The sequence below is a fragment of the Hibiscus syriacus genome, unplaced genomic scaffold (assembly GCF_006381635.1).
Source record: "Hibiscus syriacus cultivar Baekdansim isolate YM2019G1 unplaced genomic scaffold, ASM638163v2 tig00110154_pilon, whole genome shotgun sequence".
Lineage (NCBI taxonomy): Eukaryota > Viridiplantae > Streptophyta > Magnoliopsida > Malvales > Malvaceae > Hibiscus > Hibiscus syriacus.
Window position 1 is genome coordinate 516 of NW_024062605.1, and position 144,179 is coordinate 144,694.

General features: G+C 35.4%; 3 protein-coding genes, 1 long non-coding RNA gene and 1 pseudogene across 5 annotated transcripts; 4 read left to right on the forward strand and 1 right to left on the reverse strand.

Annotated features, from left to right (window-relative positions):
- Positions 1–45,852: 45,852 nt before the first annotated feature.
- LOC120215710 lies at positions 45,853–77,695 on the forward strand (annotated as a pseudogene).
- On the forward strand, positions 76,575–99,521 carry LOC120215700 (probable transcription factor KAN2). Its single transcript, XM_039213303.1, has 8 exons — positions 76,575–76,578; positions 87,114–87,133; positions 95,625–96,294; positions 96,380–96,456; positions 97,097–97,142; positions 97,550–97,721; positions 98,577–98,634; positions 99,073–99,521. The coding sequence occupies exons 3-8, from the start codon at positions 95,646–95,648 to the stop codon at positions 99,193–99,195; spliced, it is 1,125 nt and encodes a 374-aa protein (XP_039069234.1). The 5' UTR covers positions 76,575–76,578; positions 87,114–87,133; positions 95,625–95,645; the 3' UTR covers positions 99,196–99,521.
- A 19,336-nt stretch (positions 99,522–118,857) lies between these two features.
- LOC120215702 (probable inactive shikimate kinase like 2, chloroplastic) lies at positions 118,858–122,190 on the forward strand. The gene is made up of 8 exons (XM_039213307.1): positions 118,858–119,083; positions 119,354–119,544; positions 119,625–119,819; positions 120,068–120,129; positions 121,124–121,190; positions 121,273–121,391; positions 121,636–121,812; positions 121,907–122,190. Exons 1-8 carry the CDS (start codon positions 118,883–118,885, stop codon positions 122,023–122,025), a joined length of 1,131 nt encoding a protein of 376 aa, XP_039069238.1. The 5' UTR covers positions 118,858–118,882; the 3' UTR covers positions 122,026–122,190.
- A 772-nt stretch (positions 122,191–122,962) lies between these two features.
- Positions 122,963–127,695, reverse strand: LOC120215701 (inactive poly [ADP-ribose] polymerase RCD1-like). Of its 2 annotated transcripts, none has more exons than XM_039213306.1 (8): positions 127,608–127,695; positions 126,721–126,871; positions 125,292–126,565; positions 124,542–124,780; positions 124,057–124,160; positions 123,575–123,760; positions 123,381–123,476; positions 122,963–123,305 (listed from the first exon to the last, which is right to left on the reverse strand). In XM_039213306.1, the coding sequence occupies exons 3-8, from the start codon at positions 126,440–126,442 to the stop codon at positions 123,240–123,242; spliced, it is 1,842 nt and encodes a 613-aa protein (XP_039069237.1). In that variant the 5' UTR covers positions 126,443–126,565; positions 126,721–126,871; positions 127,608–127,695; the 3' UTR covers positions 122,963–123,239. The 2 variants fall into 2 exon arrangements, with proteins under 2 accessions (XP_039069237.1, XP_039069236.1); XM_039213305.1 differs by having other exon boundaries at positions 123,575–123,763.
- A 3,423-nt stretch (positions 127,696–131,118) lies between these two features.
- Positions 131,119–132,549, forward strand: LOC120215703. The gene is made up of 3 exons (XR_005524991.1): positions 131,119–131,324; positions 131,405–131,872; positions 131,952–132,549. It is a non-coding gene; the product is annotated as an uncharacterized LOC120215703 (long non-coding RNA).
- The last annotated feature ends 11,630 nt before the right edge of the window (positions 132,550–144,179 follow it).

The following is a 144,179-nucleotide window of genomic DNA, read 5'->3' on the forward strand; positions in this document are numbered from 1 at the left end:
ACTCAAAAGCCTGGAAAAAGGAAAGCAAAAAATGGAAGATTTCGAGGTCGACAGAAGAGAGCGAATTATAAAACACAAGGCTGAACACCGTGAGATCATGAATGAAATGCAAAGAGAAAGAGATCGAGCCAAAGATTTAGAAGAGATGAAGAATGACATCTTTGTTAAATTTGAAAGCGAGAAAAGTATCATGTTCAAGGGATTTGAATCTGAAATGAACCAGTTGATTGCTGAGCTTGAAGTCAGAGGCCAAAAGATGGAAGAATCCAATGTTGAAAAAGAAAAATGGGAGTTAGAAAGAAAAATTTCAATACCAGACTTGAGGTAGAGCAGGAGGTGGCTAGCAATTGGATGCAAAGATGCAGAAACAAAGATGTTCAAATCCAGAAGCTTAATCAAAGAACGCAAGAAGCACGAACAAAACTTGAAGAGGATCTGGATCAGTCTAGAAACAAAAACTCAGAGTTTAATTCTTACATTTTGCAACTTGAAGAATCATTGTTTCAAGAAAAGGTTCGTCTAGGACCTAATGATCTCAAAGAAAGTAATGAGGAAAATGCTTCACTGCGAAGACGCATTAGAGATCTTGAAAAATTCTGCACAATTGTCAAGTCAGAATCACTGAGTTAGAGCAAACTCTTGAAGGAACAACTGAACAATGGCAAAAGTCAACTGAGTTCTATGTCGAAAGAAGTGAAGAAAGAAGCAATATGGTGTTCGAGGCCATGGTACAAATGAGCGAGGTTGCCAGATATGTTGGGGAACTAGCTGTTGAAGCCGAAATAATTGAGCATCAAGTTGATCCAGTTTCTAAGTGTGGAAAGAAGGTTTCATGGTTAATGAAAGAAGTTATAGAGCTTAATAGGAAAGCTATGCCTTATCTGTAGTTCTGAAATATTATAAAGAAACTTTTGTATGCCGATGGAAGTTGTTCTATGACAGTTAACTTTTTGGGATCAATGTTTTTACATACATGCATTTTGCATACATTCATCATTCATTTCATAATTTTCACTATGAATTATTTTATTTATTAAGTTAAAATTCATCAATTAAAATTTGAAAAAATAATATTAAAAGATTTTTCAATCGCAGTTACTCTGGCCAAAAGAGAAATACTACATCACTACAGTACTAGACAAGCTAAGAGAATTATGGAGGATAAAATACAGCGTATTGAGGAACAGCATCATAAAGAACAAGAAGAAATGAAATGAAGTTGGAAAAAATTGAAGCCAGTATTGCAATTCACAAGACAGTATGATGAAGAAGATAGAGGACTTTAAAAGGCAGGCTATCAGTGGAAAAATGCATGAAAATCCTGTATCTTTCGACCAAGAACCCATATATCCTCTAGGTTTTTCACCAGAACCAATTTATCACTGGTACTACCCCTATACAAATCAATGCTCGTACATCTGCATTACAAGAAGCTAAACCACATGAAGATCAACAAGTGGATCCCGCATCTTCAAGCAAAAATCCGCTTATATCAGATGTGAAAGTAGGGGATCTTAATACTGATCAGTTGATCCCAGATTTGAATGAGCTAAATGAGAAACAAAAAGTAAATGAAGAACTGACCAGACAGATCAAGAGCTTAGAAGAGCGAATGAAATCCGTGGAAATAACTGAATCATTCTATGGATTTGATGCTAGTGAGTTGAGTTTGGTTCCAGACCTAATCCTCCCTATCAAATTCAAAGCTCTCGAATTTGATAAATATAACGGTACTACATGCCCTTCATCCCACATTACTATGTTTTGTCGAAGAATGGCAGGATATGTGAAGGACGAAAAATTGTTAATTCACTGCTTCCAGGATAGTTTGACAGGACCGGCTTTAAAATGGTATACTCAATTGACCAAAGCCAACATTAGATCTTGGAAAGATTTGGCTAAAGCATTTTTAGAGCAGTACCGCCATGTGACAGACATGGTCCCTGACAGATGGACTCTCCAAAACTTGGAGAAAAAGAATAATGAAACATTCAGACAGTATGCCCAGAGATGGCGTGACACTGCGGCCCAAGTTCAACCACCTTTGTCAGAAAAAGAGGCCACAGTGATGTTTGTCCATACATTGAAGGCTCCTTATTTAAACCATCTAATGGGGAATGCAACCAGAAATTTTGCAGATTTGGTCATTTCTGGAGAATTAATTGAAAATGTCTTGAAAAGTGGCAAGATTGAATCAAATGATGGGTCTAGTTCCAAAAGACCTACGTACCGGAAAAAGGAGAATGAAGTCAACAATGCAATTCTTACAGCAAGGATTCATCGAAAAGTGTTACAATAACCCAACCAAGGGTTAAGAAAGAGGAAACAAACACTAATCGAGCAGATTCCAGAGGATCTCGAAAGGAAAATGAAAGGTTATCTTTTACACCTTTACCAGTACCATATGCAGAGATCTATGATTCGCTGTTAAAAGCAGATGTTATAAGGCCCTATCCTTTGGTTCCCATGCAACCACCATTCCCTCCTTGGTATGATACAAAGGCACACTGTGTTTACCATGAAGGAATTACAGGACATTCTATTGAAAACTGTCTAGCATTCAAAAGGGTGGTTCAAAATTTGATCAACACTGGGAAGTTGGAATTCAATACACCATCCGCATCAAGTCATCCATTGCCAAATCATGGAGATAAAAACGTGAATGCAATTCAGGAAGAGAACAGAAAGAAAGCAAAGACTGACATTTCTGAAATTAAATCTCCATTTGTTTGGATATTCCAACAGCTTTCTTTAGCCGGTATAATTCCACAACAATTCAGGCCAAAGCAGAATGAAGGCAAGAATTATTGTGAATATCATCAGGAGAAAGGGCATAAAATTCAACTATGTCCTGAGTTTAGAAACTTGGTGCAAAAATTGATGAACAACAGAGAAATAGAATTCTTTGAAGAAGAACCCGGGAAAAAAGAAGATGATGTTGCTCATCAGAGGATTCTAAACCAAATCAAAGAATAAATGATCCTGTGATCATTAATGTGAAATCATCCACGGTGATTCCGGCACCAATAAGGCCAAAAGTAGTTATTACCACTCCTCTACCATTTCCATACAAAGATACCCGCAGGGTACCTTGGAATTATACTACCAATGTTTCAATGGTAGGAGGATCTGTTTCTCTAGATAAAACAGAAGAGAAAATACAAAGTCTGAGTACACATCAACGTCCGAAGCAGTGAGCGAAGTCGGTTTCTTTACGAGAAGTGGGAGATGTTACTCTCCCGAAACATCCAATGCTTCAGAACAAGTGAAAGCAAAAGGAAAAGCCATGGCAATACCTCAGAAGGTATTTGAGGATGAATCCCTTCCAGCATTCAATGAACCTGTGACAGAAAAGCAAGCTCAAGAATTTTTGAAATTCTTGAAACATAGTGAGTATAGTGTGGTTGAACAACTACACAAACAACAGGCGAGAATTTCTATTCTTGATCTTTTGATGAATTCAGAAGCGCATAGGAATGCTTTGATGAAAATTCAATCAACATTTATCCCCGAAGATATATCCCTCAATAAACTTGACAGAATTGTGGGACATATAGCCGCTGACAATTACATAACGTTCACAGATGATGAAATACCAGAAGGCGGAATGGGGTCAGTAAAAGCTTTGAACATCACGACACATTGTCATGGTCATGTGTTGCCAGGAGTATTGATTGACAATGGATCCGCTCTCAACTTGATACCCCTAGTTACACTTCAAAGAATGCCTCTGGATCAATCACACATGAAGAGTTATCAGAATGTGGTACGAGCATTTGATGGTACTCAAAAGAAGTGCTTGGGAAAATGGAAATACCGTTGTTAATTGGCCCAGTCGTGTACAATATTGACTTTGTGGTTATGGACATCCACCCCACATATAATTGTCTATTAGGGAGGCCATTTGAAATTGAAATTGAAATTTGTTGTTGATGGACAACTAATATGCGTCAGTGCTGAAGAAGAAATCATTGCGTCTATAACAAGCGATGTTCCATATATCGACACCAATGATGAGGCTCTTGAATGCTCTTTTCGAGCTCTTGAATTTGTAAATGCAACCTTTATTGCGGAAGGAAGCAAAATTCCATATCCCAAATTGTCTGATTGCACCAAGATGACGGTACAACAAACTTTAGGCATCGGAGCTAAAGCTGGGAGAGGTCTAGGAAAGAATCTTCAAGGGATTTCAGTTCCTATCAGTATAAAGATGAAAAAGACCGTTTTGGGCTGGGATTTAAACCCAATCTTCAGCAAAAGAACAAAGAATGAAAAGAAGATGTGAAGATAGAAAGGCAAAATTGAAAGGGGGAGAAATCCTTTGGAAACACATGTCTTTCCCACAGTTGAAGACCATATTCAGATCAGGGGGAACAATTAATGTGGAACAGCAGCTTGTTGAAGCCTTTAAAGAAGAAAAGTTGACGAAAGATCAAGACATAGTTGAAGAATCTATGAATGGATTATTTATCAACATGATCATGAATGACAACAAGACTGGCAAGTACTTGGATAGGATTCGACCATGTCTTCCTGGAGAAACACTCACCAATTGGACCACTGAAGATCTTCCTATAGTTTTTAATATTAATGCAGAGTAATATTCAGAACTAATCTTTATGTTTAGCTCAAAAATATGAAAACTTTTTGTTATCTTGTAAAAGAAATTATGTTAAATATAAGAAATTTTCTTTAAAAATTTTCAGATGGCAATCATTCTTTACATTTTCTTACATTTTTACATTTATTTATTTTCATAAATTTACTATATTCTTTCGGAAATGTTCCGACTTAAATTTGCAGGTGTCACCGTGTTAATAGCATGTTTATTCCTAGATTTAATCCAGTGATAAATTTAGAGCAGCCTATATGTCTGGAAGAAATCAATGGTTGTGAAGATGAATTGGAATGTGATGTTCCTACTGAACTATTAAGATTGGTAGAAAAAGAGGACAAACAAATTCTACCACACAAGGAAGAGGTTGAGACTGTGAATTTGGGAACAGATGAAAAATAAAAGAGGTGAAAATTGGTACCACTCTGACAGTCCAGATAAAACAAGAATTGATAAATCTCCTTCAAGAGTTCAAAGATATCTTTGCATGGTCTTATCAAGATATGCCTGGTTTGAGCACAGATATAGTGATACATAAGCTTCCAATCAATCCAGAATATAAACCAATCCAACAAAAGCTCAGAAGAATGAGGCCAGAAATGTTGTTGCAAATCAAAGAAGAAGTGATGAAGCAAATCAATGCAGGTTTCCTACAGGCATCTAAATACCCAGAATGGGTAGCCAACATTGTTCCCGTACCTAAGAAAAATGGAAAAGTTCGAATGTGCGTGGATTACAGAGATCTCAACAAAGCTAGTCCGAAAGATAGTTTTCCATTATCCCACATAGACACATTGGTGGACAATACTGCAGGGCATGCATGGTTTTCATTTATGGATGGCTTTTCAGGATATAATCAGATAAAAATGAATCCTGAAGACATGGAGAAAACAACATTTATAACCATGTGGGGCACATTCTGTTATAAAGTGATGCCATTTGGATTGAAAAATGCAGGGGCAACATATCAAAGAGCCATGGTAACTTTGTTTCATGACATGATGCACAAAGAGATTGAAGTATATGTAGATGACATGATTGCCAAATCCAGAACGGAAGAAGAACATATTCAAAATCTGAGGAAGCTTTTCCAGAGATTGAGGAAGTATCAATTAAAGCTTAACCCTGCTAAATGCACTTTTGGGGTAACTTCTGGGAAACTTTTGGGATTTGTAGTCAGCAAAAAAGGAATTGAGATTGATCCAGATAAAGTAAAAGCAATTCAAGATCTTCCACCACCCAACACGAAAAAAGAAGTTCGAGGCTTTTTGGGGAGATTAAATTATATATCTCGGTTCATTTCTCAATTGACTGACAAATGTGATCCAGTGTTCAAATTACTTCGAAAGAACAATCCTGAAGTCTGGAATGAAGAATGTCAAGAAACTTTGGATATTATTAAGAAATATTTATCCAATGCCCCATTTTAGTATCACCAATGCCTGATAGACCATTAATTCTCTACTTAACGGTCTTCGAAAATTCGATGGGATGTGTACTAGGACAGCATGATGAATCTGGAAGAAAAGAAAAAGCTATTTATTATCTGAGCAAGAAATTTACTGATTGTGAAGTTCGATATCCACCAATACAAAAATTATGTTGTGCTTTGGTGTGGACTACTCGAAGACTCAGACAATATATGTTATACCATACTACTTGGTTAATATCAAAACTTGATCCTTTGAAATTCTTAATGGAATCACCAGCTTTGACAGGCAGAATGGCTAGATGGCAGATGTTATTATCTGAGTTTGATATTGTATATGTCAACCAAAAAGTGATAAAAGGAAGTGTCATAGTTGATTTCCTGGCCAGTCGTGTATCAAATGATTATCAGCCTTTGAACTTCAATTTTCCTGATGAAGATTTGTTATGCATATCCATGAATGAAGAAGTCAAAACAAATGATGAATTTGCATGTTGGAAGCTTTACTTTGACGGAGCATCTAATGCTTTGGGACGAGGAATTGGGGCAGTGTTAATTTCTCCAGAAAATATTTATTATCCCTTTACAAGCAGACTAGAGTTCTTTTGCACCAATAACATGGCAGAATATGAAGCTTGTGTCATGGGGTTGAAAGCAGCTATAGAAAGAAAAATCAATTTTCTCAAGATATATGGAGATTCATCGTTAGTGGTGTATCAATTGCGAGGAGAATGGGAAACAAAAGACCCCAAATTGTTGGAATACCGAAATTTTACACTCGAATTAGTGAAAGAATTTGAGAGAGTTACCTTCAATTATCTCCCTCGAGAAGAAAATCAAATGGCAGATGCCTTGGCTACATTAGCTGCTATGTTTCAGGCAACTAAGAAAGTTGATATGATGCCAATCAAAATGCAAGTGTATGAAATTCCTGCACATTGTTATAGTGTGGAAGAAGAGGTAGATGGTAAACCGTGGTATCATGATATCCTGCAATATATCAAAAATCAAAGTTATCCACCAAATGCATCAGAAATTGATAAAAGAACCTTGAGAAGAATGGCTGCTGGATATTTTCTTGATGGAGAGATTATGTATAGAAGAAGCAGTGATCAAATGCTGTTGAGATGTTTAAATACCAGTGAAGCTCGAAATGTCATTGAAGAAGTACACAGTGGAATATGTGGAACACATGCAAATGGTATTTCCATGGCCAGAAAAATAATGAGATATGGATACTATTGGGCTACTATGTACACAGATTGCATTGATTATGCAAGGAAATGTCATAAATGCCAGATATATGCAGACAAGATTCATGTACCCCCATCTCCTTTACATGTAATGACAGCACCCTGGCCATTTTCTATGTGGGGAATAGATGTCATTGGAACAATCACACCAAAAGCATCGAATGGACATTGTTTCATCCTTGTGTACCAAATGGGTTGAAGCTGCTTCATACACCAATATTAAGAGGTCCACAGTCTGCAAATTCATAAAGAAAGAGATAGTTTGCCGGTATGGCCTACCAGAGAGGATCATTACAGATAATGCTCTGAACCTGAATAACAAAATGATGACCGAACTTTGTGCACAGTTTAAGATCAAACATGCAAATTCAGTGGCATATCGTCCAAAGATGAATGGGGCAGTTGAAGCAGCAAATAAGAACATCAAGAGAATCATTACAAAGACTACTAAAGCTTACAAAGATTGGCACGAGAAGTTACCTTTTGCTCTATATGCATACCGAACTACTGTTCGAACATCTACTGGGGCAACGCCTTTTTCTTTAGTCTACGGGATGGAAGCAGTCTTACCAATTGAAGTTGAGATTCCATTGCTCCGAATATTGAGAGAAATAAAATTGGATGAATCTGAATGGATCCAAGCTAGATTTGATCAATTGAACCTTATTGAAGAGAAAAGATTGAAAGCTATTTGCCATGGACAGATGTATCAAAAACGGATGATGAAGTCTCATGATAAGAAAGTACATCCAAGAGAATTCCAAGAAGGTGATCTAGTACTAAAAAAAATCTTGCCTATACATAAAGATTTCCGTGGGAAATGGATGTCTAATTGGGAAGGGCCATACGTTGTGAAAAAGGCCTTTTCCGGAGGAGCGTTGATCTTGGCAGAAATGGATGGAAAAATTCTGAAAAATCCAATAAACTCGGATTCTGTCAAGAAATATTATGCTTGAAGAGAATTAAAAAAATAATAATAAAAAAAAGAGAATAAAAAGAAAGGGGGTCAAGGTGAAAACCCGCAAAGGGCATCTTGTAACCAAATGAAGGATTTGAGTTGAAAACCTGAAAAGGCGGCTCAAATGCAAGTTGATATTAGGCATCTGGCAATTGAACTCTCTTAAGATTTTGACAGTTTGGAAGAAACTTCACATCCACAAGCATTTTGACAACGTTTGAGATCTTCCAGACAAAAGCTTCCATCATTACTCTAAATTGTGTCAACTTGATTAATTTAGAAATACTTATGCTTATAATTTGTTGAGACATTTGAATTTTTATTCTTATGCTTGCCATAACTTTGAATACAATTATATCTATTTCAAGTTCAATTTATTTGAGATTCAATTTATTTTTGGAAATTCAATTTATTCTTTTCTATTGAATTAACATAATTTTGAAATAATTTAAAGATTTCTGAATATCACTTTATGTTAATACTTTTAAATACATGGAATACAAAGTAGGCAAATCATCACTAGCTTAAAGCCATGAACATCAAGATTGTTACAAGTGGTGCTACCGACAACAAGGTCGAATCCGCCAAATCTACTCATCAATTGCTCCAACCGATCACCATTCAGTTCTTGCACATCTGTTTTCAAAGATATACTAAAACAGTAGAAGATGATCTTTGCAGTACTGATTCCAGCAAAAAGAAACAAGACATTGATATCACTAGGAAACATGTTTCTATACAGATCCTTGTATATGGTTTTTAAGGAAACCTAGAAGCATTTCCACCTCATCAGGTTCAAGTGGAGTAACTTTATTCCTTCCAACCCATACTAGATTCCATTTTCAGCACTCATCAAGAACATACTTCTGGACACTCGAAGGTGGATCATTGTCATAAGCTTCAAAAGCCTTACAGATCCTTTCTGTCAATTTGGCACTTCCTGTACATGTTTATAAACAGTTCAACTTTGTTCTTGGATCCCATGAAAGCCATCATTTCTTTGTCAATGGAAAAGCATCAGCACATGGAGGAAGCAGAATAAGAGAAAATCTATTCTTAAATGGCAGAATTATGAATATAGCCCTTTTCAGTGTAATAGCATGGAAATACTTCGAATCTACAAATTCTGGCTCTACATCAAATAAGTGTTGTGATATCTCAGAACCAATCATTGAATTTGGAAGATGAATTTGCTCAATAGCATCTTCTGGAAGTGTTCTTTGAGTTATCTGATCTGATTTGGCAGAACCAATCATTGAATTTGGAAGATGAATTTGCTCAATAGCATCTTCTGGAAGTGTTCTTTGAGTTATTTGATCTGATTTGGCAGAACCAATCATTGAATTTGGAAGATGAATTTGCTCAATAGCATCTTCTGGAAGTGTTCTTTGAGTTATCTGATCTGATTTGGCAGAACCAATCATTGAATTTGGAAGATGAATTTGCTCAATAGCATCTTCTGGAAGTGTTCTTTGAGTTATCTGATCTGATTTGGCAGAACCAATCATTGAATTTGGAAGATGAATTTGCTCAATAGCATCTTCTGGAAGTGTTCTTTGAGTTATCTGATCTGATTTGGCAGAACCAATCATTGAATTTGGAAGATGAATTTGCTCAATAGCATCTTCTGGAAGTGTTCTTTGAGTTATTTGATCTGATTTGGCAGAACCAATCATTGAATTTGGAAGATGAATTTGCTCAATAGCATCTTCTGGAAGTGTTCTTTGAGTTATCCGATCTGATTGGGCAGAACCAATCATTGAATTTGGAAGATGAATTTGCTCAATAGCATCTTCTGGAAGTGTTCTTTGAGTTATCTGATCTGATTTGGCAGAACCAATCATTGAATTTGGAAGATGAATTTGCTCAATAGCATCTTCTGGAAGTGTTCTTTGAGTTATCTAATCTGGTTGGACAGAACCAATCGTTGGAATTAAAAGATGAACTGCATGATCGTCTTTATTATGAAGTTTCTTTTCAAGCTTCTTTTGCTTATTCCTTTCCCAAAAATCATAGCCCAAGTTTTTGCCTTTGCTTATAATTGGGATCATTGCATAATGACTTCCTATCTTTTACTAGAAGAAGTACATCAGCAGCCTTAGTCATTTAAGCAACACATATAAAATTTGCCAATTCTGCAATTGATGAATTTGGACCCCACATCTCTACATGGCTATTGAAGTTTCAGCCTTTGAGAATCCCATTTTTGTCAAGTATAACAGTTTATTCTCCTCATCAGAATCAGAATTCAAGATTTCTCGGTATTAAAAGAACTATCGATATCTGTGAAATCATCTTGAAAGGTCACTTCATAATCAGATGAGTTGTTATCAGAATCAACATGTTGCCTGAATGCAAGCTTTTCAAAAGTTTATACTATTGAGTTTTATTCTCAAGAGGTTTTGTGACATTATATCTACATCTACATTTGTCAAAATGATAGATTCTTTGATTTGAAGAAGACATATATTGGGTTTTTATAATTGAAGAAATACTCAATTCACCAGTCTGAAATCAAACAACTTAATATTCATGCATCATATTTAGGCATTTGCAAAATAGATGCATTTCATTCATTTTTATTCTTGTTGAATTGTTAACAGAAATTTCAAAGATTTTAGCAAAGATTTCAAATCCACTTGATGGATCATTCATTGTCAGATAAGTTCATAATGAGAAGAACTCATCTGAAGAAGGAAGAAGAAGTTCATAATGAGAAGAACTTGTTCAACTTTTTGTTTAAATTCATCATTTGATGGATCAACATTGCCAGAGAAGGTTCATAATGAGAAGAACTCATCTGAAGAAGGAAGAAGAAGTTCATAATGAGAAGAACTTGTTCAACTTTTTGTTTAAATTCATCATTTGATGGATCAACATTGCCAGAGAAGGTTCATAATGAGAAGAACTCATCTGAAGAAGGAAGAAGAAGTTCATAATGAGAAGAACTTGTTCAACTTTTTGTTTAAATTCATCATTTGATGGATCAACATTGCCAGAGAAGGTTCATAATGAGAAGAACTCATCTGAAGAAGGAAGAAGAAGTTCATAATGAGAAGAACTTGTTCAACTTTTTGTTTAAATTCATCATTTGATGGATCAACATTGCCAGAGAAAGTTCATGAATGAGAAGAACTCATCTGAAGAAGGAAGAAGAAGTTCATAATGAGAAGAATTTGTTCAACCTTTTGTTTGAATTCATCACTTGATTATTTTTGCCAGAGAAGGTTCATAATGAGAAGAACTCATCTGAAGAAGGAAGAAGAAGTTCATAATGAGAAGAGCTTGTTCAACCTTTGTTTGATACTATCACAGAAGGAGATAGATTAGCATTAGCCTTTCTAGAGAAAGTTCATAATGGGAAGAACTCATCAAGAGCTTATTCAACCTTTTGAATGACTCTATCATAGAAAGGAGGTCATCATCATCCCCAGCAGAAAGTTCATAATAAGAAGAACTCATCTAGAGAAAGAGAATAATTTATTCAATATATCCATTATGATCAAAGTAAAGCCAAAAAAAAAAAATTATTATCTTTTCATCTTTGCTCTATTCTTGTTAACACAAGAATGAGCAAAGAGGGGCAGCTGAAGATACTAATTTTTTTTTTATCCATATTATTATTATTATTATGATTATTATTAGTATTATTATTATTATTATTATTATTATTATTATTATTATTATTAAATATATATTAAATAAATAATAAATTACAGACCAATTACAACTGGACCGGCCCAGTTACAAACCAACCAGAACCGGTCCAAATCCAACCAGAAACCCTAAATACTTGGGTTTTCAGTTAGGGTTTCCTAACCCTAATTTGATCAGCCGCCTCAGCTCACAGCCGTTGGATCTGACAAGATCCAACGGTCCAGATGGTGCCAGAGGGAAACCCTAGGGTTTGATACCCTAGGGCCACGCGGCGCCGCCCCAGCTTCTACGCGACTGCCGACAGTTTTCTCGCCGCCTCCGCCGCTGCCACGTCCAGAAGGAAGACTCCAGAAGATCAACGCCAGCCGTCCATGCAAGGCTACGGGGTGAGTCACCACTGGTAGTCCGGTGACTCACCGAGGCCCCCTCTTCGGACCGGTCTGAGACGAACACCGGTGGTGGCTATAAAAGCCACCACCCCATCTGCGAAGAAAAGAAAAAACAGAGACAGAGAACGGAGAAGAAAAAGACAGAGAAAGAAAAAAAAAACAAACTAGTACCAACGATCTCAGCAGCAAAAAACCAGAAGAAAAAAAGAGAGAAAAAGGAAGAAGAGACTTACCGAGGAAAGCCACACCACTACCGGAGTAACCACGCGCCTCCACGCTCCACAACAAACCTTCGAAAACCGAAGGTATTTTAAAGATTTGCTCCGATTGAGAGCTTTTTAAGGTAAACAAATACCGGAATCGTCATTAGGACGATCCGATCTACATTATGGTATAAAGTTTTATTTTCCGGCCACCGGAGGCGGTGGCCGGCGGTGAGGTTGGCGGTGGCTATCGGCGCCGGAATTCCCTCCGGTGAGGGAATTAAGAGAGAAGGAAGAGAGAGCTTCTTCTCTCGTTTTTGAGAGAAGAAGAAGAAGAAAGGAATGAGCTGCTGGCCCTTCGGGCCAGCTATGAATGGGCTTAAATAGCCCTCCCCAAACGACGCCGTTTTGGGGAGGGATCTGTCCGTAATTAACAAAAAGATTAATCTCGTCCGCCATCCCTTTAATTTGTAATCTTTACCTTTTAGTCACTGAATCAAATTTTTGATCCTTTTAATTTGGTCTCTACATTTTATTTATTTATATTTTAGCCATTAACCGTATTAATAATATATTTAAGATAAATATCATATTTAGTCCTTTAATTTTAATGAATAATTATTTTAATCCCAAGTATATATTTTTAATTTATTTTAATATGATATTCGAATTTTATATAGTTTTAAATTAGTCACTAAATTAATAAAATAAGAAAATAACAAGTTTAAACCCTATAATTTTGATTAATTATGAATTAGGTTTTTTAATTTTAATTTTTACTATAATTTAGTCACTAATTTTAAATGTTTTCATTTATTTTACTGCTTTTAAATATATCGTTCTAATTGTATTTTTATTGTTTTAATTATTTATATATTTAAATATTTTTACTATTATATAGTCATAAATATATGATAAATAATAATTTATATTTTTTAAAATAAATTATTTTAATATTTTTTCAATATCGAAGAAAAGGACAGTCTTAATACAACTGGATGTCCTATTCTGATATTTTAAAAATTAAAAAAATAAACAATATTATTTAAATTAATCAATATCAAAGAAAAGAGCTGTCTTAAGGCACCTAGAAGTTCTTTTCGGATATTTTTAAATAAATATAATTTTGAAAATAATAGGATTATAAATTAAACATATTTTTGAATTTTTAAATTTTAATAATAGAGACAATTTATAATTAAAAAGTACCAATTTTGGGCGTTGTAGGGGTGCTAATCCTTCCCTAAACGTAACCGACCACGAATCCCTTTTTATTATTAAAAAGAACGAATTTTTGGTTATAAAACGCAGATCAGTTCATCTTTTAAATAATGTTTTCTTAAAAACTTTTTTTTAAAGATAATTTTTAGGTATTCGACCTACCTGACCCAAAAGGCCGATGGCGACTCTCAAATAATTTTCAAAATTATTTATTCACATCAATTTCCCCGCCAAAATAAATATTTCGTGCCCGGACGAAAACCGGTTACGACAAATATCATTCTCTCCTTTCGCCATGAGGATAGCTCTTGGTGTACAGATCAACATGAGTTGTGTAGCATTGTAAATTTTTTTGCTAATCTCTTTACTAGTGGGGGTGAGCCTGGTTACTCTTATAATATCAGTGGTCTTTTTTTCCCTTTACTTGATGGGGCTACGGATATGCTTTCTGTTGATGTCTCAAATCAAGAAACTCACCAAGCGGTCTTTGATATGAAGCTCTCGAAAGCGTCCGGTATCGTTGGTTTTCATGCTTTCTTTTTTCAAGAAAACTGGGAGGTGGTTGACCGGTGGTTTGTCGTCTTCTTCGGGATTGCTTTGATACTAAAGAACAAAATTTTGGAGTCTATTTCTCAATTCAGACCGATAAACCTCCATACGGTCCCGTACAAAATTGTTACTAAGATGGTGGTTAACCAATTAAACCCTTATCTCTCTGGTTTGATTTCGGAAAGTTAAACAAACTTTGTTCTGTGGCGAAGCATCACTGATAATATTGTAATTGTCCAAGAGGTCATTCACTCAATGCGTCGGAAGAAAGGGAAGAAGGATTGGATGGCCATCAAGATTGACTTAGAGAAAGCTTATGACCAATTGGAATAGTCGTTAATTGATGATACTCTCCATGACATTGGTTGCTCTATCAAGCTTCACCAACTTATTATGAGTCGTGTTTCTACGGTCTCCAGTCAAGTTCTATGAAACGGTGCTAATTCAAAGACCTTCCGTCCCACTCGCGGCATTAGATAGGGAGACCCTTTATCACCCATTTATTTGTCTTGTGTATGGAACGGTTGGCCCAGTCCATTCAAAAAGAGGTTCAGGTTGATAAATGGATTTCGATCACTCTTTCTCGTGGTGGACCTCTCCTATATCACTTATTCTTTGTTGATGACTTGGTTCTTTCTGCTGAGGCTTCGCCCACCCAATTGGATGTGATTCAACGTGTTTTGCAAGATTTTTGTGACAGCTCTGGACATCGTTTTAGCCTTGCCAAAACATCTTTTTCTATGGTAATGTGTCTGACTACCTCTGCAATGAAATTAACACCGGTTTTTAATTCTCATAGATGGATGGCCTTGGAAATTATTTGGGTGTTCTTCTCTTACATAAGCATGAAATGCGTAGCACTTATGCTTATATGATCCAACGAGTTCGTGATAGATTGACTGGCTGGAAGGCAAAATCCATTTCTTTCGTTGGACAAGTAATGCTTGCTAAGTCGATTTTGAACTCAATACCTTTTTATACAATGCAAACTTATCTCCTTTCTAAAGGGATTTGTGCGAAAATTGAGAAGCTTACTCGTAATTTCATCTGGGTCCATTCTGATGAGAAGAGAGGTGTGAACCTGGTTTGTTGGGATCTAAGAATAAGGTGTATGATGATCTTCCAGAGTGCCTTGAGTAATTGCTCCCGGCTTTGGCAAGGAATTGCAACCGTGTAGCAGGAAATGCGTAGGAACATTGTTTGGAACCTTGGTTAAACGACATTAGGCCTCTTGTTGAACATTGTCGTGTAGCTATGGATAACACGGATTTTCTAGTAACGGCCGGTGAGCTTTATGGTAGGCTCTGACGGAGATTGACGTTGGGAGGATTTTCGCAGGCTACTTCCCATTACTATTCTTCTGTCGATTGTTGCGGTGAAGCCACCTCTTCCAACTGGAAGAGATGATAAACCGTGCTGACAGTAAAAAAAATAATTGCAAATTTACTACAGCTAGTGCCTATAAGAAGCGGCTCGGCGATCTAAACAATGGGGATAATGGTTTGTGGAATTGCCTTTCGAGATACAAAGGCCATCCTCGGATTAGAATGTTTATTTGGTTGATTTGTAAGCTGCGATTGATGACTAATGCTGAATGAGTCCATCGACATATCTCGGATAATCCCTAGTGTGATCTCTGTGGGGCTGTCGTCGAGTCCCTTTTGCACATATTTCGATCGTGTACGATTGCTCGTTCGACTTGAACTGTTCTTGTTAAACGGCCGCGCCTCAATAAATTCCTTAGCTTAGATCTTAAGGACTGGATACATATGGTATTCGAAAACCTACCCATTTTTCGATTAATGGTAACGACTGGAATATCCTCTTTGGATCTGTTCTTTGGTGGTTATGGACATTATCCAGACAACTTGGTTATGGAAAGTGTAATCCATCGAAGCCGAAGGATGGATGATGAAGTGCACTTTGCTGCTACCCGTAATTAAGCCCTGTAGACACTCATTTTTGCCCGGGGCCCATGTTCAAAACCCCCACTTCCCCTTCTTTTGCTCACTTCTGAATCATTTTTTTAAAAGTTTTACTGGGTCCCAAACTCTGCCACGACCAGAAAAACAAGCGGAGAGATCGGTCTTCGTGGTTCCATGTTTCCCGAGCCATTAATGAACGTGTTGTCCACCGAAACAGAAGGAATCATTGAACGACTTTATATGCAGCTCTATACGCCAAATGGAAGGGAGCCCAAAAATCCATTTCCCTATTTGAAGGTAGCGATGAAAAATAACCAAAGGAGGTTGCACAAACTGATTCGATGTCGACAATCAGAGAATGGAGAAGAAGAAGAATCGGTGATGGACTCGACCTCTCTCTTTCCACTTTACTTTCCTAATCAATTCATGCACACATGAGGGAACCAAGAACTGGAGGAAGCATCAATGGAGAGCCTTGTTTTTTTGAATAACAGGGGGCCTCCCTTTTTTACACTTTTTTTTCGGTCTTTGTAATCCCCACGTTACAATAAAAAACAACTGTATAATTTTTGTTTTTTCCTCTACATGTTTGCATGGTTTTGCTGATGAGGACGCCGAGGTGATGCTGGCGCACGGGGATGTCGTGGAGATGAAGCTTGCTGCCGATGTGGAATGGGATCAGTGGGTCAACGAGCGACTGGATAAATTTTGGTGCTCACGTGCATTGCTTGGAAGCTGCCTGGAACGTTTTGCTGTTGTCATGGCTGTCGAGAATTGTTTATGCTCACATGGGGTTTCGCTTTCAGAAAAGCAAAGGGGGGATGGATAGTGGTTTGCTTGCTGTGAACCAAGGCGCAAGCGCAGGTATAGGCACGATCGTGTTCGATAAAGCTCCGAGGCTCGAGGATTTTCTTGGTGGTTCCTCCACAGTATCCGGCACTGGTACTGCACCCGTTGCCGTGACTGTCTCCCACAACGAGATATATGACTCTGAGCTTAAAACCACCACTATAAACTTCCCGATTTCTGATTACGAGAAGGAACTAGAAGAGATGAAGGACATGGTCAGGAAAGAGTTCGTTGCTTCACTATGAAGGCAAAGCAGTGGATTTTCTAGGGGTACCTCGATCTACAGAGGGGTCACAGGGAACGAAACTCAACGTGCTGAGTTACGGTGTCAAACCCGCATTTCTAGCTGCATGAACTCAGGCTCGTCCACTCTTGGCCAGTCTGGTTCACTCGTTGTCAAACGTCACCATGGTTCACATGTGTAACTAAGGAATCGGTGTATATTTCTCACTAGTAAATTGAGAGTGTCATCGGATCTCCGCACCACCTCCAGTCATTGAGATTTCCAACGATTCCAAGTCACCTCTGCTGCCCCCTACTCACAAGCCTCATCGATCGTCATCCGTAGCCGCATGAAGTCCCTGAGTCGAACAACCCATTTTCTGGTGCAATGCCATTTGGGACGATGATCGCTCTTGTTTGCTTATGGTTTGGTATATCAGTTCCATTGGTCTTTGTTGGCAGTTACTTAGAATCACTTCCAAACTGGAAGGCCAACGCATTCAACAACCGCTCAACGGAGTTTTCTATTCAAATTAATGAAGGTTGACATCGTACGTGTTGTTTTCATATTGTTTCGTGTTTCTGTTCGGTATTATCACATTTGAAATCCAGCAAAAATCAGGTTAGCATCATGCAAATTGTTGGTGGGCCTACTTATTTCCACTTTTCACGTGTATTTGGCTTTTTATTTTATTTTTTTTTCATTTTTTTACTAATCTTTATTTATCTTTATCATATATTGTATTTATTTTATTAATATTATTATATTAATATTCTTTTACTTTTTCATATTTATTTTTATTTTACAATCTGACAATATTTTTGATTTTAGGGATACTTTTCAACCAATCGAGGGTAAGCAATTTGAATTGGAATTTTTAAAATTCTAATTTCAAATTTTCAATTTTCACAATTAAAGACAACTGAAAAATTAATTGGTACCGAAAGGGCGGTTCAAGGGTGTTAATCCTTCCTTGATCGTAACCGACTCCCGAGCCCGACATATTTTTGGTAAGACGCAGATCAGGTAAGAAATAGGGTATCCGATCAACCCATTTATCTTTAAATAAATGATCGGTGGCGACTCCAATCCACATTTTCCTAAGTCGAAACCCAATTCCGGGGTCAAACCGAAAGACGGTTACGACAGCTTGGCGACTCCGCTGGGGACAGGTAAGTGAGTCAGGCCAGAATTAATTTCCGGTTGTCTTTTTATGCGAAAATTGTAAATTGTAAATTTTAATTTATTTATTCGGTTCCAATTATTTACCTTTGATTATTTTTTTCAAATAAATAGTTGTACTAACATTTTTTTGATTTCAGATTTTTTTCAAAATTGTCATCTCTAGCTCTATACCCGAGCTCCGAACCCTTTTAAGTGGGGGTGAAAGCGACGCCTTCGTGGGAATTTATTCTCCGTATGGGCCTAGCAAGTAACCTTCGGGATTCATATACCTTATGTCTTCGTGTGAATTTATTCTCCGTATGGGCATAAGGGAATGTATCCTCTCGAGTTTAACTTAGTCCACATAAGCTTGTAATGGGCTTAGGACTAAGGGTCTGGCAAGTCCAATGGGGCACCAGCAAGGAGAACTCGGGTACCCTTTTTAGAACCTAAACCGGGAGACTATGGAGAATTAGAGCCTACCCTAAAACCTCATTTCAAACCCTATGCTGCTTTGATATTATTTCCTATCTTATTTTCTGTTCAAAGCATGTGAACTAGAATTTATGTGGTTAGGATTGGTTCAAAATTAACATGTGGGATAGAGATCATGTCCGGGTAGGAATTATAAGCATGTGGGGTAGATATCATGTGGGGTAGGATTTTTCAATTTATTATTTTGATTTACCTCACTAACTTTTTTATTTTGTCCTCTTTTATTTTGTTTTTGTCATTCGCATCATTTAAAAGAGGTGTTGATCCACCAAAAATGTGTTTGTTAAACATGAATAATTTGCATTAATGGACAAAGGGGTTGTAATACAAGAGAGGACAGTCTACAAGGTGACTATGTGTCACATTCAATCCAGAAGACGGGGTACCCGCAATCGAAGAATATGTCACTTTGCTACATTGTAAAGGACTTCGAATGGACCGGAATTTACACCGAGCACACTAAAGTCAAATTTTTTAGAGGCAAAGATTGCAGGGGCAAGACGAGGAAAAAGTTACTGACCCGAAGATTCCTTTCGGAAACTACGAGAATAAGATGAATTCCAGAAACAAGTCGATAAGCTTCGGATGGAGGGCTTCAATGGCACTTTCGTTAGAAACAAGCTCGGCAGAGAGTGAAAGTCGGAGATGCAGTCCTTCGAGGCAAACATCTTGTCAGTTGCACATTTTAGCCAAATGAGCCGGAACGGTTCGACAGGGTTTTCAACTGGTGACAGACGAAGGCAAAAGACTAGTCAACATGTCAGAAGCTGTCAGGATATTTTTGTCTCTTAAAAGATAAAACACTTTTGTCCCCAATAAGGATTATTTTTAATAACATACACATTTTTGGATCAATGCCTCGAACATTGCATGCATCATGCATTCCTGCATATTTCGCATTATTTTTCTCTTTTTTATTACATTCACATGTCTCATAAAAAATGAGAACATTTCGATCCTATGACATATAAGGAGCTTTACCAACAGTTGTTTGACGCACATGTGATGTCACCATATCCAGAGAAATCCATGAAGCCCCTGTACCCTAGGTAGTATGATGAGAACGTTCATTGTGAATATCATAGCGGTGTCCCAGGGCGCACTATCAAGAACTACTCCACATTCAAGAAAGTCGTACAGAAGATGTGTAACCATAACTGGATCGACTTCAACAACTTGGGGGCATCCAAGTGAGGAAGATAATTTCATCATTTGAGGCATTCTGTTTGAACTTGTTTTTTCTCACTTTTTCAAGTTTTGTAAGAACATTTATGTTATTTTAATGATGACGATCAATGAATCACATTTGCAAACTTGCAATTCTTTGAATATCATTTGAATTAAGAAACTATGTGAATGGCTCAAAGTTACGGATCTTTGACAAAGTAACATGTTTTAAAACAGGGACCTTGACCTTACCCAGAATATACCCTAAAACACCGTACCCTGCTCTTACAATTAACCAATACAACCTTTTTCTTTCATAAGGTACGGACAACATGGGGCATCATTTGCATATGACAATTACTATGTTTTTTATTTAAGATGTTCAATAACGATTATGGTCTTTACAAATGAAAGAGTCGAGTAGGTGAATCCAGTTTAGGTCAATTGCTTGAAAATTGAACTCTAAAGATGAAATTTTTGACTTTCAACAAACACCTAGGCTATAACAGGTTCTTCTTGACAATCTTAAGAAATTAAAACCGTAAAGCTGAGCTATTCCACTAAGGCAATTGGTTATAGAGGAAACTCGAAAGCCCTGGTCTTATGAGTAGATTACGTTCAAACCATGACATTGCTCGGACACTTGGCAACTCGGTGTTTGCTCCACTGCTCTTGTCAGGCTGAAGACTCTGTGATGAAATGAACCCTTCAGTGAACTTGATAAAACTGATTATAATATTAAGTGGTCCCTCTAAAGCAATTGGTTAAACGCCCCAGCTTTATGGATCCAGCTTGCCAGATAATGACAAATTAAATCAAATTTATCTGAGCAAGAAATTTTCGGTAATGTTGAACTAAGGGAGTTAAGGAACACCTGTTATAGTCGACTACACACGAGCACTCAAGAATTTCATTTTTAGACCGATATCTTTCGCACTGCCTTTGTTGGAGGAGCCTACAAAGCTTGAACAAATGGAAGATTTCAGAGGACCGAAATAAAATGTCTAGTAAATGGTCATTCTAGTTGCGTCATTATGTCCGCACCCAAATGAAATGCCAAATCATATGTCGATATTTAAAAAAAATGACATTTTGGGTTACCAAAACCTTAGAAAGGAGACCAACCTAAAGCCAACTCATCCATTTGAACACTTGTCAAAGAGCTGTAACTCTGAAAGCATTAAAAGAGCTATTGATTCCTTTGATATACTCCGAACTCATGTTTATAATTTGATTCAATTGCAAACAATATTTTACAGAATTTTTATCCTTTTCCCTCCTAAAACAAGAAAAAGGAGAAAAACATTTTTACACATGACAGTCTCAAATATGAAAGGTCTGTAAAGCCAAAGCTCGAGAAGCAAATGGGGCACGGTCAATTCCATGAACCAGATTGGCAGGCAAAACACATGACTCCAATCCAAGAGATAAAACATAACTCATTCATGTTACATGCATCTCAGACATACTTAGGTGCATCACATTCATCATTTTAGCATACATAATTTTTGCAGCTTTTAGAGTCAAGCTTCGACTTCAGGATGAAGGCTACTCGACTTGTAAGCGCCTTTAAAGAACGATGGTGGTTGCTTAACTCGGCAGTAATAAGCTACACCTCAACCGACTTGACATCTCAGAATCAATTTCAGATAGGTTCGAGAACCAGTTCAAAACAAGTCTAGTTCGACTCAAACTCAACCATGAGCAGCATGTTTCCAGTTAACACTTTCAAGCCAGATTTCAATTCCACGACGGAAGACATTCGGCTCACAAAATTTGGCGAAAGGGGCCATCATTCATTTAAAGGAAATTTACAGCACAACTTAAGTCAAGAAAAGTTGTCTGTCAACAAACAACTTTCCAATTTCATTCAGAGTCTATTTTAACTTTGCAGCGAAGAAAATTGGACTCGAAACGACACAATTAGCTCGAGAGTAGATTTCAACTTCACGACGAAGGATATCTAGCTCGAAGCCAAACTTCACAATAAAGGGGTCTCCACGGTTTCAACTTCACGGCGAAGGGAATTGTGTCCACCCGCAACATACAATACTTGGATTTCAACTTCACGATGAAGGATATTCAAGTCAAGGCTCAACTTCACAACGAAGGGGCCATCCGCGATTTCAACTCCACGACGGAGGATATCGTGCCACTCAAGACAATACAAGTTCAACTTCACGACGAAGGGACCACTGGTTGTCAATAAAAAACTTTCCAATTTCAGAGCCAATTTCAACTTCACAACGAAGGATATTGGACTCCAGACAACGCAAGTTCAACTTCACGACGAAGGGACCGCTGGTTGTCAATAAACATTTCCCAATTTCAGAGCCAATTTCAACTTCACAATGAAGGATATTGGACTCCAGACAACGCAAGTTCAACTTCACGACGAAGGGACCACTGGTTGTCAATAAACATTTCCCAATTTCAGAGTCAATTTCAACTTCACAACGAATGATATTGGACTCCAGAAAACGCAAGTTCAACTTCACGACGAAGGGACCGCTGGTTGTCAACAAACATCTCTCAATTTCAGAGCCAATTTCAACTTCACAACGAAGGATATTGGACTCCAGACAACGCAAGTTCAACTTCACGACGAAGGGACCGCTGGTTGTCAACAAACATTTCTCAATTTCAGAGCCAATTTCAACTTCACAACGAAGGATATTGGACTCCAGACAACGCAAGTTCAACTTCACGACGAAGGGACCGCTGGTTGTCAATAAATAATTTCCCAATTTCAGAGCCAATTTCAACTTCACAGCGAAGGATATTGGACTCAAGACAATGCAAGTTCAACTTCACGACGAAGGGGCGGCTGACTGTCAACAAATAATGTATCAATTTCAGAGCCAATTTCAACTTCACAGCGAAGGATATTGGACTCAAGACAACACAAGCTCAACTTCACGACGAAGGGGCGGCTGACTGTCAACAAACAATGTCTCAATTTCAGAGCCAATTTCAACTTCACATCGAAGGATATTGGACTCAAGACAACACAAGCTCAACTTCATAATGAAGGGGTGGCTGACTGTCAACAAACAATTTTCCCAGTTCCAGAGCCAATTTCAACTTCACGGCGGAGGATATTGGACACGGAGCAATACAACTTACTTGGATTTCAACTTCACGGCAAAGGATATCCAATTACCAGTCTCAACTCCACGACGGAGGGGCCATCCACGGTTTCAACTTCACGACGAAGGGAATCATGCACACAAGAAGCATCGATCTCCAGATTTGGATTTTAACTTCACGACGAAGGATATCCAACTCAAGGAATGAGTGTCTGTCAATAAACTTTCCAGTTTCAGATCCAATTTCAACTTCACGGCGAAGGATATTGGACTCGAAACAGCACAACTTTCATTGGATTTCAACTTCACGATGAAGGATATCTAATTCAAGGCCCAATTCCATGAAGCTCAATCACATTTGAGAAGACCAGACAAAAACTGGTTGTCTTTTTCATCTTTGCCCTATTCTTGTTAACACAAGAATGTGCAAAGAGGGGCAGCTGTAGACACTCATTTTTGCCCGGGGCCCATGTTCAAAACCCCCACTTCCCCTTCTTTTGCTCACTTCTTAATCATTTTTTTTTAAAAATTTTACTGGGTCCCAAACTCTGCCACGACCAGAAAAACAAGCGGAGAGATCGGTCTTCGTGGTTCCATGATTCCCGAGCCATTAATGGACGTGTTGTCCACCGAAACAAAAGGAATCATTGAACGACTTTATATGCAGCTCTATACGCCAAATGGAAGGGAGCCCAAAAATCCATTTCCCTATTTGAAGGTAGCGATGAAAAATAACCAAAGGAGGTTGCACAAACTGATTCGATGTCGACAATCAGAGAATGGAGAAGAAGAAGAATCGGTGATGGACTCGACCTCTCTCTTTCCACTTTACTTTCCTAATCAATTCATGCACACATGAGGGAACCAAGAACTGGAGGAAGCATCAATGGAGAGCCTTGTTTTTTTTGAATAACAGGGGGCCTCCCTTTTTTACACTTTTTTTCGGTCTTTGTAATCCCCACGTTACAATAAAAAACAACTGTATAATTTTTGTTTTTTCCTCTACATGTTTGCATGGTTTTGCTGATGAGGACGCCGAGGTGATGCTGGCGCATGGGGATGTCGTGGAGATGAAGCTTGCTGCCGATGTGGAATGGGATCAGTGGGTCAACGAGCGACTGGATAAATTTTGGTGCTCACGTGCATTGCTTGAAAGCTGCCTGGAACGTTTTGCTGTTGTCATGGCTGTCGAGAATTGTTTATGCTCACATGGGGTTTCGGTTTTCAGAAAAGCAAAGGGGGATGGATAGTGGTTTGCTTGCTGTGAACCAAGGCGCAAGCGCAGGTATAGGCACGATCGTGTTCGATAAAGCTCCGAGGCTCGAGGATTTTCTTGGTGGTTCCTCCACAGTATCCGGCACTGGTACTGCACCCGTTGCCGTGACTGTCTCCCACAACGAGATATATGACTCTGAGCTTAAAACCACCACTATAAACTTCCCGATTTCTGATTACGAGAAGGAACTAGAAGAGATGAAGGACATGGTCAGGAAAGAGTTCGTTGCTTCACTATGAAGGCAAAGCAGTGGATTTTCTAGGGGTACCTCGATCTACAGAGGGGTCACAGGGAACGAAACTCAACGTGCTGAGTTACGGTGTCAAACCTGCATTTCTAGCTGCATGAACTCAGGCTCGTCCACTCTTAGCCAGTCTGGTTCACTCGTTGTCAAACGTCACCATGGTTCACATGTGTAACTAAGGAATCGGTGTATATTTCTCACTAGTAAATTGAGAGTGTCATCGGATCTCCGCACCACCTCCAGTCATTGAGATTTCCAACGATTCCAAGTCACCTCTGCTGCCCCCTACTCACAAGCCTCATCGATCGTCATCCGTAGCCGCATGAAGTCCCTGAGTCGAACAACCCATTTTCTGGTGCAATGCCATTTGGGACGATGATCGCTCTTGTTTGCTTATGGTTTGGTATATCAGTTCCATTGGTCTTTGTTGGCAGTTACTTAGAATCACTTCCAAACTGGAAGGCCAACGCATTCAACAACCGCTCAACGGAGTTTTCTATTCAAATTAATGAAGGTTGACATCGTACGTGTTGTTTTCATATTGTTTCGTGTTTCTGTTCGGTATTATCACATTTGAAATCCAGCAAAAATCAGGTTAGCATCATGCAAATTGTTGGTGGGCCTACCTGTTTCCACTTTTCACGTGTATTTGGCTTTTTATTTTATTTTTTTTTTCATTTTTTTACTAATCTTTATTTATCTTTATCATATATTGTATTTATTTTATTAATATTATTATATTAATATTCTTTTACTTTTTCATATTTATTTTTATTTTACAATCTGATAATATTTTTGATTTTAGGGATACTTTTCAACCAATCGAGGGTAAGCAATTTGAATTGGAATTTTTAAAATTCTAATTTAAAATTTTCAATTTTCACAATTAAAGACAACTGAAAAATTAATTGGTACCGAAAGGGCGGTTCAAGGGTGTTAATCCTTCCTTGATCGTAACCGACTCCCGAGCCCGACATATTTTTGGTAAGACGCAGATCATGTAATAAATAGGGTATCCGATCAACCCATTTATCTTTAAATAAATGATCGGTGGCGACTCCAATCTACATTTTCCTAAGTCGAAACTCAATTTCGGGGCCCAACCGAAAGACGGTTACGACAAGCCCACCATACTGCTTGCCATAGAGGACGTCCAACTGCTACTTGGAGTCCTCCCCCACTAGGCTGGTTGAAGATAAATACTGATGGATCCAGTCATACAGGTATCGGTCTTGCAACTTGTGGTGGAATTATACGCGACTCCCATGGTCATATGGATCACGAGATTTTCTAAAACATTGAGGTCTTGCTTGGTCTTAGACGCGGAACTCTGGAGTATCTTTAAAGGTTTGAACTTAGCTTGAGAGATTGGAGCGAGGCAAATTATGGTGGAAACTGACTGTAAAGAGGTGTTTTCACTTGTTCAGCAAGGTGTGAGTATGGAAGGTATTTCACATATGGTGTCTCACATGGTTGAAATGCTTTCTCGACATTGGTGTATTCGGTTCCTGCACATTGGGCGAGAAGGGAACCGAGCTGGGGATGCAATTGCTAAGGATGCTTGGAATCAGCCTTTTGGACTGATGCGGCTATGTCAACCCCCTGTTGTTGCTGCTTCTATTCTCCATGAAGATAACTCTCTGATATAAAGAGTTTCGTTCCTTTGCCTTGTATTCAATATATATATATATATATATATATATATATATATATATATATATATATATATATTTTAATTTTTAAAAATAGTTTATATTAAATTTATAAAGAATTTTTTTCAAAAAATTTTGGAGTGTTGTATGATACTCCTCATCACAAAGCTGACTATGTCATGATGTTTGTTTTTGTTTGTTTATTTTTTTTAGGTATTTGTGTTTGATTTATTTAGCGTTTGTAATAATATATTCGTCAATATTCAATTAGTGTCGCGATCGTCTTTCGGTTGGGTTCGGAATTGGATTACGACTTGAATGAATTGGGTTAAGAGTCGGACCGACCATTTTAAAACGAATTTAGGTAGGTCGAACATCATCTTACCTGATCTACGTTGTACCAGAAATGTGTCGAGTTCAGAGTCGGTTACAGTTAATGAAAGATTAGCAACCTTGAGCCGCCCTTTCGATACCAATTAATTTGTCGGTTGTCTTAATAGCGAAAATTAAAAAATTAAAAATAAAATTTAAAAGCATTCGATTTGAATTGTTTACCTTTAATTGATTAAAAAATCCTAAAGAGTCAAAAATATTGATAGATTGTAAAATAAAAATAAATATGTAAAAAGAATAAAAAAAATTAATGTAATAATAATAAAATAAATAAATTAGATAAATAAAGATAAATAAGATTGAGTAAAAAAATTAAAAAAACAAATGAAAAACGAAATAAAATAAATAAAATAAAATAATCAAATGTAAAAGCTTATTATCCATGCAATTTTCTCAATAAATTATCGGTGATCGGTATATTTACCGATCTAACACCGGTCAGATTATATTTCTCGATTTAACACCCGTAGCAGTAAAGCGCACCCCCGGAACCGCACTATACGTTGATTTGGCGTCACGTGGGTATAGCGCGCCCCCTGCCCCGAGATATACGGTGATCTGGCACCACGTGGGTATAGCGCGCCCCCTGATCCGCGCTATACCTGAGTATCTGACACGTGAGGTATAGCGCGGTGCAGGGGGCGCGCTATACCCCTAAATACCCAACCCTTAACGTCCCCATCCTCCCTATAAATACCCCTATCCTCAATCACTTTTATCACACCAAATTCTCTAAATTTCTCTCAAATACTCTATCTTTTTAAGGTATATTTTATAATATTTTTACTATTATGTATTTACTTTATTTAATATTTTACTAATATAATTCTTTTGCAGATATATAATGGAAGGCAGTCTACTTCGCTCGGATGGAAATCATATATCTCTACACTTTGCTGATACGGTAACATTTTAATGTTTTAATTTAATTTAAATTATTAATAATATTTAGTTGATTTATTTAATGCATGATTATTATATTAAGAATTAAATATCTCGACACTTTGCTGATACGGTAACATTTTAACGTTTTAATTTAATTTAAATTATTAGTAATAATTAGTTGATTTATTTAATGCATGATTATTATATTAAGAATTAAATATCTCGACACTTTGCTGATACAGTAACATTTTAACATTTTAATTTAATTTAAATTATTAGTAATAATTAGTTGATTTATTTAATGCATGATTATTAGAGTAAGAATTAATTTTTGTAATTATTTATTTTTAGGAGAAGGACCGTGTATTAGATCATTTTATTAGGACTCTTAAGTTAGTGATACTCAGCCGTGTCTTGTCGTATTTAGTAGAGGTTGGATTCAGTTACATAGGTAGATATCAGGGTCACTATAAGATAGAGCCAGACCTGATTTCAGCCTTAGTAGAGAGGTGGAGGCCGGAGACCCACACATTCCATCTTCCGTGCGAAGAGTGCACGATCACGCTTGAGAATGTTTCTATGCACCTGGGGCTTATGGTGGATGGAGATGTGATATCGGGGATAGCTTCCGGTTCTTGGACTACTTTGTGTCGGGATAGTCTAGGACGTGTACCGAAAAATTTTATCGAATGTGGGATACCGTTAAATTGGTTAGATGCCAATTTTCGGGAGTTGAGCGTAGACGCCTCTGAGGATGAGGTTAAGATGTATGCACGGGCATGCATACTGCAGTTGATAGGAGGGTTGCTGATGCCGGAAAAATCGCGGAACCTAGTTCACTGCATGTGGTTGCGACATCTTAGCGACTTTCGTCTCGCCGGATCATTCTGTTGGGGCTCGGCAGTTTTGGCTTTGATGTACAGGGAGATGTGTGGAGCCACTGACTACAAACATAATGCTATCGGCGGATGTCTCCTGCTGCTGCAGTCTTGGGCATGGTATCGATTGCCCTTTTTATGTCCTGTTGTGAAGAACCCATTCGTATTTCCACTACTTCTGAGGTAATTATAAAACTGATTTTGTATATTAATAATTTTATACAACGTATAACAAATTTTTTCCTTGAATAGGTGGTCTACTGATAGGAAAAATCATCAGGAGCTACATGATGATTTAGAAAAAATTAGGGTGCTAATCGATCAGAAGGCTGACACACAGGTATGAATTTTAATGTTTAAAAATCGATTTTAGATTATAGTTATATAATTAGATTATTATTTTGATAAAAATTATATATTATTTGTTTTAGTTTGAATGGGTGACATATTCTACTGATGATGTGAGGGCGGTGATCCCACCTGAGTTGAGGGGTCCATCAGATGTTTGGATGGCGGTGGTCCCTCTGATTTGTTATGCGACCGTCGAGTGGCACTCTACTGATCGCGTGCTCCGGCAGTTTGGTTGTTTTCAACCAATTTCGGAAGTACCTCGCAATATGGACGAGTTGCATAGCTTAGATAGACGCGGCAAGACAGATAGATTGGCTGGTGAGGCATCATGAGTGGGTCGTGTTGTGGGAGGATCGACATCGGCGCCTTCCACGTAGAGAGCCCATTTTTACTGACTTCTTGATGTATGCTGAGGATTATTATGAGTGGTTCAACAGTAACGGGAAACTGTTTCTACTTCCCGAGGATGCACGAGGGCAAACCTTTTCACGACGTCGACAGAGACGTTTACCGACACAGCACCATCATCCCCCGACTCGTGGACGGAGAGCAGGTGCTTCCGGTTCATCCTCAGCTGCACCAGTAGGACCTTCCCAACAACCACCGTAGCCATATATGATGCCGCAGCCATATATGATGCCGCAACCATATATGATGCCGCCATCGCCTTTCCATTACCATATGTCGCCGCCGCCGCCTTCACCTGGTTTTATAACCCCACCACCGTCACAGATGACCCCTGCTGGAGGCTATTATGGGTCTATGTTTGCATATTCGACTTGGGGTTCATATGCTGGATATTTGGCGGGTTCAGCCTCATCACCCATGGCCGCAGCAAAGACACCTCCTGTACAGTTTTCACACTCAGCGATGTCTGGGTTTTCCAGTTTTCGCAGGCCGGTAGGATAGTCAGTCATACACCTCCAGGGTCCTTATTCTATGGAGGTGCTTCATCGTCATCAGCTCCTCATCAACCTAATGTACCTGCTCAAGACGACGACGACGATGATGATGGTGACGATGACGACGACGACGATGCTGACAGAGAGGAGTCAGAACCAGTGATACGAAGAAATCCTCCTCGAGACCGAAAGCCACCGCCCTGCGGAACACATTCACGACGCATGCATCGATAGATTTTTTTTATTATATTTGTATTTACTTTATTTTGTTTAATTGTAATTTTTTATTATTTCTCATTTAATACTTACTTTATTTTGTTAAATTTGTTGGACTTTTTTTTAATATATTTCAGTTAATTTTGTTTATTTCCATTTAATATTAGTTATTGTAATTTGGTTATCATTTACCATTTAATTCTTATTGTAAGTTTGTTGTATTTAAATACCAAATTGTTATTAGTTTGATAAAATTTAATGATTGTGTTCATTTTTTTAATCTTCATCAGCGATTATCGAATGACATTAACTTGAAGTAAATGCAAATTAAAATACAAGAATTATTATTTGATAAACAAATACATCATTTCCTCATCAATTGTTACTTAATGACAACAGAAGTGGACATGTTTTTCTAGTGTGTCCTGGGTTTCTACAATGGTCACATCTTCTTTCTTGTCTATATCTTTCTCGAATATCCATATCACAATGAATTCGATTGGATTTTGGACGACCACGCTCCCTCAATAAACTCGGATTTGGTACAATCGGAAGCCAATCTTGAACCTCATCAGGGTCTTTGTCATTACCTATGGGGGAAACTCAAATTCGTATACCTTAAAAACTTCAGATAGTAGGTATACGGGATCCACAAAATGGTTATAGTCTTGATGTGTATGCGAGCAAGCTGTTATCACATGAGAGCATGGATACTTCAGAGCTTGAAAAAACCCGCAGTCGCACGTTATGTCCCTTAGATTTACTCTTAACGACACAGCTTCAATCCCTTGAAGAGGTCGCGGCAACTTTGTGACACGAAACATTTCATGCCTTCTTGAGAAGCTTGTTACAGACATTCCATTTGATGCAGCAATTTTTTTCTGATCTTGGTTGACCCCTCCAGCACAACATGTGTGAGGACCGTTGTATACTGTTAGTTCCCATATGTTGTTTTTCCTCTTCATTTTCGATACGCGAACCATCCAATTACATCCATTTTCGCGTCGGGCATAGTAGCATACATATTTTTCGGTCGACGATTGGTTTACTCTGGACTGAACAGAATTACGGATATTGTAATTTTTTATAGCCATAATCGCTTCTTCTTTGCTTGAAAACTTCATGCCTAAAGATAACTCATCATTATTTATTGATGAGTAATATCCATAGTCACCGAGATGAGGCATATCCGCAAATTATGGCCCGTACATTGCACCATAATCAGCTTCATACATGTGTGCAGGAGGGTCAGTTTATGCCACATTTCCTGGAACTTCATCATAATCGGAGTTGAATTGCGGTGATTCTAGGTGAATGAATAGTCCAGTCTCAGCACCATCCGCACCAGGCTCACGAAGCGGTTCTTCTGGTGGAGATGATAGTTCATCCATGCTCTCCACATTTAGGTCGAAGAACCTACTGCTACTTGCACGCCTTCCCCTTGAACTGGAAGGCATATCGACATTGAGATCGAAAAAGCTCGTAGTCGAATGCCTCCCCCTGGAGCTTGAAGCCATCGTGTCAAATGGAAACTGCACAGATAGTTGCGTCGATGGCATCTCCATATGATCAAAGAAATTTGCAAATGAATGCCTTCCCCTTGAATTGGACGCGGTGTTGCCATACGGATTATTCGTGGACCCACCTCGGTACATATCGTAAGGAGTTGCGGATGAATGTCTCCCCATTATGGCATTAAAATCATTACACATTACTGTAGTCGGGATGTCAACTTGTTCAGCCAGCCCATAGTGTGAGTTTAAAGATTGACCCCGAACAGCACGTACTTGAACAAAATGTGCATACATCTCAATAGCGGCGTCTGAATAATTACTTTGAGCTTCAACCATCATTTGAACATCATCATTGTTCGAAAGTTCGAACGCTGTATAAGTTAATGACAACAATGATGTTGGAAATCTGTACTGCAACGACGACATTCTTCTGTTACTTCCAACATGAATCTTCCTCGAAATCTTCGTTATCAGCTCCTCAAGAGTTATGTTTCTCTTGAATGATATTTTAACATGCTCATTTGATACGAAAACAACGCCGGTTTCATCTTCTCGAATTTCATCATCATAATAAACAATAGCTGAAAGTCGCGCCATTCTTTGAGTTTAAAAGTGCAGCAATATTATATCTGCAAAAAAAATAACTTAAACAAACCTGATTAAATAAATTATATATGAACGAAAATATAACACAAAATTGTTTTTATACATCAACGTAAATAATTTAAATAATATAATTTTATATTATTACATGCACCGCAAAACTATTTCGACGTATGCTCTCACTTTTCAATTTTACAAACATAAAAATTAATTAAAAATAATTAGTATAATATTTTTTCAAATAATGATAATAAACAATAAGTATAATTAAAAAATTATAACAAAATTACCTTCTAACGAAAAATCGCACGAACTTCTAAATCAAATATAAGAAGATTGCCAGAATTATTACTCGTTGACGGAATTATTGTATTAATTTATAAGAGATGAGAGATGCGAGGAGATGTGAGGAGAGATACGAGAACGGGATGTATTTATAAACATATAAGGCGTTGTACATGCATCGCGTTATATGTAATTATTATATAGCGCGGATCAGAGACCGCGTTAAATATAATTTTAATACGGCGTATAGCGCGGCTATTGATCCGCGCTATACCCCTACGTGACGTATAGCGCGCTATACCCCATATATAACCCAGTCAACGTATAGCGCGGTACAGGAGACGCGCTATACTCCACGTAACGCTAAATCAATATATAACAAAGTTCAAGGAACGTGCTTTACTGCTACGGGAGTTAGATCAAGAAATATAATCAATGCCCCCCACTCATTTCTACTGTACGTGTTGCTTAAATTTTCAGCTTGCATACTCTTCAAATCAACACTGGTGCAAAGGAAATAAGCTTTTATGGGTATCTTGCCGAGTTCCTCATCTTCTTCTTGGGTATTAAATCCATGATTATGGAGAGAAAATTCAAGAGACCCATGATCGGAATCGCTGGTATAGACTGGAACTCGAGAGGGCAAAGCGGAGAATTGTGTTGTAAAGAGAAAGCGAGGAAGTGGGTTCAAAGAAGGGGATCGAAAAAGAGATTGGGTTTTGATGATGATGGCCTAGAAAATGGAGGCGCGAATGATGTTTGAATCAATGCCGTAGAGACTGGTAAGGATCTGGGAACTGATTTTGGGAATTTGGATTTTGGTGTTTGTTTGCTAAGCTCGGTGATGGCCATTTTACCGACCATTTTCTTTTGAAGAGTAGAGAAAGATACGGGTGATCCGATATCAATTTGGTTATGGAGTTTGGAGAGGGTTTTTACGTAGCAAAAGTTCTGGAGCATCGGTTTCTCTCTGTTTTTTGTTTCTGCTTCCCGAACTTGAAGAGATCCATCAAGCCTCTTCAATTCAGCAGAGATGTAGTCTATTTTCTTACGAACGTTGGTGTTAGCCTCTGCTAAATCTTGTTTAACAAGCACTGGTCTGATAAACTTGTACACATTTGCATCCTCGTTTAATAAATTCAACTCCTTGGGGACTAACTCGTTCTCTCCCAACTGAATAGTGTATTTCTTCCTAACTTGATGGTTCTTCACTATATCTTTTTGGAGTTTGCTGAGATCGTTAGCTTTGCTTTCGAGGTCGCGCTGCAGTTCTCGAAGAGCTGTGGAGGAGGAACTCATTGTTGTTTTGCTGCTTTGTTATTCCAGGGCAGGCTCTACTCTCAGCTTTGTTTGATCAACATTTTCGAAGCTGGAAGTGGGTTCCATCTCTCCCTCTTTTCCTCTTCAATTCCTTTTTTGGCTTTTCTATGGCGCCCCCCCCCCCCCCCCCGAGAGAGCTTTTTAATATAATTGAGTGCAGAGTGCATGGAGAAAGCATAGGTAGGGCGGTTAATTGTGTGGCCGAATCGATCGAACTATTATTTATTGAATTAATTAAAAAAAAATTAACCGTTAATCGAACTGAATTTTTTTTCGAAAATATTAATTGAACCGAATAAATTTAGATTAATTCGGTTAATTTTCGAATTAACACAAAAAATTAAATTTTTCTAATTTATATAAAAATTAAATATTTTATAATTAAAAACAGTTTATAATTAATTTAAATAATATATATTATAAATAAAAATTTATATAAATTTTTTAATTAATTAATATTGATTTAGGTTTAAAAGTTATTGGATCTTAAATTATTAATTGAGTTTTAAATAGTTTGGGTTGAGCCTATATGTTATATATAATATATTTAATATTTTTTAATTCAGAAAAACAGTTTACAATTAATTTAAATAATATATAATTATAAAATAAAAATTTTATATAAATTTTTTTAATTAATTAATATTGATTTAGGTTTAAAAGTTATTGGATCTTAAATTATTAATTGAGTTTTAAAGGATTTGGGTTGAGCTCATATGTTATATATAATATATTTCAAATTTCAAATTTTATTTCGGTTAATTAACCGATTTCGAACCGAATTAACCGTTAACCGAATATCCAAAAAAAATTTAACTGTTCCCCGACTGAATTAATTCGGTGACCGATCGAATTAACCGAATTAATTCGGTTCGATATATTAATTCGGTTAAAATTAAATTTTAAACACCCCTAAACATAGGGACGTGCATTGTGGGTACATCGTGGGGCCAAATGTGAAATAGTGGAGATAGTGGAATTAAATATGGGCTTGAAAAAATATATAAAAAAGTTAATAATAATAATAATAATAATAATAATTAAGTATTATAATATATATATATATATATATATTTTTTTTTTTATGTCCGGTCAAAAATGGGTGTCTACAACTAGCATTCCCGAACATATTTGCCAAAATTATGAAATTACGCTATTAATCTTTAAACTCCTTAGGCCTCACAATTTGAACTCTAAAATTCAATGTGTTTTCAATTTAATTTATATCTTCACTAAAATTTAAAATATAAAAGTAAAATAAAAAGGATAAATGTGTAAAAGAAATTATAAATGAGTCGATAAAAACTCCCATAAACAAGACAATAAATGAATTTTTATATGAGTTTGTTCATGAATATAAATGAATTGAATACACCAAATATATATTTATATTCGTTCATTTATTAAATGTAACATAAAATTTTATTTTATTTATTTATTTAACTTAATAAAACAACATAAATAAATATTATATAAACGATTTATTTCTTCTAACTTTATGTTTATACCTTAATGGAAAATTCTAATATGGATGTCAAACATTAATATTCACCACTAATTTTATAAAATAAAATTAATAAAGGGACATTAAACTATTTTAAAATTATCTTTTTAGACACTAGACTTTCAAAAGTTATATAATAGGCATTAGATTTTAGATTTTTGTTACAAATAGGCATAATGCCATTATCTATCATCAAAGAAATGATGTGACATGCTAAATTAATAGAAAATATATAATTTGACACTTTAATTATATATAAATTTCATTTTACTATTAATTTTAATTAAATTCATTTTTATTATGTTCATTGATTTGGAAAATATATATAAATAAATTAAATAATATTTTTAGTGTCATATTATAAATATTGAATTTATACCATACAAATTATTTGATACATTATTAGAAGTTAAAAATTGTTTTGATTATTTTATTTAAGTTTGAATGTATTATTCTTATTAATGTGATACTATAATTTTCTAATTTATTTTTTAAATTACATTTAAACTTCTAAAACAAAAGTCAAAGGCCTAAATCACATCATTTAATAAGAATAATTACATTGTTTGATAATTCAATTTTTGGATATTGAAAATTATAAATTTGTTATTTTACAAATACAACTACGATTAATAAATAATTAGTTATAAAATAATTTGATAAATGATTTTTTTCAAATAATTATAATTTTTAATTTTAAAAATAAATTGTTTTTATATATTTTTAAAATATTCTATACTTTTCTAATTTATATTTAAATTATTATTTAAAAATAAAGAAAATATCAAAAATGAAATCTTAATTATAATTGAAAGGTCAAATAAAATATTTATATTAATTAATATATCATATAATCTTTTGATAATATTTTTCGGTCGTTATCATCTTTTTGATAAAATTTAGGGTAAAGTATATGAATGATTCATTGATTATAGGATATTATTTTATTAAATCCCTCAACTATTGAAAGTTACAAAATAGTCTTCAGACCATAAAATATTGATTTGTTGAGTCCCTCAAGTATCAAAAGTTACAAAATGGTCATCCGACTATTCATTGTTCCAAACTCATCCTTTTTGTTAAAATAATTAGCGGTTATTTAAGCTAAACGTTAACATGATGATCGAGATGTGATAGTCATTTGAGATTCTTGGATCAGATTTTATCATATCACAATCAACAAGTTAACGTTTAGCTTATAATACTATCAAATTTTTAACGAAAAATGACGAGTTTGAAATATAATGAATAGTCAGGTGACCATTTTGTAACTTTTGATAGTCGAGGGACTCAATAAAATAACGCTATAATTGGAGGACTATTTTATAACTTTTAATAGTCGATGAACTTAATAAAATAATATCCTATAGTTGAGGACCATTCATACACTTTATCCTACAATTTGAAATTTAATATTCATTTTATAATTTTTAAAAATCAAATAATAAATAAAATCATTTTAATAAATTTAATCTATACTCATCCATACCTTAATTATCGTGCTAAGCGGTTCGTTGATGGATTTCTTTTCTTGCTGTTGGCACGTGGATGATTTAAAATGGAAAATTAATATTCGACACGTGGCTGACAAAAAAATATTAAATGATACCGTAATTCTAATTAATAGAGTTTGTTTATGTAATTTTTTAAGGTAAATCTTTATTTCTTTTTTATGTGTAAATAAAAAATGGATGGTTATTTAGAAATTAATTTAAAATTTGTAGTTGTTATTCATTAAGATTATGAATGACATGGTGACATGAACGGAGCCATAATTAAATATTGGCAGTGATCGAAATATTATATTATTTAAGAAAAATATAAAGACTTATTAGGTATTTAAACTCGAAATTCAACATGAACCAAACAAACTTAATGATTAAGAGATTGTTGTTATCTTTGATATCTCGAGTTCAAGCATATATGTAGGGGTATGAGCGCTCATTGTCAAATAGTTGAAAGTCTTTGTACAGATATTACCTTGTATTTACCCTAAATAAAAAAAAACTCAAAAGACAACTTCTAATTTGTCTAATATTTAAACTTACAATTACTTAAATTGTAATTAGACCAAAAATTTAAGAACACATACTTATCATTTTTTAGTTCGACCCCTACTTGATTAAATATTTATATTTTGTAAATTTAAATATTTATTTTTATATGAACCAAAATATTATCAAACTAAAATTATATTAAATATATAAATTTTAACATGATCAAATCTTCCTTGAGCCTTAAGAGAACTTCGTCCCTGATAACTAGAACAAAAATTATTGTTCTTGGGCTATGTAAGGCAGCTTGGGTCATCACTTCCATTAATAATCTCTGAGGAAATAAGATGACATTAATTAATTTGTTTCTTGTGAGATATGGGTTGGCTTTTTATTGATGCCTACAAATAGTATTGTTCGTTCATGGAATTCCTTCATCTTTGCTTTTGTTTTACAAGAGTTTAACTCAAATGTCGGATTACACGTCTTTCTTGTTGACTGTAGACTTTGTCACCCGTTAGCCCTCGTAATCTTTCAATTATTTGTATTAACTAAGTATTGTCATAATTCATTAAACAACTTTGATAGTTAAAAAAATGTATTTGTTTGTCTATAAGTTGTAAGAATCGTTAATGGCTAAAAACATTCTAAATAAATATTACTCAATAAATTCAGTCAAATATTATAATGGAAAAATTCTCTACATATTGTACTCCTAGGATTATTCTCTCAAATATAGTGATTTAAATAGTAACACAAAAAAGACGTATAAAGAGGTGAATGTCTTCTGCATGGTCTAAGGAAGACGTATAGGCATACACGACAATGGGAGCATGAAAAAGATATCAAGTCTTCCATACGTCTTCATGAGGCATCATATAATTCATGCTACTTCCGATATGTATTATAGGGACCATCCTATTTGAAAAAATAAATTAGAATGGTTATTATATGGAAAATGTTTTTCCTAATTCATTACTTGTGTGATTTTATCTTGTAATTATATAGAATATTTTAAAAAAGAAATCCATGCTACAAAGATAAATTATATTTACATAATTTATTTTGAATCCAAATAACAAATACCATTAGCGTCGTCTAGTTTATATTTTAAATGCATGTAAGTGGATGGGTGGTTCCTAATTTTGTTCGAGGTGATGATGTAAAGGAGGATGCCAAATTACAATATACGTTAAATATTCCGTTTAAGGTTTAATTATTTTATTAAATAATTTGATTTTTTTTATTTAAAATAATATTATTGTACTTTCTTCGAATTCCCTTGGGAGAGGATACACTCTGCAGTATCCTTCAATAACGAGTGTTGAGATTTTTGTTGTTTTTCACATCTCCACCGATCTTTATTTTTCGGATTCTTAAAATCTCGAGTTTCACAAATTTCAAACAATAATAACTTCTTAACGTGTCGATTAACAGGTCCACGTGATTTGTAATCTTTTATCTAATAATTAGTTTTATTTAATATGTCAATTTGTATATAATTATCATCGCCTTAAGATGAGTTTGTCACGCTCGACGAACACAGATGATCACCATTAAGGGTATCATTAATTTAATTTATAAAAATTTAAAATTTTAAAATATTCGATGTATAATTATAAATTAATTAAAATTTTAAAGGTAAATTATTTAAAATAAAGAGTAAATTATATCAATGACCTCCTAACTAATTTCCTTTTCATTTTGATCACCGTTTTTGAAATTTTATCAATCAGGTCACTCAATTATTTAAAAGTTTATGTGGCGGTTAAAATAGTTGATATAATTACACATTTGGTCATTTTTACTTATCTATTCTATCAATTTGGTCATAATTTTAATAAATTAAAATAAATTTAATCCTTAAATAAAATGATGTCATGTGTTACTGGTATTAGGTATAATGACAAGTGTCACCGGTATTAGGTGTAATGCATGATACGAGAAAAAGATCCCTTAAATAGTCGGCCATTGGCACACACAAAACTGAAAGAAATGTTGGTTTTTCTTCGGTTACTTTTCAAGGACCCTTAAATCCCCATGGAATTCGGTCCCTTTTGGTAAACTGTAAAAACCACTTTTGGGGAAATTACCAATTAATTAGGTCAGTTTTGTTGGTGAACAAGATCTAGCGACGGTGATCATTAAAGAGCATCATGAAATCTATAAAATACACATGGTATGGTACAAGTTTATGTACTATCTACCACCTCAAGGCCTACCCTATATTAAAAAGTCTCATCCAACTTTAACTAACCATTGGGTCCCCATGTCGACCTTTTGTACCCAAATTTATATACCCAATAAAGAAAACAAAATCAACAAAAATCAGTTACTCTATCAAATATGTGGTAATTTATTAGAAAAAAATCTATTTTTTAGATTAATAGCATTTAAAAAAAAGTTTATATACAAAATATAATATTTTTAATAAAAACGTGTCATGTAATTTGTATATTTTAAAACACGTGTTTGTAAAATATATTTTTACTTACATGATAATATTTTAGATATAATTTCCGGCATTGATAATATTTGTATCAAACATTAGAAGTCGCGTTGAAAGTATTATCAAGTCAGCATATTATCGATTCAAATAATATTTAAATAAATATGACGATCTAGATACACGATAGTCGTTTGAGATTTTTAGATCAAATTTGATCATATCTACGTCGACATGTTAACTTATAACTCAAAATATCATCATTTTTTTAATAAAAAAAGACGAGTTTATAATATATAAATAGTTAGTGATCATTTTATAACTTTTAATAGTCGAGTAACTCAATAAAATAGTATCCTCTAATAGGATGGTGTCTATAGTTACGGCCAAGGGCCGACGCTGGCCGATCGACAATAGAGTTTTGAGGTTTATTTAGTTTTTTAAATTATAATATTAAATATTTTCTTAAATATTTTTTAAAAATTTTATATGCATGACACGTGTCAGATAATGGTAAAATTTAACGATCATTATGGTTCAGACACCTAAAAATATAATGTTGGAAACGTTTGACACCTATGTTTAGCGAAAAAATCTTTGGATACTAAAAGTCAATTTAAGGTATAATTTAGGCATCTAAAAGTGTATTAAGCCTTATTAAATTTTATTATATCAATTAAAATAATTTTTAAATTTTAATAATAATTGATAAGGAAAAAATTAGTCATTTAATTGTAACAACATTTAATTAAAGAGAAAATAATCTCAGTGACCAAAAATTTCAGATAATATACGATTTTGACCAACTTTTTTTGGATTTGCGAAAATGACCAACAAAATCGCAATGCGATCTCTAATTCGCATTGCGATCTCTAATTCGCATTGCGATCTCCACTATCGCAAATTCGCATTGCATTTCGCGTTGCGATAGTTGCGATTTTCAATTTCGCGTTGCGATAGTTGAAAATCGCGTTGCGATTTTCCATTTCGCATTGCGATAGTTGAAAATCGCGTTGCGATAGTCTACAGTTGTTGTTGCGATAGTTTACAAATTCGTTGCGGAAATTCGTTTTGATAGCTAAAAAAAAAGATTTTGTTTCTCTAAAAAGATAGTATCCGCGCGCGTACGTGTCGAAGACACGTATTACCACGACCCGAGACGAGACGAGACGGACGGCGGCGGCGGCGGCGGCGGCGCGCGAGAGTCTCCCTTGTTCTCTATCACTCAACAAGGAAGTGGGAAAGCCAAGCCTTAAATACCATTCCCAATAGTGTTTCCAATACTATGTGAGATTTGAGCATTACCAACACTTGTTCCCAATACTATGTGGGGTTGAGCCTTAAATAGTGATATTATTTTTGAATGTTTTGCTTAAAATTGCAATAATCACGATTGATTGTAGATTGACTTTTAATTATGACATATTTAATCGTATAATACTAATGCAATTGGTTGCTGATTCAGTTGTTTTAAGGTGCATGATTGTTAATTGTTTCCTGAATAATCACATTGTATTGGAAACAAGTGTTGGTAATGCTCAATCCCACATAGTATTGGAAACACTATTGGGAATGGTATTTAAGGCTTGGCTTTCCCACTTCCTTGTTGAGTGATAGAGAACAAGGGGGACTCTCGCGTGCCGCCGCCGTCCGTCTCGTCTCGGGTCATGGTCGTTGTCGTGGTCGTGGTCGTGGTCGTAGTAAATACGTGTCTTCGACACGTCCGCGCGGATACTATCTTTTTAGAGAAAATTCTTAAGAAACAAAATCTTTTTTTAACTATCACAACGAATTTTCGCAACAAATTTGGAAAATCGCAATGACAACTGTAGACTATCGCAACAACAACTGTAGACTATCGCAACGAAATGGAAAATCGCAACGTGATTTTCAACTATCGCAACGCGAAATGGAAAATCGCAATGCGATTTTCAACTATCGTAAAGCGAAATGCAACGCGAATTTGCGATAGTGGAGATCGCAATGCGAATTTGGAAAATCGCAACGACAACTGTAGACTATCGCAACAACAACTGTAGACTATCGCAACGCGAAATGGAAAATCGCAACGCGATTTTCAACTATCGCAACGCGAATTTACGATAGTTGCGAATTAGATATCGCATTGCGATTTTGTTGGTCATTTTCGTAAATCCAAAAAAAATTGGTCAAAATCGTATATTATCTAGGATTTTTGGTCACTGAGGTTATTTTCTCTTAATTAAATGTATCATCTTATAATTTTATTTCCTTTAATAAATCTAGTGAGATAAAATATTAGATTTTTAAATAAGATTAAATGTTTAAATCGTGTCGTTTGAATAACATATTTGGTTGGTTGACCAAACTACTTATCTTTGTTTCATATTATATCCTTAGGTCATAAGTTTATACCCGCTAAAAGCATTCCCTTCATTTCCCTAAAGTCTTCTTTCCCGTAGGAAGGATTATCACATAATAACTTCTAATACTTTATCTAAATTAATTAGTTAATATATCAAATATTGATGATTAAATAAAAAAATTATATCATTACAAATTAAATTGATATTAAACTAATTATGACATTAATTTAGTGAGTAATTTAATTGTACATATTAATGGTATTTTGGGAAAACTTCTAATTCAAGTTAAAAGTTAACAAATAATTAATTTGTTATATCTCATCATTATAAATGATTCAAAATTTATTGACGATGGTTGAGACAGTTAAGACAAGCTTAGGTCCGTGTGATATATATACGTAAAATTATTTTACGTAAAATAATTTCTAAAAATCATTTTAGGTATTTTGATGATATTGTGTAAATTATTTTTCACTTGTTTGATGCATTCTAGTTAATTTTAATAGGAAATGATTTACATAAATGAATATTGAAAAATAATTTTTAAAATATATTTACGTTATTTAGATGATGTTATATAATCATTTATAGTTGATAATTTTTTTATGCTATAACTATCAATTATAATAAATTATTATTTTATCACCGAAAATTTAAAAAAATAATAACAATTCCTTTAATATTGAAATTACTTAATTTTCGTGTAAAAGTTGCCGAGCATTTTCGTTTTAGATAATTTAGGACCGCAATACGTTTAAACTAAATTGAATTTTATGTTTTAAAATAACTGAATAAATTAATTATATTATTTGTAAATATGAATTAAATAAATGGAAACCACGAGACGTGAAGAACGAAAAACGATGGTGGTTTTATCGTGTTTATTTTAGGTATTTTAAACCGGTGCCGTGAGCGCCGATTATATCGCCCACAGTAACACAAAAAGCGCCTTAACGGCAGATCCCGTCAATGGCCTTTAATTGGTTAACGTTTCGAGTTCTCAGACTCGCATCTGGTCAGGAAGTCATAAATGACCCTCCTTTGGCGTACGAAAAGGTCACCCTTATGGGAGGCTTTTTGTCTTTTCCTCTCCAATTGTAGCCTTAACTAACTAGATGGTAGGGTGAGGCTGTTAGTGTACAACTCAGCTGTCCAAGAGCAGCAACAAGTACACGCCAGCTAAGCAGCCGAATCCACGCAGTTCGTTAGTACTTTTTGTTTTCGACTGTTGAGCATCCGTGATTAAAACCAATGATGACCTGATTTAACTGATAGACAAGTTTAGCCTCTGTCCTTGAGTACACGTGATTATGCCATATTTTCGTGAGCTTTTTTTCTCTGACCAAAACAAGGGATTATAATAATGCGATCTTTGATGGCACCGTCCTTTTGAATTGACAAACAAGTCCTTTTTATATTCGACATTTAATATTTTTTCCAAGGGTAATGAGGTGAAAAAGGGAACAAAAACGGAAGGTTCCTTGTAAACGCGCCAAGGAAAAAAGCGCGTTCTACCCGTCAAGCAACGCGTTTGGTTGAAACACCCAAAGAATAAACAACCACTTTTCCTTCACGACTTCACCTAACCACTTAGCAAGGCGACTGAAATTTTGTAAAAAATGAAACACAATTGGTTAATATAAAATTAAAAATGATAGATATTGATTGTATAAACACTTATAGTGTATTTTCAAAATAAATTAAATAACATTTTAACTTGAAAATGAATATATTATGTTTTCTATAATAAATATGAAAATTACATTATTATTTGACGTAATCTAAAAGATTTTGGTCAAAACATTCTTAGTTGTAATAAAAATTATTTTAATTGGTAATTTTTTAGATTAGACATGTAACATTTTAAGTTAAAATCTACGAGAATGTATTATTCTCTATTGTAACCGAAATTATTATCAATTATATGACTTTTAGTATTAAACATAATAACATTTTAGATTAAAATCTATCACAAATTAATCTTAGATTAGAGCTACTCGTAAAAGCATGGTAGGACGAGTTTTTGATTATATTATAAAATCTAAAAATTTAAGTGACCAAGATGCAAGCGTTCTAAACATTTAGTGACTATAGTTTGAATTTACCCTATTGTTTATTTCATTTTTAGAGGGTAAAACATTAATATTTGGGTACAAAATGTGTAAATTATCCTCTCGGGGTTTTTTCCCGCTTTTCTAAGCCTAACCTTTTTCCTTCTCTCTCTCCCCACTCTCCATTTCTCATTTATTGTTTCTCTGTTTACTTTGCCGGCTTCCCTCCCCCGGCAAACTGCTATTTCTCCGACGAAGGAAGTCTAGTTCGACGGGAAACTCTCTCTAATTTTGGTAGTTTCCTGTACTTTTTGAGCGTTTCTTTTCGAGACTCGAATTCGGATCGCCGAGTTTGACCAGGTCCGGTTGAGTACGCGGCTCGTTGTGAGAATGTGGCGAGCTTGGCTGACGTTTGATGCTCTGGTTTGATAGAAAATGCTCAAGATCGTGACCTAGTTTCTAGTTTCTGATCTTTTTGCGGATTTTGCTCCTTTTCCACCACTGGACTAGTTCCTTTGTTTTGGTGAATCGCGGCAAAAACTGTGGCGCGCAAAGAACCATTGCGGCATGAGATGGTACGGTAGTTATTCTGTTGAGTTCTTTCTATTTATATTTTATGAAAATTTGAAGGGTTTTCTATGGTTCTATTTATTTTGCTTGTCTTTGTAGACATTGTTTTAATTCTGAAACCGTTTCTTAAATTTTCCTTAGTTTTTCTGGTTTCCTACATTTGTTCTACATCTTTTGAAAATATAGAAATTAAAATTCGAAATGCAGAAAAGTTAAGTTTCTTCAATTAAAAAAATTCATGCAATAACAACCGTGAATCATGCATTTTTGGATCGGACAGATTTTCCTTGATTTTTTCTTCTTTTTTATCTTTCATATCAGAACTATTTTCCGTGGAGAATAGGTATGATGTATGCTTCGTTTTGATATCAATAAGATAATTCGCATGTATTTGTTGATTTGTTTTCCCTTTTCTTCACTACGTTTATAGATTTTGTAGATGAAACTGGATAAAATTCTTTTAAGTACTTTTATTTTCATTATTTCTGTTGTTCCTTAAAAAGTTGATCTGGTAATACCGTGTATATTATTGTTCAAATTGTCTTGTTTTTTATTGGGTTTCTGAATTACTTAGATGTTGACTTTATATTTGTGACATATGTTATGTACGCTTAATTCAACTAGTTATAAACTTTTGACGCACGATTTTAATGGGAATCTTTGGTGGTTAATTTTAATCTATAATCCTTTGATTTGATATAGATTGAGTCAACCGTCAATTTTCTTATGCCTTATAAATTATTTGGCATGGACTTTTTGCTTTCACGTTCTCAGTTTTGGGTACCAATTGGTTATGCATGTTACTAAATTTATTCTTTTGATTGTCATCTCTGAATGAATTTGGTTCCAATTTTCGGTTCATTGGTGGATGGAGAGTCTAGTCTGGTGACAGCGAATGTAACATAGATGTAGTCATGTAGGTGCTGTTTTATTAACATTTATTGAGCTATAGTCGTAAATGCATGGACTGGATTGGGCACTCTGAAATCCAAAGATCTTTGATTGTGACCACAATAATTCCCCACTTATTTTTGGCAAGAGAATGGCACAGACAAATACCTGGAGTATCAGATAAATTTGTTCTGTTAAAAACTCTTTTGTAATCTTATGCTCTCCATCAGTCAAGCTGCTAGTAGTTAAACTTATGCAGAGTTTGAACTAATATAGCTAATTGAATACTTCGTACATTAATGGTGTTGGCTGTGTGCATGTGGTGTGTTATCAATATTATAGCTGCATGGACATGCATGTAGGTCACTTAGATATTATTGGGTGCTGACAATTGAAAAGTGTAATTTAACATTGTATATGATGAACATTGAGGCTATTTTTGTATTGTTGTTATGTGTTTCTCAAGTCTGCTTCTATAACCTGATAATTTTTTCTTCTAAATGTGTTTATCTGCTTATTTTTATAGGTGGAAGGAAGGGTGCGTTTGTCCAAGGAGATAAAAAATGGGTTAGAGTTATTGAAACATAAAAGGCTCAATGAATAAAATCAGAATCCATTTCTGGGGCATCTGATGTTGTAATATGATGGCTAGAAGTGGAGGAGATGCTTTGAGAGTTTCAGCACCAGGTGGACTGAGGTTACAAGGGAATGCTGAATCATTTTCTAGGTCAAATGGTGTTCCATGTGAGAATGTTGTCTTTTCTAAGCGCAAGGTTGATAAGTTTGACACTAGTGATCTAGAATGGACTGAGAAAATTCCAGAATGTCCTGTGTACCGCCCTACAAAGGAAGAGTTTGAAGATCCTTTGGTTTACTTGCAGAAGATAACTTCCGAAGCTTCGAGATATGGTAACACCTTCTGTACTTTTGTTCTCTATCTTTAACAATTTGAATATTTGCTCTCTTGCTACCCCTAGTTGAAGGAATATGAAACATTATATCTGATGATATTGCAAAAACCAAGTAAAGAAGGGATACACATGATTTGATTTTGAAAGAATTTTTCTAAAAATGGCCTCTTTACTTTTTTAATTATAAAAACTGAAGCATTTGAGTATATGCAGGTATATGCAAGATTGTTTCCCCTGTAGTTGCCACTGTTCCTGCAGGAGTTGTATTGATGAAGGAGAAAGTAGGATTCAAGTTCACAACTAGAGTACAGCCTTTCCGTCTTGCTGAGTGGGATACTGACGACAGAGTTACCTTTTTCATGAGTGGAATGTGAGCTCACTCTCTTGAAACAGATGTTATTTTTGTGCCTTTTTTTCTCTTCTGGTTTTGAATGTTTGCATGACTTTTCAGAAATTATTCATTTCGTGATTTCGAGAAAATGGCGAACAAGGTGTTTGCTCGTAGATATTATAGTGCTGGTTATCTTTCTGCAACTTACTTGGAAAAAGAATTTTGGCATGAAATTGCTTATGGGAAGACGGAAAGTGTTGAATATGCTTGTGATGTTGAGGGTAGTGCCTTTTCTTCTTCTCCCAGTGATCCACTTGGAAGTAGCAAATGGAATTTGGAGGTGTTGCTTTCATTTCTATCATCTCCAGTTTTTTAATGCTTCTTGTAGGGGTTGTTTACTTGATTTTACCAAAGACAGTAAAGTTTAAAAAAGGAAACTACCAATGCTATTTTTTTGCATGGCTGATTGTTCTCATTCGTGAGTAATTTATTCTGGATTCTGTTTCCTTTTATCCTTATCACACTGCTTCATAAATTGTAACAAGTTTACATGTTCATATGTGTGGATTGAAATCAATCCTCAATTGTTACTACAAGTTATACTTGTGTGTAACCAAAAATAAAATCTCTTTTCCTGCCAATGAAAATGTCAAAAATATTTCTCTGTTAGTAAGACTGGCCAGAATGAACTAAAGTTTGGTCTTAAAATTTAACCCTAAGAGATGCTATCAAATAAGATTGATGCTATGACTTCATACATGGTTAAGAAATAGTTGTAGCAGCCTTAACTACCACTATGCTAGTTTGATAAATCATCCCATCAGTATCGATTTGACCATACATTAGCTGTTTCCTGTTGCAAAATTGATTCTGTGAGGGTCCAACAGGATTGATACCTCTATTTCATCACCAAGTTGCCAAGGTCAATTATAATTTGGGAAGTAGTTGCTTGTATTATTTATCAGTATTATTCAGATAAAGTTGTAATGTATAGTTCCCAGAATTCTCAGTCTCTGTTCTTGCTTCCAGTTCTATTGTTTTTGATGTGCTTTTTTTTTTATTTCAGCGATTCTCTAGGCTACCAAAGTCCACCTTGCGTCTTCTTGAAACAGCAATTCCGGTACTGAGATGATCCTGATCTCAATTGGCACTATACACAAAATAATTGATCTTGCTCTCATGTTTGGTCTTGTTTGATTGAATTGGGTTTTTGTTTCAGGGAGTAACTGACCCTATGCTTTACATAGGAATGCTATTTAGTATGTTTGCTTGGCATGTGGAAGATCATTATTTGTATAGGTAACTGTTATCAAACATTAAATTCCTTTACAGTTATTTTTTTTCTAGTATTCTATAAATAATCCTTATTAATTTGTGGCAGCATTAATTATCATCACTGCGGGGCTTCAAAAACTTGGTATGGCATACCTGGTAATGATGCTTTGAAATTTGAGAAGGTTGTCAAAGAACATGTGTACGCTAATGATATCCTATCTGCGGATGGTGAGGATGGAGCTTTTGATGTGCTTTGGGTAAAACAACGTTATTTCCTCCAAGTATTTTGTTGGAACATGATGTCCCTGTCTACAAGGCTGTGCAGAAGCCTGGAGAGTTCGTAATTACTTTTCCAAGGGCATATCATGCTGGATTCAGTCATGGTAAGTCATATTTACTTAATTTCTTCTTATTTTCTCATTCAGAGTTAATGATTTTGTTTCTAACTGTAATCATTTAGGTTTCAACTGTGGTGAGGCTGTAAACTTGCCGTCAGTGATTGGTTTCCTTTGGGGCTGTAGCTAGCTTACGTTACGCACATCTCAACAGGGTGCCTCTCCTTCCTCATGAGGAACTTATCTGCAAAGAAGCTATGCTTCTCTATACAGGGTTAGAAATGGAAGATTTGGATTATTCGCTGGCAGACTTGGCCTCTCATCATTGCATCAAGGTATCATTTATAAAGCTGATGCGATTCCTGCACTGGGCCCGTTGGTCTGTCTTGAAATCAAGGGCATGCACCGGTATATCCCCAAATTATTATAGAACAATTGTCTGCACTTTATGCAAACATGATTGCTATGTTGCTTTCATTAACTGCAGCTGCTACGCTCATCCTGTTTGCCTGCGACATGGTATGTTTCCCGATTCTTTGTTTTGGTAGTTTCCTTGATAGATAATTTTGTCTTATCACGAGCCTGTTTGCCTTCTGCAGATATTAAGTCACTAGACTTCCCATGTGGGAGCGATTATGGTCTTTTCTTGAGAGATGATGTTGGAGAGATGGAGGCTGCTGCCAAGAAGTTTGAGCAAGATGATGCCATATCAAAAGAAATTGAGCAACAAGATGAAAATGGGGATGGCTTGTATTTGTATCCACAGTCAAATAAGTTACAGACTGATGTAGAGGATGGATACTTCCCATACTGTGAGATTAATGTTGCTTTGAGTCCTGAGATTGCTGCAATAAATGCAACAATGGGTGAACCATTAGGACATATATCTTCTAAGAGCCATGACTCCGGAAATTTTCGAACTGGGTCTACTGACTCTTTCACTTCTTTTGCCACATCAACTCCTTGTACCATTTTGGAGCAAGTTAGATCCTCAACTAAAGATGTAAGATCTAACTCCCTACCTGCTGAGTCTCTTAATCTGACACATGAATTATATATTTGTCTCCGCTTGAGCTGCTGCTCCTGCACTGAACAATTGGTATGTATTCAAAGCAGGTACAGACGGTAGCTAAGCAAGTAAGCATTAATGGCAAAAGATTCCCTGAAGAAGTCTCAGAAAACACATGAATCGTCTACTTCCTGTTTGTCACTTGAAGATCGTCCAAGTATCCTTGATAATGTCCATGAACCAGTTAATAGACCTATAATGGACGAAGACAGAGGTAATTCTGGGTCACAGATATTTAGCTTTAACGGCCTTTTCTGAAGGTTGAGACAAGATTTGGGAATGACAGCGTATCATCAAAGAAATCATGGCAACAGGTTTAATTTTAGCTTTCCATAGTTATATTTATGTCTGTTATAAAGTTACCAACTAAACTTTCAGGGATGTCTTTAAAATATATTTTGAAAACCATTCAAATATTCATCAGATTCAAAAGCTGAGATTAATCTAATGCGATTTATTAATGCAATTACTAGAAGTTATTTGTCTAGTGAGATTCTAAGATGTCAGGGAAGTCGAGGGGTAATGCCGCCCGTTCACTGACATCTTAAGGTCTACCCTTTGGCTTCCCCACTAAAAGGGGACAAAACTTATTCGTGCCACTGATAAACTACTAGTTTCAATTCAAAAAGGCCTTATGCCTTTTTGGTAAATGTATCGACTTGACAATAATTTTAGGCATGAGACTTGGACTTATACTGGTTTTTGACAATAATGATATTTTACTTTTATCTTTTTCATTTTAGAAAAAAGTGAAAGTAAGAGCAATTGAACATGATTTCACATTTTGTTGTGCTTAAATTTCCATTTTTCTTGATTTGAATATTGTGTCCTTTAATTTGACACTGGCAGTTATCATTCTCTTGGGTAGTAGTTGTTCGTGGTTGGCTCCTATTATAGATATACTTTAGAATAAGCATCTTATTACTCATTTGCCTTTGACTTTGTAGTGAAGTATGATGGCTAGCTAGGGGATAATAAACAAGCTTCTGATTGAACATTAAATTAGTTACAGCTATTGGTTAATTTTCCACTATTTTATATTCATCGTCTTCAATTTGACTATTGTCCTATCGTTTCGTATTTTGCTTAGTCAATCCTTCCCTTGCTTCTTTTCACTTTCAGTTTTCATGGGGATTTAGTTATCTTGTTCCCTTTTATTTATATGGTAGGAGATTATGCGATTGAAGAAACTCCAAGATGAACGAAGATGTGAGCAATCAGTGCCATCTGAATGTTGTAGAAGTGATGAACCAAGTCGCAATGTGAATTGCAGTTCTTATTGTAAAGAAGTTCCAAACATCAGTGTGAAGGACAGATTTGGAAGAGGCGCCCTTCCCATTCCCATTTCTATCAAGTATAAGAAGTTGGACCGCAAGGCAGAAATGAGCAGGCAGCAGGAGCATGACAGAAATGATAGGTTTCAGCAGGAGTTAGGGAAAAGCAAGAGGGAACCTCCTTCAGAGATTGGTCCAAAGCGCCTTAAAGTGAGAGGCCCAGTATATCTAGATTCAGAAAGCAGACTGGTTTGAAGTTATAGATGTGTAGAAACTGATGGTTGGTAGTTGGGTTTGTGACCCTGGACCCTGATTCTAGCTAATTCCATTTCTTCTAAATGGGTTCTAACAGTAACACCGAAATTCTAAATGATCAATTCAGCACAGGGGGCAGCAGCAGCGGGAAGATTAACCAAGCTTAGGACATTAATATTTTTATTCGTTGTGCAGGCCTCCGAAACTTGGGGCAAATTGCACGTCGTAGTAGTGATTCTTGGGGGACGCGTGTTTTCCTGTCTATGGAAGGAGAATTTGGGTTAGTGAAATTTACTTTATTTTTGTAAATTTATTCTTTTTAAACGTATGCTGTTTCACTGCTAGTTTCTTTGTTCTGACTGTAGCAATGTTGTACACTGTTTAAATAAAACGGTAGAGTAATGGTGCCTTAATTTTGTCGCTCATATATCTCTTTCCTTTGTAAACTGTGTGGTATCCTGGATGATGAGATTGTGGGGGTACCAAATGGGCAACCAACTTGCCCCATATGGCAGTTGCTGCAACTTGCAATGCAATGTTAGAAGTAGCTTAGCTTTGGGGGCATAAGGCCAGAAACGCCCTTTTGGTTGAAGTGTGAGTAGTTAGTTTTCCTGGGGTCTAGAAATGGGCCTCTGCTGAAGTATTTGTCCGGAAGCAATTTATGTCGATGCTTGATGGGGGTCCTCTATGGACCACTGTCCTGTTTCCCTAAGTAGTATCCACTCACAGTCGCACACGATATTGTTTGTTCCATTCCCTTTGGAGATTTCTTTCTTGTTTTGCTTTTCCAATATATGTCTAATTTGTTTTCTATACCTGAAATTTCCTTTTCTCTTGTGTCGTGTCAACATGAGTACACAGTGTCCATGGTTTTGGAAATTTGGTTGAAGTCAATGCAAGCTCCGACCCATAGGACTCATTGCTTGGGCTCCCATCAACTAGAATGTAAATAAATGATTCGTATATCAAACAATTCATAAATAGTTGGGTTTCTATTTATATATCAAACTAAATAAACGGATTTCAGAGATTCGTTAAATATATACGAATTTAAAAATGGATAAATGCATTTTCACAAGCCGACCAGTTGTAAATTTCTTAGGATACGTGTTAAATGATTCTACTTTTCAAATTTTATTTTCTTTTTCAGAATACAATGAAAAGAAGTGGTTTGTAGGCAAGCAAAGAATGTGATGATGAATCGTGCCAACTCCATCGTTGTTTACCTGGTGGAATCTGAAACGCAATCTTATCTTCATTTCCACAATCAATTAAACTACATCCGTAGATGCATTGAAGACGGAAACATTACAAGAAATCACCTTTACATTTGTTTGTTTTGTAGTGCGGAGGATGGGCACTTGACAGCGACCTGATGCCTACAACTTTTTATATGAATACCACATAACATGGATATGGTATGATAACCAAAGTACTGGCTGCACTCAAATTCTCAACAATATAAATTCCAAATTACTTCCACCACCGTTGCCCTATAAAACGGTGCTTCATTTCCCATATCTTCTTTTACATATAGAATAAAGAATGCATATGGGTATGGATATGAATATGGGTATGGATATGAGAGGACTATTGTATTTGTATCGTATCGATACACTTGATGAAGAGGTGAGATCCGAGTATTGGTAAACAACTAATGCCATCAATCAGAACCTAATATAAATGCACTAAATGAAATAATATGTTTTTATACAACTTGACTTATAAGCAATAGTATAATACATTAATCTATGTTTCACAGGATATATTAATCTATATTAGATGTATGTTTGATTAAGATATGTTAATCTATGTTACATGTCTCAACTACCCCAATAAGTTTTTCAAACTTCACTCTGTGTGATTGATTATTTTCGTAGGGAATGAAAGAAAGGTTAGAAAATGTTGAGTAGGGCAATGAGGTCCTATTAGGTGGGAGCCTACAACCTTTTTTACTTTGACTGGCCTGCCAATTAATTCCAGTGTGATTGGATTTGAGTGTGGCTTAAGGTTCGTGGGACCAATCCCCATATTAATCATTCCCTCCTTTATTTCAAGAGAATAAAAGTTGTGGACTGCAAAGTGAAACCAAGAAAGAAAAAATATATGGAACAAAATTTCGTTGAATCACTCATCTCTCTAGATTTGTAGGGCACTTCCCTTTTGCTCCAAGTCAGTGCAAAAGATTCAAAATGTTTCCACTTTTTCCTTTAAATTATTACATATATTGCAAATATGATCCTATATGCACACTGCTTGCTAGCTGCTAACTCAATTAGAAAAAGGTGTCCCTTACCACTTTTAAGTCTTGTTTTGTGGGTTTGATTAAAGGGGTAATCTTCTTTTTAAAGTGTGGCCAAGTTCCTTAAGAATATTGGTGTTTCTTATGATGGAAAACGAACCCTACATCATTTCTCCTTTGAGCTCATTTAAAAGTCATTTTGTTATTAGGGATAGGGTATATCGATTATTCAAGTCTTCCACTAATTATACTTTCAATTTATGATATCTCCTACCTTTCTCTAAAATGTTTCCAGCTACTCTTCATCACTAATCTACAATATATCAAAGGTCGAATTCTTTCTATTAATCTATATATCGTACATTAGTTCTATTAAATGCGTTAAGTCAAATTCTTCTATTACTTTCTATATTACACGTAAATTATAGATTTAGTTCATATTTTTTAATTTGACCATTTTATGTCCTCTTTATTTAGTCTTATTATCCTTGTATTATTTGGATCGAGATTGAAATTTCAAATCTTGAAAAGTAAATGGACTGAAATTGATTAAATTAGAGTATAATGACAAAATCCACAATTTATACATAGTAAAAGTACAAAAGATGAAAAAGTACCTAATCAAATGTGTATACATATACAAATAGGTATAGTCATGGATCGGGTGGGTCAATTTTTTCCCTTCGAACCCGATCCAAGTATAACACCCCTCCACCTATCATCGAACTTGATCCGTATTTAGGGAAGCTCTATCCAACCCGAAATACGACTTGATTTTTAGGATAAAAATCTGTACTTGACCTAACATGATCCAACACAAATATACATGTGTATATATAATTTTAAATTTTAATTTGGTAAAATACGAACCCATATGAAAAAAATACAAAGATGTGTATGATAGCAATTATACCTGAATATATGAAGATCAATTATACTATTATTCTCAAATCGGGTTGGATATTTTTATCCTAAATCAAATCTGACCTTACTCGAACTCAAATTTTCAATAACAACAAAAAACTCAACCCTATGATATCAAGTCAAAACTCATTAAATTTGAGTCAAATATCCATCCTTATATACATATATATACATATATATATATATATATATATATACATATATATATACATATATACATATATATATATATATAACCGTAAAATTATAGGGCAAAGACTAACTCTAAAGTATGGTGTGTGATGGATTGATGATGAACAAATTAACATGACTGTTATCCATTCATAATAGAATCTGAAATGGGCACTAGCTGTTCAATTTAGAACAAAATCTTTGATGTGGAACAATTGCTTCTTCCTCATATCTGAATCCCAAATAAAGAAGCATCAATAAAGAGATAGAGGAATCCAAAACAAGTGTTTCTAAGATTCCAAGTAACAAAATCAAATAATATTTCAAGAGCGGATTACTAATGTTTACCCTGCAACTTAGAAAGGTGATTGGCATATTTGGTCATTATAGGGCAAATCTTGTCAACTTCCTCATTTTGGGTAGGCAATTTACAACTCTTGTATATTTTATAAAAAGGAAGAGCATATGGTAGTGGAAACCACCACTGCCTTGAGTAAGTTTTTGGGTTTTAGCAAATAATTATCTAATCCTGGCCGATCTGCAAGAGAATGAGGAATGTCACTTTGTCGGATGAATATTTTGACCATATATATGCACTACATAATTCTCTAAAAAATAGCAGCAAACGTAGGCTTTTTTAGGGGAAATTGTGAAAATAAAAAATAAAAGAATAGTATATTACATAGAATCGAAAAATATAATAAATTATATCAAATTATACAATAATCACTAAAGTTGTCAACAACTGTCATTAACGTACACCAAATGAGAAACAAAATTATATTCCAAATTTATTAACAATTATCGTGAGCATTGATAAACTTGAGAGTTCAATTTTTTAAATAAAAAATGAAAATTTTGTTCATCCTTAATTATATATCAAAAATCATAAAGGATTTCAGAAGTTGGATGCTTATTTGTGAAATACAAGTGGTTTCTTCATGGTATGAATCATGGTGAGTTGTTACAGCTGATGACAGTCCTATGTGCGATGACCGTACGTTGATATTCAATTTAGATTACTGTGTAACAACTGGAACATTAGGCTAGTAGGTCGCTTTCAATATTAGCCTCCTCTGGTTGTAAGACACTGTCTTTATGGTAACATCCTTAGTTTATCATAGGCATAAAGATGATGTAAATTGAACTGAAAACTCTCTGATCTCACTTCTGCAAAACCTATGGCCAGATGGGATTTAGAATAAAGTTCATCGTATTGATTATTATTGACGGTAACATTTAAGTTGTCATAGTTTATCTTTTATGATTTGAGTAGACATGCATAATTAATTGTTTATGGTGGTATTATCGAAGGTCAACATTATCTGATTCGACTGAAAAATAGGTAGAAAATGAAGTCCCATTTTTCATCTTGACTGAAGGTTTTATAGTGTGACTTTTGATTTAAGTGTCAAGTTTATGATTATGGTTACGATGATTACTCGTAGCTTAATCAATTAAACGGATATGATCGTCTCACAATAGATTTGATCTTTACAAATCATATTAGATATGCTGGTAATCATGTCAAGTCTTACATTGAGAAAAAATGATTGATCGGAGGGTACGAGGACGTCTATAATTGATTGAGAAGGATATTTCGAAGACCTTCTCTTACTCTATAGAGTAAAGCTTCTGCGAAATTGTGCATGGAAAAGACCTAATATGATAAGCTAACACTCATCTTTGCTTTACTTGTTTGCGTATCTAATCTATCAACATTGCATGAGTTGATTACTTATAGTATCAAGTAATCGATAATCATAAAATAGTATATGTTCAAAATAAATTTAGTCTATCTATTAAATTTATAAGTAGTATTATTATGTTAAATATATAGGTGATTATAAATATAATATTCTTTGATAATTTTCTCTATTAATTGACAACGCGTACATACTCCGAAACACAATCCAAATTTTCTATGAAAAAAATAACGTTTGTTTCATGTATGATTAAGTAGACATCACGTGGTCTTTTCATTCGTTCCATAAGCCCATATTAGGCACTAATACTTTATCGTTTTTCCATTGATGGTTTTATAAAACAAATTCGATGCATAATATTAATATCGACTTTAGGGAAAAGATCCCACATCAAAAGTTTAATCAATGGCCCATATACAATTCCATCCACTGGGTTTGAACATCTGCAGACATGCTGCAAACCAAGATGCATGCATTCAGCTTTTGATTCAACTTGGGAGATATTATCATCATTAACAGTTATCTATTTCGGTGATTACATAAGTTAATCTCAACTTAAATTTAATTATGAGTTTTAAGAATTTAAACCGAACGATTCACCCAAATATATGTAGGGGGACCTATGGTTCAAATCTTTGTATTTGTGTCAGATGTTTGCATCACATGTTAAGGAAGTGTTGTCGAGGCTTTGATTATCAACAAAAACTTAATATAATTTGAGGGTAAACTTGAGGTGATGAGGTGCTTATATGCTAAGAAATTACTACAAGTTAATACGTGTTAGAAATGCTAAGAATATAAAGAATCTCATATGAGAAAGAAAAAAATTGGTGATAGCTTATATGCTTCTCTCGTGTCTCTTTATTCGTTCAAAGATTCTCAATTATTTGATAATAAATGCTCATAGTCCATGACATACATGATTAGGGATGGGCATGAGACTCAAACTCGACGGTTTCCGACCTGACCAAATCGGGTCGGGTCGGGTTTATGGTGAAAATACTCGACCCGACCCGAAAAAATATAATTTTACCTTATATATTTATGAATAATTACAACAATACCCCTCTTATATTATTATTTTTCAATTAAATCATTGTTTTATTTAATAAAAAATAATATTTTTATTATTATTTTGGGTCAGGTTCGAATTTTATTTCAAAAAGTCAGGTCGGGTGGAGGGTATATATTATGCGGGTCGGGTCAGATTTCGGGTGGAAGAGTCATTGTTCTTGGATCGGGTCTGGTGGACCAAAAATCCGACCCAAGCCCATCCCTATACGTGATGTTCAAACTCAAAACCTTAAGGGATAACAACAATATCTTAACCACATAATTCGCTTGGTTCGTACAAATTATGGATCAAACTTTAATATTCAGGGTGGAACGTAATTTGGCTTAATATTATATAATTAGTATCATATGAAAATCAAATATATAGTATAGCGTAAATGTTAAGAAATGTTAAAGTTTAAAAAAAATTATACAATAAATATAAAAACATTAAATGAAAATAAAGTATGTAAAAGTTAGTAAATACTAATACATAAAAATAGGCTAATCTAATTAAGCTTAACTTTATCATTTATAAATATAAATAGATTTAAATTATATATATATATATTTGAATTAATCACTTATATCCTATCTATTGATCGACTAATCTAGTTCGGATACTGCAGAGGTAAGGGCGATCCTCCCAACCCAGTTTGCTCCATTCGCAAACACCATAATTCAAACCTCTGACCTTACTTAAGGGACCTAGTGGCTATCTCACTAGATCAATTGGTTGTTGATATTTATAGTTATATTTTAAATTAAATTGAATTCAAAATATTACATGATACTATGTATAAATTCGATATGAATCATATCTTATTCATGAATCTTTATGAGTTATAATTTTATATATGAAATTAGGGACCGGTGTAAAATGTTATATTAAGAATGAATTTATAAAATTTTAACGGACAAAATTATATTCATTAAAAATATAAAATTATATTTAAATTAAATAAAAATTTAAATTTTTTAAAAGAATGATCGTTCGGGTCAACTAGTGACTAATAAATTATTTTCCAGCAAACAAATCTTTCGAACTGTAGTAACATAGGCATCCCCAGCTTTTACCCTGACTAGTGACAACCTCCAAAGACAGCCAACTTCACGAGGAAGAAGATGCCAACATTGACACACACACACACACATACATGGAATGAGAACACCAAATAGATGAAATAACCATACTTAGCATGGAAGGCAGTGAAAAAGAATCTTAGAAAATAGAGGTATATGTTAATGTAAGATTCGTTGGGCTTGACCTCAATGTTCTTGGAAAACTAAGATGAAAGATTAGTAAATAATTACATTAAGACTTTAACTGACCAAGATAGATGCTTCCATGTTTTTAAAAAAATACTCCTCAAAACACACATGTTTGTTTTTCAAATATACTTTATTTGTCATTCCCAAGGAATAGGATTGACATTCATCCCATTGTTTTAAGCGTGAGTCTAAATATATCAAACAATCTATTAAATCCAACCAATTTTAGTATAATCATTATGTTTTTTTTTATTAAAGTTTTCTTATCATTATATAATCATTATGTCTTTTATTTCTTTTTTATAATTAAGAAATAATTATTTATTTTTATTTTTTATTTTTTACTTATTTAATTATACATACATATATAATTTTATATTTTATGTTGTTTAATATTTATGTTTTTAAGTCAACAAATGTGTCAAATTATTTTAAAAGTTTCGATGTTTGAATAATTTTATATTTATTTTGCACATATTGAGAAATTTTAATATACATTTGGACGTTACACAATGATATTTTAGAAATATAATATTTTATTTAGTTTTATATTTCCTCTTTAAAATATAAAATCTATTAGTTAGTTTAAAATAATGATTTATCTATATGAATATTTTAAATATTTAGAAGTATATTGAAATAATATTAAATTTTATTTATATAAAATTTCTATTAAGGTCTTTCTATTATTAAGTTTTCTACTAAAATATTTTCATTTATTTCTTCTATTAAAGTTATTTTAATCAATTTAAACTTTTAAATTGAATTTAAATTTGAATTAGTATTGAGTGGGGGCTGCATGTTGAGATTACAAAACATGGGATGGAGAAGTGTTGAAGAAAATGACAAGAAGACAAGTAGGGGTCCACACCTAATTCCCCTCCCAATCATCGAAAAAAGTGAGTTGACTTGGTACATTTAGTAGTACACTTGTTTTAACCCTCTCCTTAATGATTCATTTGTTACAGAAAACAAAATTGACAGTCTTATATTTCTGTTCTCGGTGTCGGTCACTGTGACATATATTTTCTCTATTAAAAAAGCGCAAACATACATACATATAAATATGTGTTTTTAGTACATTGTTTCCGATGCTGTCGGGAACCCTAGGTTAAAAATCTTTAATTCTACTATTTTTGATGATTTTACATGGAAGGGATTCAATTATGAATATATGCTTGATCCAACGATGGGGTATGAGGAGAGCTAGGTCTTCTCAAATTTCAATGGATAAGGATTTTAATATGGAAATTCAATCCCTTTTTCAATGATATCTTGTAGGTAGGGTTTATTGGCATTTTAATGAGAATGCATGGCTTGAGACAAGGAGATGCCTCGTTTAAGACAACAATCCAATGCATCAAGTTATTTATATAAAAAATTCAAATAATTTGAGATCGATTAAATTAATTAATTTTAATGATTGATATTAATTAAAGCTTTTTAATAGAAATTGTTAATTTTAATAAAAAAACATTTAAAATTATAATAGAGATTTATAATCATAATTGTAAACTATGCATCAAGTTATTTATATAAAAAATTCAAATAATTTGAGATCGATTAAATTAATTAATTTTAATGATTGATATTAATTAAAGCTTTTTAATAGAAATTGTTAATTTTAATAAAAAACATTTAAAATATAATAGAGATTTATAATCATAATTGTAAACTAAGTGACAACGAGTGTTGCTACAAGTGGTTGGAATTCAAGACTTTGAGCTTGTAAGGTCAAGTTTGAATCCTACCACCGTCACTCATGATGGACAATCAGTAAATTCCTATGTAAATCTCAATTACGTCTTAGATATGCTCTGGCCTTAGACTGGGGGAGCCACCCCTGACCTAAACTTTTATGTACCAAAATAATAATAATAAATAGTTGTAAACTAATAACATAATAAATATATTTTTTTATAATCATTAACATAAGAAACTAGTCACTCAAAATCACACAATAATTATACAATAAAAATGTTAAAAATCTAACAAAATATTTATAAAAAGACACTAACCACGTTGTTGAAGTTCATGCTCAAGAACCTTAGATTTATCAAGAAGATATGAAAAGTATGTTATTAACCAAGGGATATGCAGTACATTTATACACAAGATTATAGCCTTAACAACCTTATAACAGCTTCTAACCACTATAACTAATCTAACAACCTGCACATTAATTGTTTAACACACACACTCCAAGCTATACTGCACACACGCACATATGCCATATGCATGCAGTCATGCTTCAATATTCTCCCCGTCATTCTCAGCTGTTCCCTTTTCTGCTACCTACACTTTCTGACTAAATAACATATGCACAGACTTAGCCAACGGTTTGGTCATCCCATCAGCAACTTGATGCTCTGCTGATACATAATTAATTCGAACATCTCCACACTCTACATTCTCACGCACAAAATGTATATCCAACTCTATATGCTTCGATCGTGCATGAAACACCAGATTAGCACTCATTACAATATCACTCGTATTATCACTCTACACAACCGGAATCGTATCAACCACTTCACCCATATCTACCAACAGAGACTTAACCCAAATCACCTCAGCTATTGTATCAGCAATACTCCAGTATTCATCTTCTATTGTTGAACGAGCCACTGTCTTCTATCTCTTCGCACTCCATGAGACCAAGTTACACCCAAGAAGCACGCACAAACTAGACACTGATCTACGATCATCAACATTACTGGCCCAGTCAACGTCAGCAAATACAGTCACACAGTAAATTTCAGACGCAAATGACCGCCTGAACACCAAGCCACAATCAAATGTTCCACTCAAATAGCGCAATATCCTCTTAACAGCAAGCTAATGACCATCACACAAATGATGCATATACTGAGCCACTCGATTAACACTAAATACAATATTTAGCCTTGTATGACTCAACTACAACAAGAAACCAACTATGCTTCGATACATCAATGCATATGAAAGTGGTTTCCCAGCATCACATGTTAGTTTTGGTGAAACCACCATTGGTGTAGGTACGAGTTTAGCAGTAAGCATTCCAGTCTGCTCCAGCAACCCTTGAATGAACTTGCGCTGGCTTAACACCAACTGCTCAGGCGACCTACAAACTTCAACACCAAGGAAATATCCAAGCTCTTCCAGATCTTTCAAGGAAAACTTTTTACCAAGTAAACTAACCACATCATTAACAACATCATTCGACTCACCAGTGATGATAATGTCATCTAAGTATACAACCACCAGTGTAAGAATGCCACCCCTTGGCGTACAAACAACGACGCATCAGTCGTTGTGCCATAAAACCCTAGTTCCAACAAGAAGTTGTGCCACAACGCAACCCATACAGAGACTTCTTCAGCCTACAAACCAGTTGAGTCCCATCACTAGCGACTCGTTCAAACCCTGGTAGCTGCACCATGTATACCTCTTCTCCAAGTTCCCCATTAAGGAACGCATTATTAACATCCACTTGCCTTAAAATCCAACCACGAGTCACAGCTAGTGACAACACAACATTCACTATAGTAGTCTTCACTAGAGGGCTAAAAGTATCATTGAAATCATGGTCAGGTACCTGTGAGTAACCTCTTGCCACAAGACGAGCCTTATGCTTCAGCACAGACCCATCAGCATTGAATTTGATCTTGAACAACCACTTACAACCAACTGTTGCTCGCCCTTTCAGTAATGGCTCAAGCGTCCAGATATCATTTCTCACCAACGCATCATACTCAGTCAATATTGTTTTCTTTCATTGTGGATCTTGAAGTGCCTAAGTGACCGAGCACGACTCACTACCACTACCTCGAGCTTGAGCAACAAACACATTTGGTTTAAAGATCCCTCATTTACTACGAGTGACCGTAGGATGTTCATTCTGAACCGAAGAAATGTTGAAACAACCTCAGTCTGTCTAGACACCTCAACAGAAACTGAGGAACTTGTTGGAACAAACTCAGTCTGTCTAGCTACCTCAACAGAAATTGTCTCATCAACCAAACCATCATCATTTTGACCTCCACGAATACTTCCACTCTCAACATATTGGCTCACCCCACTGCTAGAAGCCCTAACCTCAACAGTCTCTAACACTTCCCCATTACACACTGGTGCATATCTAAACTCGTGCACCACGTCTTGCGAGGAATTACCACAACACGTTGCGCACTGGAACCACCATCAATGAAGCTCCAGCGCACGGGCTCTCTACAGCTGGTACATTCTTCTTCTCACCTCCAAACTCAGTAAATAGAAACACCTACTCATCAAAAACTATATGACGATACATGTACACCCGTCCATCCAGTGCTAAACACTGATACCCTCGATGGTTCATACTATAACCCAAAAATACACACGACTGTGACCTGTATGCAAGTTTATAAGACTGAAACAACCGTAGATGAGGAAATCACCTACATCCAAACACCCTTAAATGATTATACGTATGAGGCTTCCCAAACATTTTCTCAAACGGTGTATAGCCTTGAAGTACCTTAGTTGGTAGCCTATTGATTAAGTGAGCTGCTGTTACAACAGCAAATGACCATTACTTCAAGGGTAAAGATGCTCGAGCTAGTAAAGTCAATGTAATCTCAAACAAATACCTTTGTTTCCTTTCAACAACCCCATTCTGTTGGGATATATGAGGATACGTCACTCGATGATGAATGCCACATTGTGCAAACACGGCTGATAGAGACCGATACTCACCTCTCCAGTCACTCTACATTGCTTTAACCTTCTGACCAAACTGAGTTTGAACCAACTTCTGAAACAAGTGGAATCTTGGACAACCTACCCTTTGTTTTTTAGCAAATACACCAAGTATTCCTTGAGAATGCATCTACAAATGATACATAATACCTAAATCCGTTTGACACAATTTGACCAGGACCCCACAGATCAGTAAACACCAACTGAAATGGTTGTTCATATTGAGTTTCAGACGCATAAAATGGTATCTTGTGGCTTTTTCCCATATGACAAGAAACACATACTTGAATCAACTATTTATTCAAACTGCTTGGCAAGGTGATATTACATTGTTTGCAAACTTGCAACAAAACCTTATAGGATGGATGACCTAATCAATCATGCCATAGTACATAGTTATTACTAGAATTAAAGACTACATTTGCTTCAGTAGCTCGACCACGAGTAGACAGGATATCACCAAACTCATACAAGCCACCAGCTTCTCTACCTCACAACAACATAGCATCAGTCCTTTCATCCTGAACCACACAGTGATCAGCGTGAAACTCCAGGAACACTCCATTATCCTTAGCAATCTTGGAAACAGATACCAATTTCTTAGTTATTGAAGGTACATGCAACAAGTCACTCAACATTAAAGTACGAGATGTAGTAAAAACAGAAGCTCGACCAACTTTATTAATATACAGACCACAACCATTGCCTATAGTAAGCTTACCAGCCCCTGTATAATCTGAGCCATCCATGACTTCTGTGGCATCACACGTGATATGGTGAGTGGCCCCTGAATCCACAAACCATGAGGAATAAGATGAACTCGTGGCAGCCACATTTTCAAGAGGCTTAAACTGTTCTGATCATTTGCCCCAGCTGCACTCACATTCATCTTATTCCACATACACAATTGTTGGAGGTGTAATAGAAAACATTAACCATAAACACTCGATCCTTAAACGAGTTCCTCACATCAGACTCATCTACACCCGAGAATGATTTATCGAACCTGTACCAGCACCGATTAACAAGGTGACCGTTCTTGCCACATAACTGACACTGCACCTTGACACGCCTTCTACCACGACCAGCTTGATTATTATAGGCAATATGTCTTTCTGATGTGGCTTGATATTGTCGAGCAAACCAATAAGCCCTGTCATCTATGGGAGTCTTTACTTGTGAGACATTCGCAGCAGCATTTATATTATCAAACCTGCTGAAATTCTTTGGTTGAGTTTCAGCATCAATTAGTACAGACACAACTCATTCTAAAGTCAAAGCATCACGGCTGGCTGATAACACAGTAACAACCGGCCTGTACTCAACTGATAACCCATTCAAGATAGTTGTAATATGCTCCAGATCAGATACTGGACTGCCATAAGATGCCAAGGTATCACATATATCTTTCACTTAAGAGATGTAACCCCATATCCCTAAATCTCCTTGATGAACTGCTTTAAGTTGATAATGCAAGTTCATTACTGCCGTTGAAGACTTGCAGGTGAAAATCTTATTGATGGTTTTCCACACTTGAGCAACTGTCTCAGTCCCCACTAAATGTGGCAACAAGGACAGACTGATCGTAGACAGTAACCATGAAGCCAAGGCACTGTCTTGGGCCATAAATATCTCATGATCTTCATTTTCAACAACTGCTCCATCATCCAGTACAATCGTCGCAGGCGGAGAAGCAACCAAACCAGAAAGCAGTTTCTCAAGCCGATGACTCCTAACTATCAACAACACATGTTGTTTCCACAACAGGAAGTTTCATTCATTAAGCACCACACTCAATCGTTTATTAGTAAAACCTTTGGAAACAGCTACCAGGTAATCTGAGCTGCTCACAACACCACCAAAGAGAGGTGAAGCTGGGAGTGCCATATAATGAATGTGCGCTCAGCAAGAACTCGAAGCAACTCCTACTACTCCACCAGATCACCAGCATCTGATACCATGTTGAAGTTCATACTCAAGAACCTTAGATTTATCAAGAAGATACGAAAAGTATGTTATTAACCAAGGGATATGCAGTACATTTATACACAAGATTACAATGTTAACAACCTTATAACAGCTTCTAACCACTCTAACTAATCTAACAACCTGCATATTAATTGCTTAACACACACACACACACTCCAAGCTATATTGCACATATGCATGCAGTCATGCTTCAACACACATCAACAAACAAACCTTAAAGGAGATCAAGCTAATGAAAAACCACTGATAAATCACAAATTAGAGTCAATATGGCATGAGAAAACTATCCATGAATGTAAATAATGTATCCAAATTTAATTTAAATGTCCAAATCATGGAAGGTTAACATGATAACAAATCAACATCATCTTGATCAGTCATTAAGATATCAAATTCAATCCTGGAAAGAAAAGATAACACAAACAAGAGCCAAACAATCAAAATGTATCAAAGGGAAGAAAAAATGTATCATAAAAATAAAGTTATTAAAAACAAAAATACAAAAGAAAACCAAATTGAGATATAAGAAAGTAAAAAAAAAATACAGGGGACGACAAACAACACCAAAATCAGTGTTGTCGTTTATCAATCAAGGATGAAGAAAAGTTAACCAGGGGTTAAGATTTCAAAAAAAAAAAGGTAGGCATGAGATTATTTTTTTTGTGTGTAAAAGATTTACATTTTTTAAATTAGGTATAATTTACTTCTTTTTCATAAAATCTTTTATTTTTTAATCTTGATCGTTTATTTTCCTCCTCCAACAGTTTAAAAATATACATAAATGGATTAAAAGTTTATATTAGATATCAAACTGTTGTTACCTTATTTCAAGTATAATTTTCAAGTACCATTAATCTGCCATGGGATTTAGAACTATTTGAGATAACTGGAATTAAATACTGCATGTGCTTATGTGCATATGGTACACAAATTTCCCGATTAACAACTAGCTTATGTGGAAATCATTAATGATTTAATTAAAATTTGATGATCTAATCAATTCAATTCTTATAATATTCGTATAAAGTAATTAATGTACCGACAAAGAGGACCAACTTGTTTCCATTAGCACATTATGAATTACCTAACAAATTATATACCACCCATGGTTTTCAGAACCGGACCGGTTAACAAACATGCCATACTACCGGTTCACTGGTTCAACCGGTCGAATCGGTCCGACCGGTCGGAAGAACCGGACGACATCATAATTATTTAAAAAATTAAATAAAAATACCAAAAATATTTAATAAATTTTGATCGGTTCTTGATTTCTTTTTCTCTACTACAGTGGCATCGATTTTACTAGTTTGATCAGATCTTGAAATTCCTTAGTTAGCAGGTAAAATTTCCACTCTTTCTTTTCTTCCTTCAGGGATCTTTCAACCCATTTCCCAAGTTCACGAAAAAGGTACTTTTAAGCTCAAATCACCCACGAATCAGGTACTTTTGATATTGCTTTCCCTTGTATATTTTATTTCAGTCGATCTCTGTTTGAACATTACTGGCTTATAGCTACAGTATTGATTGATTTGCTAATCGTCTGTAAGATCTTGGCTTTTTTGAATTCGGTTGTTGAATCTGCTTCATACTTTTCATGTCTGTAAAGGGTTTTTTTATCTTTCTGTTTTGAATCACTGTACGGAGCCTTTGTTTGCGTTTGGGGCTTGTCATCATCTGCGCTGCTCAAGCTCTTCGTTTTCTTTCGAGTCTTGTTGTTCTTTTCTTTAGTTTCACTTCAAAATATGTTTTCGCAGATCAGGTCAGATCTGGAGATCTGAAGGTTGCCGAATTGATTTTGTTGAACGATTAATTTTTATTATAGTTGATTTCTATGAATTTTTGGCTTTTCTGGGTCAATAAGATATTGTACTATCTTGTTTTGGGGAAAAAAGTTCTAGAATTTTCAGTTTAGTTTTTTGCGATCTTGTAGTATTTGCATGATTTTAATATTTTCTAAAACTATCGTTTTATGTTTTGGAGCCAAGAAAAATAGTTTTGCTTGTTAATTTAAATATTTTCTGAAATCCGTTTCTCAATCCATTGGCGTCCGTATATCTGTTTATGCAATTTACATTATAATTGTTAATAAACTTACTTATTATTATTATTAACCTAATTACACAATTTATCTTATAATTGTTAATAAACTTACTAGCAATAAATTAAAATCGTACTTAGTAACCAACTAGGCTTTTTAGTACCCCTCAATTCTCTAGCGTTTTTTGGTGCATCTTCTATCTTCTTTGGATTCATTTTTCATAGTTTCTTATATCTTCGACTATAGATGATTACTTGAGGTCATGTCATTCTTTTAGAGCCCATGGGGCGTATAGGGGAGGGCTCGATATAGTGGTGACAAGGAGACTAGACTTAGAGTTTGCTCGTTGAATGTAGGCACATTAAATGCTAGGTGCTGGAGCTGACCGACGTACTTAATAATAGAAAAATAGATTTTGCATGTATTCAGGAGACTGGGTGGAAAGGGGCTCGCGCCAGAGAGTGTAATGGGTACAAGTTGTGGTATTCAGGCGTATATAAAGCTAGAAATGGGGTGGGTATCTTGGTATCCTCTAGGCTCAAGGAAAATGTAGTTGAAGTTTGTAGATATCGGGATAGGATCATGATGATTAAGGTTATTATGGAAGAGGAAGTGGTGAATATCCTTTCAGTGTATGCCCCACACGTTGGCTTAGGGGAGGAGGAGAAACGTTGCTTCTGGGATCAGTTAGATGATGTACTTAGGAGCATTTCGGAGGACCAAAGAGTTTTCATAGGGGGAGACTTCAATGGCCATATAGGTAGTGCAACCGACGGGTTTGACGGTGTTCATGGGGGTTTCAGTTATGGTAGCAGGAACGATGAAGGACGTACGTTGCTTGAATTTGCTACTGCACACGATTTGGTAGTCACTAACTCCTTATTTAATAAGAGAGATACGAACTTGATTACGTTTCATAGTGGGGGACATTGTACCCAAATCGACTACATCCTGGTTCGAAATCGGGATCGATGGGCTTGCATTGACTGTAAGGTGTCCCCTGAAGAGGCATGTGCATCGCAACACAAATTATTGGTTTTGGTGTTTCGTGTACCGCACGGGCGGAGCACTCATAGGAGGGCTAAATTGGGTAAACCTAGGATCCTCTGGAAGAAGTTACATGGAGCGACAGATGATGACTTTAGGAGTAAGGTTTTGTCATATACAGGTTTTGGAATTAAAACTCAAATAATGCAGATTTGTTATGGAAAAATGGTAAATTCCATCAGAGAGATGGGCAAAAACACCTTGGGGTTATCGACAGGGAAGGCCAAGGAACATAAAGAATCGTGGTGGTGGGACGACGAAGTCCAAACTAAGGTGAAGACAAAGCAAACTTGCTTCAAGGAGTTTTTACAATGCAATGACGACGAAGAAAGGTCGAGAACTAAACAAAGATACAATGAAGCAAAGCGGGAAGCCAAGAAAACGGTGGCTAAAGCAAAGGATAAGGCATACGAGGAAATGTACAAGAGATTAGACACCAAGGAAGGATAAAACGGCATCTTCAGGCTTGCAAAATCTAGGGAGAATAAGAAAAAGGATCTAGGTAGCATTAGGTTTATTAAGGATAATAATGGTGTTCTTTTAGCGAAAGATCATGATATTAAGAGGGTTTGGGGTAGTTATTTCTTTGGCTTATTTAATGACGGTGCCTCTCTCTGTAGAGATAGTACCATTGATGGGTCAGCCGACCATCATACTACGACCAATGACTGCCATACAAGTAGGATTGGGTTTGAGGAAGTCAAAATGGCTCTTAGAAAGATGGGAAGGGACAAAGCTGTCGGTCCTGATCAAATTCCTATCACTGTTTGGTTGGCTCTAGGAGAAGAGGGAGTTAAGTGGTTGACCAACATCTTTAATATTATTTTAGAGACTGCCAAGATGCCAGAGGAGTGGAGAGAGTCCACGGTGATACCAATCTATAAGAATAAAGGAGATCCCCAACGTTGTGGTAACTATAAAGGTATTAAACTACTCAGTCATACCATGAAGCTATGGGAAAGGGTGATAGAGGCTAGGTTGAGGCAAGTTACTAGGGTTTAGGAAAACCAATTTGGCTTTATGCCAAGCAGGTCTACCACGAAGGTGATTCATCTACTTCGACGACTTATGGATAAATATAGGGAAAAGTCTAGAGATCTTCACATGGCGTTCATTGACCTTGAGAAGGCTTATGATAGCGTTCCCCGAGATACGATCTGGAAGACTTTGGTAACGAGACGGATCCCAACTGCTTATCCGAGCGATTCGTGATATGTATTGTAGATCTACTACACACTTCAAGACTTCAGTTGGCGACACCGAGGCATTCCTAGTGGAAATCGGACTCCACCAGGGGTCGGCTCTTAGCCCTTACATCTTCGCCTTGATTATGGACGACATCTATTGTGCGACACCAGACGGTGTACCATGGTGTATGCTTTTCGCTGACGACATTGTCCTAGTTACTAAAACAAAATCTGAGTTGATTAGTAGACTGGCTACCTGGAAGACTGCTTTGGAAGAAAAAGGCCTAAGGATCAATATTGAAAAGACAGAGTATTTATGTTCAAACTTCAGTGGGGACCAAAACGATGAAGATGTAGAAGTATGCATAGAAGGACACGTTCTCCCTTCAAAGGATTGTTTCAAGTACCTAGGGTCTATGATACATAAAGATGGGGGTGTAGAAGATGACGTTACACACCGTATAAAAGCGGGATGGCTAAAGTGGAGGGCCGCTACTGGAGTTTGTGTGACAAGAAGGTGCCTCTAAAACTTAAGGGAAATTTTATAGAATGGCAATAAGACCAGCGCTGCTGTATGGATCAGAATGTTGGGCAACCAAGAAGGATCATGTAAGGAGGATAGAGGCCGTAGAAATGAGAATGCTTCGATGGACATGAGGTAGGACTCTGTGGGATATGACAACAAACTCTGCTATTAGGATGTCCTTGGGGGTGGTGGATGTTTCCAAAAAAATTGAGGGAGGGAAGACTACGGTGGTTTGGGCATGTCCTTAGGCGACTACCGTCGGATGCGGTCAGAAGGGTAGAGTCGATTACAGTCGACAGTGCCAGAAGGAGAGGACGACCAAGGCGGAAGTGGGAAGACTGCTTGAGATCTGATTTGATGGATTTAACCCTTACCGAGGACATGACCTTGATAGGAAAGTATGGAGATTTAAGACTAGGGTAGTCGAGTAGTGGGTCACATCTCTAGGGTGTATCATCTCTGTCTTCTTTTAATGCCTTTGTAGTAATTTCCATGACTTCTACTTTTTATTTCTGTTATTGGTATTTATGAAGGCTTAGAACTGGGCTTGCTATCGTTGACTTCTGTGTAATCTCTTCACTTTTAAATTTAATCGGGTCTTACGTTTATGTCTATATGCAGAGATTTTCGCAGGGATTACGGCCCAAGTACAAACGCGCATATGATATTAATGACTTCATATGAATACTGTTCAACTATGTATTTATTTATACATGCAGTGCATTTTATCTATATTTTTAATTTTCTGACTGCCGGAGGTCTTCCACGGAAGCTACTCTCAACCTGGCGTTGGGGGCAGCCTACTACCCTACCTCCCCCTTACCTCATTGCATATGGGAGTTGGGTTCTGTTGTTGTTGTTGTATTTAATAAAAAATAATTTTTTATATCACAATTCATATTTAAAGCAAGTCATAACATATATAAGTTAAAAACCATAAAATCAAGTGAAACAAAATGATTCAAATTAACTACAACATAATATTTAAGGTAAAACATATTAAATAATAAATATAATTATATAACTATAATTAAAAATAAATTTGGGGCTAAAAAATCATAACAAAATGATATTGTTTGGTTTAATTTTTTTAAAAAACAATCTCACATGGCTAAGAAACATAGAAGATCATCCCAACTAACTTCTATAATAATAGAGGTAATTTGACATTCAAAATCATGGAGCCTTTTGGTAAGCATTGAGTGAACTATTATTTCACTTCAATCAAGCTCGAATTTTAGGCTTCAATCGAGCTTCTAAATTTTTTTTGAGTTCAAACCTTTTCGAGTTCAAGTTTCAATATTATATTTCGAGTTCGAGTTAAACTTCATAATTTTTAGCTTGTGAGTTTGAATCGAGTTGAGCTTACTTTTAAATTTTTCAAGTTCGAGTTTAACAAACGACGTCGTTTGGTTTAATTTTTTTTAAAAAAATGGCGATTTTTCCGGGTTTTCCCGGTTTTCAGCCGGTCTGGTTTGAACGGTTCTGGCCGGTTCACTAGTAGGGTTCAACCGGTCTATATTGAACCGGACTAGACAACGATTCCCGATTAAACCGACCGATCCGGTCCGATTTTCAAAACAATGATACCACCTCTCCTTTCAGCTTCTTCCAACTTGCACTCTTAATTTGCTTACTTATTATCTATTTTTTTGCTGTCACCGTGACGTAATCTTTATCATGTACAAGGAGAAATTTCAAGTATATAGGCCCGTCCATTCTTCAACATTTAGCATTTGTCTTACAATTTTTATGATTATTAATAATTATAACAACTTTAACAAAAGAATATACGTTACAATAATTCAATGTACTTGTCGAAACGATCTTTTAATTAAGGGCGAGATTTTAAAAACCACACAAATTTTTTAATTATTTCTCTTTATGATTGATTTTTAATTAAAAACAATGTGATTTTAGAAAACCTCTCTCGTTTCGAAAAATTTGGGATTCTTTTTTATAATAAATATACGGTTCGAGGAGTCGCCACCAATCTTTGATTATGGTGTGATTGGACACCCAAAAACATTGTCATTTTATAAAAAAATAATTTTAATGAAAACGACAAATTTGCGGTCTACATCACCAAAATCGGGGTTCGGGAGTCGGTTACGCGTGGGGAAGGATTAACACCCCCACGCCCTAAATCGGTACCTAGTCGATTAATTAATGTCTTTGCAACGAATTTCACAAGTTCGAATTTAATTTGATTTATGATCCCTTAAAACAACAAAAATGCGAATTTTATTACATTCAATAGCAACAAAATAGATTTAATTCAAGTTACCAAACCACTAGAAAGATAAAGAATATTCGATTATTTACAAATATTGAGACTAGACCTTTAGGTGAGTTCTAACGATATTTTCTCAATGAATTTAAATAACCGAATATTTCTTTTTCTTTCATTCATAAATTTTAAGGTGATGAATAAATTCTTTTGGCGGCACTGATGGGATACAATCGTAATTTAAAATCAACGAAAATAGCTTTCTAGTGAGTTAAGAAAAACCATTCCGACAATTTTAAATTAAAAGGGTATTACCCTTAATCAAATTATGTAACTAGGTCCGGTGAAGCACATGCGACTATCATGCAAAACTTAATTAAAAAGTAAACATTTACATATTAATCAATATTAAAAAATAAAGTAATATTTACAAATAAAAAGAAATAAATAAATATATTTTAACTAAAATTAATAAACTCTATATAAGTGTATATAAAAAAATCATACATAAATATGACTAAAATATTACATAATGAAACCGAAATGAAACTATGATTAATATAATGGACTAAAAATATAATAAACCCGAACATACCCACAACCAAAAAGCAACATGTAAAAATTTAAAGGTCTAATGTCTAAATGACAAAAACAAAACAACAAACATTTATGACTAAAATTAAATAAGCATGAAATACAAAGATCAAATTAAAACACAACAGATTAGATTTAAAGACTAAAACGCCAATTAACCAAAATTACATGCTAAATGCGGAAACAAACAAAAAAAGAAAAATAACATAAACTGATGACCTAAAAAATAAACACTTACAATATGAAGATCAAATTAAAACTTGGAAATTTCGATTTAATGACTAAATGTAAATCAAAATGTAAATCAACGACATATGTACAGTGATCTAAATAGAAAACTAGAAACTAATGACCAACATAAGCAAAAGCAAGAATTAAAACCCCAAGCATAAACATCATTTTTTACAAAAGCATTCAATAGGGACAGAAACGAAATTAATCAAAATAAGGAGCCAAAGAGAGTTTCATTCAAAATTATAATGATTACAGGCACAATACTACCAACATATTAACATACATGTGCACCCACAGAACACCATGATTCACGGAAAATATGGATAGGAAAAAAAAACAATTATTTGCTTCAACCAATTAAATAAAAGGTGCCTATCGTTTTTAAATTTTCAATGATAATTTAATAAGAGCTCACTAATCTCTTGTTTTGCTTACAATCGACAACTGTACCCATGCTCGAACCTCAAAAACCACTTTTTTGAGGAGCACATAGACCGATGAATGCTTTGAATATACAGACAACATTGGTTTTCATAACAACAAGAACAAAACCCAATTCCCATATGCAATGGGGTAAAGGGGATGTAGGGTAGTAGACTGTCCCCAACGCCAGGTTGAGAGTAGCTTCCGTGGAAGACCTCCGGCAGTCAGAAAATTAAAAATATAAATAAAATGCAATGCATGTATAATAATACATAAATACATAGTTGAACAATATTCATATGCAGTCATTAATATCATTAATATCATATGCGTCTGTAATGGGCAATAATCCCTGCAAATAAATCTCTGCGAAAAAATCTCTGCATATAGACAGAAACGTAAGACCCGACTAAACTTAAAAGTGAAAGAGAATGATACACAGTCAACGATAGCAAGCCCAGTTCTAAGCCTTCATAAATACCAATAACATAAACGTATAAAAAGTAGAAGTCATAGAAATTACTACAAAGGCATTAAAAGAAGACAGAGATGATACAGATGATACACCCTAGATGTGACTCACACTACTCGACTACCCTAGTCTTAAGTCTTCATACTTTCCTATCAGAGGTCATGTTCTCGGTAAAGGCTAAATCCATCAAATTAGATCTCAAGCAGTCTTTCCACTTCCGCCTTGGTCGTCCTCTCCTTCTGGTACCGTCGACTGTAATTGACTCTACCCTCCTGACCGCATCCGACGGTAGTCGCCTAAGGACATGCCCAAACCACCGTAGTCTTCCCTCCCTCAATTTTTAGAAACAGGCACCACCCCCAAGGACAACCTAATAGCATAGTTTGTTGTCATATCCCACAGAGTCCTACCGCATGTCCATCGAAGCATTCTCATTTCTGCGGCTCTATCCTCCTTACATGATCCTTCTTGGTTGCCTACATTCTGATCTATACAACAACGCTGGTCTTATTGCTATTCTATAAAATTTTCCCTTAAGTTTAGTGGCACATTCTTGTCACACAAAACTCCAGTAGCGGCCCTCCACTTTAGCCATCCCGCATTTATACGGTGTGTAACGTCAGCATCTACACCCCATCTTTATGTATCATAGACCCTAGGTACTTGAAACAATCCTTTGAGGGAAGAACGTGTCCATCTATGCATACTTCTACATCTTCATCGTTTTGGTCCCCACTGAAGTTTGAACATAAATACTCTGTCTTTTCAATATTGATCCTTAGACCTTTTTCTTCCAAAGCAGTCTTCCATGTAGCCAGTCTACTATTCAACTCAGATTTTGTTTCAGCAACTAGGACAATGTCGTCAACAAAAAGCATACACCATGGTACACCGTCTGGTGTCTCACAATAGATGTCGTCCATAATCAAGGCGAAGATGTAAGGGCTAAGAGCCGACCCCTGGTGGAGTCCGATTCCATCGGGAATGCCTCGGTGTCGCCAACTGTAGTCCTGACGTATGTAGTAGATCTACAATACATATCACGAATCGCCCAGATATAAGCAGTTGGGATCCGTCTCGTTTCCAAAGTCTTCCAGATCGTATCGCGGGGAACGCTATCATAAGCCTTCTCAAGGTCACTGAACGCCATGTGAAGATCTCTAGACTTTTCCCTATATTTCTCCATAAGTCGTCGAAGTAGATGAATCGCCTCGTGGTAGACCTGCCTGGCATAAAGCCAAATTGGTTTTCTGAAACCTAGTAGCATACAGTCTGAATCTGAACTTATGATGCAGCAGCAGCTATTGATGTCCTCTCCATTTTCCCTTTTCGATCTCTGCTCTCTTCTGTTCAGCATGCAACCGTCTTATCTTCCTTCCTCTTCTGTGAATTTCCTGCTAATGGTTGATGGCTATCCCCCTGTTCTGTTGAAAAAACCCCCCCTTCCTGTTGTGAATTTTGTTCTGTTCTTGATGGCTCCCTCTTTGATATTGTTTTTTTCTTTGTTACTGTTTTTTTTCTTTGTTTTTTCTGATAACCGCTGGTGGTTCTCCCTCTGGTTCCCGTTCTTTCTTGATAATGGTCGATCTCACCGTTGTTACTTTTCCTTTCTGTTCTCCATGACCCCCTTTTCTTCGTGTTTTCCCTCCCTGATTTATTTCTTCTTCCTCACGAATCACCTTGGTCGTTACATGCCAATTTCTTTCTCTTTGGTGAGATTTTGATTGGAGCAGGTGAAATCATGTAGAATCTGTTTTTGACTTTGCTGGATGATTTGTGCAACTTCAATGGTGGCATGATTGGCGGCATCTTATTCATGCAGATGGGGACAACTTCTGGGCTTAAACCAAGTTACTTATAATTATTTTGGGTTGTTGGATTTTTGTTGGGCTTCATTTGTCGGGTCTGAATCTTGAGCTTGCAATTAATTTGGTTTGTAATTGGGCTTCAAAGATGTAATGGACTTTAGACACTTAAATTTGTATTTGAGATTGAATTTCAATTTGTGTCTCGATTTCCAAATGAACATTACGGTTTTAGTCTAATTAAGCACCTCAAGCTTTCAAACACAAACTTCCATGATTTATCATTTGAATTAATTCCTCATTGAGCACCAACATCTCCAAATTAATTTCTGATCATCTTCAAGTGAATTTAAATGGCCCGAACAAAATTAGGGTATTACAGTACTTTTAGCATTAATTAGTTTCTCCTATAGGATAAAAAATAGGGTATACCTCTCAATAAGCATATATCAATAATTAGGTATAGTTGAAATATGTAAATGGACCAAAAAAATTATAATAAGTTATACTAATTGAATTATGTTATATGGTTAATGTTGGTCCTAAAACACACACACACACATATATATAAACTCGAAGTATTGGGTAGCTGTGCTTTTGAGTGTTGCATCGTGTGCATTTTTCATTAAATAATCACATGGCATTTGGGGCATCATACATTCAAATTTCAAAGCACGTCAAAGCTGACATATAGAAATCATGCACATGCATGAATCAAATCACCATTATGATCCCATCTTCTAAACCCATGCAAAAGGTTGGGAAATTAACTTCGTTAGTATTTAGGGCCGTATTTTATTTATTCCATGTGGTGAGATAATGAAAAATAAATAAATCAACGTGCGCTGTGACTTTTATATAAAAACTTTTATACGAATTAAAATCCACAAATAGAGTAGAAGAAATTTATTTATAGGGCATTAAGCACTCGATGATTTCTTTCATGTCGTCTAACATTTCGTTTGATATTATGAGGTAAAAACTGTGGTTTATAGTGTACTGAAACTAAATATCGTTGATTGATATTTGATCATAGGTTTAATCTCAGACAATCTCTCCCTCTCACCCGAATAAAGAAAATAAAGAAACTAAAGATAAAATCATTAATTTACCTTTAGTCATTTAAAGATTGGAAAAAATTTAGTTTAGCCACCCAAGTCATTGAAATCTCACGAGATAAGAGAAATTAGATACATAGTAGAAAAAGCAAAAATGTGGGAATTAGGGTTCATTATGCCCAGATGAGTGGTTGGAATACGGGTTGTTAGATTTGGACAATAATGTATAAGATCGTGTTTATGTTTACATAAATGATATATATATATATATTCACAAAATTATAAAACTAGGTACAATATATTCATATGAATTTTAAGACAAATTATTAATATTAGATAGGAACTTAATAATCTATGTCAAATGACGTAAACTTGAGAAATTATAATAAAAATTTAGGAATACAAAAATATAAACTTTTAGAGGATGTGAATTTTTTTTATCGGCAATTAAGAATTATTGAATTAAACCTAAATTAGAAGCTTCGTTAAAAATCTTTCAAATCTTAATTGGAAGAAAAGAGTGTTCATAGCTATGTGAAAATACAATTCCGCAAAAGTTCGCGCAACAAAACAGCACACGCAGCCTTCATTCTGAACTATAAGGGAATATAGCCCCTTTCTGCCATTAAGAGGATGTGAATTTAGATAATCGATAAAAAAAATGTGAGGTAATTTAAAATTTTTAAGGCGGTTACACCCCTCGATCCATCCCTAACTAATAAAATCATTTAATTTGAGTCTATATTTTGAAATGCCATAAAATTATATTAAAAAATTAATATGTTATAATATTCATTTAAGATTTTATTCCAATTATGGTATTCTCATCGAATTTAGTCAATTTAGTATGTTTATTAATGCATGTCATATGTTTGTTAAAATATATTACACACTGAAAATATATGATATAAGTTTAAATTTTGAAAATGATATTATTATGAAGGACATTCATGAATCATAAACATCTAACAATAAAATGAATATGAGCAATGAGGTTGATTCAAGTGATAAACAACTTGATATCATTTGAGTAAGATTTCAAGTTCGATTCCTTGTGTATTCAGAAAATCTCCATTGAGAGATTCACCCACCAAAATCATATATGCAACTTAAGTCAGTCCAACGTAGTCAGAATGAAGCATTGGAACTGGAGAACAAATAAAAAATAATGATCGGACCTTGCTAAAAAACCTCTCTAATCTTAAGCGGAGGAAAAAGAGTGCACCGACCAAAGTCAGAAGAGGAAAAATACAAAACATGTTGCAAGTTCCCTTATCCCGCGCACACAATTCATATACAACCCCAACAAAACAGAAACCAACTACTTGCCATCGATAACAACACTAACTCTTGAAAAACCAAGCACCCTCTTATGAGAAAATCATGCTATCAACCTGGACTGAAAAAGTAGCAACGAAACTCCAGCAAAGCTACAAACATAGAACAAATAAAAACATCCCACAGCCAACGACCAAGCTGAATCTTACGGAGATTGATTGGATCAAACTTCGCACACAATAGGAACGACAACCAATTCTTCAAACTGTAGAAAAAGGCGTAACCAAAGAACCCAGCAGAAGAGACTGAACCCAAAACACACAAGACTGGTCAAGCACCTCACTTCAAGGAATGATGCAATGGAGACGGATTTGCAAGCAACCCATGTTGGTGGCAATGGAGGTCCCCTTATCCATTTGGGTGGTTTTTACTTTTGATGGGTGAGAATCGGTGCTAAAAATTACGACAATTAGACTGACCCGATGCCTCCAACTAGGGATTCAAATCACGGTCGCGGTCGGCCTTGTTGCGTTTATCACTGTCGCGGACGTAACGGATGCTATCGCGGTCACTGCGGGTATCGCAGACGTGAATTTTTTTTAATTTGCACAACTTATTACAAAATATAATAAATTATCATTATCATTATAAAAAAAATCAATTTTAATGATATTTAGAGTGTTTTCTAACACTCATGAACTTCTAAAAACTTTTATTAATACATGAGCATAATTTTTACCATCATTAATTATTCTTATATTTATTTATAAATTTCTTAAAAATATTATACAAGAAACATAAAATTATAAATTATAAATTATAAATATAAAACAATCCATTACTTCTATTATCAATAATATAATACAAAATTTACTAACACGGAAGAAAGTAAGTTTATTGCATAAATTAATAAATAATAAAAATAATTTAAGTATATAAAATTTAAATTCAACATTTAATCTCTTAAAATAAAATAATCATTTAAAAATATCAACTCATAAAATTATCTATTATTATTCACTTACCAAAAAACAACATATTAAAATTTAAAACCCACAAAACTAAAATAAACCCAACAAAAAAACCCATAACATAGTAACCCAAACTTTATTAATTTATTGGGATTTCTTTTGGTCCAAACCCAAAATATTAAAACTAAAAAATATTTAAAATCTAGAGCATAAATAAAATAAAAAAATTTAAATCCCCAAGCCTCTTCTTTTTCTTCTATCTAGCCTCTACTTCTTCTATCTCGTGAGAGAAGGGAGGCAGAGATGCACAACAAAATCAGGTATGGGTTCCCCTGCTATTTCTTTGTTGAAAATATCAATTGGAACATCGGGTGTTTGGGTGTTGATGGATCGCTGCTATCATCAATTGAAAATCAGGTATAGATTCCTCTGCTCTTTCTTTGTTGAAAATCATCAATCGCAACATCGGGTTCCCATGTTTTCCTCTCTTTATTGTCCAAAACAAGGGTATGGGTCTGGTCATTTTCCTTCTTTTTTCTTTCTTTCAAGTTTTTACTCTTCCCTCTGAAAACCCAGAAAATCTGTGTGAGTTTCAGTAGTTGATTTGGTGTAACGGAAAATAACAGGAATAGCGGTCCGTTATCACCGTGATTGGCCATTACCCGTTAAGTTACGACCATAATCAACTGTTATCGGTGTGATTTCGCTTCATACCGTTAATTTGGATAATAGCGGTATCGGAAGATGGCACTATCGTAAAATAACGGTTACTATCACGTTTGCGCTTCGCTATTTAAAACACTGCCGCCAACTTTAATGTACTGATGGAATTTCCAAGCATCACATTGATGACCCAGGAACAAAGAAAGAGGCGGTAGGAAGACGACATAAATCAGAAATAGACAAGTCGATTTGGGGCCATTTGCACTTCAGCTACAAATCAGTCCTCAAAACAACATAATCAAATAAGCGATCCACACTGCCACTATCCCGTTAAATACGACGTTATCCCTGCATAACCAAATAGACCATAAAATTCCGAAAAAGCCCATTTTCCAAACCGACTTGGACGATCTCGCAATCTTTTGATTGTTCCAAAATAGAAGAAGCGATCTAACATTTTCCCGAATTTCAAGATGAACATTCCAATAGCAACACCATTTTTACCGCACTTTCTAAGTAATCTCACAATTGCAAAAAAATGGTTAACTTAAAGTATTATAGTATAAAAATAAGCAGGAAAAGAGGGTTGTTATTCTATACGGCAGTATTAATATACGGCTAAGAAAATATTTTACTAGAAATGTTAAAAACATATTATTTTTTTAACCGGAAATATTAATTTCGCTAACTAATTTTCCTATAGAACCCAATATTAACATTTCTAGTAGAAAATAATGTTTTAGATAGCGTTTTGCCGGAAATGTTAAACATTTTAAGTAGAATCCAAAATTAACATTTTCGGTAGAAAAAATAATATTTCAAGTAGAATTTTACCAAAAATGTTAAAAATAATAATATTTTTTGTAACGTCTTTCTCTAATCGTATATTAAGGTTATCGTACTTGATGTTAGTTTTTTGGAAAAATCTCACATTGGTTGTGTATAAGGAGGAGGGGAAATTCTTTTGTTATAAATAGAGTCCTCCTCCTCCTTAGTTAAGCATCCCACAAATATAAGTCTTCTCCACTATTAAAGGCTATTTGTATTATTTCTCTCTTTGTAATATTTCCTCTATTAGTGAAATATTATTTTAGTAGTGTTCGAGGACATAGGCATAATTTTGGCGGAACCTTGTTAAATTTTGGTGTTATCTTTTATGTCTATTTAATAGCTATTGTCGGGTATAGTTGTTGTTAATTATTGTACTATTAAAATTACTTGTCTTGGTAGTTCTGTCTAAGGAAAGTGGGTTTTAAGAGGGACCACTGTGACCCCTCCTCTTTCCTGGGAATCTACCTTGGGGTGATTTTTAGTACAATTGTTTTCACGCTAGTCACCTAGATAATAGTTTTCAAGGTGAATTTGTTATTATTGGTGGAAATTAACCCGAATTCCACAACAATTGATATCAGAGTTCTTGGTTTATTTTAGTATGCTCTGTGGTTGCGGCTTAGGCTGATCTTCCACATCAGAAAAAATTTTCTTGGGATAATTGACATTCTGCATTGACAACTATTAAATAGAGTTTATAGCAGAAATGGCAGACGACACAAAAACATCCGCAAGAAATGCTGTGACAAATGTTAGATTTACAGTGGAGATTTTTTATGGCACCGGTCATTTCGGCATGTGGCAAAGTGAGGTTCTAGATGATCTATTTCAACAAGGTCTAGACATTGTTATTGAATGAGAGAAATCAAATGATGTTGAGGAGAAAGAATAGAAGAGGATCAATAGATTGACATGTGGTACTATTCGATCGTGTCTTTCTAGAGAGCAGAAGTATGCATTTTCTAAGGAAACTTCTGCAAGTAAATTGTAGAAGGCACTGGAGGAGAAATTTTTGAAGAAAATCGGTCAGAACAAGCTCTACATGAAAAAGAGATTGTTCCGCTTCAACTATGTACCAGGTACCACTATGAATGATCACATTACCAACTTTAATCAGCTGGTGACTGATCTGATGAATATGGACGTGACTTTTGAAGACGAAGATATGGCTCTGATGTTGATGGGATCACTTCCTGATGAGTTTGAGTATCTTGAAACTACTCTACTTCATGGGAGGGTTGATGTGTCTCTCAGTGAAGTAACTGTTGCCTTGTATAGTTATGAATTGAGAAAGAAAAAAAAACAAGAAAACACAAGCGTTGAAGCAGAAGCTCTTGTTGTTAGAGGTCGTTCGAAGAGTCAGAATAAAAGAAGAAGAAGGAGATCGAAGTCAAAGTCTAGATTGAGCAAAGATGAATGTGCCTTTTGTCGAGAAAAAGGGCACTGGAAGAAAGAATGTCCCGAGCTAAAGAATAAAGGCAAACCTGAAAGGGGAAAAGCTGTCTCAGAATCAAATGTGGTCGAGTATGATGATGCAGATTCAGATTTTGCATTCGCTGCTACACCATCAACCAACTATTCCAGTTCATGGCTGTTAGATTCAGCTTGTAGCCACCATATGACCCCCAATAGAGAATGATTCTTTGATTTTAAAGAACTAAAAGGTGGAATTGTCTACACAACAAATAATTCCCCTCTTTACACACTTGGGATTGGTTCAATTCGCTTGAGGAATCAGGATGGATCAATCAGAACCTTAACAGGTGTCCATTATGTACCAGATTTAATGAGAAATCTCATCTCTGTGAGAACCTTAAAGTCAAAAGGTTTAGAAGTGAGGGTAAAAGATGGGATTATGAGGATTATCTCTGGTGCACTGGTGATAATGAAGGGAATCCGAAAAAAAACAATGTGTATTACTTTCTGGATAGTACAATTGTTGGGACAGCAGCAGTGGCAGCTTCTACTGGTGAACATAAGTTAGAAGCAACCAGGTTATGGCATATGCGCTTGGGGCATGTTGGTGAAAAATCCTTGAAATTGCTGATAGATCAAGGATTATTGAAGAGTGCTCGGGCTTGCAAATTAGCTTTTTGTGAGCATTCCATCAAAGGGAAGAAGATGAGGGTGAAATTTAGAACAATAATCCATGATACTAAAGGTATTTTGGATTATGTTCATTCAGATGTATGGGGGGTCTTCCAAGAAAACTTCATTGGGAGGAATGCACTATTATGTCACCTTTGTTGATGATTTTTCCCGGAGAGTTTGGGTATATACAATGAAGACAAAGGATGAGGTGCTAGGATTTTTCCTTATGGTGGAGACTCAAGCAGACAGAAAAATCAAACGTCTCCGTACAGACAATGGTGGAGAGTACAAAAATGATATATTTCTAAAATTCTATGAAGAAGAAGGTATTGTCAAGAATTTCACTGTCAGATCTACACCACAACAGAATGAGGTGGCAGAGCATATGAACCGGACATTAGTGGAGAAGGTTTTATGTATGTTGTCTAATACTGGGTTAGGCAAAGAATTTTGGGCTGAGGCTTTGGTTTATGCTTGTCACATTGTCAACCGCTTACCATCGACTGCTATTGATGGTAAAACACCATTAGAGAAATGGTTTGGAGAACCTACTACAGATTATGATTCATTACATGTGTTTGGTTCATCTTCATACTACCATGTTAAGGAGTCAAAGTTGGATCCAAGAGCAAAGAAGGTGATCTTTATAGGGATCACCTCTGGTATGAAAGATTATCGTCTTTGGTGTCCAGAAACAAAGAAAATAATCTTCAGCAGGGATGTTACCTTTGATGAATCTACCATGTTGAGAAATGTGACTTCAGAAAAATTGGAGCAGACAAATGGAACTCCCAAATAGGTGGAGTTTGAAGAAAGCAAAATTGTCCCAGCCAGTAAAGAAACTGATGTTGACTCTCCTACGGTAGAAGAAGAGACAGGTGAAGAAGAGGTTCAGACCCAAGAACCTCCACAACAACATGAATTAATTGCACTCAGAAAGGGAAAGAGGACCATTAGACAACCTGCTCGTTATGCTGATATGGTCTCTTTTGCATCACTAATTGCAATTGATGACGTTCCTTCCACTTTTAATGAATCAGTCCAAAGTTCAGAACATAAAAAATGGAGGATCGCCATTAATGAAGAAATGTAATCCCTTCAAAAGAATCAGACGTGGAAACTAGCTAGTCTTCCGAAGGGAAAGAAGAAAATTGGGTGCAAGTGGGTATATGCAAAGAAAGATGGATTTCCTAACAATAATAACATCCTCTACGAAGCAAGATTGGTGGCTAAAGGCAACGCTCAAACGGAGGGAGTTGATTATAATGAAGTATTTTCTCCAGTTGTAAAACATTCCTCCATTAGAATTTTGTTGGCTTTGGTAGCGCAGTTGAATTTGGAACTAGTTCAGATGGATGTAAAAACTGCATTTTTACATGGAGACTTGGATGAGGAAATCTACATGACTCAGCCAGATGGATTCAAAGTTGCTGAAAAAGAAAAGATGGTGTGCAAATTAGAAAAATCGTTGTACGTATTGAAGCAATCTCCAAGGCAGTGGTACAAGCGATTTGACAAGTTTATGATAGGGCAGAAGTACACAAGAAGAAAATATGATCATTGTGTGTATTTATGCAAGCTATAAGACATATCCTATATATATCTTCTTCTTTATGTTGATAATATGCTGATAGCTTCCAGGAGTCAGACAGAAATTGCGAAACTAAAGACTCAATTGAACAGGGAGTTTGAGATGAAGGATCTTGGTGAAGCGAAGAAGATTCTAGGCATAGAGATATCAAGGGATAAGAAATTGGGAGGCTTTGTTTGTCTCAGAAAGAATATCTGAGGAAGGTACTAAAACGTTTTGGCATGAATGAGAAATCAAAACCAGTTAGTACACATCTTGCTCCTCATTTCAAGCTCGGTGCATCCATGTCACCTAAGGATGATGCAGAACGGGAATACATGTCAAAGGTTCTGTATGCAAGTGATGTTGGTAGCTTATGTATGCAATGGTGTGTACGAGACCTGATATTTCATAGGCAGTTGGGGTTGTGAGCAGGTATATGCATGATCCTGGAAAGGAGCATTGACAAGCTGTAAAATGGATTCTGCGGTATATTCTGAACACCGTAGATGTTGGTTTGGTCTTTCAGTATGACAAACAAGATGGTCAGTGTGTAGTTGGGTATTGTGATTCAGACTACGCAGGTGATTTGGACAAGCGTCGATCAACTACTGGTTATGTGTTTACATTTGCAAAGGCACCAGTCAGTTGGAAGTCCACCTTACAGTCAACAGTGGCTTTGTCTACTACAGAGGCATAGTATATGGCAGTTACAGAGGCTGTGAAGGAGGCAATTTGGCTTCAAGGGTTATTTGGTGAATTGGGAATGGAACAGAAGCACATAAAAGTACATTGTGACAGTCAGAGTGCTATTCATTTAGCAAAGAACCAGGTTTACCATGCAAGGACGAAGCACATCGATGTTCGATATCACTTTGTACGAGAGATTCTAGAAGAAGGTGGAGTCGTAATCCAGAAGATTCAAACCACTAAGAATCCTGTTGATATGTTGACAAAAGTAGTAACTGCGGTCAAGTTTAAACATTGTTTAGACTTGGTCAATATTGTTACAAATTGAAAGATGAATTTGCAGACACTACTGAAGATTGGATTTTTGAGAGATGTGTGTGGAATTTGCCAAGGTGGAGATTTGTTGGTTTTTTGGCAAAATCCCACATTGGTTGTGTATAAGGACGAGGGGAAATTCTTTTGTTATAAATAGAGCATTCCTCCTCCTTAGTTAAGCATCCCACAAATATAAGCTTTCTTCACTATTAAAGACTATTTGTACTCTCTCTCTTTGTAATATTTCCTCTATTAGTGAAATATTATTTTAGTAGTGTTCGAGGACATAAGCATAAATTTGGCCGAACCTTGTTAAATTTTGGTGTTCTATTTTATGTTTATTTAATAGTTATTATCGGGTATAGTTGTTGTTAATTATTATCCTATTAAAATTATTTGTCTTGGTAGTTAAGTCTAAGGAAAGTAAGTTTTAAGAGGGACCATTGTGACCCCTCCTCTTTCCTATGAATCTATCTTGGGGGTGATTTTTAGTACAATTGTTTTCATACTAGTCACCTAGATAATAATTTTCAAGATGAATTTGTTATTATTGATGGAAATTAACCCGAATTCCACAACACTTGACATACAAGGAAAAGATGGAAAAAAAGAAAGAAAATAAAGAAGGAAAAGAGTAGCACTAAAAAGGAATCAATCAAAGTTGTTTTTTTTTTCTTCCTTTTTCTCAGCCTAATTAACCTTTGAGAAAATCGCCTCAGTGACCAAAAATGCCTTATAATATACGATTTTAACCAACTTTTTTTGGATTTGCCAAAATGACCAACAAAATCGCAACGCGAAATAAAAATCGCAACGCGATCCCCAGAATCGCAAATCAGTTTCCAAAATCGCAACGCGATTCTTGAAAATCGCAATGCGATAGTACAAATTCGCATTGCGATTTTACAGAATCGCAACGAGAATATGAAAATCGCAACGCGAACACATAAATCGCAACGCGTATCCGTAAATCGCAACGTGTATCCGTAAATCGCAACGCGTATCCGTAAATCGTAATGCGTATCCGTATATCGCAACGCGTATCCGTAAATCGCAACGATAATCCGTAAATCGCAACGAGAATCTGTAAATCGCAACGATAATCCGTAAATCGCAACGAGAATCTGTAAATCACAACACTGAAATTTTGGGTATATAACTACGCAACAGCAGCAAATCATAAACTAAATCCCTAAATCGCAACTCATTCCATCTCCATCTATCACTCTCTCCGGCGACATCCGTTCCTATATCCAACGACATCCTTCCCAATCCGGCAACAGGTTTTAGTTTCGCAGCTCGTCTGTTTAGTAAATTAATTTACAACCATGAAATCATCTAATGTTGATCATGTTTGGATAGATTTGTGTTTTGGAGGGTCATGGGATAATGTTCATGGTGTTTTACAATATATGCCTTTACCCATGAATCTTCAACTAAAATTGTCTTTACAAAAGTTAACTTATGAAACTCTAATGCTACGTGTTTCAAATAAATTGAATTTAGAGCCCCTAAGTGGATTTAGGCTATCTTATCAGAGAAATGGTAAAGTTTATTTGTTAACCGACAATGAAGATGTTGAACGATTCATTGCTTACATTAGTGTTTCACAAGATGATGTTACATTGTATGTTGTTGAACCTAGAAGTAGTATTGTTGGGTCAGTAGCGGGTAGTAATCAACTAAGTTTTTCTCAAAACCCACAACCTTTCTCTAATCCAAATCCCAATCAACTTTCAGCACCAAATTCCGGTTTTCGTATTGACCAATTAGACGATGATGAGCCAACAGAAAAAATTGTGAGTACTAGTCAGTATTCGAAATTTGGTCTTGGTCAATATCCGGACTTTGATATTGGTCAATACACGGATTTTGATGATGTTTCAGAAGAAGAAACAGACCCTGCGTGTAATGATTTTGATATTGGTCAATACCCGAATTTTGATGATGAAACAGCCGTTGCCGAAGAATGTATTGTTGATGATAATGAGGAGGAAGTTACGACTGTGAATAAACATATTGAACATCCATTCTGTAATTCATATAATCCTGAAGAAGAAAAAGAAGAAGAAAAAGTCCCCGAAGAAAAGAAAATGCCACGGGCGTATAATTGGAATATGCCAGAATTACTTCAGATACCGGAAGAAGAGTTGGTAAAGAAAGCAGTTGATTGTTACACAAAGTTATTCGTATCAAGAAAGATGATTGTTTTGATACAAAGGAAGACTTGAAGATAGCTTTGTATACGAAATGTGTGGAAGATGGCTATCAACTAAAAGTTAACAAATCAAGCAAAGATCGTTTCGAAACAAGGTGTATGATTGACAAAAACTGTACGTGGCGTATGATTGCAAAGAGAATAAAAGATTGCGAAATGTTTCAAGTTAGGACTTTTATTGATAAACATACATGTTCAAGAACCCAAGTTTTTCCTCACCATAGACAGGCAAACAAAAAGGTGTTGGGTGGTTTTCTGGCTGAGTTAATGTTTTTGAATGGCAGGGTATATCGGGGACATGAAATTATGACTGACATGAATGCTCGGTTCAAGATTAGTATATCATATTCTCAAGCTTGGAGAGCCAAATGTTATGCCTTGGAATTGTTGAGGGGGTCGCCAGAAGCATCGTTTGCCCAACTGCCGGCTTATTGTCACAATTTAAAGCTGAAAAATCCTGGGTCGGTAACTCATATCAAAACAGATAGAGATGGACGCTTTGAGTTGCTGTTTATCGCCATTGGTGCTACGGTTAGTAAATCAATATAATTTTGTTGACTCATTTTTGTTAGTTACATGCATTTCACATTTAAATGATTATATTTCTTGTGTATATTATTTTGTAGATTCGTTCGTTTATTACTTGCATGCGCCCAGTTTATAGTTGACGGAGCACATTTGAAAGGTCGATACCTTGGAGTAAACTTATTAGCAGTAGCCATGGATGCTAACAATGGGATATTGCCAATAGCTTACGGGGTTGGCAAATCTGAAACCTCTGATTCATGGACATGGTTTATGGGGCATCTTAGGGATTGCATAGGTCCTATTAGCAATCTGACAATCATATCCGATAGGGCAAACTCAATTGACAACGCTGTTAGAAGGTGTTTCCCAGATGCTTTTCATGGACTTTGTGGTGTTCATTTGTATAGAAATCTAAAATCAAGGTCTGCTGGTATAAAAAGCACAAATGGACATACTGGAAGGCTGTAAAAGCTTATCGGGAAGTGGATTTCAATAAGCATATAAATGTTTAAGACGTGTTTTGCCTCAGTGCTCAAACACTAGAAGATGTCGGGTTTGAAAGATGATCAAGAGTACATCAACTTGGAGCAAGATATGGTTTCATGACGTCTAATAGTGCAGAATCAATCAACGCTCTAAGTCGTCATTCCCGGAAATTACCCATTACTATGTTAATGGAGTTTTTTCGAGCCTCTATTCAACAGTGGTACTACAAGAAAAGAAACCATGCAGGTATTATTTCTTTGAATTCGTAACTTATCATATTTATATATTTTACTAAGTATTGTTTATTTAAATTTACAGGAACATTGGAACATCGTGTTACACCATGGACTGAAAAAAAGATAACGAAACGTGTTGTGAAGTCAACGTCATGGAGAGTTGAACCATGTTCAAACACTTTGTTTCAAGTACTGGATAATAACTTAAATGGGCTAGTCGATCTAAATGCAAAGACGTGTAGTTGTATGAAATGGCAAACATCTGGTTATCCGTGTGGCCATGTTATAAAAGTTGCTCTTCATTTAAACCAAGATGATTCAAGCGCATACGCTATGGATTGCTACACTACAGAAGTTTATCGACAGACTTATGCCGAGATTGTCTACCCTATTCCACATCCTTCTGAGTGGGACATACCAGATGACTTACAAACAGTTTTGCCACCAGCCATGGACAGAAGGCTACCTGGCCGACCAAAAAGTCACGATCGTATACCGTCTAAGGGTGAAGAGAAGAAGAGATCGACATGTAGTCGGTGCAAGGAAAGTGGTCATACAAGGTTGACATGTGGATCACCAGTGCCATCAAAATCATCTTTTCCTCTACCAAAATATGGATCCTCATCAAAATCCAAAGCTCATATGGTGTCAAGCAAAAGGCAATCATCTTTAAAATCCCAATCACAATTGGCTTCACCTTTTGGGACTGTTAACTTAGGTGATTTTTAAATGCAAACGTTGTATTATGTGGATTTTATGTGTGAACTTTTAACATTTTCAGTTGAATTAATGACTCAGGCCAACCATTTTGACTTAACCAACTCTTGTTATTCAGTTGTTATCACTTATTAGGCATGCATTTGACTATCGCAACACGGAAATTACAATCGCAACGAGAGAATCGCAATGCGAAATGAAAATCCCAACATGAAAATCGCAATGCGGAAATGAAAATCGCAATGTGAAATGAAAATCGCAACGAGAGAATCGCAATGCGGAAATGAAAATTGCAATGCGAAATGAAAATCGCAACGAGAGAATCGCAATGCGAAATGAAAATCGCAACGAGAGAATCGCAATGCGAAATTAAAATCGCATTGCGATTCTCTCGTTGCGATTTTCATTTCCGCATTGCGATTTTCATTTCGCATTGCGATTCTCTCGTTGCGATTTTCATTTCGCATTGCGATAGTCATTTTTGCCTTCAACATAATGCAGATTGAAATCAACAAAATAAACCATTACATTTCAATCAATTAAACAAGCACAAATAAGAATTATGTTCGCATCAATTACACAAATCAACTTTTACAAATCATCTTTTACAAATCAATTAAACAATCAAAAAATAAGCAATAATTCTTATTTCCGATCATCTACTATTGAATCAACTTTTACAAATCAATTAAACAATCAAAAACAATCAATTAAACTATTGAATCAACTTTTGCAGCCATACATCATTTCACGCAGTTCACTTCTGAGATTAACCTGCAGAAACCAAACATTTGCTCAAACAACACTTTCTACACATCTAAAACCTACAAACAACAAATTATTGAATTCTAGGTACTTAACCAAACATTTTCAAACCAAAAGTCTATAAACTTACCAATTGTTTATGGACATTTTTATAACGCGGATGCAGGTAGGCAGCGTCTCGTATATATCGATTTAGCCATATAATGCCGAAACCACAAGCCTACTGCAGCTCTATCTCTATCGGTGGGAGGTAGATACTTGGTGCTTCCCGTCGTCAAACACTCCAACGCCAAGCATACGAGAGGACCACAATCTCCTCTGGCTCCGCTCGTTTGTTGTGGCGCGGTCTCGTCTCTAATAACTGTAATATTGAGCTTCTTTGGCTTCTTGTTTCCAGAACGAGTCCAATAATTGATCGCATCCAAGAATTTAACCAAATGAGAGCTCCATCCCTTAATAACATCTCTTAAATCAGCCAATGATATGTAATTTATCATGCTGTCATACACTATTGTCTTAAGGGATGGGAGCTGAAGCTCGACGAGAATCCAATGTTTACGTTCCAAAACAGGGATAAACACCTGCAATCATAAGTAATAATTCATTCATTTGCGCACTTATTTCATAAAACCTTTAAACTCAATCTAAAATAAATACTAACCTTATCGACCTCCCACCATGCAGGATAAAGTTTAGCTTGTCCATTGCCCAAATCAAATGATTCATCTCGTGCATTCTTCAAGTGAACGGCGTTAAAAGACGTCGGCATAATTGTATATCGTATATTTTTATTTTTCTTAAGTTTTCTTATTATTAGAAGACGTGTCACCCACGCATCGATATGCTGTTTTACAAAAAAAGACATATATTAGTGACTTACATAAATTTAAAAAAAAAATTAATCAAATTGAAATATAAGAAAAATATAGACTTACCCCCCATCGAAATAGCCATTGTCTTCGACCCCTAATATACGCCCCACCAAGACCGATCAAGCAACAAATAGATATCATCGGTGAGCTTGCATATGTCAGTGAAACACCCCTGGCTCCGCTCATGTAGATAAAAATCAACTGCGGTCTTAGCCTAAAGGGTGTTATCCAGAATTATGTCCGGTAGTTGTTCCCTCTCCTCTTCAGATACCGGTATGGTACTGGCCGGTAACTCATACGAGAGCCAACTTGAATCCATCATGTCCGGCACGTCAGAGGGTTTCTCAAGAAGCCTACATATGACGCCATGTGAATCGGGCTCTTGAATGGTGGGAGGGACCTCTTCAATGATGACAGTGGCCTCTTGAACGGTGGGAGGGGACTCTCGAGGAATGATAGGGGGGGCCTCTTCAACGATAGGAGTGGACTCTTGAGGGATGACAGGCGAGTCGGGCTTCTTCTTGCGGTGTCTTCGCACTATTGGGGTGTACGGAGACTTAATAGCACGTGCACGCTGTCTGATGCGTGAACTCCATCGTGCAAGCATAACCCGACGTAAAGCATCCACTCTATCAGGCCGCTAAATAATTAAATACAAAAATCAGTAAATAAACAGACATGATATTTAAACAGTGAAAACAAAGACAAATATGTTTCAAACTTGCATTGTATTCACCCAAGTCATTATTCTATCATAGTTCACAAAATGCATCAGATAACAAAGAAAAATATGTTTCAAACTAATACCTGAAGTTAGTATTTGTCTTTGTTTTGTCTATTGGTTGAAGTAATGCAATCCATTCAAGTTTCAATTTGCAGAAGAAGAAATAGTTTACTTTCGCAACACGAAACTTAAAATCGCAACGCGAAATGAGAATCGCAACGAGAAACCAAAATCGCAACGCGAAACCAAAATCGCAACGCGAAATGAAAATCGCAACGACAGAATCGCAATGCGAAATGAAAATCGCAACGAGAGAATCGCAACGCAAAATGAAAATCGCAATGCGATTTTGGTTTCGCGTTGCGATTTGTCGTTGCGATTTTGGTTTCGCGTTGCGATTCTTTTGTTGCGATTTTCATTTCGCGTTGCGATTCTCTCGTTGCGATTTTAAGTTTCGTGTTGCGAAAGTAAACTATTTCTTCTTCTGCAAATTGAAACTTGAATGGATTGCATTACTTCAACCAAAAGACAAAACAAAGACAAATACTATTTCACAGTGTTAAAGAATACACAGTTTAGCAGAATTGGCAGCAACCGAACAAATTTACTTTCAACCAAAAGACAAAACAAAGACAAATACTATTTCACAGTGTTAAAGAATACACAGTTTAGCAGAATTGGCAGCAACCGAACAAATTTACTTTCAACCAAAAGACAAAACAAAGACAAATACTATTTCACAGTGTTAAAGAATACACAGTTTAGCAGAATTGGCAGCAACCGAATAAATTTACTAAGCAATCTAAGTGAAATGGCTAATCTAAGTGAAATTACGAGTAAATTTATCATTAAGTTAAATATGGAAAATCTTAAACTTACCTCGTTGCGTAGAGTATGAACCTCATTCTGCAACGATATTATCATCTCACGTAGAGCGGCAACCTCACCACGTAAAGTTGACACCTCCACACGCCATGCACCATCGTTATCGCGTAGAGTACCGATCTCCTCACGCAAGGCATTGACCTCATCACGTAACTCATCCCGTGGAGGTGGAGAACAAGGAGATAAATGTCGTGGCCTCTTTACCGGTCGCCTATCATGAGGTGATAGTGGAGAAGAGGCTCGATGATGTGACGGGATAGGTGATGGCTCTCGTTCTAGAGGTGTATAGTCGGGTCGATCGGGTGATGGCTCTGGGTGAGGTGATGGCTCTCGAATTGGAGGAAGTGAATGCTGCTCATCATCCGTGCCATCAAAAAAACTCTGACTAGCTTGCCACCAATCAGTGGCAAGCTCTTCCTCCGTGGGTGTCAGTCTTTGTAATGGAATGTTGGCCTCCTAACAATATAAAAACTCAAACAAAGTTAAACGTCTACTATTAATAACTTGTTTATATATTATATGAAAGTATTTGTGTTAACTTACATTATTTATTGTCGCATATGGTATTAAGTCTTCCCAATCCAACAGAGTTTTCCTCTTCCAGGAAATAGCCCTGGGAATATCATTTGACGTTTTTATTGCATATGTACGCATGCTGGGGAAAGCCTCGAATATCCAAATCTACAAACAATATAATAACAAAATTAGTAATTGTTAAATAATTAATTATAATTTTAGAAACATTATATAGAAATTCTTACCTTAAAGGCCCAAACAAAGCCTGACAAAGTGTATTTCGACCCATCGCCACGCAAACTTTTGCGGTCATCAAAGGCAGTAGACAACTTAGTCCAGGTAGCTTTCCATATATACGAACCCCACGGAAACAGATTTCATGCATTCAGGTCCTCTACCATATTATTAGCTCCCGAGGAATAGGTTGTCTGGCCTCTCTGCCTAAAAAGCCGGCATACACAAGTAGTAGAAGGCATACTCGGACAACATCGACGTCATCCATCCGAGTGAAACCAGCTTTCTTATTAAACAATTTCTTCAGGTCGTCGACGTGTAGGTTCGGCTTCTCCATTGACTCATCCGGAAAAACCCGGGATAACCATGATGGGCGGGCGATATGACGAGTGTACCGGCCTACATCATCGTGTCCGAATCGTAGACCAGTGATTAAGCAGAACTCCTTCCGCCCAAAACAAGTATACGCTGGTGGAAAATGAAACCATATCTCTTCCTCACCACGTTGTATACTGTCGGGTAGATTTGATGTCATGGTCTGAAGCCACAAATGGGTCAAATTAGCATCTCCACCCGGATGCTGTACTCTCAGCCATGGCCCGAAGCAGGTTTCCTCAAACAATTGTCTTTGTGCAGGTGAAAGCTTCGAAGCAATTGTAGTGGCTAGGCTAACTTTATTCCTTAATGTCAATGAAGCCGAAAAAAATTTCTACAAAAACAATAAACATACCAAGTTAGATATACCAAAAACTACACTGTGAAGATATACCAAAACAATAAACATAAAAAGTAGTAGTTTATTCTTGAAACTAAAATTTGCAACACTGTTTTGTCTTTTGGTTGAAATGAAAATCGCAACGAGAGAATGACTGTCGCAACGAGAGAAATGAAAATCGCAACGAGAGAATCGCAACGCGAAATGAAAATCGCAACGCGAAATGAAAATCGCAATGCGATTTTGGTTTCGCGTTGCGATTCTCTCGTTGCGATTTTCATTTCGCGTTGCGATTCTCTCGTTGCGATTTTCATTTTTCTCGTTGCAGATAGTCATTTTCACGTTGCGATTTTCATTTATCTCGTTGCGACTCTTCTGCAAATTGAAACTTGAATGGATTGCATTACTTCAACCAAAAGACAGAACAAAGACAAAGACAAATACTAACTTGAAAATCGCAACGAGAGAATAGCAACGCGAAATGAAAATCGCAACAAGAGAATCGTAACGCGAAATGAAATCTAAGTGAAATGGTTAATCTATTATTGAAATGACCAGTAAACTTATCATCAGTTTCAATATGAAAAACCTACAATAATGCAAAAATTTCAAAATAAAAATAATTAAAAAAACTAACCCTCGGAGGTTGATTTTCCATTTCTGAATATTGTGAGGGATTTCTGACCGTGAATGGTTGTGAGGGATTTCGCTGGAGATGGGGACGGAAATCTTAGGAGATGGGGACGGATTTCGCCGTAGAGAGTGAGAGATGGAGATGGGACTGAGTTGTGATTTTAGGTTTTAGGTTATGAGTTGCGATTACGGGATTTTGTCTTAATATTCGTTTTTGTAATTTGAAAATAAAATACGCGTAGCGATTATAATGGCGCTTTAAAAATCGCGTTGCGATTTACGGATACGCGTTGCGATTTTACGTATTGTCGTTGCGATTTACGGATACGCGTTGCGATATACGGATACGCATTGCGATTTACGGATACGCGTTGCGATTTACGGATACACGTTGCGATTTACGGATACGCGTTGCGATTTATGTGTTCGCGTTGCGATTTTCATATTCGCGTTGCGATTCTGTAAAATCGCAATGCGAATTTGTACTATCGCATTGCGATTTTTCAAGAATCGCGTTGCGATTTTGGAAACTGATTTGCGATTCTGGGGATCGCGTTGCGATTTTTATTTCGCGTTGCGATTTTGTTGGTCATTTTGGCAAATCCAAAAAAAGTTGGTTAAAATCGTATATTATAAGGCATTTTTGGTTACTGAGGCGATTTTCTCTTAACCTTTTAACATTACATCCACCAAAGCAAAGAAATATGAGAGAAATACTACTACTAGGGAGTAGGGCTGTTTTGCTTAGTGTTCTTTTTTTTAATTATTATTAATTATTCTGTAATGTATGTATAGTATCCTCCACCACCCCATCAAGTGTCATTTTCAAACCCTTCACTTCATACTACTTCATACCTTGTCATTTCTTCCATCTCTCCCTCAAAACTCTTTGATCAATGACCAAATCTGAGGAAAACCCAGCAATTTTCCACATCTCTTCTTCTTCATCAACATAAAACCTGATCCTTTCCTGGCTATATATAGTTTCTGTTCAGGTTTAAAGTTGGAATCACCAACACCGTCAAGGGTTGGAGGAGGAAGAAGAAAGGGGAGTAAATATGGAGCTTTTCCCAGATTTATCCTTGCAAATCAGCCCACCCAACAGCAAACCTACATCTACATGTAGGACGACAACGGAGGAAGATATGTATTTGGGTTTCTGGAAGAGATCTCTTGACTCAAGGAACTCTATGTCTTCAATGGAGAAACCTGATAACTTTTTCGACCTATCTTTGTCTAATCCGAGGATTTCAGATTCAAACTCCAACCATCTTCAGCTTCTTCAAATTGGGAGCACCAATTGTAATGGTAGTTTTTTTCATGGTTATCATCAAAACCAGTTCCCTTACCATCATCGCAAGCATGTGCAACATCCGGTACTGTATCAGCAGCAGCAAGGGCTGGGACTAGAGCTTGGTTTCTTGAGACCCATAACCATAAGGGGAATTCCCGTCTACCAAAACCCTCCTCCTCCTCCTCTTCCATTTGCTCAACAGCCTTTGGATTCATCTTCTTCTTCTTTGGCTAGTAATAGCATGAACACCAGCAGAACGAGCTTGAGCCCCTTTCAGTCTCAAGGGTTGATGAGATCGAGGTTCATGTCGAGTTTTCCGGCCAAACGAAGCATAAGAGCTCCGAGGATGAGGTGGACTACTACACTCCATGTTCGCTTTGTTCATGCTGTCGAGTTATTGGGTGGTCACGAAAGTATGTTCTTCCATTTATCTTCTTCTTCTTTTCTTCCTCTACTGTTTCTTCCATTTATTCTGTGATTCTTGTTGGGGGGCTTTAGGAGCTACACCCAAATCAGTTCTTGAGCTAATGGATGTCAAAGATCTTACCTTAGCGCATGTTAAATCCCATCTACAGGTAAAAAATCTCAGCTCTGCTACTTGCAGGCTTTCATCTGATTATCATCTTCAAATGTTTGTTTTTAAGTTATCTGCAACTTTGGGTTTCTCCTTTTTTTTTTTTCTTAATTTCTTCAAGCCAAGTTCCATTATTTATTTAAAATATACATGCTTTCTCTACACACCGAGAGGGAGAGAGAAAAGGAATTATAAACAAATTCAAGTACAACAGCACAATCATTTCACAATGATATCTTCCTCGAATAAATTCCTTCTTAAGCAAAGTTAAACCCTCCTTTCGACATTTCTCGTCTTCAAAGAAGCTGCACAGAATCAAGATTTTCAATTTGAAGCCAGAACTAAAATGTACTTTTATATAAATTTTATAAAAAAGAAATTTAAGCCTTTGGGGGAAACTATATATGTATATATCCTTTTCTTTTTAACAATTAGTACTTGCATGCACTGTGTTACACACAGAGAAACAGTTTATTATTGGTCTACTTTCTGGTTTTTTACTTTATTTAACCTTTTTATATATAAGATTATAAGCTACAAAAAAGGGATAAAAATAATGCTAATTTAATTACGTTCAGCGACTCTAATGCATTAACTTGTTTACTCCTCAACAAGTTATTAATCATCTTTTATTCTTGCAGATGTATCGAACTGTAAAGACAACAGACAGATCAGCTGCAACTTCTGGTAAGATTGCAATGTTTCTTCATCTTGTTGGAATTTCTTTTTTTTCATAACCAATAAAACATTATCTACTCTGAAAACAACTAATTACCCCCTTTTCTACAAATTTCTTCTCGAAATACATTTTTGTAATTGCACTTTGCCAATTTTGAGAAACAAACAGATTCCATTGTAGAGACCAGACCAGCTGATTGTAGTTTTTTTTGGTCTGATTCAGTGATCAAAACCATTGACACTTTGGCTTTTCATTTCCTGACACACTTCCAAAGCTGTTCTAAATAGCCAGCAGCCTTTTGGAGTCTATTGTTCCCACTGGTCTCGAGAATAGTGCTGAAACTTCTCTCTTCTCGATTTTCATTAAACTTAAACATGGTGGGTTTAAAATAAAGTAATTTTTTTCATTTAAATAGGACAATCAGATGCATTTGAGAACGGATCGTCTGGGGATACTTCAGAAGATTTGATGATCGACATTCAAAACCCAAAGAGATCGGAGATATCAGTTCAGCAAGGTAGATCATCGTCATCATCAAATGCTCATCAAGACAAGGAATACCATGGTCTGTGGAGCAACTCATCAAGGTTAGTATTCCACTGTTTGGGTAGTCAGAAAATTTTCTCTTTTTTGTTTCCATGAAAATAAAAGTAAAATGGCATACGAGGAACACGCAACAACTTGATAAACTTAAATGTAATTCGAGTTTAGTTTTACTTTTATCTTCTTGTTTGACAAGAACAGACCCTTGAACCCTTTGTTTCTAGCTCATGAATACTAATCAAAACTAAAAGAACCTATTAATAGTCTCTCTCTCTCCCCCTCCACCATCTCATGCATGCAAATACAAAACATAGCTACAATGCATGCAAGAAATCAAGAAAAAGAACCCATTGATATATATATATATATATATATTAGTATAAAATATCATTTGAGTGCAACTACTACCACTACAAAATGTGGTGATGGGTGGGTGAGGTAAAAAGGAAGAACACCCACTCCCTAATATATATATATATATATTTCCAAGAAATGAGAATCCTTGAAAGACAAATCCATCTAAAAAAACAATATAGATATCTCTTTCCTTTGGATTTTGTGGGCTCATAGGGGTCCTACAAATGGAAAACTTAGTGTCAAAGCTAAACTCTCAAATGGCCCCATTAGAGGAAATCTTGTTGGTATTAGATCTATGTGTTATATAAAATATGACCTTTGAACCTTCTTTGTTAAGGGTAATGGGCAATCACATGGGGGTGATGGGTTTTCACTTTTCACTTTTACTTTCAATCACCATAAAAATACAACGTAAAAAGTATGCTTCTACTATTAACATAAAAGATAGCTTTCTTTTCTCAGTTTTCTGCATTTTACTCGTAGGCAATATTTTCTCACTGTGCATTTGGTGTTAAAATTTCTCTTTTTTGTTTTCTCTACAGGGAAGCTTGGCTGAATGGGAAACCCAAGGGTTCTGCTGGGAACGTACCCTCTCTCCAGGTACTACTTCAAACCCCTTCTTTTATTATATATATAGCAACGAACCAGATAACCTTTTTTTGCTCAACCTTTCTTGATTGAGCCATGCGCAATTTCAATGGGTTATAGAGTTTTCAAACTCCATTATTGATGATTTTCAAACTCAAGTACGTGGGGTATTCAGTCATTTTTGCAGAAAAGAAAAAGTGGGCAAAAAGATGCTTTAATGATTCTAAAAAGCACTTTAAAGAATCCTTCATGCATCATCAATCTCACTGCACTTGTATTATATCTCAAAACAAAACAAACCCCTTACCTATCATCTTTCATAATGAAGCATTCATAGCGACTTACACAGGATTTTATGTTAAAAATTGACGAACTTTTAAAATTTTGGGAGCATATTCCGCTCTAAAGGCTCCTTTTTCTCATATTTATCGCTTTGCTTTAATGTTGCAGAAGGATATAGATCCAAAGTGCTTAAGCCATGATAGACTATCAGATGTAAGCTCATCAAGCCTATCAGGGACAAGCCCTAAGAGGCCTAATTTGGAGTTCACCTTGGGGGTACTGCCACACTGATATAAAAAAAGTTGCAGGAAAATGGATTTATGTATAAAAAGAAATTGTTTTTTACATCTATGTGTGTGTACACTGCTACTCATTTTGAAATGATTATAAATCTCTGAAGAGGGAGGTGAAGTCAGCAGCAAAAGAAGAACCCTAAAAGAAAGAAAGCCTCTGAGTCTGAGAGATTCAAATCAACAGATTATGTTAGTAAGTAAATATGATCAATCAATCTAATTGATTTTGCAGTTTGAGACAGAGAAATAGTGACCATTTTAACTATCTTTTGAAGTATGAAGTGATCCCTTGGTAATTGTAATGGACCACTTTACATTCTATAAATATATATATATATATTAGTCTATTTATCACTCTATAATTCCTAGGCATCGTCAAGTGCTGTACACTTTGGGGGTTAAAAGGAAAAGCAGCTTTGAAGAATACATAAGCTATGAAATTTTTTATCTACATAAAGGTATAATTATTACAACAATATGTAAGTCTTTATGTATAGAACGATTCCTACCAAAATCATTTGTTTTCTAGTCAGATGTTTCCTTCCATAAGCACAAAATTTCATGCCTTTGGCTTGCACACACACACACACACATATATATATATATATTATTAGCTAGGAGGCTTGTGTAATTTTCACTTTGCATGGCTCATGTTTCTGATGTTTGCTAGCTTTATCAAGTTATGATTACAAAGGTAGCAGATGAATGGGTCCGAACATTTGTTCTATGGTCACAGTCGTGGATCAAGGACCCAAAATTCGAAACATCAGAAAAAGAATAAAATACCCCTAACCTCTCCTTATTGAGCTGATTTTGTGGTGATGAATTAAGGGTTTTCCTTCCCTCTTTGGAGGAAGAAAACAAAAATGAGACGCCCCCACATCAATTGGTCCACAAAAGGATGCTACTAATCTTCAATCTCCTCCAAGATTTGGCAATCCGTGAAACTAGTAATCCTTATTCAATCACTTGAAAAACCATGGTGGAAAATTTAGGTAATCTATGAAGCAAAACTATTAGGGTAACATTTTTCGGGTTAATTAGGGTAAAATTATGTAGCGGATTCAGAAATATTTTTTAAGACGAGCGTTATAAGTAATTATCCAAAGAAAAATTGAATTTAAAGGTGAGCATTTGCCTACTCTCTCACGCCTTAGTGGAGGTGTCAATGGTAAAACTTTGAGGCTAATTAGAGTTATAATTTGTTACCAAATGCATCAACCTTTGTGAGATATTCCATTATAGTATTGTATAACTTTTTTATTCTTTAGAAGGCACAAGGAAGAAGGGGTTGATGAACGGAACCCTTCTGGGAAATGGGATTTTAGTTGAAGACTTCAAGCTTGAGCACATATGGGTGAAGATAAAGTGATTAGATGAAAAGAAAAGAAAAACAAAAGGGTGGGGGCGTTGGTGTTAAAATCCATGAGAATAAAAGAAGGAATAACTTTTCCTTTATTTTTTTTTTCCACCTTTTATTTGCTTTGCCGAGGTCTTACACAAAGCGAGGTTTGGCTTAAAGCTTACAGGCCCCATCGATCGACACTCGTACGAGGCACGAATGTTATTGGGAATTGGAACAAGTGGTCGATGTATATTATGTGTATCTACATCTTTAGTATTCGTGTTAGGTTTATCGTTTATTTGTAGGTTATTCGATTAAACAAGTGTTCTGTTAGATATTAAATTTAGCTTTGATAAGTTATATGGATCTGTTAGTGATTAACGTTAATGGACTTTAATTAATTAGTCGGAAGCTATAAAATTTTCAAAGTTTCTAGGGACTTCGGAGACTATAAAACTCTCAACGAATAACTTCAAAAGAAGATTTATAAGAAATATAAAATTATTTTATTTATCACTGAAGAAAATAAAAAGAAAAATGGAAAAATCATGTGAGTAAGATATTGATGGAGTAGAAAGATTAACAAATCAAATTAGAAATGAGACCGATTAGGGAGAAAGAGATATAATGGGACTTAGCTTTACAACCCGTAAGAATCAAATAAAGCTATGGCCAAAAAATTTAAGCGTAAGATGTTGTGTTTTCAAGACATGCCTACGTTATGAATAGTTAATAAAATTATAAGTAAATATTATATTATAGTTATTCTAATGTTATTAAGAAAAGCATGATCTCCATAATATTACAATAATAATAACCAAACAAACACAAACATAACTTTATTTATTCAACTCGAATCGTTTACATCCCTAAAAAATCTACCTAATCTTACTACTAATTTGTTAGTTAAAATTCATAATCAAACTTGAAGATGTTATTAGGAAGTTACCAACCCTAACTAAAGTACTTGTTGGTAAATAATGATTTGATTTTGATCAAAGTATAAAAACAAAAGCAAAAAAAAAAAAAGTTTGTTTCTTTTTGCATGGAGGTCATTCCAATACCTGCGTAGTAGCATGGAATTTAGCTTTAACTTTTGCCTTTTGCATGGACAAGTGAATATTTCATCTCGTGGGATGGGGGGGGGGAATTATTTTGTTTAAAATAAGAAATTTGTCGGTCTTTCTTTTTCAAAGTCGCAAGGGACAATATATAAACCAGAGAAGTGGACCCCAGTGATCACTCTCCGGGGGCGCGTGGGGTGTGGTGAAAGGGCGCGTGGGGTGTGGTGAAAGGGCGCGTGAAAGGGTCCTTAATACATTTAGAAATGGACAGGACAGAATGAAACGAACAAAGAGCCGGCTGTCTTCATTAGAAACATGATTGTGATGCTGCCATGTCGCCATATTTATGGACTCTCCTCTCTGCATGGTAGCCTTTTAGCAATTATTGCCTTCATCATTGCACCTCCCTCCCCTTCACCCTCATTTATTTTCTTTTAAATCTTGAGTAAACTACCTATTTTAGAAAATCATGCATCTTCACTATTCTCTAAAAAATCTTAGAAAACATGATCAGATCATGAAGGAGTATCTTGCTCAAATTCAGGCCATACGCGACAGGCTTAACGCCTGTGGTAATCCATTAACAGAGACGGTTCATATTTCTGTTATTTTGTCGGGTCTACCGTCGGAATATGAGATAGTGGTGGCTGTCATTTATAGCCATATAAACTTGACGGTGTTTGCGGTGTTCTTCTTGACACAGAGGCACGATAGTTAGACTTCTTGAGTCAAACTTCGGTTAACATGATTCAAAGTCCAAGTCTTAATAGATCTTTTATCTAACGTATCAGGCCAATCGAGGGGGTTTTAGAAGCCGTGGAGGCCGCAATTTTGGTCGTCCGCGTGTTCAATGTTAGATAAATGGTAAACTGATTCATTTAACTAATTGGTGCTATTTTCGTTTTGATCAATCCTTTGAGCAGGTACTTGTTCTAACATGTCTGCATACTACTGTTATGTTACTGATGAGGTCGTCGACGAGTCTATGCTTCAGAGCGATGATTTGGGTCGACCAATAAATTCTGAGATGCATGATGTTAATGTTGTCACAATTGCTGATGGTTTTACTGCTTCGGGGTATGGTGATACGGCTTGGTATCCCGATTCCGGTGCTACGACTCATCTGACTCCTCATGCTGGTAAGGTTATTCAATCTACTCCTTATTTTGGTACGGGTAAGGTTTTGGTTACCAATGGCATGGCTATTCCAATTTCAAAGGTTGGACAAGAAGTGTCGATGAGTGTTCAGAATAGTTAATCTTTGCTCGCTATTTCTTCGATTTTGTGGAGTTATTACTGTTGATTTGGTTGTGTTATGCCTATTTTCGTACAGATCCTTACTTTCCAGAATTAGTAATAAAACGGGCGAATTCTGTATTTTTTATTATTATTTGATCACGGCTGGAGACATGGGCACGACACGGTCTGATGTGGCAGTTTCTAGAAGGTCCAGCCAGCGGCGATTTCTAGAAGACTTCATCCGCACGCCTTCTGGAAGATTGACGAGTAGAGTTGCATTAGGAGACTAGTTTAAGTTTGAATTTAAATTTAAAAACAATTATCTTTTGTATTATTTTATTATTTTATTTGCTTATTCTTTAGGCTTTGAAAGTTTATAAATACCCACTTGGGGTAAGCCTAAACTCATCACTCAAATTACATTCTTCTTTTCTCTCTAGTTTTATTAAAGTTTTCTCTTTTTACTTTTCAAGTTTTTCCCTTTTTTTTATTTTCAAGCTTTGTTTTCAAAATGCTAAGTATGACTTTTGTCATGCTTAGATAAACTTTTCAAAAGTCGAGAGCTGTCGCGATGATTCAATTCCAACGGGAGAATTGAAACAGTTCCTTAATATCTTCGAAATATCTCTCTCAATCTCTGCGCTTATTTTTCAAAATCAAAACAGTTTTCAAAATCAAAGATTGACTTTGGTCAAGAGGTTGTTGCGATTAAATGTGTGGGAGGAAGATTCGGCTTATAGAAAGCAATTCGACTTCCTGGGAACACACTTGGCGAGATAGTTTCGCCAAGAGGGAATTGAGATCAGAATTGACGGTTATAGAAGCAACAATCCGAGTCGGACGCTACGAACTTAAACGGTAATTGATCTACGATAATTGATGTCGTTGGAATCAATTATCAAAGCCGGAATCAAAGATTGCCTTGGGTGTTCGGTATACAAGATAGAGTCACGGGGATATCCCTTGTAGACAAAGTAACCGACGTGAATCCCGAAGAGAAAATCTTATTCGATGATCTAAAGGAAATTGAATCAAAGCGAAGCTTGAGGCGATTTTTACCATATTTATTCACAATCTTCATTATCCTATTTTTACTTTGATTGCTTTAATTTATTTACTCAATTTTACTATTTAAATCTCATATTGCAAACCCCCTCATTTTACTATTTTTCGCCTGGTTAAAAACCATTCAAACATAAATTTGTGATTTTCTAAGTCTCTGAGTATTTGACCCTTATTTCTCTATACTACATATTTCCTTATTTATTAATTGAGAAAAAGGAATTTATTTTGACACCGAAACGAAAGTTGTCAAATTGGCGCCGTTGCCGGGGACTTCGCCAAAGTTACTAATTTTTGTTTGCTTTTGATTTATGACCAGGACTAATTTGGGAGCATTAGTGGAGTACGACCCGGAGATTGAAGCCAAAGCTAGGAGACTACACTTACAGACACTTCGGGAAAGAAAAAGACAACAAAAAAATCCAGAATAAGAAACGAATTCAGGTAATATAAATCCGATGGTCGATCTTACTATCTGGGAGTTAGCCGCGACACCTACTGAAAAAGTGCCTTTGAGCATTGATTTTCCCCAAGGCGAAACTCCGTACCAATTGAAAACTGGCCTTATTTATCTTCTCCCTACATTCCTCGGATTACCGAACGAGGATCCACACAAACATCTCAAGGAATTTCATATGGTCTGCTCCAGCATGAGACCACATGGAGTAACCGAGGACCAAATAAAACTTAGAGCTTTTCCTTTTTCCTTAGTCGATTCGACTAAGGAGTGGTTATTTTATCTTCCTCCTAATCCTGTTACTACATGGGCTCAAATGACTCGTCTTTTTCTTGACAGGTTTTTCCCTGCGGCAAAAGTAGGTGAACTACGGAGAAGAATACTTGGAATCAAGCAGTTTGATAGAGAGTCACTTTACGACTACTGGGAGCGTTTTAAGAAGTTATGTTCTAGTTGCTCACAACATGGGTTAACTGAACAAACATTCATTCAATACTTTTATAAAGGATTATCTCCCCTGGAAATGAAGATGATTGATGCAGCCAGCGGTGGAGCCTTGGTGAATATGACTCCTACTGAGGCTAGGGACTTAATATCGACAATTGTTGTAAATTCCCAACAATTTCGCACAAATAATGAACCTTCTCGAAGGTTCATGAGATAAGTTCATCTTCCTTAGAAAATAAAATCGATAAGCTAACTGAAGTTGTAAACTCTCTTATTTCAGGAAAGATAGGGCAAAACCGAGTATGTGGAATATGTGCATTGCCTAATCATCCGACAGACGGTTGTCCACTGATTCATGATGACGCAACAGCTCAAGTCAATGCAGTCGGGAATTTCCCAGGACCTCCCCAAAGAGCTTATAATCCATACGACAATACATACAACCCAGGATAAAGGGATCATCCGAATTTCAATTATGCTCAGAACCCAATACCAAATCAAAGCTATCAATCGAGACCACCTTCACCACAACAACAGTCGCAGAAGACATCACTAGAATCAATTGTCGAGAGCTTAGCGCTTTCGCAAGAAAAGTTCCAGAATCGCACCGAAGCCCACTTACAAGAGTTAGACAAGCAGATGAGCCAACTGGCTTAAACCGTAAGTCGCATGGAATCACAAAGTAAGCTTCCGTCTCAAACTGAAGTAAACCCGAGGAAGAACGTCAGTGCCATCACTCTTCGGAGTGGTATAGTAGTGGCGCCACCTATTCCATCAGACCAAGCAGTCCAAAAAGAGAAGAAGACTGCTGACGTAGGATCCAGAAAGAGAATGATGAAGAACAAATGGATGATCCGACGCCATCTCCCTATGAAGTATCACCACCTTTTCCATATATGGTTAGTCAAAATAGATAAAAAAAACCTGAGGAAAATGAAATATTATACGTACTTCGGAAGGTGGAAGTTAACATACCTCTCTTTGAGGTTATCCAGAAAGTTCCAAGGTATTGCCGATTTTTGAAGGATCTCTGTACGACTAAAAAGAAGCTTATCGGGGTCAAGAAAATGGATTTAGGCGCGAACGTCTCAGCAGTTTTCCAACGACCGCTTCCACCGAAGTATAAAGACCAATGTATGTTTTCAATACCTTGTAAAATTGGTGAGATTAAAATCAAGCGAGCTATGTACGATCTTGGTGCATCAATTAATGTAATGCCTCTCTCCGTCTATAATTTAATTTCCACCAAGCCTTTGAAGAAGACGAGAGTTACACTTCAGCTAGCCGACAAATCAGTTATTTATCCTGAAGGACTCATATAAAATGTTCTAATAGAAGTAGAAGACTTAATTTTTTCCTGCTGATTTTTATGTGATTGATATGGAAAATGATCGTAGCAACATTGGTTCTGAAATCCTCCTCGGTCGTCCCTTTCTAAGAACGGCAAATGCAAAAATTGACGTTCGAAGCAGTATTCTTACTATGGAGTTCGACAGTGAGATCTTAAAATTTGATGTTTATAAAGCAATGAGATATCCGGATAACGTTCATAGTATTAATTTTGTTGGCATTTTTGAACTTGTTGATGGTAAATCTAACTTGGTTGATGATTTATGCAAGGAATCAAATGATAAAAAAGACGACATAAGGGAGTTGAAAAAATATTTCAATTGTTGATTCAAATTTGATCTTAACTCCTTTAAAAACTAAAGATTTACCTTTCTTTTTGCAGGCACCAAAAATTAAGTCGAAATCATCAAGGAGTCGTTTGAAGAAATCATTTTTTGGTAAAAAAGATGTTTTGACGGCCATTCTTCTGGACAATATTTTAAAATTGGGAAATATTCGAAGAAATCTTTGTGAGAATTTTCAAATTTCTCATAAGGAATTTCTTAGTTGGAAAAAGCGAATAAAGTGGAAGTGTTTGTCATGAAACCTGTAGTTTGAACCAGGTCGTCGAGCTAACGACGTTAAACAAAAGTGCTTCATGGGAGGCAACCCATTGTTTTCAATTCCGTTATATTTTTATTTTTATCTTTACTTTTTGTTTCATTTTATTTTTATTCATTCAAGCATGTTTAATTTAATTTAATTTTTTTTGCAAGAACCGAATAATTTTATTCAAACTTAAACGAGAAAGAATTGTAGAAATTTCAGTCGAATAGTGCTAATTTCGAAACCCCAAGAACATTGGTAAAAAAACGCAGAACAGTGGAACAAGGAAAGACTCGTGCGCACCGTTTCATTAAACGACGCACGTTAGCACAACCCTTTGAAGGTCAACGCATGTTAGCAAAACCCATATGAAAAATTCTTTCCCCTTTTTGTTATCTTTCTGCCGCCCACCATTCCCCAATTTTCTCTTCTCTTTCAATTTCCTTTTACCATAGACCCCACCATCCCTATCTCTATCACCTTTTAATTTTTAAACTCCCCTTTATCCACACAAAAAAACAAAAACCCCATTTACTTCCAATTCAAACACCCCACGGCAGAAACCAAACTTAAACCCATCAACTCGATAGCCATCCCCAAACAAACACAAAACCGTCGCCCCTTCTTCTCCTCACCGCCGACGACATCACTGAACCCCTACACCTTTGCTAATGAGTTTCCAGGCCACCCAATCCTCTCTACTCCACGACGGTGCGTACACAAAACCGTCATGAAATCCGGGGAGTACTCTAATTTTTCTCTTACACTTTAATTTTTTCGTTTTGAGGCAAAACGCTTTGAGTGAGGGGGAATAGAGTGTAGGATTGAATTTCCCTTTGATTATCTTTATGTTTCGATGCTAGTATGTGTTGGTTGGATTTGTCGGAAACTTCATTGATTGTCTGTCTTGTTGAATATTGTTTGGATTGCTATGTTTGTTTGGGAACACATGATTATTTAAGTTAGGATGTTCTTGATAGCGAATAGCATGAATTATGATAAGTTGGTGTTTTTGTGATATTTCATGACTTCGTTGGTTGAAATGTGATTAGCTCAATGCATGAAACAATTTGGTGAGATTTGAGCCTTAACGAGCATATCATTTTCGCTCTCATTTTGTTTGATTGAGTGTGTCGAATTTGGCATTGGTATTCTAGAACCTGCATGTTAAATATTGTCGAGATTACACATGACCATAATGCTTAAAGATGATTTGGGCACCTTAGGATTAATCATTCCGTTTCCCCACTAAAAAGCTTACCTATGTATTTTCCCCTTAGCTAACCACTTTTGAGTCTATTCTCGTTTCTTTGTTTTCACCATAATCATAAACCCGAGCCTTTTTATTTTATCCCTCTTTTCTACCTTTTTTAGGGCAAGTGAATAATTTTACCGTTGTATTCTCTATCGAAAAAAATGTTAGAAAGAAGAAAAAAAAATAGCAGTTCGAAAAAAAAAGGTTGTTCGAAAGAAAAAGAGAGAGAGAAAAAAGACATGAAAGAAAAAAATGGAAAACAAAACAACAAAAGTGTGAAAAAGAAAAAAATGCATTTCGACAAGAAATTTGTTGTTTGATATGTCGTCTTTTTATCTTGTTGTGCTTAATGTTTTGATGGAGTTGAGATTATTATTTGTTAGTTCATTGCCTTGATTTTTTAGCCATATTTTTAGCATTTTCCCCACCTTTACCTAAGTCCCATTACAACCAATAAAAGACCATTTAATTTATGCATTTTGTTCTTATTAGTAGTGGAGATTTGATTTACTTGCAGGCTTATGGTAATACCGTGTCAATTCTGACATTGAGAGTTTTTTTTTACCCCAAACACATCGAGTGATTTGAGTGAATCCCAATAAGGTGTTGAGTTATGAGCATTGAGATTAATGAATGAATGGATATTACAATTGCACTTGACTTGCTCCAATTGGTGATGTTCAATTGATTGATTTCTTGACTTGAATAGTTATTGTGGTCTCTACCTTGCTTCCTTGAATGTGAAACTTGACAAAAGAACGTTTAACGAAGTTTTTGACTGATTTGGTTAATCATACTTGAGGACAAGCATGAGATAAGTGAGGGGGAATTTGATGAGTGTTCAGAATAGTTAATCTTTGCTCGTTATTTCTTCGATTTTGTGGAGTTATTATTGTTGATTTGGTTGTGTTATGCCTATTTTCGTGCATGTCCTTACTTTATAGAATTAGTGATAAAACGGGCGAATTTTGTATTTTTTTATTATTATTTGGTCACGGCTGGAGACATGGGCACGACTCTGGGCACGACGCGGTCTGACGTGGCAGTTTCTAGAAGGTCCAGTCAGCGGCGGTTTCTAGAAGACTTCATCTGCATGCCTTCTGGAAGATTGACGAGTAGAGTTGCATTAGGAGACTAGTTTAAGTTTGAATTTAAATTTAAAAACAATTATCTTTTGTATTATTTTATTATTTTCTTTGCTTATCCTTTAGGCTTTGAGAGGCTATAAATACCCACTTGGGGTAAGCCTAAACTCATCACTCAAATTACATTCTTCTTTTCTCTCTAGTTTTATTAAAGTTTTCTCTTTTTTTACATTTCAAGTTTTTCCCTTTTTTTCTTTTATTTTCAAGCTTTGTTTTCAAAATGCTAAGTATGACTTTTGTCATGCTTAGCTAAACTTTTCAAAAGCCGAGAGCTGTCGCGATGATTCAATTCCAACGGGAGAATTGAAACGGTCCCTTAATATCTTCGGAATATCTCTCTCAATCTCTACGCTTATTTTTCAAAATCAAAACAGTTTTCAAAATCAAAGATTGACTTTGGTCAAGAGGTTGTTGCGATTAAATGTGTGGGAGGAAGATTCGGCTTATAGAAAGCAATTCGACTTCCTGGGAACACACTTGGCGAGATAGTTTAGCCAAGAGGGAATTGAGATCGGAATTGACGGTTATAGAAGCAACAATCCGAGTCGGACGCTACGAACTTAAACGGCAATTGATCTACGACAATTGATGTCGTTAGAATCAATTATCGAAGCCGGAATCAAAGATTGCCTTGACTGTTCGGTATACAAGATAGAGTCACGGGGATAGCCCTTGTAGACAAAGTAACCGACGTGAATCCCGAAGAGAAAGTCTTATTCGATGATCTAAAGGGAATTGAATCAAAGCGAAGCTTGAGGCGATTTTTACCATATTTATTCACAATCTTCATTATCCTATTTTTACTTTAATTGCTTTAATTTATTTATTCGTTTTTACTATTTAAATCTCATATTGCAAACCCCCCATTTTACTATTTTTCGCCTGGTTAAAAACCATTTAAACATAAATTTGTGATTTTCTAAGTCTCTGAGGATTCGACCCTTATTTCTTTATACTACGTATTTCCTTATTTATTAATTGAGAAAAATGAATTTTTTTTTGACACCGAAACGACAGTTGTCAAGTGCTTTGTGTGTAATCTCGGTCTTTAGTTTTAAATAATCTATTACATGTTCCTTCGATTAAGACAAATTTACTTTTTGTCTCTAGATTTACCAAAGATAACAATGTTTCTATAGAATTTTATCTGGATTTTTATATTGTGAAGGACTTAGAGACTCGTCAAGTGATCCCGCGTGGTTTGAAAAATGAGGGTTTGTATAAATTGCCCTATGTTGATGATGTGAGAATGGCTAGTTTAAGAGACATTGAAAATGTTCATGATTGCATGGTAGCTGAGCGTTCTAAGCATGATAATTTGATTGTTAAGAGTCCCTTACAATCTACTAGTAATGTTGTTATTGAAAGTTCTTTGGTTCATACACGTTCTGCCAGTGATGATTCTGCATCTAGTGATAAGTGTGTTGTGAGTTCGCATAGTTGTAGTTTGAATACTTATGATGCTTGTAATGTTGTAACAAGTGATTCTGTGCTTTGGTATCGAAGTTCAGGACATTCGTCTGCTACTGTTTTAGCTCAATTTCTTAAAAAATGTAATTTTCTGTTGATAATAAAATGGTGTTTTGTGAGGCTTGTTAGTTAGGCAACAGCCATAAACTCCCATTTCAAAGATCTGTGTCTATGTATAATAAGCCTTTGCAGTTAGTACAAATGGATATTTGGGAACCTGAGCTTGTAATTTCTAACAATTTTTGCTATTACGTTAGTTTCGTTGATTCTTGTACGAGATTTAATTGGATTTAATTTTTGGCTAGAAAGTCAGATGCTCGTGGTATTGTAACTTCCTTTCATGTGATGGTTGAGCGTTAGTTTAATTGTAAATTGAAGATTGTTCAATCTGACTGTGGTAAGTTTCAATCCTTAAGTATTGGTTTGATGCATTTCATACGACTATTTTTCTTATAAATAGGGTTCCAACGAAAGTTCTAAATGGTTTAACTCCATACAAAAAATTATTTGATAAAAAGCCTGATTATAATATTTTACGAGTTTTTTACTGTCAGTGTTTTCCTCTAGTTCGATCTTATAACCAACACAAGCTGCAGTTTCAATCCAAGTTGCGCGTGTTCTTGGGTTACTGTGCTAATCAACGAGGTTGCAAATGTCTCAGCAAAGATGGTAAGGTATATGTTTCTAGACACGTTCAATTTAATGAATCTAAATTTTCGTTTGCAAGTGTCTCAGCAAAGATTGTAAGGTATCTGCTGATGAGAGAATTGCTGCGAAGTTTGTCAATCACAAAGGACATTCTGAGTTGCTGTCTTCCTGTCTGGTTGGTGAGCCAAATGGTCAAAGTTCTTCTGAAGGTCAAAGTCCAACTTTTCCTGAAACTCCTAGAGGTTTGGCTCATGGAAATGGTGACCCAAGAACCGTTATTTCAACCAGTCAAGCCGAGTCTGCTGACCCAATTGTTGTTGCTCCGACTATTGTTCCTCATTATGTTGGATCACAAGGATATTCTGTTGCTGTTGATTAGTATGCAAGTCGTTCTGATAGGGAGGCTCAAGACTTTGCTAATTCCAAGCCACACATACGTGTGTCTTCTGCTCATGATATATCATTTGATCATCAGGTTGTTAGTCTGAGTGGCACTGCTGAAGGAGTTGCTAGTCAACCCGCATGTTTTGAGAAGAGTGTTGGTCATTCCAATGGAGGGTCTGCTGCTTGTTCCAATGATAGAGCCGGTGGTGTGAGGTCTAAGAGTACAAAAACGTTGAAGTCTCATCGGATGGTTACTCGGTCCAAGGATGGAGTTTTCAAACCCAAAGATTTTCTAGCCGAGGTTTCATCTTTGGAATCTTCAATGGTTCTGCCTTTGGAGCCTACAAGTGTTCATCAAGCCATGAAGTATAACGTATGGAGAGAAGCTGTGGAAAAAGAAGTTACTGTGCTTATTCAGAAGGATACTTGGGAGGTGGTTGTTCTACCTTCTGATCGAGTTCCGATTTGCTGCAAGTGCTTGTTTAAAATCAAGAGGAATTCTGATGGCAGCGTTGCTCGTTATAAAGCTTGCCTAGTCGCTAAAGGTTACTCCCAATAGTCAGGCTTGGATTACAAGGAAACATACAGTCCGGTTGAGAAACCTATAACTGTTGGGATACTTCTAAGCTTAGCTCTTAGTAAAGGGTAGGTCCTTAGACAAATTGATGTAGACAATGAGTTCTTAAATGGAAATTTGAGTGAAGAATTTTATATGGAACAGCCTCCAGGGTTCGAACAAGTGGAAGTAAATTAAAATGAGTTAGTGTGTCGGTTAAAGAAATCCTTGTATGGCTTGAAGCAAGCCGCCCATGCTTGGTTCAAGAAATTTAGAGAATATCTTGTTGGGCATCTTAGGTTTACCGCTTCTTTGGCTGATAGTTCTCTTTACGATCAAGAGTCTGATGGGTGTAAGGTATATATAATGGTGTATGTCGATGACATCGTTGTCATTGGTGATACGCTGAAGAAATTGATTCTGTTATCAAGATGATCAATTCAACGTTTTCTTTAAAAAACTTAGGAAAGCTTAATTTTTTCTTGGGATGACTGTGCATCGTGTGAAACATGGTATAATTTTGAGTCAAAAGAAGTATTTGTGGATTTGTTGGAAAAAACGAAGATTTTGGAAATGACACCAACGCCTTCAACTATGGTTGCTACACCACTTCTTTCTGCTGAAGATGGAGATCCTTGCTTTGATGTTTGTACATGCAAGTTGTAGGTACTCTGCAGCATGTTTGTACTACTAGATCAGATGTTCAGTTTGCTGTTAATAAAGTAAGTCAATTTATGCAATCTGCGCGTGATAAACACTGGAAAAGCAGTAAAGAGAATTATTAGGTATCTTAAAAGAACCCTGAATCACGGCTTGTTTTTCAATACAAATCCAGCTCTTACGACTTTAGTTGGGTATTCTGATTCTGATTGGACTACAAGTTCTGAAGATAGTAGGTCTACAGCATGTCAGTGTTTTCTTAGGGGGAAACCTTGTTGCTTGGGGTTCGAAGAAACAAGGAGTGGTGTCCCGTTCTTCCACTGAAGTTGAATTCCATAGTTTGACTAATGCTATGTGTGAAGCAATGTGGATTAAGTCATTGTTAGGAGAGCTTAGTATTTCTCTCACTTCTACGCCCGTTATTTGATGTGATAACACCAATGCCATTGCATATTCGGCCAACCATGTTTATCATGCTAAACTCAAACTTGTTGAACTTGACTTGTGTTTCGTGAAAGTCATGGACGGTTCTTTTCAAATCAACTATGTGCCAGCTGTCGATCAAATTGCTGATGTTTTAACGAAACCATTATCTGCTCCGTTTTTCGTTCGACTCAGGGAACAGCTTTGAGTTGTTTCTGCAGAGGAACTAATTGAGCAAAGTGTTAAAAGTGTCCAATTGAGCAAAGACATTCGCCAAATATTTTGGCCTGCTAATGCATACAGGACAGCGGATAAGCATTACCCAGTGCCCTAAACCAAGAGTAGTGTATGTATTCATTCACTCACCCATATTAAAGAGAGGGCATGGGACATTTCATAAACCTAGATTAGCCCGTTGTCGCTTCATTATTAAATAAAAGAAAAAAGAAAATGATGTATCAAAATCGGATTACTTATTTAGTAGGAATTGTACAAACGGAGAGAAGTAAGCAAATAAAGCAATGCCGCAGTGGGAACAAGTAAACAACAATATACAGAGACTGAGTCTAAAAGCCTTGAGCTACTCAAACACCATCAGTGATATGGGGAAGAGAGGCCGTACTGTGGACCTTTTTTTATTTTGGTATTTAGGGTTTTTTAGGGTCAGAGACTGAGTCAGACTCAGTCATCAGTGAATTCATTCATTCATGCATCAAAGCCTGCAACTCTCTGCGCACAGCACTGTGATACTGTGCACATACATATTCAGAAAAAAACACTGTCTACAGAATGTCAAAATAATAATTGTATCATCATTACACTATCATTCATTTCGTTCATTCTTTCTTTTTACACGTGTCAACATCAAGTTGGGTTGATGGAGACCACTGGAGAGGCTGCCAGCCATCGGATTCATTGGGGAATTGACCCTTCTTTGACGTTTTTCTCGAAAAATCATTTTTTTCATTTAATATTCCTAATCAGGCATCGTTCCGATTATATTTCTCGATCTAACACCCTTTACAGGAAAGCGCGTCCCCTGAACCGCATTTTACGCCACGGGGCGCGCGCCTTACCAAATATGTAAAAAACCCGGATGCTAGTTTTGTAAATATTTTAAACGGTTTTCAAATAAGTAATTAATTTCTATTATGGTGACATTTGTGTAAAAACGTCAGCATTTTTAATTATGCACAGCTCACACAACACGGTTTCAAGTTTTGGGGTTTTAATATGTGTAGTGGTTGAGTTTATTAGTATTTTAGTGTCATAAGTTTATTTTTTATAATAATAAATATTTTATAATTTTAAAAATTATAAATTTCATTTATTTTTAAAAAAAATTATTGTCTTTTAAAATTAATTGTTTAAAAATATAAAAATATTAAAATAAATTTTTAATTATAATTGAGGGATCAAATTAATTTTTATTTTTTAACAACAGTTAATAATGTTTATTCATTTTTAATAAAATTATTTAAATTTTTGCATTAAAATTACACAATATGTATAGTCTAGTATATAAAAACTTTGAGGGTAAGTATTTTAAAATATGAATAATTTTATAAAAAATTTATAACTAGTATTTCTTTTACAAAATGATGATGATGATAAATATTTTATAATTTAAAAAATTATAAATTTCATATATTTTTGAAAAAATTATTGACTTTAAAAATTGATTGTTTAAAAATATAAAAAAATATAACTAAAGGTTCAAATGAATTATTATTCAATATTTTTTTTCAAAAATATATGAATTTTATAATTTTTTAAATTATAAAATATGTATTATTATAAAAAAAAAACTTGTTACACACTAAAATACTAATAAACTCAACCACTACACACACTGCCCACTTCATTAACTTGTGACAAGACCCCAACCAGTTCACCTGGAACCATGCGGTGTGGGGTGTCTGCACAATTAAAATGCTGACGTTTTTACACAAATGTCATCATAATAGAAATTAATGACGTATTTGACTCCCGTTTAAAAATATTTACAAAACTAGCACCCGGGTTTTTTACACATTTGGTAAGGCGCGCTCCCGGGGGCGCGCCTTCTACCACGTGGCATAAAACGCGGTTCAGGGGGCGCCTTCCTGCAAAGGGTGTTAGATAAAAAAATATAGTCTGAACGGTGTGTGACAAGGAAATATATAGGGTTAGGGTGATATTTCGGGAGAAACACCGTTTTTTTGTTATGCCTGCTATCAATCTACTTCTTTATCTGTGAAAATCTTTTTCAATTTGTCAAAACCTAACACTGCACATTGAATAATCTATATCTATACTTATCATTAATGGCCGAGTTTGGTCTTACATTAAAATGATGCTATAATCAGTACGCATTTTATCTTTTTCATACAATTTAAAACAAAAACTAAAACTAAATAGTACAAAATTATTGACATATTTGTAACACACGTTATATATGAAAAAGAAGAAGCAGATATACAATTTTTATACTGTTAGGTACGATGCAAAAGCATATAGGTCCACCAACAACTTTATGTGTTGGATTTTAAAAAAAAAATGAAGCATTAAATAATTTTGACTTTTTATTGGCTTCCTCTCAATATAGTCATCTACCATATTATTTTATGAACTAGGGTTTTTTATGAAAGACGCCGTGCACTCATATGGTCTTCTCAATTTGCCTGAAGACGTCATGTAGTCGTGAAGTCTTCTTCATTTACCTGAAGACGCCATACAGTCATGGAGTATTCATATTTAACTCGAAGACGCGTGAAGTACCTAGCGTCTTTAGTTTGGTACTGTTCAACTAACCCTAGATGGGAAAATAATCTCCGGACATACTTATTAAGAATTAAAAAATCTCGCTTACATTATCTTACCCAATTCTCCCTTTTTTTCGATGACAGCAAAGACATAGCTTTATGTAGTTTCTCCAACCCTGCCCAAAGAAAAATGGCTGTATATTATCTTTGCTTTTTTATTCCACAGAAACTCAGACGCCAGTCTTTGCATTTTGGTGAAACCCTGTTTTTCCAGTGTTGTATGCCCATTTCCACCCATTAATTCAATCTCAAAGCTTTAGCTTTTCCATTAATGGTGTAATTTAAGCAAGCAAACTTGAGATTTATTTTACATCTGTTGATAGGAGGCCTCCCAACCTCTCCAACATTAGATTGTCGCTTTGAGCTCATTCACTCTTTATTTAATTTTCCGTAAAAGAATGGTCACAGTCTATTTCTGACATGCTAATCCGAGTTTGGACAGTTATAATCTCTGACATGCTAATCCGAGTTTAAATTCTCGTAACAAGACAACGGATAATAAGGCGGGAATCTCGCGAGAGCTAATCGCATAATTCTTCTGTTATAGAACAAAACAGAAGGCATATGGTAAATAATAAAACAGCTTTGATGGATATAAGGAATAATAAATAAATAAAAGTAGCAGTAATTATTTTTTGTTTTATTGGTTCCCACGTGTCATTAACGTGGACCCACAAGGCACAAGTGAAGGGGATATGGTCAAAGACATAGGGTCGTGTCAGATCCAATAGCAAGAAGAGAGAAGGGGGGTTGCGAGAATTAAGGCAAAAGAAATGATTTTGCAATCCATTGCTTTATGATTGACGCTGACAGCGCTGCAACGTAGCAGCAGCTGCAACAAAGTAAAAAAATAAATTAATTAAAGGGGCAGAGTGAAAAGCTCTGTCGTTTCGTTGGAGTAATACTAAAACAACGGGCAACACGGGCAGTGTGATGGCGACCATACGGGCCTTTGCCCTTCTAAAGGGCAGTCGTGTCTTTATCTGCCCGGCACTTAATATGGGCTCTTATGTACAAATATAGAATAATTACAATCTACAGCCTTATCTGTCTTGCCATCTAAAAGCTTGTTCCTTTGTACCCATGTCTAGATGAATCAAGTTTTTTTATGAATAATCTCGGGTCATTATAATATGTTATTTGTTTTAAAAAAAATTAAATATCGATAACACATATATCTTGTGAATCTCACAAATGTTCGTACTCGAAATCTCTAAAAAAATAATATAATCATTTTTATAATTGAGATCGCTTAATGTACCCTAGTTGCATGGACTCGAATGTCTTTTAACATGGTTTTGATTTTCTAGTTTTATGGTTTTAGAAATTAAAATTATTGTACCTACACTGTAATTTTATAATTTCCAAACCGGTTAAAGAAAATTTATACTATTTGATATCTCTCCTCCATTGAATGAGAGAGAACTTTACTTTCCCCGGTTCAAGATATAGGGATGAATAGTGAGGAGTGCAAGGGCTTATATTAGGGACAAATGCATCCAAATAGTTAGTAATATAACTTTATAAGTTCACATCTTCGATATAAAATTTTGGTCATTCTTGTCCATATAGATGCATGCAAACAAGATCTTAAACATATATAAACAAAACAAGCCTTTTTTTTGTAATGGGGACCAACATTAGTTATGTGCATTAAACTCTTAATTAAGGCTTTGATTTGTTCTTTAATTCATTATGCATGTATCTTCCCAAGCTTCTTTGAGTGTATAATTTTATATCTGACACCAAAAGAATATTCCAAAGGAAAAGGTGTATATGTACACATAGGCCAAAGTCAAAAGGCATAGAGAAAAAGACAGTATTAAGTTGTATTATTGTGGAATAATGATACATGTTCATATATGCCATCTTTCAACAACATTTTGTATGATGAGATACCCAAACTTTTAATAAGGAGAAATAAGAGTAAAGTTGGGAATTTTAATAGGAATTGAATGAAGGGATGATGAATTAAATAGATGTGTTGTCAGAAGATATGGGGTATGCTTTAATTGAGAAGATAAGGGTATGGGGTAGATGTCAGGAGCATTCAAAGCAAGATGACGTGACAAATAAATTCCATATTCATTGTAATGTGATCATGTTTTCCATGCATATCATGCATGTGAATGAATGGTAATTGATATTTGCATATCTTGCACTTTAAACCATCATGTATTGGCCACATCATAATGGTCTTTAAGATCACAGTGACATTATAATCACATCTGCAATTTAGAAATAGAAATATAATATTTTTTGAAAAACAAATCATGGTATAATGTCTGTAACATTTATAATTGTATCTGCAATATAAACACCACAATGGTAATTTAGTAGTATGATCAGAAGTATATATGTGGAAGTACTTGTAAGATTCTCTTATTAAAAAACAAACTTTGAAGTTGTGCTAATTAAGCGATTTCAAAGGTCAAGGGATCGTTGTTATCCCTTGAGGTTTTGAGTTAAAGCACGATGTCTCCAAGTATGTATAACATTCATTGTTAAATAACTGAAAGTATTTCGAACAAATACTACTTTTTATTCATCTCAAACTAATAAAAAACAAACTTTGGTAAGAAACTAATCCCAATTGAAGTCTTGAACAAGTTATGCATTGGCCCACTTCTTACCTCAAAGACTTAAAGTCCATAAACATTCAAGACCTGTTGTAGTAGGCCTAGCCGACTTCAATCTGTTGGGTTTAGCCCATTATTTAAAATGGAGGAGTGTCCGAATTCTTATCCATTCTGCCTTTTTCCTTTACCCAGATGAGCAGATGAAGTAAGCAATGGCTGGTGCAATTGCGAGCGCCGGTGCCGTGCTCTGTTTGTCATCGCAGAAGCCGTTCAAACCCCTTCATTTCTCTACAAAAACAAACACTTTTCACTTCTCGAAACCCGAAGTTTCTGCCTTTCCCCGCTACTCTGCGAGAGTGAGACCCGTCATCAGTCCCTGCAACTGTTTCTCCTCCAACACAACCCATTATGAGGTAAAGAAGGAAAGAAAAAAGAGAACTTTTTGTTTCTATGCATGTTTCAATGTACTATCCTTGTTGTCTCTTTCTTCCTTGTTTTTTTTCTGAGCTAGATACACCATGCCGATTAGTTCAACTTCAATTAGGCTTGAAATTTGAATCTAAACGAATCACACCTAGTTGCAATTTGGGTCACAGGAGAAGCAGATTCTTTTGTTGAATTCATGAATTTGAGAATGTTTTCCTTTGATTTCCGGTGATTTTTTTCCATGGAATATGCTGCAGTTCTCTGATGGGTCTTCTGAAGTGGAATTAAGGTTGCAACTTGGTGGCCAAGATGATGTAAGTGCCAAAGATATACTTGTGGATGCGGATGGTACTTCTCTAATTGTTAAAGTCCGGCAAGCCGGGTCCTTCGCCACACTTATCGATACTAATAGTCTGTTTGAGAAAATAAAGCCTGCTGAAACAATATGGTTAGTGGCACTGAGTACGAATGAACTTTATTATTTATAAGATCACTACACATTCTGATTTTCTGTCTTGTTTTAAACAGGTATATAGATGATGATCAACTTGTTATTAGCTTGAAGAAGCAGGATCCGGATCTGAAATGGCCGGATATTAAGGAATCATGGGAGTCATTGTCGGCTGGTTCTATGCAACTCCTTAAAGGAACATCAATCTACATTGTTGGGGATTCCACTGAAATTAACCAAAAAGTGGCCCGAGAACTCGCTGTTGCTCTTGGGTATATGCTCCGCGTTCCACCTGTCCTGTTACATAACTGTTGCATCTTCTTTAAAGTGGACCTCAGTCCTTTTCTTGCATGTCTTCCTAATTTCAGTCGATGAAAAGGAAAACAATCCTTAAGTTCATAACCTCCGGTGACATAGTTATACTCTAGGTTAAATCATTAAAAGCAATAGCTACGTTTACTGTATCTTGATTTGCTTATATAGATGATTACAAACCAACATTTGTTTCATGTGATTTCAGGTACACACCACTAGTTACGAAAGAATTGTTAGAAACTTTTACCAAGCAAACTGTTGATTCATGTGAGTACATCCTTCCACTAAATGTTCATGGATACATACATGATACAGACTAGACTCCAGTTCCCTCTCGCATGCACGGGTACAGACATGATACATGTTCATGGATGTGGGATATGTTTGCCTTTCTTCTCTGTCTTTCCGTGTATGTATGTAGTACTAAAAGTTGATATATCTTACTTCAATAAACGCCACAAGCCTAAAACTATGCCACCCATATCTACATCTATATCTCCATGTAATCTATTATGTTTGGGTTGAATGTAATCTATGTACCATTAAATCTAGGGGTGAGCGTTCAATCGAATCAAATCGAGTAAAAAAATTTTGAGTTATTCGAGTTGACGAGTCCTATTTTATAACTAGAAGTTGACTTGAAATTTTTTGAGTCCAGTTAAGTTGAATTTTCGAGTTTCTGTTTAAATTTAATTGTAAATATTTATAATATTATGATATTATTTAATTCCATTTTAAATGTTTTTGTTATAACCAAATACAATACATATATTTTTCTTCAATTTTTTTCCACATGTGATATACATATATCATACAGAGTCGAGGTACTCGACTTAAACTTGAAAATCAATAAACTAATTACTAAAAATTTCGAGTTATTCAAGTTACTATTCGAGTTGTATATTATAACTCGATTTGAACTTGAAATTTTTTCGAGTCGAGTTTTGCTCACCCATAATTAAATCACCGATGAGAAAGGTAGTTGCCATTCTTAAGCTTCTCTTGTACTTCAGAGTGCAAATTTTTGCAAACCTTTTTCCGCAAATGGACTACTTCGTAGTTCATATAAAATCGTGTTAGCCACTATTCATTATAGGCTTCTTTGTTAAATACTCCTTTTTAAGTTGTACTTTGCAAGGGAAGAAAGTGATTTACTATTCATTATCTGCATCATATTTTCTTGATGTTAAATGACTTCAAGAGCCAGTTTTCTTCGAACTCAGGTTGCTATTTCTTAAGCAGCTTGCATATACTATTGCAGGGGTGCTTACCGAAGGCTCCGACTCTGTGGCTGAAGCAGAAAGTGCAATATTGGAAAGCTTAAGTAGGTAAGGACTATGTTTTCATTTCCTTTTTTTTTTGGTCATTAAGTACATTATAATAAGGGCATCACTTTACTTGTTCTGGCAGTCATGTTCGGACTGTCGTTGCAACCTTAGGAGGGTCTCACGGGGCTGCTGGAAGGACTGCAAAATGGAGGCATCTTTACTCAGGGTTTAGCATTTGGTTGTCACAGACTGAAGCTTTAGGTAATTTTGCATTCGCCTTTTCAGTTTAGTCATCTAGTCATCAAACAATTGAGGTACATACTTACATTGTATAAGCTTTGGTTATGATGTATCTCATTTTAGCTGGTGTGCTAGTTTTCTGTAAAAAGGCCCCTAATACTTGTGGTACCCTGGGAATGTTCCATGGGTTTGGAATCTTGAAGTCAAGGGGGATAACAAGTAGCAAGTAGAATGATTTTGTATAACTTGTGAAGTCTCGGTGCAGATGAGGATTCGGCACAGGAGGAAGCGAGAAGGCACATTGAAGATGGTAGTGTTGGGTACTCCAATGCCGATGTGGTTGTGAAGCTTCAGGGTTGGGATGCTGACCATGCCAAAAGCGTAGCTCAGGCATCCTTAAGTGCCCTCAAACGGTTAATTCTATCAGACAAGAAACTGCCTGGTATATACCTAGGTCCATCCATCCATCAAATGATAGTTGCTACATGTGTGTCATCAGTAAAAAAACAATTGTTATTTTTGTTATTGAATTGAAGGTAAGAAGAGCCTTTATATAAGGTTAGGATGTCGTGGAGATTGGCCAAACATCAAGCCACCTGGATGGGATCCATCAACTGCCACTGATGCTCCACCACCTGCTACATTGCCCAATTGATTATTTTTCTACACACAAATATGGTTGTTAGTAATTTTACTGCTTCATTTCCTTCAGTTTTTCCCCTTAGTCGATCTATATAGAGTTGTAAAGCATTACATTACCAATGGAACCGCTACTGCCACATGAGCACATTGTATCAAATTTAGTGCTGCTGAATTATACGAATTACATATAGTATCAAATAATCAACTTTAATGCTGCGGAAGAAAACGAGTTACAGAGTCAATGGAATTATACACTAGAGCCTGATTTGAAGAAAACAACATTCTCCACGGAACTTTATGTGTATGATCCGACCATGCATGCCTGATCTATAAGTATATTTTTCTTGTACTTGGTCACTCGTCAATGTTAAAAATCAAATTGATATGGTTGATATAGATCATTTCAGGTCAAATTTTAATATTTTTTATCGGTTCGAGTCAATTTCAAATTCAGGTCGTTCCAATTTGATAATCAAACTGGCCATTATAGGTTAAAAATGTACTTCCAGATGATTACATATACTAAAAGGTCCGACATGGTCTCAGATTCAAATCATTATGGGATCAAAAATGTACTCTCAAATCATAACGTGCAATGAACCATGGATTCAGATCATACTTATAGATCAAATTGATTTCAACTCGGTCAGGATCATGTCCGTTCACGAAAACTTCGGATTCATCATCTCAGTTGTAGTCGATTTCAATTTAAGGTCATTGTAGTTTAAATACTCTCAAGTTTTGTACTTCAGGTCTAAGTTTTGATGTTTGGTGGCTTCAGGTTCAAGTCATTTCCAGGTTCACTTATAAGTAGAATGGCCTGAGCTTGGTTTAAAGTAGCAATTCTCGAATTTTGAACCAACTCAATCTCCATCTATATTATCATCACATCTCCGATCTAAAACGTGAACAGTTTCCTTGGTAGACCGGAAGATTTAGTCTCAAGTCCATGGCAACAATTATTTGTAGTATGATAACAATGCAACTCGTCCACATCGAAAGCAACCAAAAAAACACTACAGGGGAGGGGCTAAACGCCACTTAAGCATGAGACAAAAATAAGTCTTCATATTTAGTTTTATGCAAGCCAATCCTCACTACCGGAGCCACCTAGCAATTACGCCATTAGAACAAAATGCAAATCTAAGCCTGAAATTACCTTAATCAAATCAAGTCGACACATTATGTAACAACCACCGAACTGAACAACTCCAAGATCACCAAAACTCAAAGGCTGCCAGGACTCTTCATGTTCTGCCTTGCCAACTCCTCCAAAGCTTGCCTGTTTGGTACCTGCATATCCCCAGAAAACTACATTAATTTTTCATTCTCAAGCTAATAACTCACTCCGTAAAGTTTAAACCTTACCTTGCATTGCAGAGCTGTTATTGTTGATCTCAACAAACTATCTCCAACTATCAATCTTAACTTTTTGACAAAATCATCACGCGTTATCTTCTTTGCCTGACAAAAGAATCCCAAAAAAAAAAACAATGCAAAAGAATCAGAAACCTTATCTTAAAGCATAGGAAACTAACAATAAAATACGTTATTCAACATACCCTGAATTGCTCATAATGATCACTAACTTGTTCCATATCAGTGCGAGGAATTTTGTTCGAGACAGCAGCAAACAACATTGGGAAAGGCATCCAAGGGGATTTAGGAGTCTTTGAAGTGCTTGAACCAAGGCAAGGATTATTTTCTTGGAACCCGCCTGATTCTGAGTTTTGGCGATTAGTAATCCCCTGCTGACAAAATAATATCACAGTGAACATAACTTAAAGTCAATATATATAGTATTATCAAAGGTCCAAACCCACGTATTCAACCAGCAATCATCATTAGCACAGAGGTGGTGTGAGTTGCTGTATGATAAAACATAGGTGCAAGGACAGCCTTGATGCAAAGACTGATAAATGACCCAGCTTCGAAAGACTGCTTGCAGACCAGAGCATTCAGGCACCAGCGTGGGTCCACCAGAGAGTACAATCAGGTCTTAATTATCCTACTTAGGGAAGCATAGCACAGATAAATTACTCACCAATTCACCAGCAGATGACAACACTGGTAAACAACCCTGAAGTCCATACACAGATGCAGTGACGCCTGAAACAGCATGATTAGTCTCACTTCCAATCAAATGCCCTGTGGAAACAACATAAACCTCAAGAGCTAAAGAACTTGAAACATTTCAGAGAAGGAAATATATGAAAGCCATACAGAATTTGCAGTAAGACACAGCCAACTAATGACCATTGGAGTGAACTGTGATCTCTGGAATGAAAAAAGTAAAAGCTCCACCAATAGGAGATATCAACACATCATGGAAGAAGCCTCGATTGTTATATTAACAAACTTAAACTTTTTCCATCCAAGTTTGAAATGGAGATTGAACAGTTGAACCATCAAAATTTAATCGCCATGTTCCATGAGTTGCGTAGAGTTCCCAATTTGATGTTAGATGAAATAAAGGAAGAATGAATATATTCATCAAAGAAACAGCATTCTAAAGGAGAAATATATCACCTTCAGCATTGGATAGTTTGAAACTAACAAAAAACTCTGGATAAATGTGAGTGCTGATATTCATGTTCCAGATAATATAGAACTTAGGATCCTGAAGATCATCCACTCCGCTATCAACATCCTCATTGCTTGGAAAACGTTGTGCACTTCCAGGGCGAACAAGCTCTATCTTTCCCAGTAATACACGACATAATACCATGTACTTTATTCCATTTTCGTCAACATCACAATAGTTTGCACTGAACAGATGAAAGATAAACTTCAATCCACAAATCACCAGGGTATGAAAAAATAGCTTGAAAAAAGTATACAAGATAAAACAGTAAAGTAGCAAAAATTCATCTGGTTGTGAATCTAAAGCAAGTGGGCATTCAGCACCTAAAATGTTTAAGAGATCAAATATAAAAAAACAGCATAACTATCTTCATAGCAGCAAGACGTATAAGTTCAAAATGAACCCAATAAGAATCACTCACAAAAGTTTAACATAGCATTTTCTCTCAATTTCAGTAGAGCTGAATCCATGAAATCATAAATGTGGAAGATGATAATGCTCCCTTTCAGGAGACTTAAAACAAAAAGTAGAAGAACAATACAAAAAGGAGAGTTCGAAAGTCCTTGAGCAATTTAAAGGACAATGATAGAAGCCTATGATTGATTTCTTCCAAGAAAATTAAAACAATAGAAGATTTGCATATTCAAAGAAATTATAACAAGAAAGAAAAAATAGAAACAAAAAAGAACCCCAACCAGATATTAGTAACTTCTGATGCAGCAAGATGAACACCAGAGCCATATATCAGCGGAATCGTGGAAAGACCACAATCCGCAAGCCCATGCATCCTAATGCTAGGTAATGCTGCCTTAGAGCAAGCAAGCCAGGCATATTTAACATTCACATTCCCTCGGTACTTCTTCATAATCTCTATCTGCTTCTGGAAGCGCTCTAACCTATACTTCGATGAAGTACTGGAGCAGGGTTTTACGTCAATAATATCCACACCACCGGATGGGCTCATACCCTTAAGAAACATCATTTCAACAGTTGAAGAATCCAACTGTTCATTCAACTCTATATCCAGAAACTCCTTTTCAGGGACCAAGTTTAACCTTGCTTGTTGAATAACCTCAACAATTTTGCTGTGTTTTGCATCAGCATCCTTGCTCCAATTATCCTCAACTTCTACAGCATAATTGGATGCAGGTTTCTGAGCAATTTGAACATTTCTAACAAATGAACTTGACTCACCACTACATTCCTCCAACTTTGATTGATCAACACCATTAATGTCAATTTCAAGATGTAGCTTGATCTCAGGGGGGGCATATGATCCAGTGAACATGGATTCATGATCATTCTCAAGTTCATGTCCACAGTCGTGATATGGATCATCCTCTATAGCAAAAGTTTCCGGGAAGAAACAGCCATCTGCCTCATCAATCCAAGCAATTGGTTGTTTCAAGCCAGTTTTCTGATCCAATCGGAACATATGCAGGAAATCTAGCACAAAAGATTGGCCATCTTTCTCCAGCTCAATAAATGGCTTCTTTGTTTGGAGTTCTTTCCTAATTGAAGCAATGAGATCCTGGGGGAAATCAGTCCATTCACCTTTCTCAAAGAACATTATATGCCTTGGAATGCCTGTTTTCTTAAAATTTTTATAGCAAAGCAGTAAAGATCTTTTCAAAGGATGACCACATCTAACAACTTTGCCTTCGTGATCCTCTAATCTCCTCAGCTTGCCATGTTTCTGGGACGGTAAACTCAAGCTGGCCAAATGTGGTAATATCGCATGCGAAGCCCCAGGAAAATATTTTGTATGCTGCGCAGCCCGCTTTCTCTTCCTGCCGTGCAGAAACCGGGGCTTACTATCCAATACCATGGCGTTCCGTGCTTCCATTTCTACCTAGATCAATCCCTATCAACAAGCTTAAAACCAAAACTTCTAACACAAAAACGACTATGAAGGCTAATCTTCTACCAAACCTAAAGAAACTGTCTCCTAAAAGTTGTTATGCAAATCCTGAAAATAAAATAAAAATAAATGTGAGGACATTACATGACATGGATATCAGCTCACAACAAATTTCAGACTGTGCATAAGCAATTCACCAAACAGTGGCTGAAAGAATATCAAACAGAACTCGTTTGAATCACCATACAGCAAAAGGAACATACCTAAAACTGCAGTTAGTGTTGAAGCTGTACATATCCATGTTGTACATGTTCATCGTGTACATGTTCCTTTTCATTTTTTTACTTTACCAGCTATTCATAAAAGGGAAAGCAACTTCCTCATCTACTCTACAGCGTTTAGAAGCCCTGCCTCCTATTGCATCAAACAAGAGCACCTAAGAATATTGTGGCAGAGAATTTGATAAATTATGGTATAACAATTATTTAATCTCATTTTCATTTCCTTCTCTTTAAGCAATCAAATTTATAGACCAAACACAAGGCGATCTAAAATAAACTATAAACTTTTTTCTCAGGTCAGAGTTGGTAACAATATCACTGATTTCATAAACCTTGTATCAGAAACAGCGTTGTCTTAAAAATGAGCCTTAAAAACGCAAAATTGAAATATCTCAAAAACTTAAATCCTAGGCTGATTCAGGTAATGACTCATGAACAAGCAGAGGATTTAGGAAAGCAAGAAAAAAATATCCATTAAAAACAGGTTTTAGGAAATATTTAATTAAAATACGAAAATGTTTTTTCTTGGCTCAAAAAGCAGAGTCAAATCAAAAACAAAAAATAAACATTTTTAGGAAATCTTAATTTCTCGCAAATACTGCAAGATCAACAAAATTAAAATTAAAATCATAGAGCATTTTTTTCTCAAAACAACAAGCTAGAATATCTTTATTGATCCCCCCCCCCAAAAAAAAGCCAATATTCACAGAAATCAACCATAAAAAAAATTAGTCGTTCAACAAAATCAATTCAGCAACCAGCAGATCTCAAGATCTAACCTGATCTATAACGAATCAACACTCAAGAATCAAATCCGGGAAAAATAAAAGAAAAAATAACCCTGAATAATAGAAAATGGAAGATATTACCTGCGACGACATATATTTCGTAGTGATTTCTTCACAAAAGAGGGTTTTCCTTTTCTTTTATGTTTTTTCTCTCTTTTTTTGTTCTTTTGAGAAGGCGGGGGAGAGGGGGGGACGGTGGGGGAGGGGGGCGGGGGAGAGAGAGAAATAAAAAAACCTAACTCGAATGCTATACGACGCCGTTGTACACAACGAAGTGTTTCTCTTATAAGGTCTAGCGTTGACGGAGTTCTCAGTCGGCGGTCCTTTCTTTTCCGTGAACCCTTTTTCTCCTTTTGCATCTCTATCCCTCCAGGGATGGACATCGATCCGACGAGTTCCGATTCGATCTAATTCGATTGTGTCAAGTTTTTTTTAATAAAATTTGGATTCATATCGGATCGGGTAGGATTTTATTAAAGGTGATGTTTTAGTCGGGTTGGATTTGAGTTTAGGATAAAAAATATTCGACCAGAATCGATCCAAAAAATATATAATTTTATCTTATATATTTAAGAATAATTATAATAATATATTTATATAATTTTTTTCAATTAAATAACTATTTTTATTGAATAAAAATAATATTTTTTATTATTTTGAGTCAGATCGGATCAAACTTGAATTTTGTCTCAAAAGATTGGATCTAGTTCAAATCAGATAGAAAATATATATTTTTTCGGATCGAATTAGCTTAACCGAAATCAGATAGAGTTTTAGGAAATTTTACGTGTTTAATTATACTTTTGAGATAAATAAACTACATGTTCTCAAACTATGACTCATATTTTAAATTGATTATTAAATTTCTAAACATCTCAAATTCATTCTCAAACTATAACACATATTTTAAATTGATCCCTAAAACTCTATTATTTCAAATTTATCCTCAAATTATAATCATCATTTTATATATTAGTTCATAAACTTTGTACATTGGACGTTTGGCGGCAGCAAAATCTACTGTAGTGAATGACTTTGATGTCGAGTTAGCTCTAGCAAATGATTTAGGCGATTGACTCATTAATTTATGGTCTAGGTAAATAAAAATCAAATATAATTAAAAGTATTCGACTTTTTCATCATTTAATTATATTTTCTTTGGTGAAATGATATGATTAGAGAAGATATTTGATAAGTTGGGTGGGAACCTACGGACAATAATGTTCAACTTGTCGGCCAAGTATTCGGCCGAAAAAGAAAGGCATTTATTTGGTCAAAAATCAAAATTCTTTATTGCATGCAAATTGATATGCTTTTTAATGGGTAAAATATATAAATGGTCACTGAATTTTTTAGATATTTACATTTAGGTCCTCTAACTGTTAAAACTTACAATATAGTCACCAAACATTTAGTTCATTTGCAATATGGTCCCTGACGTAACGGCCGTTTCACTACCGTTAAGGTAAATTGTATAAATGGTCATTGAACTTTTTAGGCGCTTGCATTTAAGTCCCCCAACTTTTAAAACTTACAACACAGTCATCAGTTACATTCTAAACCCCAAAATCCAAAATATTTCAATTACATTCTAAACCTCAAATTCCAAAATACTTTAATTATATGCCCAACCCCAAATTCATAATTCATTATCAAAATCTATCATAACAAATTGAACTTAAAGCAGTAACCCTAAACCCTCAAAACATAATCATTTCAAAAAAAATTAACCAACTATAAGTGAACAATAAATGATTATGTTGGGTTTAGGCTTATGTTGGACCTAAATACTCAATTAAGTTTATAAAATAGTTGACTCAAATTTTTTTTGATTTGAGTTTATAAAATTTAAATCAAGTCGAATTGAATTGAATTTTCGAGTTTCTGTTTAAATTTAATTATAAATATTTATCATATTATAATATTATTTGATTCTAATTCAGTTCAGTTTATAAAAGAGTTGACTCAAAAAAATTTCGATTTGAGTTTATAAAATTTAAATCAAGTCGAATTGAATTGCATTTTTGAGTTTCCGTTTAAATTTAATTATAAATATTTATAATACTATAATATTATTTGATTCTAATTTAAATAGTTTTTTAACCATATACAATATATATTCTTCTTCATATTTTTTCCATATGTGATATACATATATCATACATAGTCAAGGGACTTGACTCAAACTTAAAATTTAATCCACTAATTACTAAAAATTTTGAGATATTCGAGTTGTATTTTACAACTCGATTTTAACTTGAAATTTTTAAAGTTGAGTTTATGAAATTACAACTCAAAGTCAATTTGTATCAAAATTTTTGAATCAATTCAAGTCGAAAAATATTTTTTTGAATGAATTGAGTATTGTTCACTTATAGTTTGTTAAATCTAACTTTTAAATCCTAAACCCAACATAATCACTTATTGTTATAGACCCAAAATTTAGTATTTAGGGTTATGTTTTGAGGGTTTAGGGTTTTGCTTCAAGTTTAGTTTGTTATGGCAGATTTTGAGAATAGATTATGAATTGGGGGTTGGGCATGTAATTGAAGTATTTTGGAATTTGAGGTTTAGAATGTAATTGAAGTATTTTGGAATTTGGGGTTTAAAATGTAATTGATGATTGTGTTGCAAGTTTTAAAAGCTGGGGACCTAAGTGCAAGCGCTTGAAAAGTTCAGTGACCATTTATAAATTACCCTAACGGCAGTGAAACGGCCGTTGCGTCGGGGATGCAAACGATCTAAATTTTTGGTGACTATATTACAAGTTTTAAAAGTTGAGGGATCTAAATGCAAATATCTAAAAAGTTCAGTGACCATTTATAGATTTTACCCTTTTTTAATATTCTCATGACACCATAACAATAGATAAATATTACCTCACTCTAACATTAGGACCTTCATTCGGTGTTTTTATTTTATGGACAAAACTCATCTACTTTCTCGCCCTTGCTTATTACTCGGTAATTGATGAGTTGTTAATAGAGCCAAACTTTTGGGGACGTTATCCAAGATGGAAAGTGATCTCTTTCTGGTTTTCAATTTTAACAGAAAAATTTCTCTGGGCCTAGATATTTGATACTTCATTAAAAAAAGCCACATACAAATTGCCCAAACGCTCAATAAATCAAAGTTCGGCTTTTTTGGCCCAATAGGGCGTTTAGAATAAAAAAAATTAGGGTTTTACCCATTCCAACTTTTAATTTGTGATCTACGGTATTTACTATAGTGTTGGGGGAACTGGTCACTTTGAAGTGACGAGATATTCTTTTTAATAGACATGGATGATTAGGTCTCACGTGGACCATTAATTTATTATTTTTAAGCGGACTCGTCACGTCGAAGTGACGAGTTTATTAATTTTTATTATCATTGAAAATAAAATAAAATAAAATTTGTTTAAAAAAAGAACTTATCACCTCGATGTCACGAGTTCCTTAAAATGTGATTTATTAATGTATATGTTTGGGATTTTTTTACTCTAAGTTTAAGTGTCAATTTGAGAAAAGTTGTAAAGTTCAGGTACTAATTTACATAATAAGACTATTTTAAATAAATTTATATGAATGAATGTGGAGATTGAATCTTGAGATCAAATCACGGTTGACTGAGTATATTGTTGAGCAAAGCGAGATGATTCATTGCTGTTATAAGAGAGAAGATTCAGCAGAGTGTTACTAGGTCGGGATTTGTGAATTTAGGGCAAAAATGGCGAGAGAAAAATCTAGCAAGGACAATGCACAAGCTCTCTTCCATTCTCTTCGTTCTGCGTATGCTGCCACTCCTCTCAATCTCAAGGTTTCTCTCGCCGTATCCTTCTTTCCCTTTTAACTCTTTATTTTTTTCTAATGATTTGTTTCTTGGCTTTCTAAATACAGATCATCCATCTTCGGAACTTCCTTGATCTTTAGTCACCCAATTTCATCGATTTGTTCTTACGGCTACGGGGATTATAGTTCTTTCGTTTCACATTATATTTCACCCGTCGTAGCAATCTTCCTTTAAATGCACTTTAAAAGTAGATCATTAGAATAGGAAATTAGAAATCGCAAAGGTGTATTGAATGAATTTGATAAATATCATGCCGAACATTTTGAAATTCGACGAAAACCAGCTTACAGTAGAGCGATTACTGTTTACTTATTGGATTAAGGTCGTGCATCTTTTGAACTTTTTGTTTGTTTGTGTAGTATCAGGATAATATTTAATTTAGTTGATTATATGTTCTTAAATCCTGACTTCCATTGAGGATCCACAGGTGGTTTACATGGCTAGTGTGGGATCATTTCCTTTCAATTCCTTTCTTTCTGGGGTGCTTTCTTGTGTTGGGACAGCTGTCCTTGCTGGTAAGTGGATTTTGTATCATGAATGTTTTGCAAGGTAAAAGGCCTATCTGACACCATTTTTGGCTTGGATTGGATGCAGTTTGTCTTCGTATTCAAGTGAACAAGGAAAACAAGGAATTCAAGGTAAGCTTTTTCAAATTCTCCGCGTTACATTCCAGTAGTTTGTGAGGCCGGGGAAGAAAAGCAAAATCAGATGATCTGATTATCCTTATAACTTCAAATTGAGGTGTTCAATTCCTTTGAAGTTGTTTTCCCCCTTTATCGCCCAAGGGTTTAGTTGGGGGAACTGGGCGTTGTATATAGGTGTGAACATCCGACTGCATGCTAAATCCTCAACTTTATAATGCTCATATTAGTTGCTGGATCTAGCACCCAAGCGAGCTTTTGCAGATTTTGTTCTTTGCAATTTGGTGCTCCATTTGGTGATCATGAATTTCCTTGGATAAAATCGTATCACCGGGTTCATCGGACTGCTGTTTTCTCTGCTTCTGGCAATGATTCATATTTATAACATGAATTGAAATTCTTAGGTCATCCAGACTGTAGCTTGTGGGTGCAGCACACGCCTAATCCGGCGGATTGTAGTAGGATTGTTTATTTTTATCATTGGCTAAAGAATTTCAAGATCAGTTGATGGGAAACGATAGACATTTGGGTATCGATTTGCTCATTCTGATCACTTTCCGTTAGACTTTAATGTAAGGGCATTTTGGATTTGGGATCTCTATTTCATGCGTGGTTTGGGAAATTCTAGATCGAAAAGGAAAATCATAAAATTCACATTGAACTTAAATTTGCTTAGAGTACACCTCTACCTAGACCAGATAACTGACTCATGATCTTCTAGGATACACTTGGATGAAACTATCAAAATGTTGCAAGTGATGAAGCAGGAACCTGGGTTCGAAAGCACCAAATGCCTAAATTTTGCTTACAGCCAAGTAGTTGCCACTATAATTCTTAATTGGTGTTCATTTAATTGAAGTGATGCAGCCTTTTATATATATATATATGAGGCAAGATTCATTCGTATCATGTAAAACATTTTAGTTTTACATTATTTTAGTATCGTTGGATAATTAAAAATAAACGGTTGAAACCAATAATAGGAAATAAAAAAATCTTCACGAAAAGAAAAATAAAAAATAATCGCAATCATATATTTTTACTGAATCAAAGGTACTAAAAAAATTGTAAAACTATATTGAAAAGAAAGGGATTTATTGGTAGGTCACCCGTAATGGTTATATTACCCTATAAAGGAACCCCTTGGCAGTAATGTACGGACTTTAGGTTAATTTAAACATTATAATTTTTATCTAAAAATGTTTATGGAAATTATACAATGATGATCGATAAATGCGATGTTAGATGAATTTATCACATAGTAGGATATCAGTCTATCGAATTGTCAATCTAATGTCTTAATATGATGTAATTTGCTTCGGAAGGGTAAACTACATTAATGACCACCCAACTATTGGGTTGATCTTGAAATGACCACTATTTTCAAATTTGCATCAATATGGTCATTGAACTATTTAAATGATTTTAATATAATAACCTATCGTTAACATTTAACATAATTATTTACGTGGTAGTTAATAAAATTGGTATAATTAGGACACAAATCCTTTTAAAATTATGTATTCACAACGCTAGAACCTTGCCTTGTTTTCTTTCATTTTGGTCACTACTTGTATATGATTTGTTTTCTTGGATTTTCATTTAATGCAATTTCATCCTTGTCACACACTTAATTTTTAGTCTAATTTAATTTATTACTAATTTATTTATTTATTAAAATTTTAAGGGACCAAATTAAATAATTTTGGAGACTTGAGGCCATCTTTCGAATTTCTCGAAAGTTCAAGGATTCAACCTTGATTTTGACCACCCCATCTATGCAAAAAAAAAAGTTGAATTTTTCCAAAATGTACTATATTATGTTTTTCGACGTCCTGAGTCCAAATCTGAAGTTCGTTCTACTAAATTCAAACCCGAAAAGTTGCTTTTCAGTGTTTTACCTCCTGATTCGATTCGTTTTTCCGATTACATTATGTTTATGATGTAATTTCCTTTGTTATGTATCTGAGATGTTTTGGGGTATTGGATAAAGTTCAAATGATCGATTAGTGTAGCTCAAAAATCGAGGTAATACTTTACTACATTATGCATAGTTTATGGTACATGTTGGTAATTGATGGATGCATGATTTAAAATGTTTGATCTAGTAAATCTTGTTGAATATTCTTAGATTCGTACTGAATATGGTAAAAAGATATTAAATTTGTTAAGACTTGATCGAATTATTTAAAAACTGAAAGATTGATAACGAATAATTTCAAGGTTAGTGATTAAGTGATAAAGAAATTAACCTCTAGATCCGTAAACTTTGATTATTTCTCGTTAAATAGTTTTGATGCCGGAAATACGAGGATAAGAAGTTACAAATTACCCTTGTGAGATAAAAAAGACATGAATTGACCCTAAAAGTGGAAATAACGCTAAAAATGTCATTCTTGATCCGATAAACTACTAATTCACTTGTAAAATACTCGAGGTATTTAGTAAACTCCTGATAACCATTTTTAACTTTTGGTAGGACAAAGGACTTACAATTTTCGATTTTGGAATAAACACTAGATGATTAAATTATTAAAAAAAAGGCATACAACTTAATCGAAAGAAATGATCTAAATACTCTCATGATCTGGAAATAGGTGGATGTCATTTGATAAATTCAGGAAATACCAATAAATCTTAGTACTTCCCCTTAAGGTTTGGAGCACGACCTAAATGTGTTGGTCATTATGGATACAGTTGCAATACAAAAATAAATAATATCATCGAAATATATGAATGTCCAAATGAGATATGTTTCAATGGTGATTAGATGGTGATCAGTTCAACTAGTGCATTCAATGTTAAGAAGTGAATATTCTGAAAGATATCGGCTAAATGATTAATGAGTATCATAGTCATGAGATCTGTTTAATTCGATTCAAATCAAAACCCTGATAATTCGATATAAATCCTCGATACTATAAATTATCATTTTACCCTCATTGGTTTAAGTTACTAAGAATTATTCTGGAATTGTGTTGAGTTAATCGATCGATGAAATCGGCCAAGGGAGGGGTGAATTGGCAATAAAAATTTTGGTGGAAGCTTTTGCAGAAAATTGAAAGTAATTGCACAGAGATTTACAGTGGTTCGACTTTATCAACCAAAGTCTACGTCCACTACCTTAGCTATCCACGCTAAGGATTTTCCAATAAATTCACTAATTTTTTCTTTCTTTTGAGGCCAAAGAGATAACCTTACAACTCCCTCAAGAATTATACCCCAATTCTTGAGAACACTTTTTCTCAAAGAGAAGATTACAAATTTCGCAAACTTACAAGAAAAACCTCACAAGGTAAGATGTTTGCACAATTCTAGAACAAAGAAAGAACACTCAAGAATAAATATAATTGAGCACAATAAGTGTTATTGAAAGCAAAATGAATATTGAATGAAAAATAGGCTTGAAATGCTCAAACTTGAGGTTTGATGCTTTCTCTTTGATTATCTCTCGATTCTAGTTGCTTTGATGTTTCTTGTTGTTGATCAATGGATTTTAAGATTGTTTAAATACACCTTGAATCACTTCTGAACGTTAGGGGATCATTAATGGAGTTTTTGGAGCCGTTTAAGTGTGAAAACAATTAATATTTTTGCTTGGAGCGTGGGGGGAATCAGTTCCCTAAGTGTAAAATTCAAATATTCGACCGTTGAACAGTAGGGGGAATCGATACCCCCTGGGGGGGAATCGGTTCCCTTTGGACAAACTGTAATTTTTGGCTTTGAAACGGTTCGAAAAACTTTGTAAAATTGTTTTGAAATTATTTTAAGATTAAAACTTAATTTTACACTTTAGTAAGGATTTAAAATGAACTTTAAAATACTTTGAGTAATATTTTGATATTCAATTTAATATATCAAATATGCTTAGAAAAATCATTTTCAAAATTAAAATTCTTTTAATTTAATTTGTTATATCGAAACATCAAAATGTTTTCAACAATCTCCCCCTTTTTGATATAACAAAACATTTTAAGATTTTCTAATTTCAAAATGAATTTTGATTTTGAAAAATACTACTCCCCCTTACTTTAACACTTTCTCCCCCTTTTTGTTAAATCAAAAAGATCCTATAAAAACATTTTAAACAAGAATTTTGAAAAATGTAAGTCAATTGATTTATTAATATAAAGCTTAAGCTGCTAAGATCACAATCAAAAGAGAGGTTAGCCATTAGTTTCATAATCAATATTCATAAACATGTAATGGATAATTGGTCATATATGTCTAAAGATGCAAAATAAACACGAAATCCAAATCAAATGTATTAAACATAAGTTCGAACAACCAAAAAATAAACAATTCAAAAGCATTCAAAATGTTTTAACAATAATGCAAATATCCAAGTTCAATCCAAACAAGCAAAGAAAAGATCAAAGTTCAAGCATTCGTAGGAGGATCGGGAGGAGGGAAATGAGTTCGCATAGCTTCCATTTCATGAGTGAGTGCATTAATACGAGCGTTGGTTGTTTCATTGTTTGCACGCATCTCCCGGAGAATTTCAAATTGTTGAGCTTCCATAGTCGAGAAGTGAGTTTCTATAGAAGTGAAGCGAGAATCCAAGGATGCATAACAGAAATCAAATGTCTCCATAAATGATTGAAAATATGGAGGCACTTGATCTTCTTACTGAGCTTGTTCCTCGTGCTGCTCCGGCTCATCGTCGGCTTCGTCAATATCTTGCATTAATTGTTCAAGATCGGGATCGTCATAAGCTTTTGGTGGAGCTTGTGAAGAACTAGCTCCCGGAGTATTCTCAGAAGATCGAACCCATTCACCAGTTTCTTTATTCTTTATCTATCCCGCTCTCGTTAAGGAAAGAAGATTAATTTGTTTTTTGAGAGAAAAGACGACATCTAGACCAACTCTAAGCCCGACTTTAGAAAATAGATTACTCATAATACAACCGTAAACTAGAGATGAACAGAGTTTCTTATTAGGTACAAGATTTACGGTTTCAACAATTTTCAGCAAAAATAATCTGAGGTAGGTTTATTTTAATATTATTTTGGAAACAATGTAACCGCCAAAGATCTAAGGCTCTAAGAGTTGAGTAATGACCTCTGGATGGTCGAAACCACCAAGAAATCATTAGATGAAGAAAACGATCATGAAGATCTAAGACACTCGCACTATCCCTTCTTTTATAACGAGAACCTAAAAACTGTTTTTCATTTGATATACCATCATTATCTAATCCTAATTTATTGGCTATGTAAGCCGAGTCAAGATGAAATAATTGTCCTAGGAGATAGGAACGAACTCTTATGGTTTTGGTTTGAGCTCGGTTTTTAATACAAACGGCATTAGAATAGAAGATGCGAATAAGTTGATGGTAAACTATAGGTTCAAGGTCACAAAGTTTATAAAATTTCCACTCTTGTAAAAGAAGAAGATATCTAAAATTGATATCTATCATAGCTTGAAGAGATGGGATACGTTCTTCTCTAATTTTGTAAGAGTCAAAATACTGATAATACCAAAAACGATGATTTCTAGGACCAGGATGATTGAAGCACGAGTTTTGGATAGTCATATTAGGATCAACGGGATTAGGAATAGGAATTTTAGGAATAGGAGGAGGATTTGGAGGTGGATTTGGTTGTTGGTTTGAACGACTAGATGAAGACCTAGCACGTTTAGGATTTGATATGGTTTAAGAAAATCGGAATAGAATGAATAACCTGCAATTATAAAACACATGTACGCAATGTAATCAATCCCAAAACTCAATTGAGTCCTCAATAATTCAAGGTTCTCTAAACCAATCCTAATGGGCAAAGTTTTTTTGAAAAACTTATTGAAAAATAAGGTTTTGAAAATCAATATATGTATAGTTTTCATAACAAAAACATAATTCAATCAAAACACAATAATTTGAAAAATAATTTTTTTTATTTCGAAAATTTCAAAGAATTTTGGAAAATTCTTGTGTTTTTGATTAAATTAGTTGTAAAATCTAGTTTCTAATCACTAAACAATCAATTCCCGATCACTATTTCAATCTAGAACTAATTAAAACTAGTTCTATGTTCAAAATTTGATAAAATAGAAGTTTTAGAAAAATACCTTGAAGATTTTCGGATTTTGTGAGAATGTGATGATTTTTGCACTAATTTGATGATTCCAACAGGTTTAGGAGAAGATATTTGAAGTAATTCCGATAATAAACGTTGTTTTTTGAATCAAAATGGTGATTTGGGGAGAGAGAAGAGGAGAATGGCGAAGAGAAGATAGGGTTTGAGAGTAAAGAAAAAAAATTCTGGTGTTTAAAACCAGAACCCATGGGGGTATCAATTCCCCTAAGCCCTATAATTCAAAAATTTGTATTTTAAACACTCAAAATGCTAAATTAATCTTCTCTAGTGGTATTGGCAACTCATATATAAAAAATTAATTATGTTCAATCAATTAAATTAATCCTTAAACTACATTTGAACATAAAGTTAATTTTTCATCAAGAATCATAAACCCCCCAACTAATAGCAATGAATGTAATCAGAAATTACTATTATAAGCATTTTTCATTTATTCTTTAAAGTACTAAGATTATTTTAAACACTTAGTGAAGATAGGTCAGTTAAACCTAATTCTCTCCTAAGTGTCCAAAAACGTTCTTTGTCTAAAGGTTTTGTAAAGATATCCGCTAATTGATGCAAAGTATCAACAAATTCTAGAACTACATCTTCCTTAGTGACATGGTCTCTAATGAAGTGATGTCTTATTTCAATGTGCTTAGTTCTAGAGTGTTGGAAGGGATTTTTAGTGAGACAAATAGCACTAGTATTGTCACACTTGATAGGAATGGTACCTACTTCAATTCCATAATCAAAAAGTTGTTGTTTCATCCATAAAACTTGTGCACAACAACTACCAGCTAAAATGTATTCGACTTCAGTGGTAGATAATGCAACACAATTTTGTTTCTTTGAAAACCAAGAAATCAACATATTTCCAAGGAATTGGCAAGTACCGAAGGTGTTTTTCCTATCTAATTTACATCCTCCATAATCTGCATCAGAAAAGGCATGTAAGCTAAAGCTAGAGTCTCTGGGATACCAAAGTCCTAAACTAGGAGTGTCCTTAATGTATCTAAAGATTCTCTTAACAGCTAGTAAATGTGATTCCTTATGGCATGATTGAAATCTAGCACATAAGCAAACACTAAACATAATGTCTGGTCTACTTGCAGTTAGATAAATTAAATATTCAATCATTGACCTATATAATTTAACATCTACACATTTACCTCCTTCATCTAAGTCAAGCTTTGTTGAAGAGCTTATTGGAGTGTCATGAGGCTTGCCATTTTCCAGTCCAAATTTCTTGAGCATATCTTGACGTACTTAGCTTTATTGATGAAGATGCCATCTTTTCTTTGCTTGATTTGGAGTCCCAAGAAAAATGAGAGCTCCCCCATCATGCTCATTTCGAATTCGCTTTGCATTAGCTTAGAAAATTCTTGGCAAAGAACATCATTAGTATAACCAAATATTATATCATCAACATAAATTTGAACTACTAATAAATCTTTACCTTTATGCTTTAAAAACAATGTAGTGACAACCTTCCCTTTTGAAAAACCTTTTTCAATTAAAAAATTTGACAATCTTTCATACCAAGCTCTAGGAGCTTGTTTTAAACCATAAAGTGCTTTTGTCAATTTAAGAACATGATCCGAAAATTTTGAATCTTCAAAACCTGGAGGTTGTTCCACATACACTTCTTCTTTTATAAAACCATTTAAAAATGCACTTTTAACATCCATTTGATATAATTTAAATTCATGAAAACATGAAAATGCTAATAACATTCTACTTACTTCCATCCTAGCTACGGGAGCGTATGTTTCATCATAGTCTATGCCCTCTTCTTGAGTATACCCTTGAGCAACAAGTCTATCCTTGTTTCTCACTATATTACCACTCTCATCAAGCTTATTCCTAAATACCCATCTAGTACCTACAGTAGATTTATTACTAGACCTTTCAACTAATGTCCATACTTTACTTCTCTCAAATTGATTTAACTCTTCTTGCATAGCCATAATCCAATGTTCATCATTTAATGTTTCTTTAATATTCTTAGGCTCTATGCATGAGATAAATGTAACATAATTACAAATATTTCTAAAAGAATATCAAGTAGTTACCCCTTTAGATGGATCACCTATAATCTCACCATCCTTGACATAGTTGTACTCTCTTGGATAAGATACTTTTCTTTCTTCAATGGTTGGATTCTCAAGAGGATCATGAGTTTCCTCATCTTTCGTTTCCTCATCTTTCGTTTCTTCCTTTGATGATGATTCTCCAACATCATGTCTAACGTCATTTGCTTGTACAATACTTACATCATCATTAACATAAGAATCCTTCCTCGGAAGGAGATTATCATCGAAAACAACATGTATAGATTCTTCTACAACTAAAGTTCTTTTATTAAATACTCGATAAGCTTTAGAATTTAAGGAATAACCCAGAAAAATTCCTTCATCACTTTTAGCATCAAATTTGCCAAGGTTTTCTTTACCGTTGTTAAAAACAAAACATTTACATCCAAAAGGATGAAAATAGCTAATGTTAGGCTTTTTATTTTTGAAAATTTCATATGGAGTTTTCTTTAAAATTGGCCTAATCATTACTTGATTTACAATATAACAAGAGGTATTTGTGGCTTCCGCCCAAACATATTTTGGCAAATTATTTTCACAGAGCATTGTTCTAGCCATTTCTTCTAAAGTTTGATTTTTCTTCTCAACAACTCCATTTTGTTGAGGGGTTCTAGGTGCTGAAAAATTATGGCTAATACCATTAGAATTACAAAACTCATTAAATCCAAGATTTTCAAATTCAGTGCCATGTCACTTCTAACACTAGTGATAGAGTAACCTTTTTCGTTTTGGATTACTTTTGAAAATGTGATGAAATTTTCTAATGCTTCATCTTTAGTACTTAAGAATAGAACCCAAGTATATCTAGAATAGTCATCTACCAAGACAAATGCATATTGTTTTCCACCCAAGCTAGTAGTCCTAGTTGTCCTAAAACGATCTATATGGATCAATTGTAATACTCTACTAGTTGATACGTCATTAATGGATTTAAAAGAAATTCGATTTTGTTTTCCTTTAGCACAAGCATCACAGATTTTATCATTATCAAATTTAACCTTAGGCAACCCTCTTACTAAGTCTCCTTGAATTAGCCGTTGCAAAACACTCATACTAGCATGTCCTAGTCTCCTATGCCATAACCAACTATCATGTTCATCCTTAGCAACTAGGCACAAATTAGTCATATCAATAGAATCTAAATGCACCATGTATATGTTTCATATTCTATGACCAACAAGCATAATCTGATTAAATGCAATGTCAATGACTTTACAACCATTAATTTCAAACATGAAATTGAATCCCTTATCGCATAAATGACTAATACTCAATAGATTATGCTTTAATCCATTCACATATAACACATTTTTAATTTGTATGGAAGATGTATTACCTATAGTACCAATACCTTCAATGTGACCTTTTGAATTATCACCAAAAGTCATTTCTCTTCCATTTTTGGCTTTAAGCTCTATGAACCGGCTTTTGTCTCCAGTCATGTGTCTCGAGCATCCACTATCAAGGTACCATGAATTTGGATTTGTTTCCCGTGCCTTGTAGCAATGCTCCTTTTCCTACAAACATAGATTAATTTCTAATTTTTGGTACCGAAATTCTTTTGGGTCCATATTCATTAGTTTCTAAAATCCTTGTCCCCTTTGGTATCCATTTATGAAGGACATCCTTATCTTTAGTAGTAATGAATTCTTTAGGAACCCATATACTCCTAACAATTTTACCATTCAAGGTTCGTTGAGGACTTCTATGATTGTAGCTTCTAACACTTTTCTTAACAAAGTTGGATTTTAAATTCTCACCTTTTTCAAAACTTTTTGTTCAAACCTTATTAAAAGAAGTTTTAAGATCATCATCAATCTTCTTTTGATGATCATCATTAACTTTTGAAAGTAAGTTATGCAAATCAGTATTTTTCTTTTCAAAATCATTAATTTTGATTTGCATTTCTTTGATCTTACTTTCAAGCTCATTGTTGGTCTTGGATATAAGACTATTTTTGTTTTTCAATTTTGAAATATCATTTTTGTATTTTGAAAATAGAGTCTTATAATCTGAATCCAACCCATTATAATCCTCTAATAACTCATCATAAGATAATTCATCCAAATCGAATGAGTTAGAGGTTACCTTAGAATCTTCCCCGATAGCCATCAAGCACAAGTTTACAACTTCTTGTTCCTCTTCATCGGAACCTTCTTCATCACTCCATGTAGCTACATGAGCCTTGTGCTTCTTTTTGGATTGACCTTTTTTCTTCAATTGTGGGCAATCATATTTGACATGCCCCGGCTTTTTGCATTCATAGCAAATGATCGGGTCTTTCTCATTTGATTCAGTTTTGAAGCCTTCATGACGTTTGAATTTTCTTCCTCGGTTGGGCATCATCAACTTTCTGAATCGTTTGGAAAATAATGTCATTTCATCGTCATCATCATCGTCATTCAAATCACTCTCATCTTTTGTGGATTTGAGAGTAACTCCAATGTTTTTCTTCTTCTCATTCTCCTTTGGTGTCTCGTCAATCTTATCGAGGTCCACTTCATCTTCAAGCATCATTTTATGAGTGAGAAGGGAACTGATTAGTTCTTCAAGAGTTAAGGACGTTAGGTCCTTAGACTCGATGATTACCGTCTTCTTTGATTACCACGATTTTGGAAGGGAGTAGACTAACTTCCTCACAAGCTTTTCATTTGAAATGATCTCTCCATATGATTTGAGACCATTGACAATCGTTGAAAATCTATCCGTCATAGCTTTGATATTTTCATTTGGTTTCATCCTGAAATTTTCATAGCTATGCGTTAGAATACTAATTTTAGATTTCTTTACCTCATCGGTACCTTCATGAGTGACTTGAAGTTTGTCCCATATTTCTTTGGCGGTTGTACAAGATGAAACTCTTACGTATTCATCTGGTCCAAGAGCACAAAATATGATATGGATGGCTTTGGAGTTGAGCTGGAACATTCTTGTCTCTCCTGCACTCCACAATCTTGGATGAGTGAGAGACTTGATGTATCATTCTTCTACGACATTCCATGCTCCCATGTCACTTGCTTGAATAAAGTACATCATCCTATTTTTCCAATAGGCATAGTTAGACCCATTAAAGAAAGGAGCCTTGTTTACGGGCATCGAATCGAGATCAGAGTCGAAGTTTGAAGTAGAGGCCATTGATGACTTTGATTATCGATATAACTCTTCCCTAATCGACTCAAGAGGCGATTAAACCTTCAAATGAGTTAGGCTCTGATGCTAATTGTTGAGCTAATCGATCGATGAAATCGGCCAAGAGGGGGGTGAATTGGCAATAAAAATTTTGGTGGAAGCTTTTGCAGAAAATTGAAAGTAATTGCACAGAGATTTACAGTGGTTTGACTTTATCAACCAAATTCTACGTCCACTTCCTTAGCTATCCACACTAAGGATTTTCCAACAAATTCACTAATTTGTTCTTTCTTTTGACGCCAAAGAGATAACCTTACAACTCCCTCAAGAATTATACCCGAATTCTTGAGAACACTCTTTCTCAAAGAGAAGATTACAAATTTCGTAAATTTACAAGAAAAACCTCACAAGGTAAGATGTTTGCACAATTCTAGAACAAAGAAAGAACACTCAAGAATAAATATAATTGAGCACAATAAGTGTTCTTGAAATCAAAATGAATATTGAATAAAAAATAGGTTTGAAATGCTCAAACTTGAGGTTTTATGTTTTCTCTTTGATTTTCTCTTGATTCTAGTTGTTTGATGTTTCTTGTTGTTGATCAATGGCTTCTAAGCTTGTTTAAATACACCTTGAATCACTTCTGAACGTTGGGGATCATTAATGGAGTTTTTGGAGCCGTTTAAGTGTGAAAACAATTAATATTTCTGCTTGGAGCGTGGGGGGAATCGGTACACCCTCATGGGGAATCGGTTCCCTAAGTGTAAAATTAAAATATTCGACCGTTGAACAGTGGGGGGAATCGATACCCCCTGGGGGGAATCGGTTCTCTCCGAGCACACTGTTATTTCTCGGAGCAAAACCATTTAGGGGGAATCG

What these genes read in the sequence shown, in the direction of transcription:
- LOC120215700 (XM_039213303.1), top strand. Translation starts at nt 95,646, where the DNA reads ATGGAGCTTTTCCCAGATTTATCCTTGCAAATCAGCCCACCCAACAGC. An exon ending in CAGATCAGCTGCAACTTCTG is followed by an intron (nt 97,143 to 97,549) that starts GTAAGATTGCAA and finishes TCATTTAAATAG; the next exon opens with GACAATCAGATGCATTTGAG. An exon ending in GGAACGTACCCTCTCTCCAG is followed by an intron (nt 98,635 to 99,072) that starts GTACTACTTCAA and finishes TTAATGTTGCAG; the next exon opens with AAGGATATAGATCCAAAGTG.
- LOC120215702 (XM_039213307.1), top strand. Translation starts at nt 118,883, where the DNA reads ATGGCTGGTGCAATTGCGAGCGCCGGTGCCGTGCTCTGTTTGTCATCG. An exon ending in ATATTGGAAAGCTTAAGTAG is followed by an intron (nt 121,191 to 121,272) that starts GTAAGGACTATG and finishes TTGTTCTGGCAG; the next exon opens with TCATGTTCGGACTGTCGTTG. An exon ending in GTCACAGACTGAAGCTTTAG is followed by an intron (nt 121,392 to 121,635) that starts GTAATTTTGCAT and finishes GTCTCGGTGCAG; the next exon opens with ATGAGGATTCGGCACAGGAG.
- LOC120215701 (XM_039213305.1), bottom strand. Translation starts at nt 126,442, where the DNA reads ATGGAAGCACGGAACGCCATGGTATTGGATAGTAAGCCCCGGTTTCTG. An exon ending in TGTCATCTGCTGGTGAATTG is followed by an intron (nt 123,764 to 124,056) that starts GTGAGTAATTTA and finishes TTATTTTGTCAG; the next exon opens with CAGGGGATTACTAATCGCCA. An exon ending in TAACAGCTCTGCAATGCAAG is followed by an intron (nt 123,306 to 123,380) that starts GTAAGGTTTAAA and finishes GGGGATATGCAG; the next exon opens with GTACCAAACAGGCAAGCTTT.